Below are 144,179 nucleotides of genomic sequence, written 5' to 3' on the forward strand. Positions count from 1 at the left end.
AGAAATTTGATTTTCAGTTTGAATATAAACCAAGCATTTCTATTCTAAAAATAGTGTAGTACTATAACAAGAAATCTGATTATTTGAAATTGCTTCATCAGATAAGTGATTCTAGACAGAAAATCAAACATGCAATTTCAGAGTCTTTACAAAATACTAATTTTGTTTATTCATTTTCTTGTTCATTTTTATGCTATCCTCCTGCACTGATGATTACTAAAAATAATGTATTAGTGAATAGGAACTATCAGTTTTTTTAACCGAGCTTATTCTACCCAATTACAAGATCCAATAAATACATACTACCTCTGAATTATTTGTATTATCTTCAATAATTTGGCATTGCCTGCAAAATTAGAATCTCTTGAGGCAACACTCTACTGCTCCATATCCTTAGCTATGAAGCAAGCCATAACCAAGATCAAACTGTATGGGAAATCAACTTGGTTGAAGACTGCAGGGAATACTGAATAGATGTCAAGTTGGTTTAAGAGAAAAGTACATATAAATGTTAGAATAAATAGAATAAAGTTATTAGAGCTACTTTAAAACTGGAAGGTGAATTTTTTATAAATTGCTAGCTATTCTGAAAATTTTAACTACTACCTACAGATACGTAAGTAACAGAGCAGTTTAAAGAAAACAGAGTCTGTTGAGTCCTCAAGCATGAGTTAAAAATTGGATTCTGACTTCAGTGTTGTGGTGAAATTTAATCCAGAGTCACAAGAGGGAGGAGCTTTTTCCCAGAGGCCAAAGAAACAGCAGATCTGGCAGGAAGGAAGGAAGGTTTAACTTTCCCTAACAATTCACAGAATATATCTCTAATTATTGCAGATAACTTCTTTAGTGTTGCAAGATTTCTGTCTGTAGAAGAACAACAATAAAGGAAATACTCAGAAGAAACTCCACATATTGTTCTTGGTTTTTTGGCCTGACAGCATCAAGACATAAAACATCAGCATTTTTTTCTTGGTTCCCCATTTAAAAAAAAAAAATAGACCCCAAGGAAGAATTGATACTGTTTCTACTGAGTTGTCATTTTCTAGCAATTTTCAGTCTGTACCAAACAACATAACCACAGAAGATATAAACATGGGTTCTGTTTCCCATAGGAACAGCTTTTAGATGGTCTTACCCTGCTGCCTCAGGTGGTAGATGCTGAACAGAAAGGGATATACATTATTAGCTAGATGATGGACACCTTTCCCGTACTGCAGCTTCAAGCTATTTATTTATTGTACCTAAACCAGTTTTCTATTTCTAGATTTCACTTCCTTCCTCCACTTTGGCAATAGATGGATTGAAGTATGCCCAAACCATGTTTATCACACACACTCATTAGTGGATTTCCTGCATCGCCTAGTTTGAAGAAAAGAAAGAAATATTAATTTTACTACTTTATTTCTGTCATTCAGTTAAAAGTCCTGTCAATTTCACCCAGTTAAAAAAGGCAAGTCTATCTTCTACTGTTCCATCAATCGGCTTGTAAAAAAAAAAAAAGTTTTCACTGTTCCACTGGTGAATTTGTTTTTGAGTTGGTTAACTTTTTAATGGCTGTGGAAGGTAATAATCTGTGACTGGAGGGAAGTGGTAGTCCTACCACAGTATGCCAATTGGACTGGGAGTCTTGGCCTCTAATGAAAATAAAGCAGCAGGTGAATTGGATAGCTCCAATGGTGTTGGCAGATAATAGAATACACTATTTGTGATATGTGGAAGAAAAAGAAGTTGCCTTCCTAATGGGCTAAATGCACTAGAGCATCTTCCCTTAGGAAATGGTCAGTGGTCTATTCTTGCATTGGGGGATCTAGTCATGTAATGTGGCCATCCACAATTCCTGCTGTCTTCTGCTACAGAATGTTGTCCTATCATACAAACAAGATTTACATTCCTGCCCAATTGGTCAAGTATTTATAGAATAGGAAGTGTGTTGTCCCAACAGTATATAGCTAATGTAGGAATCAAGAATTGTCTCTTTTAAGAAACTACCTCATGAGAAATGTAGGCAAAACTGCCTTGTGGGAAATGTAGTTCCATAACATGTGACCACATCTGTGTTCCCTGATTGGGCAGCGGGATATTCTGCCCGGGAAAAGTTACAGCCATCCAGTTTGGAATCCCTTTGTCTACCAGAAAACAGCCTTGCATCGCAGCATGGTTTAGAGAAAATTAATGTCTTTTTACACCACGTAATGGAATCAGATTAAAGAAGTCAGAAGTATATTAACACTGAACTGTAAGTTTTGCTATTAAGAATGCCTTATAATAACCTTGATCTAAAGAGATTCCTACACTTGGAGTTAATTGGCTGCCCAAGCAAGACCTCATTGCCCGGGACAGAACAGGAAGAGAAATCATTTCATGTCCCTAGCCAGCTATCTCTATTTATCTTTATCCTAGCTGGCCAACCTTCTATTCTTCTCTATGTTTGGAACTTTGCAGTGTGAGCCTATGCACTTTTCTTTGAATGTAAGCACCAGTATATGCAGTGGAGCCTATCCCAAACAACACATACTACACCTAAAGTTCGTTCTGTAGAATGCTTTGGGGTTCTCTCTCCACACTTTATTTTACACATATAGTTCATGAAACCTTAGAACTTCTCTGAAGGGCAGCCAGCTTGGAGACATCCATTGATTTTTTTTTATAGAGGAAGCAGAGAGATGATTTATTTGAATTGTTTTCATAAACATATTGGTTTTGAGATTAGAATTCTACCCTTCTTTACCCTCAATTAATTAGCCAATAATCACACTCAATTATTTCCAGCACAGAACTAACTTATGAGAAGTAGTTTGATAAAGATGCAATTTGAGTGCAGGATCATAAAAGAGGCTAGGGCAAGTTGAGACATTTCCCATGTCTGCAAAACTTGAGAGCGGGGGAGGGGAGGGAACAGAAAATATACACAATAGTAAAGATAAATGTGACAATTTCACTTTCTCCAACATTTAGTTAGATGAGTGATATGCAAGAAACAGAGACATGCAGATAATTCATGACTTTTCACCACAATTGACCCTGTAATTTTAGCCTTAAGTCAGTGGTTCCCAAACTTGGCAACTTGGCAGAGCTGGCTGGAGAATTCTGGGCGTTGAAGTCCACAAGTCTTAAAGTTGCCAAGTTTGGAAACCACTGCCGTAAGTCATTGCAGTCATAAGTAAAGTCACCACATGACTGGACTCAATTTTATGATCATTTTTATGATGCTCATCAGGTAGTCACTGAAGTCATTAAGTGAATCACATGGTCACTGCAGTCATTAAGTCTGAATCCAGCTTAAGCAATGAAAAACAGCAAAAAAGTCACAAACGTCAACCATGTGACTACAGGATGCTGCAACCAATGGTAAATGCAAGCTGTTTGCAAAATGCCCAAATGAGATCATATCCCCATAGGGGTGGCATGATAGTCATGACTTTGGGGATGGGTCATAAGTAATACATTTGAGTTTGTTAAACTTAAAATGGTCATTAAACAACTGTCAAGGACTAGCTAATATTCAATATATTAGTTCTTTCTAGCCTGTGCATAAAAGAAATTTGTCAGTTTTAGTTAACACCTTTTTTAAATGCACAGCTCATTTCTGCCTGCCATGTATCAAAAACAAGGAGCCAGTCAGGGAAAAAAAGTGAAAGCAACTCTTTCTTAGCATAATTAACATGGTTGAAAGTGCAAGTATTCAGATCCTGTGTTTTAAGAGATAAGGACTCAAAGCACTTTGCCTGGAGGGATAAATCCATGAGTTTGGTTTCTTTTTTTCCCCTGTCTCAAGCTGTTTACATCCTAGGAAGAAATTTGCATGAACAGGATAGAAATAACTTGAGATTTGCAAAAGAGAAGGGTGCAAACACAAAATGCTCCCTCATTTCTAGGACATACATAGATAAATACCTCTATATAAGGTTCATCAAAGTAAAAACAGACTAGTTTTTTTTCTGAGTAATTTCCCAAGAGCCCTTGTTAAATTCTTAAGATTTTCCTCATCTCTTTTCAAAGTCTAATGTTCAAAGACATGGAATGGAGCTGTCTCAGCAGTTCTGTCTCTTTTTCAGGGTCATTCAATCAAGTCCATTAACTCTGCTGTTACTTTATCCATATTTTCTTTAATGTAAAAGTAGCCTGTATTCAGACAAGGCTGCTGGGCTTTGCTGTCTAGAGCAGTTTTTCAAATTGTGTTCTGTAGAACCCTAGAGTTTTATGATATCATGGTGGAATTCCATGAAAGATTAAGATCTTTGCTTTTTTGACTCCAGAATTATTAATTTATTTGGAAGGTTCTCTGGCCAGATAAAGTTAACACTCTCTCATCTAAAGAATTAGCTTCTATATGCTCTTGTATTTTTACTAGGAAATTAAAAAGGATAACTTGGACAGCAATTGTACCTCTTTTCCTTAGGTGCATGGTCCCTAGAAACTATATCAATAATGGCGAACCTTTTAGACACCGAGTGCCCAAACTGCATGTGTGCATGCCCGAACTGAAAGGTGTGTGCATGTGAATGTGTGATTGTGCAGATCTGTGCGTGCATGGACATATGCTAACATGCACAGGCACGAACATACACATGCACAGACATGCACACATGCGCGGCAGAGACCCTGGCCAGAATGAAGGCTAGGCATCCCAACACTAGGAGTGCAGCAAGTGGTAAAATCTTTTTCTATAGTGTGCTTCTGATTTGTCGTTTGCAGGGAAACAGAAACTCACACAAGAAGCACCACGGAAATCTGACCTGGGGCGATGGTGTGCATGCCAGCAGAGAGGGCTGTGCATGCCACCTCTGGCACCCATGCCATAGGTTCATCATTACGAAACTATATTCTCATTTAATAGTGGAATATATAGTTTAGAACCACGATGGTGAAGCTATGGCACGCGTGCCAGAGGTGACACACGCTCCCTCTCTGATGGAACGCGAGCCGTCATCCCCGTTCAGGTCCGTCGTGCATGTGCATGCACTTCCCACTGGCCAGCTGGTCTTCAGGTCTCTGCCACGTGCACCTTGGGAACTTGGACCGGAAATGGTTAGCCATCACTGGTTTAGAACATATACATTTAGTTTAGAGTTAAAGTTGGGTCACTCTTTGTTTTGTCCTGCCCTTGGATAGAATAGAAAATGTTATTACAAAAACATGAGAAACAGATATTCCTTAACTTTGAAATGCCACCTGATGGTATAAACAAATGCACCTTAGCTTTAGCAGGAATAGTCAATACATTCTCCCAGGTGAAATAAACTCATTCTTCCTTGTCCTTGATTAAAATCCAACGAAATGAGTGTGAGTAATGATGTTCAGAGCTGATATAGTGTATAATGTTCAGAAAAACTCTGTTCATGAGATAAAACTTTGTTGCAGACGTAACCAGAAAGTTGCTGCATATTTGCCAACTGTGATAGGGAATACACATTATAAACTTTTGGGGGTTTCCTGATTGCCAGAAGAGGTAAACAGAGATGGACATTTAAGAAATTTGATAAACAAATGAATAAATTAAAGTGTTTGCCATCTTATTATATTTTTGAATATTATTTGATTGTTGCACATGTTACCTTGTTTTCTTATACTGCCTTGGAATAAATATATGGTCATTCAGATCAAAAAGAATCTGTGCTCTATCACTGCTAGGCTGGGAATGGAGCAATACCATCAGCTCAGCAGCTACTCCATCACATTTCTTCACAGATGATGAGTCCATCTGCTTCATTGTTTTGAAATCCATATCCTCAGCCCTCTGCTTCTTATCATTTCAATTGCCATGTTAACTGGTGAATTTCAGCTTTTTAAGTAAAATGTTATGAGTTAAACGTCAAAGGGGTGCTATTTTCCACACTGGATCAAGCATTTGGAAACTTGATAAGCGAAATGGCATTCCTTTTAAAGCTAATGTCTGTTTTTGACTTTTCCATGCCAGGTTGTTATAGTTTTTGAAATATGGTTTTGAAGTTTAGTTCAAATTACAAAAGATGTAACAAGTAGCATACAATTACAATCATTAGTTCATAGCAGTGTTATCCATTGTATTAACAATTGCTGGCATGATGAGTATGATTTGTACTTTATTCTACAATATCAGATACTTTTGGTAGATACACCTAACTTGTTAGATAGATTGCTGTATCAGAGGCATACATCTGAGAATAGATATATGCAATCTGGAGTTCTGGGCCACACAAGGCCTTCCAAAGAGTTGAAGGCAATTTTCAAAGCCCTACAAAAAGTTGTCAAAATCATTATATTTAATGTGACAGAAGAAAGAAAGTAATAAACACCCAAAGAGAAATCTTATTTTTAAAAAATGTATTCAATTTAATTTTTGTCCTGGTTTCATTTATTGTTTGGAATATAGCCCCAAGCAACAATTCAGAGTGTAGCAAAAGGTGCATATCTCACAGCAGAAGGGTGTTAATTGATGGAATAGTATCAATTCTTTTATAGAGTCAACTTGAAATTAACTCATCTAACTCTTACAAGTCTCTGTCCTGGTGTACATGTAAAATATTCTTGAACAATCACTTCAACAAACCAACTTCTTTTTGTGTGGAACATAGAGGATCCATCACGCCTTTCAAAGTTCTGGATTTGCTAACAGTTGCAAAATTTACAATAGCTCACGCACTCAGATCAGATCAGCCCAGCATCTAAGGAACAGAGAGCTAACAGTCATTCTGGCTCCCTCTTATGGCCGATTGAGGAAAACAGCAGCCAATCACATTTTACAGTATGATTTAAAGAAACAGGTACAACATTGTTACATGATTTATATATTACCAGCCCAACCATTAGATTATATTCCTAACAGTATATAATCATGAAAGTAATCTATGCTTCACACTTTGATCCATACAACTAGAGGTGGGTTTCTGCCAGTTCACCCTGGATTGGGCGAACCAGTAGTGGCGGTGGTGGGAGGCTCTGCCCACCCACTCAGACACTTCTGCACACGCGCAGAAGCTTCTGTGCATGTGCAGAAGTGTCACACCAGTGTGCAAGCAAACACACATGCATAAGCGAACTGGTAGTAAAATAAATTGAAACCCACCATTGCATACAACCCTATATTTAAGAAACACTAGACAACCTGTGCCACATTGGGTCCAACATATTTTCTTAAACAGAGAAACAGAATGTCCCAAGACAGACATAAAAATCAGTAGGAACAGTGCAACTTTCAACTTTCTGCCAGTTCTCCATTGAGTTTTCATGTGGGAAGCTAGCAGGAAGCATCAAAAATCTCCCTTCCGTTTCCCTTTCCCTCCCCTTTCCTGTGTCATGCCCCATGTGAAATTAAGATACGTATTTCCTAAAATATTCCTTTAAAAAACCATAATTAGGTAGACATTTTTATAGTTGGTTCTGATTATTGATCCATTCTCTGAGGAATATCTGATTAAATTGATTAATCTGAGAAAATATAATTGTTTAATCTATTAAAAGGAATCTTAATTTAACACAATTAAATTGAATTAGGCATACATGGTAGCTAGCATTGTATGTAGTGAAACTGGGGATATAAAACCCCATCTCCATTCTAAACATAATCCAGAAACAGGCAAACTTTGAATGATAACCCACTGTGATTTTGGGGATCACAGTGGGTGACAGTGATATGGCTTGAAGATTTTTAGTTGTTTTTCATTTAGTTTGAGATTGATTGATTAATTTATATTTCACATTTCTAAACTGCTCATCACCCTCAAAGAGAAAGATTTTTTATAGATAGTCCTCAATTTATGACTGGTCATTTAGTAATCATTCCAGGTTATGATGGACAGCTCAAAAAGTACTTACAACCCACATTTCAAGTTCTGACAGCCGTACCTTATGGTCATATGATCAAATTTTGGATGCTCAGCCACCAGTCCATATTTATGAATATTTGCAGCATGTTTTTTGCCAGAAAATTGCCAGAAACTGGCAATGATTTCCAGTTTCCAGAAAAGAAATTCCCATAGAAAACAATGGGTTCACTTAATGATTGTGGTGCTCACTTAATGACTGCCACAGGAAAAGTTGTAAAATCAGTGCAGTCATGTGATGATCACCTGCTTAAGAACTACCATGACTTAAAGCAGTAATTGTGGTCTTCATTACATTTTCAACTTGAGGACTACTTATATTGTTTATTTTAAAGCTGACATTAGTTTTGGAATTCTTTCTGCCTCAAACTGGCACAGATAACATTACCCATTTTAGCAATTGTAGTCAGATGTCATTCTTAAAAGTGCAAGAAACAAACAAACCACCCAATCCAAAAAAACTCTCCATAGTTCTTGGGCAAAAACCTGTCAGGAGGGAGACATATCATCATGTCAAATATGAGTCTGGCATAGAAATAAACAGAAAACATGGAGTAAGGTTGTTATCTTCTGATCCATTGATGTCCAACATCCTGAATATGGACCAATCTAAAAAAATATGGAGAGAGGAATATGTTACTGTTATTATTCATCAAACTCATAAGTCAAAGTTCCATGATCATATCCTACTACAGAGAATTCTGTAAAATAATCTTGGGAGTATGAATATTTAAACTCATGGTACTTCAAAATTAAAGTGCACATTTAATTTCAAAATTGAGGTTACTGATTTGTAAGAAATTTTAATGCAATGCAATATACAAATATTAAAAGAAATAATAAAATGCATATCTAAGAAGACATTTAAATACTTTGAACATTTTAACTTTGTGTGTTTGTGTCAAATTAATGCAGACAATGAATGAAATGCACTTAAGGACAGCTTTGTCTAACTGTGAATATGTTTGTGATGTACAATATCTGTATATATAAGGCAGGAATGAATAGTAGTTTTACAAGCCCATTTAATTTTTGCCTAATAGCTAACACTGCATTTGCTGTGACTCAAACCCTGATTTTTTACAAGCTTATATCAAGACTAAAAGACCAGGAAAGCATAGTTGCAAGACTCTAGTGCCAATTATCTCTAAGAGAAGATAAAATAATTGTGGTCTCTTATATGATTGTTATTTTCTTGTCTCTAGCTAATATATATCTCTGCTTGTCAATGGCATAAAACATTTGGTCCTATTATGACAGAATCTGCCCTCTAAACTTGCTTCTTCACTGTCACAGTTAATGGAAATAAAGGGTTTAGTTCAAGGCAACATCAGACTGAAACAGTCTATATAACACTGTGTGAAATTTCCCCAGAGAGAACCTCTCCATTGAAGAGGGGTCTTCAATATTGCGGAAGTAATTGTTCAGAAAAAGGAATTTGGAATCTCATAGTCAAAGGCTCAGTCTGGATGTGCTTATTATGGGGGGAAATCTTCAGTCCAGCACACGGGATTCTGGTTTTTTTTTTTTTTTTACAATCTCTCTTCTTAAGCTTCGAATGGATTATTTTTTTGAACATTTTTTACTACCAGATCAGTTTATCACTTTGTCTGATTTCCAAAAGTTAATGTAGTGGCAAGCCTCATGTCTGTATGTGAATGTAATTAATCTATGAAGCTATTTTTTTAAAAAATATTCTTTTTCTCCTGTGATTTGTACTACTTGAATAGTAACAATAGTCTAAACATGTTTGCACCACCTAGAGCAGGGCTGTCAAACTCTTGGGTCACGGAAGGATGCATCACACACTGGCCACGCCCATTCCCAGTTTAGTGAAGGGGGGGAAGTCCTGATACATCACATGATGCTGCCGTGATGCTGAGAATTTGACACACCTGATTTAGATGATAGAAGGCAGTATATCTTAAAGCATGAATCAAATGCTATTCATTCCATCTAGCTACGCCTATAAATATGCAGGAAGTCCAAAATAGTAAAGATATTCATAATCCCATTATGCAATCTATTTGAAATATCTTTTTGCCATGATGCAAAGAATTGCATTCATGTATTCCACGACCTTAAATGTTCCAGCTATATTGGTCAGTAACAAGGGACCCATATTACAGTCATTAGCAGTTTTAGCGTGTTCTCCCATCTAGATTCTAAATTAGAGTTTTTACCATGACCTGCAGATGTAGCTACATGTGTACATCTGTATGTTAGTTCACCCAATCCAAGCCGAACCGGGAACATCCCACCTTTGCTTCACTCCCTCTTCTTTGTGGCAACCCCTGAGATATCGGAACATTGCTAAAATTCAGATTCACTTAATGACCACATTGCTGAGCAATGGCAATGTTGGTTCAATTGATGGTCTACCTGTATGCATTGTAAAAGTGTCATAGGTAAGCTTTACTATAGTTGTCATTATCATTTTTAATAATAATTCCTTTATTAAGGGAAGTGGAAAAACAATGCACTCAAGAGAAAAAAAGAAGAGCAAAAAGAGAAAAAAGAAAGGCCAAAAATGAAGAATAAAACACCAAGTATATAAATGTTATTTACAAGTCTCATACTTACATTATTTTTTTAAGTAATTCATTCAAGTAATTGAATGTTCTTTGTTGTTCTAAATACTATTGTTAAAATTCAAGTAATAGATGAATTACAACATAAATAATCAACATAGTATAAATTAACAGTTGCAATAATTTCTGTATGAGCAATTGAAGATTTTGTACTAATAGAAACCCAAACTTATGTATGGTGTATACCAATATACCAGCAAATGTGAAAGCATGCAAATGTGAGTAGATAAATAGGTACCACTTTAGTGAAAACAATGCTCTGTGACATCATGCTAACCACATGATTGTGGAAATGTCTTCAGACAGTGCTGGCTCAATGGCCTTGAATCAAATATGAGCACCACCCCCTCTAGTTGGCAACAACTAGCAGAGTATATAGGCAGGACTCCTTTATCCTTGTTTTTAAATGTCTTTCTGCAGATTCACATTTACCTATCTGCAGGCTTGATATATGATTGTCAATGTCCAGCTACCAGTGTATGGAAAACAAAATGGCAACAATTCTGTAGCTGAAATGAGATTTTGAATAGTTTTTTTCCCTATTTGACTCTTCTCAGCTAAACTAACAGGTGCCTATCTTACTCACTTTCATATAATAGCAATCCCTGAAAAATAGTGAACACTGAGATCTCCTTTGGCAACAGTGAATAAGGATTAGGACTTGTTTGCTTGCTTCTTTTCCCAAATCCAAGCCATAGCAAATGGTGGCTATTGTTATTCTTCACTGTTCTGAATGCAGGAAAATTACTCCTGAAGTCAGAGCTCAAATAACATTTCACTCATATTTATTGCTGTCATAGGTTTAGCTGGAGGCCTTGTGCACACAAGAAACTCAGCGTGACAAATTCTTACAAAGCTACTATTTGTACATTTGCAAGGCTGGGACTGTATCCTTGCAATGTAAGGAAAATTAGCTTCTTTTCTTCATTCTGAACTGAACTAGTAATATAATGTAGACAAGCTGAATAACCAATTTGCACAATTTGTACTATTCCTTTCCATAAAACATATGCAAAATCGAATTCTGTACAATTATGACTTTAAGTGATGGTTCTGGTGCCTTTTGTGTAGGAGAAGCAGTAAATTCAATTTGGAATAAAAGTAACTGGGGATTTGACTGTCAGAGAAACAGAGACTTGGATCTGTCTTTCTTGATGCAAAGGTTCCAATTAAATCTCTATAATATTGTTTCTGAACTTTGGCTGTGGTTCAAATGTGTAGATTTCAATTTCCTGAATTTCCCAGCCAGCATGCTGGGAATTGAAATCCATACATTTTAAACTTGCCAAGGTTCCGAAACACTGCTCTAAAGCAGGGCTGTGAAACTCCCAGCCCATGGGCTGGATGTGTCACGTATTGGCCATACCCATGCCCAGTTTAGCGAAGGGGAGAAAAGTCCTGATATGTCACGTGACACTGCTGTGACAACACGAGTTTGACACCCTGATCTAAAGGGTCACCATTTGAAGATATTCTTAGTTAAGGCAAAATATTAGTGACCAAAACTTACAATCTTAGGTCTCCCTATGTTAATTACACGGTTGTTTGAAAGATAATGGTGTAGTCAATAAAGCCAAATTAATGAGATCAAATAGTCACTGCACCACATTCTGCAATTGATTTCTAGATTATTCTGGTAATCCTACTGTCACTGTTTTATAATGATGCTCATTTTAAGAAGGAAAATAGAAAACAGAACAAACCTGGAGCTTCTCCATACTCTGTTCATGTCATTTCTTTCTCCTTTTATATCCCAAATCTTTGTTCATCTATTACTCTTGTGCCTGACAAATCTTCCATTTGATGATGGCCTGGTAATTGGATACAAGGATCTAATCTAGAACTAAGGCTAGACTACTTCCGATCCACTGCAGTTACAGATACTATGCTTCAGTCTGCGGGGTCACATTTTGATAGATTTAGATTTAATTAGCCAAAGCCCTCAATATATAAATAAGAAACAATGAACAAATCCTTCTGCAAGAAGCTATCCGAATGATATGTTTAGCCTACTTTCCCTTAAGACATGAGTGTCAAATTTGATTGCATCACATGACATATTGTGATGTAGTGTGATTTTTATGTTTGCAGAGCTGGGATGGGCATGGCCTGAACGTGACGCATCAAGCCGACGGGCTGTGAGTTTGAGAAGCCTGTGGCTGAAGCTATCAGATCAGAGGTTACGTCATGTCATGACCTTGACCTCATGTTCAGAGTGTATACTTGACGTTCACACTCTGACATATTGATACCATGTGTGGTAAATAAGGATGAATTGGTAATGTGATTGATGCCTCCTAGTGGTCAATATATCTTCAAGAATTGCATCCGAATAATGTTGTCCAAAGATATAATTCATTTATATCGATTTCTGAAAAGGAATACTGTGCTACGGAATTTGGGATTTTTTTTAAAAAAAAAGCAATCAAAGTAATTAAGGAGCCACAGCACCTTCGTTATGATGAATGACTACACCATCTGAGGCTTTTCAGTATGGGAGGGTTTCCCCCCACTTCTTCTTGAATACCACACATCAGTGTTTCTCAACCTTGGCCACTTGAAGATGTCTGGACTTCAACTCCCAGAATTCTGGGAGTTGAAGTCCAGACATCTTCAAGTGACCAAGGTTGAGAAACACTGCCACACATACTTAAATTTTGGAATTTGCTCCTATCAGATGTTATCAATTTCTGTGCCTTTAAAAGCAAATGTAAAAATTCATGAAGGACTACACTATCAACAGCTACTTTTTCCAGAATCACACGTGTGAAAGCTGATTTTAAATTTGATAATAAATCTACAAACCATTTTCCAAACAATCAACAGGTGCAGATTGCTCTTTTTTTCTAGAAGGGATCAAGCTTATTTCCTTTACACTGAAAGAGCAAGAGAAAAATATCCTGAAACTTTCTGTGCTAATTTGCCTATGTACAGGATTTTCAGTTGAAAATCAAGTAGTTACTGGAATGCTATAGTGTTATTAGTTTTATTTCCTTCTTAATAAAGCAGTCTCTTCTCGATACCTCAAATTATAATCAGACCTCCGAGAGATACGTTGTAGAATTAATTATATTCACTTTAAGCTGCCGACAGAGAAGCCTGACAATTCTCCTTAAAACACCTTAAATATGAATTGATGGGAGGCCTCGTTCCCTGCTGTTCATATTGTGATACTGAAAACATCTGTGTGGCCACTGCATGACATTGAGTGCATGGAGTAGATGGGAAGTTATTTTGATTTAGGAACATTTTTCTTATGTTCTTATATATTTCTGAAAGCTGTATTTATATCTTATTATACAATCAGAGTTATAAAGATTCTGAGAGAAGCGATAAGCATTATTTATTTGCCCTTCAAACTTTATGGCTGTTCTTTTCCATTTTTTGTAAAGTATGTGCTGTATGTGTAATTTGCTATCAGCACAGATTCTCTGTATGTACCAATAGCTCTATGCCACACATTCTGGCTTATCCTTATTTGTTGCTGCTGATCAAATAGGGTATTACTGGGGTTGACCTATTAGCAAATTCTTGATCCAAGGGCTTAATTAGGACATTTTGATCTTCCCTTTCTAAACCTACTATTGGGTCCAGATTTGTTCATAAAATGTTCTACTACTATTGTTAGATATTAGCAACTGTTATAGTGGTTTCCACCAAGGTCCTCTGTTCCGGCGGAAACAGAGATTCAATCTCATTGGCCGAAGGGCCAGACAGTTCCCTATCAAAGGGCTGCTGTCAGACTGAACCTTCACTGGATTGTACATAGTTGTTCTGTTACAATAAAGAGCTGTTGTTACCTAAGCCTGAGTGTGCCTTTCCATTACCCAATCTAACAGCTATTGCGTATCAACAGATCAATGGCAATATCATTGAAGAATCAATGCCTAAACATTTAAGAATAACAAATGGAATAAAAATTCTAATTCTACTTATTATAAACTCGGTGTATGGAGTATCTAGCTCAAGGTCAAGCTTAAGCATAAGATTAAAAAAAATGGGTATTCCTTCGGACAAAGGTGTTACATTCCAAAGGAATGTACATGCCAGCCATGGGGTTCTTTTTATAGCATGAGAAAAAATATTGGCAATTGATTAGCTTGCAAAAGAAAAAATAACAACCAATAGGTTCTTACTGATATGTAATTTTTTACAGATATAGCTTCCTAAGTACCAATGAATGCTTTGAATACCATGCTGTCCACAGTTAAAGCCATCGAGCCATAATTAATAGTAGTATCATATAAGCTTTGCTTCTTTCAGCACTGCAGGAATTAAGATCTCTTAGTGCCTGAATAGATCACTTCAGTGTTTCTGCCAGAGAATTAATGCTAAGCAATTATACAAAGCATTAAAGGATTCTGACAGAGTCTGCTTACTTAGAAAGCAGTTATAACCTTACCTTATTGTAGTTACTTTTTTCTTTTCCATGTTGCACTGCAACAAAGAGAAAGAAAGAGACCACATAAAGCTATGAAGGTCAAGATTATAAAAACAATTTGTGAATTAAATATTTTTCTGGAGTTTTTCCAGTGAGTGACTCTTAGTCATAATCTGGAGTGCAAAGAGTAGATGAAAATGAATACACTTAAAAACCATTGTTGAATGACCATGATAACCAATTAGCCTGAAGTTCATGGAGCATTTTGAATGTTATGCAGAGTTTTAAAAGAAAATTTGAGTACTGCTCCCCAACCAGTAGAAGCCATGCACCCCTGTGTTCTTCCAATAAAGCAAATAGTTTTAGGATTGTGGCCTAAGCATCATAAACATCATCTGACAACATGGGTGTGTGTGTGTGTGTGAATGCAGCTATTTAAATTTGTTTGACCAGTGTCTAAGATTTTTATTCTTTATTATTCCTGTTAAGAAAATCTTCATCTGAACTTAACAGTCTTGAACAGGCTCCCCACAGAGTTAGCTGTGGACTAACTACCATATCACATTAATTCATTGCCTATCATTAGCTTCAATTCTGACCAACATTAATACAGAAGTAAACCAAACCCAAATTATTATCCCATTAAGAGTAAGAAATATCTGTTGGGAAATAATTTGAAAGACTGCTACTGTAGTCTACTACCCTGAATGGACCTATAAAAACTGGAAAGGAGGAGAGAGAAAAATTACTCTCCTTCTCCTTTTAAAGAATGAAGAATTGAATAGCTAGTCTTCCTTCCTTCCCATGACAATCATGTGCATCTCTATATCATAAAGAACAGTTAGCATCATTAGTATTTCACTGCCCATGCTAAAAATTTCAAAGGAGAAAATCAATCAACAGTGAGAACTCTACTTGAAACAAAGATTATAAGTCTATATAGCAAATACATGAGATTATGCTGCATGTCCATTCCTCTTCACTTTTTTCTGATATGTAGAAAAGAATTGTTGCGTTCACTGAAAACTGGGGAAGGTTGTGAGTGTATGAGACAGAAAGATGGTCAAATTCAAAGGTAGCCCATATATATATGGGGCTACCTTTGAAATTTGGTCATCTTTCTGTCTCACCCACCTATATATATTATTCACCCTCCCACTGACCAGCAATTATTGACTTGATTGGGGAATCATTACTCTTATTTAATTAGGGGCTTAAAAATTGGAAGAGCACAATCTTTCTGGATCCTTGAAAGGGCCAGCTGTCTTTAGAAGTAAAAGTTGTTTGGATTTAAGCATCTTATTCCCAAATAAACACCCTGGTCTAATTGAATCTTTGATGCTAATAAGTGAGTCCATCAATATTCATAAGGCAGGAATATCTGGAAAGATCTAGCGATGTTAAGAAACCACAGTTAATGTGGCAGGAAGTAAGGGAAACGGTTAAAAAAAATCCCATGAAGGTTGTTTTAGAACGAATATACAGCAAAATACGCCGTTTGCTGATTTGTATGTGAAGGGTTCTAATTTTGCCGAGAGATAATAATTTTGAACTCTCTATTTTATTTATAATTTTCATTTGGAAAAAAAGGCCTTTCATTAATTTTTTTAAAAGGATCTCTTTGACTAAGTGCCAATTCATCAATGCATTAGAAACAGAACATTAATCTGTTCTTCCCGTCTCTGCCATAATTGTAACATTTTTCTTTTAATGAGGTAGAGTAGGCGAATGGGAAGGTAATTGTGCCGATAGTGATGGAAGGTTTCTCTTATAATTTCCAGACTAATGATGACATGCAACTGGTATTGTTTCCTTGAAGCAAAGGGTCTTTCTTCACAAAGAGATAGATTAACAGTAGAACAGAAGAGCCCAAACCCTCCAGCAACTGGCACTCCCCCAACCCACAGTATGCACACACATCCATCTTGCACTTCTTGCCAGATAATGAGTGCAGAGTGCTCGTTTATTGGCAATATGAATAACTGGGTTTGGCAGGTTAGTCTAATGAAAATGGCAAGGTTAGAAGGGATGCAGAGTGGAAAAATGAGATCGATGCAAGGTGACTGCAGAAAACTATCCTCCATATGCCATTCAATGGAATGGTACTGAAGCTAATAGATAAAATTTGATATAATCCTTCCTTGAAGAGAAAGCCCTGGAGCTGATAAAGAAGGATTGCCATGCAGCTTAAAGAGGATAACCTGTTTTCCACTATACAGGGCATTTCAGAAAGTTGTAAAGCTACAATCCATTCCATTATGTATAAAACTGCTGCAGTTTCTTTCTTAAGAATAGATTTGTCCAGTTTCATGAATGGGGTAGCAGTTCGGAGCTGCATCTGTTCAATATATCTTGCTTCTGAATTTCAAAAGTTGCACAAATCACATAAGTGATGATGAAGTAAAGTTACATGCCATGATTTTCCATGTCTAACCACAGGCACACAAAAATGCTGGTTCTTTCCTGTTTTTAAAGGGAAAAGTTATGCATTATATGTATATTATAAATAATGGGCCCTAATTTTGCAAGACTTTATTGACATTACATACACACAGACAAATACAAATTAGAGGAGACTGGAATGCTAACATTAAAATAAATATTTGGAGTCATGGGAAATAATGGGAATACCAATATTTATAGCAAAAAAATAGCTTTCCAAGAACCTCCATGTGGATAACTCTTCACATGGATATAATCAAGTGTCTGAGAAAGTGTAAACAGGAGTGCAGCAATATTTTGTCCTTTTACAGTAGAGCATTGCTCAGTTGTGTAGTTTTACTTTTGCTCATAGATCCTTTCCCTTTATTTGCTTGTCTGTTGACTGATAAAGGACTGCTGGTTCTTTTACGTATATCTAACTACCTATAACTTGATTCAGATTTTTTTCCCAAGTAAGTATTTGTTTCATTTCTTAAATCAACAACTCTTCTAGGTGACTCAGTGGCTAAGACACTGAAGTTGTTGATCATAAAGAGAGTTCGTCGATTCAAATCCAGTCCCTAGTACAGGTCTCCTGCGTGAGCAGGGAGTTGGACTAGATGACCTCCAAGGTTCCTTCCAACTCTGTTACTGTTTACTGTTCAATCCTTCTTACTCCTAGGTTGTGTTTGTACCAGCAATAAAGATTTCAATACCAACTGTAAAGGTTTAGGTTTATTTGATTTATATGCCGTCCTTCTCCCAAGGACTCAGGGCAGCGTACAACAATAAAAGAAACACATAATACAAAAGTTAAAAATAAATTAAATAGGATATCCCAAACCCAATTAAAATTGACAATGACACATTTTTTAAAAATAATTAAGATTAAAATTAACAGTAATCAATAATTTGATTTGTTTTGTTCAGGCCAGGCTGGCTTGCTGGAAAAGCCAACTTTTTAGGGCGCGTCGGAAGGACTGGAGGTCGGGGATTATACGAAGCTCTGGGGGCAGCTCATTCCAGAGGGAATGCACTCCCACAGAGAAGGCTCTCCCCCTGGGGGTCACTAGCCGACACTGTCTGGCCGACGGCACCCTGAGGAGGCCAACTCTATGGGATCGCACTGGACGATGGGAGGCTACCGTGGCAGTAGTTGGTCTCGCAGGTACCCTGGGCCTAAGCCATTAAGCGCTTTAAAGGTCATAATTAGTACCTTGAATCACACCCGGAAGACAACTGGCAACCAGTGCAGGCTGCCTAAAAGAGGTGTAACATGGGAGTATCTGGGTGCCACCATGACAATCCGCGCAGCCGCATTCTGGACCAATTGAAGCTTCCAGGTGCTCTTCAAGGGCAGCCCCATGTAGAGAGTGTTAGAGTAGTCCAGGCGAGAAAGGACGAGGGCATGAGTGACTGTGCACAGAGTATCCCAATCCAGAAAGGGGCACAACTGACATACCAGGCAAACCTGGTAAAAGGACCCCCTGGTCATGGCTGTCAGGTGTTCTTCTAAACTAAGCCGTGTATCCAGGAGGACACCCAGATTGCAGGCCCTCTCTGAGGGGGCTAAAATTTCTCCCCCTATCATCAAAGATGGAACAAGATGCACAAATCGGGATGACGGAAACCACAGCCACTCTGTCTTGGAGGGAATGAGCTTGAGCCTGTTCCTCCCCATCCAGATCCGCACAGCCTCCAGGCATCAGGACATCATGTTGAGGGCATCATTTGGGTGGTTTGGGGTAGAGATGAAAAGTTGGGTATCATCAGCATATTGATGATACCATACCCCCAAACCATGGATGATCTCACCCAGTGGTTTCATATATATCTTGAAAAGGAGGGGTGAGAGAACCGACCCCTGGGGCACCCCACAAGTGATGCGCTTTGGGGTCGATCCCTGACCTCCAGTCAATACAAACTGCAACCGATCCAACAGGTAGGAGGAGAACCACCGTAAAACGGTGCCCCCCACTCTCAACCCCTTGAGTCGTCGCAGTAGGATACCATGGTCGATGGTATCGAAAGCTGCTGAGAAGTCTAATGGGACCAGGACAGAGGAACAGCCCCTATCCCGGGCCCGCCAGAGATCATCGACCAATGTGACCAATGCCGTCTCCGTGCTGTATCCGGGCCTGAAACCCGACTGAAATGGATCCAGGTAGACAGCTTCATCCAGGGACTGGGGAAGCTGACGTGCTACTGCATTCTCAACAACCTTCGCTATAAAGCGAAGGTTGGAGACCAGACGATAGTTGGCTAAAGAAGCTGGGTCCAGGGAAGGCTTCTTAAGGAGGGGCCTCACCACCGCCTCCTTCAAGGTGGTGGGAAAGAACCCGTCTCTCAACGAAGCGTTGGTAATTTCCTGGAGCCAGCCTTGAGTCACCTCCCAGGAAGCCAAGATTAACCAAGAAGGACACAAGTCCAGCACACAAGTGGCAGCACTGAGTCTCCCCATAATTCTGTCCATGCCCTCGCGGGTCACAGGATCAAACTCATCCCAGATGGTCTCCACAAGATTCATCCCTGTTGACTCACCTGAATCTACCCAGTCAGAGTCCAAGCCTGTCTGGATCTGAGCGATTTTATCCTGCAGATACTGAACAAATTCTTCAGCCCTACCCTGCAAGGGGTCTTTCCCAGCTCCTTGGTTAAGTAAGGAGCGGGTCACCCAAAACAGGGCGGCTGGACAGTTATCTGCGGACGTGATAAGACCGGAAAAATATTGCTGTTTTGCTGCTTTTATCACCACTAAGTAGGATTTAATATGAATCCTTACTAGTATTCGATCACGCTGGCCCTCCATCCACTCTCTAGGTGTCTTTTCTGGCGTTTCATCTCCCGGAGCTCCTCGGTAAGCCAGGGAGGTACCCTGGATCGACACCGGGTCAGAGGCCGCAAAGGCACAACACGATCCAAAGCCCCAGTGGCCGCCCTATCCCAGGCTTCCACTAGGGCTTCGGTCGAGTTGTGAGCAACGGATTCAGGAAAAGTCCCAAGCTCCATCAGGAACCTTTCAGGGTCCATCAGGCGCCTGGGGCGGAACCATCTAGTTGGTTCCGCCTCCCTGTGGTGAGGGGTAGCAGTATGGAAGTCAAGCCTGATGAGGAAATGATCCGACCATGACAAGTGGTTGGATAGAAATATCCCCTAAATATAGCTCATTCATCCACTGCCCAGAGACAAAAATCACATCGAGCGTGTGTCCCCCATTATGAGTGGGGTCTTGAATTAACTGAGTTAGGTCCATAGCCATCATGGAAGCCATGAACTCCCAAGCTGACTCAGATGTCTTGCCAATGGAAGGCAGATTGAAATCTCCCAGTATCATAAGCCTGGGGAAATCAATCACCAATCCAGCTAACACATCCAGCAGCTCCAGCAGGGCCAATGAAACATAGCAGGGAGACAGGTATGTAACAAAAAGGCCCACCTGAACTCCAAGGCCCCATTTCACAAAAAGGGACTCACACCTGCCTATCTGAGGCACAGTGACCTCCTGAGGTCTGAGACTTTCCCTAATAACCACCGCCACCCCCACCCCTTCCCTGGCTGGTGAAATGCCCGGAAGCCTGGTGGGCATAATTCACTAAGGGGAACACCCCCCTCTTGGCCCAAGCAGGTCTCCATAATGCACGCCAGGTCCGCTCTACCATCTTGTATGAGGTCGTAAATGAGGGGAGCCTTATGTACCACGGACCTGGCGTTAAGTGACACCAGCCAGAGACCAGGGTCCTGTAATCCTGAGCACCCAGGGGTGTGAGAAGAGTGATGAGGGTCGGAATGCGCAATCGTTCTTAAACAGTGGACCTGCATCCCCCAAACATAATTTGGCCCTCAGCCCACACCATATCTGCCTCTCCCACAAACAGTAGAGATGGTAGACCCCCCAATGGAATGGCTTAATGACTCTCCCGGAATCCCAACCCTCCCTAGCACTCCCAACCCACACCCATTAGTTAGCTCTGGCCTGTGCCCTGGCGGACTCCCCCCCAAGCCTGTCTGAGCATTCCGTATCAACCTCCCCGCCCTCTCCTTAAAATTTGATTGAAAAACCCCTGTAAAAAACCCCTAAGTAGTCTCTTCTTGGCATGCCACCTCTCGGGATCCCAAAATCCATCATTAAGGAAGCGTCTTGATAGTTAGAAGGCCATCCTCGGAAAAGGGGGAGTTCCCAAAGGGAATAAAGTTCTGTCGCAGTATAGCATAGAGGAGAATGTGGCATCAACCAAATGGGATGACATCACAGGGAGATGGAACAAGGAGATGACATGTCCACGGGGGGGGGAGCCAACAGTGTTCAGGGGGGTAGCGGGAAGCTGCTGCTGGGCACACCCATGCCGGCTGCAGAGATCCCAAGCCGGATGACCCACCACTGCTGCCGCTGGGCACACCCATGCCTGCTTCAGAGTCCCCAGGCTGGGCGTTCTGATGACCACACCCACACCAGCTGTGTTCAAGTGGGGGTAGCAGGAATCTGGCACTGAGCCCATCCATGCCGGCTGCAGAGATCCCAAGCCGGGCAACCCGCCGCCACTGTCGCTCAGCACACCCACGCTGGCTTCAGAGATCCCAGGCTGGGCGTTCCCATCCATGCCAGCTACAGAGATCCCAAGCCAGGTGCCCCACGGCCGCCGCTGACTGCACCCACATTGGCAGCCGCTGACGATCTTCATTCTCTCACCGCCAGCCGCCCCCTTTCACTCACAACGTTCTGGCTACGAAGCAGTAAATCGCAGCTCAAGGGTATCCCCGAGGTCCCAGGAAGTTCTCATAGCTAGACCTGGAACCAACAATGGAATAGGGTACCCCTGCAAGCCCCCGAGAAGGACAATCATCTCCCCGAAGCTCTGCTCAAACACAACAGGACACCATCTTGGGGATGCGCAGTAAGAAGCAGTCACTGCATAAGGAAGAAAGTGGGCATGCTTATTTAAAAGATGAGTCTGGAGAAGTTCCCACCAAGTTTCAGTATTTGCAAAAATGTCGTATGTGCCTTCATGTACTAGAAAGACAAATTTAGCCACACAATTTTGTTTGATTTTGTATTATGAATTTTCCTTACTTGGAAGAAACCCTTCTCATAGCCATTTAATGAACTCATCATTCTGATATGGGACATTCCACATTAGCAGTACCAGTGACATGCAGTGAGGTTTACGGTTGGTGAGGCAAGAGCGTGGCGGTGGCAAGAAGCAGCGTCCCCGCTGCTGTCCCCGACAGGCGTCTCGCGTTTATGTCCGGCATAGATGTGAGATGCCTCTGTTGCACACAGCAGCGGGGAATGGAGGAGGCGGGGTGCAAGGCAGCAGAGCGCGACAGTGGGAGAAGCAGCATCCCCACCACTGTCCACGACAGAGGCGTCTCGCATCTATGTCCTGCCCCTTTCTTCTCAAACAAGGCTGCCCTCCCTGCCTCTCTCCCTTCCCTCTCTTCTCAAACAAACTCTATCTCAAATTGAGAGAGAGTTTGTTTGAGTGAAGTGAAGAAACAAATACATGAGCGCACACACACACAAATTACTCACAATAAAAAATTACTTACAAATTACAATAATTTTGAATCCCTCCCCCCTCCCTCCGACCCAGGACCCACATACATTTTCCAGGTGTGTCACAGAGGATTTCAACTCTCCTCTTGTCTGCCATGATGAAAATGTAAAAAAATGTAAAAAGAAAAAGGCAAAAGCTGCTGCTGCCAGGACAGGAGGAGGCAAGAGAACCACGTGCCTCCTTTGCATAAGGAATTTTTGCCTTTTAAGCCTTGCTTAACTCTGCTCAAGTGATCATAAAGATAGAGTAAAGTAGGCACGTGGTTCTCTCGCCTCATCCTGCAGTTAAGCACTAAGCAGAATCATCCACTGTGACTCTGACAGCAACTACCTCAGCCTTTTTCCTTTTACATTTGTTTTTCTTTTTCATGGTGACAGTGGTGAGGCCCTGCCTCCCCTCCCTCCCCTGACTGCACATCCCTGAGCAGTACAAATGTTATTAATATTTTGAGACACAGCACTAGTTTATTAAAATGTACTTGAGAGGTTCACAGTCAACAAAACCACATTTGGTATTTAGTACATTAGGCATATCTTTGATTTCTGATGACATTAGTGTAGAAAAGGAAATAGGAGAATACTCAGGATTCAGTGGCTTAAGGTATAATTGTTTTAGACAGCAAAATATTTGGATATGGTGATTTAAGAAAAATCATATAACCAAAAGAAAAAAAATTGTATTGAGCAGGAATAAGAAAATATTGACTAAGGGTGAAACAATGATATTGTCATTAAATATGATTCTAAAATGATTCTGACAGAGCAGGCAAATTAAAACTGTGTTATGACCCTGGAGAGAAAAGTGACAAATGACAAACATTTTTTTTTGTGGAGTAAATATATACAATATGAACAACAAAGCATATTGTTAGAAGATGCTAGTAGCAGTAGAAACGGCAGCCTTAGAGCAAAATAAAGAGGTACTAAATCAGACCATAGTAAGCTGACTCCATGTTGTTATCAGATTTTACATGCCTGCTGTAATGGTCATGTACACAAATGTATACTGCTTTTGTAAGTCCTATGCATTATTTCCCAAGCATATATACCAATAGCAATAGCACTTAGACTTATGTACTGCTCCATAATGCTTTAATCAGTGGAACAGCTTGCCACCAGAAGTTGTGAATGCCCCAACACTGGAAGTCTTTAAGAAGATGTTGGATATTCATTTGTCTGAAATGGTATAGGGTTTCCTGCCTAGGCAGGGGGTTTGACTAGAAGACCTCCAAGACTCTTCCAACTCTGCTATTGTAAATAGCTTTACAGCACTCTCTTGGCAGTTTACAATATCAGCATATTGCCCCCAATATTCTGATCATCATTTTACTAACCTTCAGAAAGATGGAAGGCTGAGACAACCCTGAGCTTGTTAGAATAAAACTCCTGGCTATGGGCAGAGTTAGCTTTCAATATTGAATTCTAAACACTGTGCCACAATGGCTCCTGTGCACTACCATGGCTCCTGTATCTTTATGGACTTTGGAGTTCTTCTGGATTCCTTTGATCCCAATGATCAGCATAGATATGCATGCCAGTAGAGACTTCTGGGTAGAAACATAGCAGACTAACATGTCTCAGCAAAAGAATGGGGAGGATGCAAAGGTAAGGATCAACAGGCAATTAATAGGCCCAAGGTAATGATCTTCTCCAAACAAGGAGAAACCATGAGGTGGCCACATGAACTTTGTGGGATTTTGCAGGTTCCTGCAAGTACAGCATCAGCAGCCCTGGTAGAAGACATCACACTCACAGTCTCACACAAAGCCTGGGTGAAGGACATTGGATCTGCCTGATCCATTTTTTAATGCAAATGGAGGAAATTAAAAGTGTGAAGAGATCTTCAAGCTAGGAGAGCACCTAGAGTCATCTGGGTGAGTGTACCTTCAAATTGGGAAACATTAAAGTAAAAAGGAAGGAACCAGTTACAAAGTTTTTAAAAGAATTAAATGCAAAAAGCATAGGAGCCAGGATTTTTGAACTAAGAAAGTTAAAGAATGACCTAAGGGAACAGATACATTTGGAATATTCTGTGAAGTTCCCAAGAACTGGCCTAATTAATTTACGAGCCTCGAGACAACTGCCTGAATACTGCTAGGGGCCCCTGCAGTCTGAAAGGCATCACTTTGAATTGAAAGCTCCCTAGGGGCAGTTGAACGCTGTTTTCCACTCATCTCCCCCTCTGATACATACTCAATTGTATGCTTCTCCACGGTCTAGTTTGGTGAAGACTTTTCCCTTGGCCAGATAAAATAGCATGTCCTTCATGAGGGGGATTAGGTATAGGTTGTGTATGCACACATCATTTATAACTCGAAAGTCCGCACACAACCTCATAGTTCCGTCTTTTTTCTTTGAAGAGGATTGGTGACGCAACCCTTGGCTTAGCTGGCTCAATGAACCCCCTTGCTAGGTTTGTCTATGTATTTGCACATCTTTTGCCCGGGAATGATTTTGATGGCACAGTCTCTTGCATTTCCTGGGGTGTCATGGCATACAGTTTGGGCTTGGGTAATTTTGCCCAGGAATGATTTTGATGGCACAGTCTGTTTCCAGGTGGAGAGGCAAAATATCACACTCGGCTTCACTGAATACTTCTGCGAGGGCCTGCTATTCCATCGGAATCAGTTTGGCCTCTGGGGTTTTGTCGGATATGGTTGTCAGTTGTTCTTGTGGGCTCTTTTGGGGTTTTTTCAGCATGGGTGGTGTTTCTGCTTCTGGTATGGGAGTGATTGGGGGTCCCTTGATATCCTAAGTCTGCGAGTACCAGATGTCTAGCCAGGAAAGTCCCAGTATGACTGTGTCTGTCATTTTGGGGGCTATTATGAATCAAATTACTTCCCAGTGATCCACTAGTTCTAACCTCACTGGTTCAGTTAGGTGGGCGGCATAGGCTCCTCCCATTAGGGACCCATCAACCTGCTCGAATTGGATTGGGTGGGCAAGTCTTTTTGCTCTGATCCTCAGTTTCAGGACTGTGGTTAGATTGATTAAGTACCTTGTGCAGCCCAAGTCTATTAGGGCTTGAAAATCCCTCTGGTTTCCTGTTTTTGGGGCTGTGAGGAGTATTGCAAAAAGGAAAGGGTGAATTGATTCACTCACCATTGGGTCATTTTCTCCCTCGTCCTTGCTCTCATATGATTCAGACGACTGGTTGTCATTGTCTGGGGTTCCACCATTTTTGCCTGAGGGGCAAGGGGCCTCTGCAGCCTGGAGGGCTTTCCCGGACATGTTGGTGGTCCGTTTGGGCCCTTGTTCTGGTCGTACCCTGGGCAGTGTGTCTGAGCTTGGTTTTGGGGCTAGGATTGGGCATGCATCTGCCATGTGGCCCATCCCCCACATCTGTAGCATTTCAGCGGACTTGGATGGAGGCCTTGTCTCACGGCCTGCTCTGGTGCTGTGGTTCCCCAACAGCTGGGTGGTTTCAGGTCAGGTTGACCTCTCTCTTGTGTGTCCAGTTGCTTTGTCATGTTGTTGGTGCGCAGCCCACTGTCGACCTTTGTTGCTACTCGGAACCACTCAGAGAGTTGATTTGGGATGTCGCAGTATGCAATTACCTGGGCAATTTGCTTGTCCAGGCTTGTTCTGAAAAAATGCACCAGCTGCCACTCTGATAAAGGGGGTAGCCTTCCTATGATCCTCCGAAATTCACGGATGTGTTCTTTGATGGGGCAGTCCCTCTGTTTTAGGTTGCTGAGTTCCTCTTCCGCATATGGGTCCTCCTCCACCTCCTCAAATCTGGCCTCTAGCAGTTGCAAAAAGTCATCTATGTCTTGCAGTTGGGAGGCTCTCCTCTTGTGGAGGGCTGCTAGCCATTCTCTTGTTTTTCCCTCTAGACCCTGTGTGATGGTATTCACCATGGCTTTGGGGGATGGGTAGAAATGTCTATAGCGTTCTAGGTGGATATCAGCTGAATCAAAAAATAGGGCTAGCTGGTCTTAGTCTCCTTCAAAGGTTCCCCTGAATTGAGGTGGGTCATTCAGCCCTACCCCTCCAACCTCCTGTCTGCCTCTGTATGCTTGCACCTGATATGGCTGGTCATCTTCTTTACCCCTAGTTCAGAGAGAGGGAGGGGTTTGCCTGCTCTTGGCAGCCTGCCTGCTGCATGGGAGAGGCACTGGTTGTTGTTTTGGGCTCCTTCTCCTTCTATCGGGAGGGAGAGGGGCTGCACTCCAGTCTGATCTCCTCCCTTCAACAGGATCAGGTGCCCTTTCCCTCTTTTTTGGGCGGCATGATAGCCCCTCAACATGAAGGGTGGCTCAGTCAAAATCCTCCCTCAGTTGCTCTTTTGCACTCTTTCTATCTGGGGCTTTTGGAGACTGGCTTGTTTCCAGTCCCACCTCCAGTCCACCCTTACCAGCTTGCTTGAGACCATTCCCTATATCTGGGAATTGGAATAAGGGAACTCTCCCTCAGCTGCCTTAGAGGTTAATTTCCAAAAGTACTCATCTTTTCTTGCTTCTGCTGCTGGGGAAGACATCACAGCATGGAAGCATGGAGCTCTGATGGGAGGGGGCTGGCCGACTTCCTCCAGTCCTTGGGAGAAGGGCGGCATATAAATCTAATAAACCTAACCTAACCTCCAGTTGAAATCAGGCTTTCTCTGATAATCCACCTTCTGCCATGGTTTCCTGATTTTCCCTTCAAGCATTGCAAATATTGGAGGAGGGCTCGGAAAGCCCGGGATTCAGGAAACCCGGAAATCTTGATAGATTTTTTAAAGTTCAGTTTAGGCTCTCTGTGAAGTTCCTAAGAGCTGACCTAATTAATTTACGAGCCTCGAGACAAAGTTAAAAAAAAAACCATTCATTTATTAGGACTAACATCTTGGCATGGACTTCTGTGGAGCCTAAACTGGCTTTTGCTTAATTGCGTTTGAACTGTACCCCTCAATTTACCCCTCCTTTCTGTCATGTGTCATAGATCATATTCACGAACTAGGTTGTAGAAATATGAGATCCAACTCTGGCCGAAGGTATGCATGGAATCCTCCCTCGAATGCCAACCTGCTAATAGTCATGGCAACGCTTTAGAAGTTGACATATTGCTTTCTTGGCAATATTTTTAATTAAATAAATAGATAATATACTGTATACCTTCATGGGAAAGAAGAACTTAAATTTAAGGGAGCTGATTGGCTGACTATGTTAAACAAAGAGGTAAATAGAAAAAGAAGGGAAACATAAAGAAGATAATGTTTGCGTGAAATACAGAGTGATGTTATGGACACAGAAAAAAGCCTCTTATTTTACTCCTCATTTATATGTGAAATTAAGAAAAAAATGATTATTACTAAAGGGAGTGAAAAATATAAACCATGATATAGAGAGAAAAGGATTATTGTACCACTACAAACTAATATATTTCCTTATGGTCAGGGCTGTCAAAATGGCGGCCCATAGGCTGGATGCATCACACACAGGCTACACCCATCCCAGTTCTGCAAAGGCAAAAAATTTCATGATATGTCACGATACTTCATGTGACACAATTGAGTTTGACACCCATGTTTATACATTAACAAAAGAAGAAATTATTTCATTGGCCAGAAAAATTGTTATACATATTAAATGGAGATATATTGAAATATCCACAAGATAAAATTACAAATACCTTTAATGAACTTTTTGCTGAAAATGAAAGACATAAAATGATAGTTTTTAGACCAGACAATTGAAAAAGTCTTGAATAAAGAGACAACAGGATTATTGTCCCTTTATAATGAAGGTTCTGTAAGTATTTTTTTTCTTTTAGCTGTGTTGATTTGTGCAGTTTCTCTTTTTCTTTTCTTATTTTCTTTTCTATATTCCTTATTTTTCTTATTATTCAAGTAAAATTATTAATAAAATTATTTAAAAAATATAAATGTAAAAGATAATTTCTTGCATTGATACTTTTGGTTGTTTAATTAAGTGGACATTTTCCCCACCATATAAGCCATATAAATATTATGATCGCTTGCAGAGTAGCATGACAGTTCTATAAAAATACAATTTTCGTATGCAATGCAGAAACAAATTATTTTTTCTTTGTAAAAACTTATTACTATCAAAGTTGCCAACATTTAGCACTGAAATATCCTCAGCTATAATTTCATCAACAGTATTATGTGATAAAGGTTGGTTTATATAAAAAAAACTAAATATAAACTCCTTAGGCTTTTTAATATTTGTTATCTAAGCAATTGAGAAGACAGTACAAGAGAGTTAAGCACAGAGGGTTCTTATTAATATGTAAATATATACTGTAGGCACATCAGGGGCAACAAAATACACATCCCAATATTTCAAAGTAAAGAAGCTACAAAACAAATTGCAAGTAGCAATAGTAATGCACTGGGAGTAAGAACAAAGATCATCTTAAAATTGGGTGATAAAATATGTGATCATTTGTGCATATATGTCTACAGTATATATGTGTTGGTGCATATAGGCAAATAGTGGTTGAAAATAGTGATCAGAAATTCAGAAGATGAAAACAAGAGCTGAACTGATTCATATCAAACCAGATTTTTTGCCTTTTCTCCTATGCAATATTCTTCCAATATGCATGTAGCAAAGTAAACATTCAATGTAAGGTAAAAGGTAAAGGTTCCCCTTGCACATATGTGCTAGTCATTCCTGGCTCTGGGGGGCAGTGCTCATCTCCGCTTCAAAGCCAAAGAGCCAGCGCTGTCCGAAGATATCTCCGTGGTCATGTGGCTGGCATGACTAAATGTCAAAGGTGCACGGAACACTGTTAACTTCCCACCAAAAGTGGTTCCTAATTTTTCTACTTGCATTTTTTACATACTTTTGAACTCCATCATGCAGCGCTAGGGATTCAACCCATCAAAGTGCTGACCTTTCTGATTCATAAGTTTAACATCTTAGCCACTGCACCCCCTAAGCAATATTCAATATAGCAATCACTTATTCACAAAATCACTGCTGAAATATCATATTTTGCTTTCATGGGATACTTAGAAATAATCAATTAATTTCTGAGATTAATAGTTTGCTCTATATAGAATCAACAGGATTCTGCCCTGTACTGTACGAATAGAAATGAAATGTCATTTATCATCTTCCTGACAACTATATAGCCCACTACACAGCCTTTCAAGGAGCAGTAACCAGTTTCTGTTTCCTCTGTGGGCAGTTTCGGTTGGATTCCTGGTATGGCAATTGGCATTCTTTTTTACCACAGAATTTGATGTTTCTACTCTCAATCCCAAGGTATTAACCTGAAAAAAGGACTTTTGAGTATAAAATTTTTATGATATTTTAAGATAACATAAAAATATGTCACTGCATTTTACACTATCATTAGAGGCTAAGAATTTTGCTCTAGCATTGTGTATTGTGAGAGAAATGTTCCCATCTCTCCAATCACTAATCACTGTTCACTACAGCCATTCTGCAAAATTACTAATAAAACAGCGAGTGCATGGTGGCCAAGAGTTGAAGACGCTTGTCTCCCATTCCAAAGGTTGAGAGTTCAATCCTAGGCAATGACAGATGTTTCTCTACCAGAGTGCAGAGAAAATATCTGCTGTGAACTCCATATAGGGATCAGAACAGCATCCAGCCAATAAACACTCAGCTCCATTCAGTCAACCAGATAAAAAAGGGATTACAAGATCATAAAAAGAAAACAAATTGCTAAAGGAACAACAAAACTCTGGAAGGTTTTTATTATTGTTGTTTTTAACAAGTTCATTGATAGAACAATGAAAGATATGCCTGTCTCCTCCTCCTCCTCCTCCATCATGTTATAATACTTTTTTTTTTCTTTCTCTCTGGTTAGGGAAGGTTGAATAAACATGGAAATCCATCGATGAGAATCCATGGCAATCGTGGTCTGCACATAAAATCCAGAGGAAATTCAGGAAGGCATTTCTTAAGATTTATTTCCAGTTGAATTACACACAAGAGATGACATAACTGAAGGCTACATTTCAGAAAAACCCACAACCTCCATGAAATCAACAGAATGCTTTGGTTTTGTTATTTTTATTTCTGTGGGTCTTTAAGAATTATTTGTAAATGATGATTTGTATATTCAATTTTTAAAAGCAATGTTTATAACAAAGAAGCGTCTCCTTGTTATTTGTGGTGAGTTTATTCTTCCATCGAAAGGATTGTAATCACAGAATACCATTAAAAAACTGCTTCCCAAGGTCTATTTGTACTGTTCCTCATACATCTCCTTCAATGTCCTTGAAGTTTCTGCTGGGCAAAATGGATTATAAACTTTGTGAATCTTGGCTAAGTTTATATTTGCATGGGAGACAGACAAAATCTCAGGGTTGTGGACTAATTTGAGATGTTTGGAAGAAAGCAATGACAGATTACTTTTGTTTTCACTCATGAGAACCATGTAGATGAGTTCTTGTAATCAGGAACTAAGCTTGACTTAAGGAACTATTTGTCTTTACACATGCAAAACTGAGAATTGTGAGACTATTTGATAATCCTCACTTGCCACAATCTTCTTCATTGTTTCATAGCAAGTTTGCTTAACTAGCATAAGAAAATGTTCATGATTACATTTCTATGTACAGAGAAGAAATCAAGGTCTTGTCCAAGGTGAACAACACATTGTGTACAGTCCCATTTCAGCTAATAAAATGCATGGTCATCTGTTAATTTAGGAGCCTTTGTTGCACAAAGGGTATAATGCAGTACTGCAGGGTAACTCTGCTCACAGCCAGGAATTTGATCCTGAGAGAATTTGAGGCAGACTCAGCCTTCCATTCTTCCAAGATTGGTAAACTGAAGACCCAGATTATTGGAGGCAATATGCTGACATTGTAAACTGCTCTGAGAGTGGTGTAAAGCACTCTGGGGTGGCATATAAATCTAAATGCTATCACTATTGTTATTGCCCTTATTAGTATTGAATTTAGAAATCAACCATTAGTCTAAAAACAAAGAATACATGAAACATTTAAAACATCAACATTGCACCAATTTATATGATTTCAAAGTCTGTTTTTATAAGCGGTTTAAGACTCAAATGGTAACATATTGATTATACTTCAGGAGCAATTAAATGCTCCTTCTGCATGGCTAATTAATACACTGATGCCCTGATGCCCCTGCTTGCTCTTTTACTGAAGTTTATTCTGTCAAATCAATTAATATTCATAGCCTTAAAGAAAGCAACCATTGTTTATCATCTGATAAATTGGACAGTATATTGATCAATTTGGAATAATTAATAGCTTTGTCCTATGGGACTGACTTGCATGTTACAAAATGTCTAAAGGGGCTGTATGTTAAAAAGGGAAATGCTAATGCAATAAAATTAAAATCATCCATAACACTTGTTGAGTTAAGAGGCTTTCAACCCCCATCCTTTTAAATTATGTTCAAGGGATTATCAAAATAAGTCTTTGTAATATTTCTGTCTGACACACACACACACACACACACACACACACAATGCCTATCATAAAACCTCTTTGTGTTTGTGGTTCTTTTGACAGTCCATTTTATCCTTTCCTAGTTCAGTGATGCAGAAAAAGGTCTGTATACCATAGCTAATGAAAATGAATTAAATGGCACAGGACTAAGGTCTGTTACCCAGCCTGTGAAGTTAAAACTCTGGATTCGTGCTGAGCAGATGCTGCTACTTTCATTATCTCAGCTGACTGGCAAGGAGATTTTAGATACAGAGAAAGCAGATGGAAAAAGAAGATGAAGCTGCCAGCAATATGGGATGATTTAATCAAGGTCATTTCTGCTATGAGCAGTCCACCATTCTATGAGTAAGAGGAGGATCTCTGTGTTTAGCAACACCGCTCTGTATTATTGCTACAAGCTGGGAGAAGAAGTGACTTAAAACCTCATTGGCACACTCTTTTCCAGTACAATATAATTACAATAAAATAGCATCAGTCAGACTGAATCTTCTGACTTATCTTAGACTTTCTAGAGTAAGAAAAGTGTTAATGGCCAAGGCCCAGAAATACAACTGTTAACAAAGCTTATGCCAATTTGAAAACACAAGGTGTATCCAGCTGTGCAGTCTTTCACATGGCAAAGGTTTAATGAGAATTTCATTGTTAGTTCTAAAGCTTGTGGCTGTACTTTTTGTCGCTAGCTTGATTTTTTTTATATTTAATCATAGCTCCATTTTCCCCCCAGTAGCCTTGACTTTCATTGTTAAAACATGCAGAGCTTTTCTTATTTCCAGCTATCAGAGGCATCATCTGCCTCTGGTGCAAATTATTGATGTTTCTTCCTTCCATTTAAAAGCTATACTCCTCTCCAATTTTTTGATTTGCAAATCAAAAATGGCACACCTCATCAATTTATAAAACATTAACTGCCAGGATTGCAACTAGCACCATAGATATGACAAACAGGGACCCAGAGGTATCAAAGAATTAAAGAATGCATAACTGCAATAAAAATCAGGATCACAAATACTTAACAACCAACCATAGTCTTAATGCAGGTCACGTTACTGAGATAATGTAAATTAATATATCATCAAAAAGTAAATATGAATGTGAAACAATAGATCATAGCAATAGCAATAGCACTTAGACTTATGTACCACTTCATAGTGCTTTACAGCCCTCTCTAAGTGGGTTATAGAGTCAGCCTATTGCCCCCAACAATTTGGGTCTTAATTTTACTCACCTCAGAAGGATGGAAGGATGAGTCAACCTTGAGCCTGGTGAGCTTTGAACTGACAAATTGCAGGCAGCCAGCAGTCCACAGAAGTAGCCTGCCATACTGCACTCTAACCACTGTGCCACCATGGATCATCAAAAAATAGGAGAACCAGAAAATTCATAGAAGCCCAGCACTCAGTTAAATGGACTATAGCAGATCAATGAAGCTAGATATAATCTACCAGTTTGTCAGGCTAAAGAGAAAGAAGATGAGATAGACCAATCAAAACAGAGAGAACAATCAAAACAGAGAGAACCTGGAGAGGGAAAATCAAGGGTAACATTTTTTTCCATGTGTTTGAGAAACACATGAAGTGTTTTGGAATAGGGGACAAGAATTGCAAAGGTCATATAATATAATATAAATTGTAATATAAATTGTGCAAGAAGGTAAGGTGAAATTAATGGAGCTAAAGTGTCATTTGGGAAGGACTTGGGTGTTTTTTCTCTTTGGTTTGGGTTGTTCCTTCTTTTAAATAGGTTAAGATCCCTGGGTAAATCACCAGTTTTTAGGTTTGTCTGGAATACTTCACCAAGAAAAGCTGAACCAAGATAAAATCTATTTCCCCAGTACTTTCATTTATACCAGAGTTAGAAAGGATTTTGGAGGTCTTCTAGTCCTACCTTGCTCAGGCAGGAAATTCTATACCATTTCAGACAAAGGGTTGTCCAATCTGTTCTTTAATCCTTTAATAGTTAAAAAAAGTAAAGAAAAATATCATCTGCTCTCTAAGTATTGGTTCAATGTTTACTTGAGCAGCCTGCTCAAAGAGATGGGATCATCCTAACATAAAAGAGAAGCTTTTTCAAGAATAACCATCAAGAAAATGATGAAACAAAGTGGCCATACACCACAATCCTTTTTAAACAACCAAAAAATGAATCAAGTGCTGAAATTCTTTCCAGCTAAGCTGCAGTTTTTATAAACATCATGCCATCTTATATACATTATGCATAACACACACTGAGAACTATAGCAGTTAATGGCTTTCCATTATCTTTTTAAACGATAAAAACAAACCTTGCCAGGGAAATTCAGATTGGAGGCTGCTAAATTAATTCAGCCAAATATCCAAAAAGAACCTACCCTTATCTTTGTGGTTTGCCACCACCTCATCTTGATGCACATGGCCTGTTACAAGCAGCTCTCATTATCTACTCAATCGAAAGAAAGCCTACACATTGCTGAAGATGGAGAGTTTCATTCAATTATTAAAATAAAAATAATTGGGCAGAATAAAAGGAACAATATATCCTTTGCTTGATAAAGAGATGCATAACTTAGTTGGAGAACTTTAAAGATTTTAAATGCACTATAATGATGTAGAATTATTTATTGCAGCCTAGTAAAATAAAACTAACTGGAATGTTTTCAATTAAGAACACAAGAAAAACCATGGGGAATGTTTCCTAACAGCATTATTTTGAAATATCATGGTGAGTTTTACCCTGGCAGCATAGCGAAGCACTCATACAATTTCTATGTGGTGTATCACCTAGGTAAAATAATACATAATTTAAATATAGCAATTACAGTACTTACTACATTGTACTACAATCCTTATTTACAAGAGCAGCTACAATCAAGCTGTTTGGTATTATTTATTACATTTCTCTGTCTTTCCCCAAGCAGCTCAGAAGATGAACAGCATATCAAGAACTTTCTCACTTATGTTCACAACATCCTTGACAGTAAACTAAGTTGAGAGACTTGTTTGCAACAAATTTTACATTTCACTGGGGATTGTAATCCAGTTCACTCAATGCTTTAAACGTTTTTACCAGAATGGGCAGCCTACAGCAGACAAATTATAAGGGTCATAGTTGCATTTTTGCAATCTTCAGAATCCTCTTTCTTTATTTTTTAAAAAAAACTTAAAATAGAAGTGTTTTAATGAATATTTCGTATGAACATGCATTAAGTATCAATATGCAAAAAACAAAACCAAGTCAATATTGAATATTCTCTAACAAGGCTCACTACATCAGAGCACTGGACAAACATAAAGCTCTTCTGTTAGCAAATAACTAAGCTAGTAATTAGAGAAGAGTAATTTTATTTTTCTATCAGTCTTTTTAAAAAACCAGTTCTCAACACAATTTCTTTATATAATAATAAGAATGTAGTTGAGAATTAGAGACCTTTTGAATTTTTGTATTCTTCAGATACATAATTTATCATTCCATTCATTTCCTGAACTTTCCACAGGGCAATAAGGGAGAATATGAGAGTCAATTAATTTATCCAACTTCATAGCTCTCCCATTCACAAACTTTGAGAATTTATGTTTTCTCCTAAATTCATCTCAATCTCCTTTTGTTTCTCATATTCCAGGAAAGTGTAATTTTCCATCTATTAAATGCCCACAAGAGTTAATGTAGAGCTATACCTATAGAACGTTACTCTGCCACTATAATGGGCTGTGAGGCTAACCTTGAAAGACAGGAGAAAGAAGCACAGCCTAGACAATGGTCTGATAAATGAAATCTGAATCCAAAGCAGGGATGTAATTTAAGTAAGTGTCTCAAACTTGACCTTCTCTAGTTCTCTTGCAGAGAAAGGCAGGGAGTGGAGAAGTGCTTTCAGACTTTGCAAGATTCTGTAACTGTAATATTATAATAAAAGGAGTATTAGTATTCATGTTTTGGTTTCCTGATCTGGACTGCCTTGAAGGGCTGACATCAATCTTTATCACAGCAAATATATGAAATAAATCAGTTCCACATTCTCTCTACCGTACTGATCCTGAAATAGAAGTTTGAGATGTAATACCACAGTTTTATTATGGCTAATTTTCATAGTTGGAGGGAGAGGTTCACTTCCACATATTCATAAAGGACAGTTTTTACACTGAAGTAGCAAAGAATAGGAGAAAAGTTGCATCTATTGATAATTTTGAGAAAATCAGTAGCATGTTTGTTTTCTCAATATTGTAAGTAGATGCTCTTAGGTATTTGAATAACCACCAACCTTTGAACCACCAATCCCTACGATTACTTATATTCCTTTCTTCTAGCTCTCACTTGCAATACTTGCACTTGTCTTTGGTACAGCTATTTGCTTGTTTACATGAACCCAAGGCAACCTGGAAGCTTCTTTCCAGAAAGTGGAGTCTTAAAATTTCATCACTTAAGAAAATAAATAAATTGATGATAAATGTAAAGGGTAGTCAGGCACAAGGAACCACATTAAATTATCTTAGTGGCAATTCTGGGGTGGCCTAATTGTCTGAATATATTAGCCTTCTGCTCAAACTTGTGATCTGGCTAAACTTAGCCACATATTTGTTACAGTCTTGGCAACCCTCATCTTATTTTGTCATCTAATCTTTAATCATAGTGGCTGCAAAGGTTTACCACATATTCTTCATTAATTTCCAACCTGCTCAAACATTTTTCTGATATATTAGATATGTGGAGGGTGGGGAAAGAAAGATAAACTGATGGGAAGACTGAATAAACTGATAAACTGAAGAGTCAGGAAGTATCTTACAACCACCAGCAGACAATATATGGTATCTTATTTGCATGATCAACCAAGGACATATTCTTGGTGTTGAACCAAGGACATATTCCTGTTCTTGGATAGTGCCTTAAGGATGAGCTGGATTACAATTATCACTTTTTAATTGTAATGTATTTATCTAGCCATTTATCTGGATACAAGACCATTGAATATGAGCAGAAATTGAGTGATTTTTATACTTGCTACATTAGGTCAATAAACATTGGTACCATTGGCAATTTTATTGTGTATTCCTTTAATCATTGAGAAATTCAGTCTAAATCAGGCCTGATGCTGTGAATAAGTATTATATGACTCAAAGGAAGGTGTTCACCAGTCCTATCCTCAATGTGAAGTTCATTGTGGTGTTTATCCTCCCCTGACAATGATCAACAATTGTTTTTGTCTTTACTCAAAGAGTGAAACTATTTTAAATAATCAGTGTACCAGATCAAAAGTAGCTATTTCATTTCTTAAATTGATATCTCTTAGATCAACTTCAAGTTATATAAATCTACAACAGTTTGTTTTAAAATTTCATGCTTCTCAGCATTCCTTGCCATATTTTTGAAACCAACTTTACTCTAAGCTTCCCAAAAGTCAGAGACTAGATCTCAGCTATTTTATTTAGCAACTATGGCCTCTAAGAATAAAAATGAATTAATATCATTTGAATTAATGTCAACTTGAATTCATTCTTCCCCAGTCTGTATCCAAAGTATTGCATGTTTAATAGTTTCAAGCGCAGGTAAGGGCTAGTGATCATCATAGACTGCAAGAGAATATACAAGTTAAGTTTGGAGATATAAAGAAAGAAAAAACCAAAAAATACACAGGATACTAAATATTAGGGAAAGAATAATTATGTATGGGTGGAATAGTTTGCTTGCTTTCCTGTCTGCCTTGATTTATTGATTTAAAAGTGAATAGGTCTTCTAAAAACAATGCTTACCTTTTGCTTGCCTTTTTATATTTGTGTACATAGAAGTATATATGGCAGTTCCTTTATTTAATCCATATTCCTTGGTTAACATAGGAGGAAAATATTAAGAAAATCTCAGAGTTCTCATAAAACCAGGAGCACCAGTCATCTTTTGAACAAATAATGTCAATACCCCAATACGTCAATAGATGCAGGCACATCTAAAAGGCAACATTACCTATTAAAACAACCAAGATAATTTGCCGTCACTGTGAAAATTCTCCTGATTCATTCTTATCAGGTTATCGATCCATCAGTCTAATACTGTCAACACTTACTAGATGAATATCTCTGGGTAGAAATTTTGCCTATTGTATCTAGAGATGACAGGAATCAAATACGGACTCTCTTTATGTGCTCTTTCATACCAGTTTACTGTCTGATTTGCAGGTTTTTTTTATAATTCCAGAGTAATAAACTACAACTGTTTAAGCCACCACCTTTTATTGAAAATTCACCCCACAATGACATTTTTACAACTCAAATGACTGCTTTGTAGCTATGCCCATCTCCTCACAATAAAATGTACGTCTACTGTCTATCATTCCAGGTGGGTGAGTTGCAAAGTGACAGAATACTACTGAATACAGTATTCAGAATACTATAAAGAATACAGATAAAACTTCAACCAATGATACCACAACCTGTGAAATAAATAGAAAGAAGATAATCTTTTTTTAATAATATATTCACAATTGCTAAAGGTGTCATAGCTGAAAACTGGAAAAGAAAAGATGAATTGCCTGAACTAACCTCAGAAATATGAGATATGATCTTTATTTGAAAAATTACTTTCAGATATATTTGGCAAAGCAGAGAGCAGAGAATACTTGACATTTATGGACTTTGGGACTAGAAAATTAGAATAAAATAGCATCCATTTTCAGATTTTATGACAAATGTTTACATTTTTACTCTGCTCTTTTTTCTCTACTAGGCACAACTTTAGGCAAGAATGAGGAAAGCTGATTTTTCCTTATACATTTTCTTAATATATTTTCCTTTTTATGTTTTATAATAGAACATTGCTGTGCAATAGTGATAGTTGTTTATGAATAAAAAGGCAATAATTTACCCCACTGGCTAGAAACTGTGTGTTCTGATCCCACTTTGGGCACAAAGCCAGCTGAGTGACCTTGGCCATTCATTCTCTGTCAGTGCTAGAAAGCTGTAACTGGCAAACCACTACCAAAAATATCTTGCTAAGAAAACTGCCAGGATTTGTCCAGGCAGCTATCAGGAGTCAACAATGACTCAAAAGAATTAAGGGAAAAAATCATTGGAAATTAAATATTTATTAATAATTCCATAATTTTTGTTTTTCCAAAATAAAGTTTTACGAAACCAAAATGAATAATATTGTCATTCCATATCCCAAAAAATATAACTTTTTCTTCATGTATTATGTTAAGATGAATCCTGGTCACATTCACATTGGGTATTTTATTGGGACAATATTTCATCACCCTTTACCTTCTACTTCTGTCAAATGAATTGTTACCAACAGAGTACTGCAACATAGTCCAAATATAAAGTGATGCATTTTCCACTCCTCAGTGGTATTTATGACCAAATGAAAGTGGAAATAAGCTTTCTTAAACCATAGCACAACTGGCAGTAGTGATGAAATCTGCTCAGTGCTATTGTAATGGAGTAATGGAACAAAGGGCATTGGTTATGTGTTCTATATAAACTGGATTTTCAAACACGGTGCTCAGAAGAACTATGTGCCTATAGGCTTTTTTATTTCATTCATTTTTATTGTTGTCTGTCCATCCATCCAGCTGTAAATACATACATACATACATACTCACTCCATCATCCATTATAATTGGCAAAGCACTAGTTTCTACTGCCCTTACTTCTAAGTATGCTTGTGAGATTGCAAGCTTATAGTTGCAAGCTAAACAAGATCTTGGCAACCTACACCCCCCCTCCAACTCACAGAAGAAGGCTGACTTCATATGGCCAATTCAAGAGAATCAGGAAATGATAGGTGGCAACATCAGTGGAAGCTAATATTTTCTAAGTGACCTTAATCACTTTGCAACCATTTTGAGAATGCTCCTAGATTGTACTCTTGGAATTCTAAATATACTTCTTGGATAAAAATATTAGAAAACTATTATGGATTTGGTTTAGCAGTGAGGCTGCCCAGAGCAGGAAGAAAGTATTGCAGAACTTAACAAGGCAAGGTATATAATTTCTATAAAGCAGTTAATTTCTCCAAAGGAGGAATTCCTAATATATTCACCTTCAGGTTCTGGTTTTATCAGAATTGTAATGGGTAACATTCATATTCAGTATATTTACAATATTCAACCCAAAGCCATTGTAATCATATTTTGGAAACAATGTTAACCTACCTGCAAGCATAAAATATTTTCATTACACTATTACAGCTGTGGAATCTTTGACCAATCAATAAATAATTTTATTTGGAATGAACCTTCAAAAATTGGCTAATTTTTTTCAATTATTAATTCTTATGTGAATAGTCCAATATCTATTTCAGTATTTAATTACACTGGATCCATGATGAAATACTATTTAGATTTAGGTTTTAATAGCTACTCAGATGCAACAGAACCCAATCACCGCCTCCCTTCTGGTAGATTCTGATGCTCATAAGCAGGAAGGAAAATCTGTCCATTATGTAAGTCAAATCTTCAAATACAGGTCAATGTTATTTATGAGATGTTCTAGCTATGCAAATGTTTTTGAAGTATATTATGAGTAATCAAATACTACTACATGATTATGTGATGTCAGAAGATATTGTAGACTGCAGCATTTATGTGCAAAAACAAGGATTGGTTGATTTCCCTTTTTTTCACCTGTACTTTCAGTAGACTTTTCAGTGCAAATTACGGAACTAATTATAATGTCCCACAAGACACAAGCTGTGTCAGGTTGTTTTCTGACTGTCCCATGAGATCAGACAGAATCAGCACGTTCTAGGTTCTTTCTATAAAATGGCAACATCTGGCAAGACCCAGATGTTGTCTGTCATGATACCAACCCTTTGGGATAGCATATATTTCAAGATTCAGAAGGCCCCAAATCTTTCATAAGACATGGAAAACTTGGCACCTCTAAGCTCATAGGGCTATGTGCTGGATGAATAATCTGTATCAGGTAGAATGCTGAAAGATAGTGTGTTAGCTTCAGTTTATGGTTTTTTCCTATATTTTTCTGTATATTTTCTTCAAGTGTGTTATTATTGTTAAGTTGAATGTAGTTCTTCTTAATTTTGATCAAATGTTAGCTGTCCAAAGTTGCAATCCATGAGTTGAAAAAAGAAAGATGACCTTGACAGATGAGATCCATTATCAAAGTGAATTAAGTGAAGACATGGCTTAAACCCAAGTAATACAGAAAGTATATAAAAGGTCTTAGCCAGATATGCTTCTAATACACAGGGATATAGCAGGTAAAGCATAGGCAAACTTGCAAGTTTCTTTTACTATAGTATAACCATTCTCATAAAGATAGCTTAGTCTTCTGGTGGACTTGTTTTCTTGGGTTAATGTATGTTGTAGGGCTGACATTTGGATAGGCATGTACTTTAAATTGACTAAATACATTGTAGTCTTCTTTTCATTACTGATACTAATGCCATGACAATGATCATGCCCTAATATTAAATAGTATTTGCAACTATCAAATACTGCAAAGTCAAATATCAGAAATATATTCAAACTGTATTAAATATTTTGAAAAAGTATTTAAAAATTATATTAAATCGGTGTTTGAATGAGAATTGGGAGATTATGCAGGTTTCAGTTTTAGTTCTGCATCAAGAACAAATCTGTGATCTGCTGTTATCAGGTATCTCATAAGATACAAGATATAGACATTGACCTGTTCTAAAGTGTGATCTGACTGCTTAACTGAGCATAACAGAATAACGGAGTGGGAAGGAACCTAATATCATTATACCTTATATGCCATTTCAGACAAATTATATACCATTTCAGATCAATCTCTTCTTAAAAATCTTTCTTAGAGCACCCACAACGTCTGGAGGCAAGTCATTCCACTGATTAATTGTTCTAACTGTCAGGAAATAATATAGAACAATTGAAAAGAACTAGGAGATGATCACAACAAACCACACTCAACACACTGTCCCTGAAGATTAGCCCAAACAATTTACCATATACCTTATTCAGAAACTGATTGTATGCAGGGGATAGGACTGCTGAGTTTGCTATGTTCTTTTTCTATAATTTGTAAATATATAATTTCAGCAGCCATAATGCTCCAGTGATCTCATTTCCAAAATAATAATTACTTCTAAAATAATCCTACCTCTAGAAGTTATCACATTCCTGCTATTAGACAGGCTTCATGTACCTTTAAACTTCTGCATCAGAAATGAATCACTTTCCTGCACGAATAAAACAAACAAGGTCATCAAAAAAAGAAGAAGGCGGTTCATTGCTAGTGATCCTTGTACTTCAGTTTGATTTATGTAACCCCCTGCATCTCTTTCATCTCACTCTGAAAAAGAAAAAGAAATCTTTCCTAATCTCTTTGAAGCCCTGGCTTTTTTTCTGTCTATGATATGAGAGGATGCCAAATGCAAAAGAACTTCCTAAAATGGGGAATAAAGGAGGAACCACTTCCCCATCCTATTTCAGGCCTCCTTCTGTTGGCTGAGTTTTGGACATGGGAGCATCATAACCCTTGCTGATCAGAGTGGGACTCCAGCTTTGAAACTAGGTCATATTCACATAGCTTTGATTCTACAGAGATTTCTTTTTCTGCTTTAATTTATTTTCCTTTCGGTCTCAGGGATTTGGGAATTGATGAAAGTCTCAGAGCAGGATTTTAAATAGTTGATTAAACAGCAATCAGCAGAGGACTAGCTATGAAGCAACCCTCAGAGAATAGGCCTGGGTTCTCTGTATCTATACGATATTTCTGTTTTTTTTCCCTACAACTTCTTTAAGGTCAAGGGACTTTGGGGAGGTGGGGGAAGTGAAGACAATAGAAGCCGTTTCCATCGGCCCCATTGATGGGAGGGAAGATTTTCAAAGTATAGTTGAAAGATGTGAAATAATTAGAATAAATGGAATAATCACAGGAATCAATGCTTTTCATTCAATGCACTCAAATTTCTCTCTCTCTCTCTCTCTCTCTCTCTCTCTCTCTATATATATATATATATATATATATATATATATAATATATATATATATATATATTGTGTGTGTGTGTGTGTGTGTGTGTGTGTGTGTGTGTTGTGTGTGTGTGTGTTGTGTGACAACCCTGGTATGCCCAAATATGGGAGGAAGCATACTGCTTCCTTTCTCTGTCTATCGGCTCATTACAAGAGACCAGACAGACAGAAAGCCATTATTTTTACTGTTACCTTTGTTACTGTTGCCTTTGTTGTGCTTTCTGTCTGAATGGTCTCTTGTGATGAGCCAATAGACAGAGAAGAAAGCAATATACTTCCTCCCATATTTGGGCATACCAGGGGTTGTGACACAATACATACCTATTTCCTGGCTTAGCTGATAAGAAGGAGAGCCTGTGGCCTAGTGGCTAATACAACTGCCTAATATGTAATACAGCCCAGGTTCGAATCCCAGTAAGGGTATGGCTAGCTGATGAGAATTAAATAGCTTGAAATAGATCTATACTAGTCTCCCTTTATTTACAGCACAAATGCAACATATATAGTTATTTCTTGGATTTCTCATTATAGTGGCCCAGAAATGAAGTAAAATATCCCCAGTATATGGAGGCAGAAATTTCTGCTTGGGTGGCCATCAAACAATTTAAGTGTTCCTGAAGTGTGGGGCTTTCAGTTACCAGTCAGTGAAATGCCAAAGATTGCTGTGGATCTAAGCTGTATAGTTACTATTAGATCTTTCTTTAGTATAACAAAATACAAAATGTGTGAAATGAGGTACTAAAATTTGCTTAACCTCTCCTTTCCATTCAATTACCCACTTAGCCATGGTCCAACAGATTCAATAGCTGTTGATTCTATTTCAAAAGCCATAGTAACTGGGAATGGCATCTACTCAGAAAAATTCTTTCCTAAATATTTGGCTTTCATTTCAGTAGAGTCCAGACTACCTTTTTCTGCTATAAAGCTACTCAAATGGGCTTTTAATATGTTCCGATATATTAGGATAGTAAGTAGTTTGTTGAGGAAAACTGCTTTATTCCCTTTACCTTGGGAGCTATAAAGAATTATGATATAGATAATATTGTTCTCAGCTGCTTCTGGTTAGTAAAGTTAAACCAAGCTTTAGTAAATATAACTATTAGTTTTTGATAATCACATTTAGGAGTGAAAGGGGGGGAGGGAAACGGGGGATGCCTTACAGGGACGAGCTGAGGAGTTTGCTCAGTTTCTGTCGGACAAAATCGCTCAGATTCGGACAAACCTGGACTCATTTGGACAGAACCAGCGGAGATGCCGAGGGAGGGTCTTGTACAGACTTTTTGGAATGAGTTCCAGCTTGTCACTCCTGATGAAGTGGACAAGGCCATGGGAGCGATGAGTGCCTCCACCTGTTTACTGGATCTGTGCCCCTCCTGGCTGGTTTCGACCATCAGGGAGGTAACACGAGGCTGGCTCCAGAGAATTACAAATGCCTCCTTGCGGGAGGGATCTTTTCCACAACCTCTGAAGGAGGTGGTGGTGAGACCCCTCCTCAAGAAGCCTTCTCTGGATCCAGCTATTCTTAAAAACTATTGTCCAGTCTCCAACCTCCCTTTTTTAGGGAAGGTTGTTGAGAAGGTGGTGGCCCTCCAACTCCGACGGACCTTGGATGAAGCAGATTATCTAGACCCTTTTCAGTCTGGTTTCAGGCCTGGTTACTGCACCAAAACCGCTTTGGTCGCACTGACTAATGATCTCTGGTGGGCCAGGGATAGAGGGCATTTCTCTATCCTTGTGCTCCTTGACCTCTCAGCGGCCTTTGATACCATCGACCATGGTATCCTTCTGCGATGGCTGGAAGAGGTGGAAGTGGGAGGCACCGTTCTACAGTGGTTCTCCTCTTACCTCTCCAACAGGTTGCAGTCAGTGTTGGTTGGAGGGCAGAGGTCAACTCCTAGGCCCCTCAATTATGGGGTTCTGCAGGGGTCGGTCTTGTCCACCCTCCTATTTAATATGTACATGAAGCCACTGGGTGAGATCATTCGCCAGCACGGGATTAAATACCACTAGTACGCGGAAAACACACAGTTGTATCTGTCTTCCCCATGCCAACTCAGTGTAGCGGTGGAAGTGATGTGCAGTGCCTGGAAGCTGTTAGGGTCTGGATGAGAATGAACAAACTCACACTCAATCCTGACAAGACCGAATGGCTGTGGATGTTGCCCCTTAAGGACAGCTAGCTAGTCCGTCCTCAAACCTGGGAGGAGAAAATTTGCTCCCTTCAGAGAGGGTCTGCAACTTGGGGGTCCTCCTGGATCCGTAGCTGACTTTGGAACATCACCTGTCGGCTGTGGCCAAGGGGGCCTTTGCCCAGGTTCGCCCTGGTGCACCAGTTGCGGCCCTATTTGGACCGGGGGGGCACTTCAAACAGTCACTCACGCCCTCGTCACCTCAAGATTGGATTACTGTAATGCGCTCTACTTGGGGCTGCCCCTGAAAAGTGTTCGGAGACTACAATGCAGCCGCGCGAGCGATACTGGGTGTATCAAGGTACACCCACACTAACCTATCCTCCGCGAGCTGCACTGGCTTCCCATTAGTCTCCGAGCATGATTCAAGGTGCTGGTTATCACTTTTAAAGCCCTACATGGCCTAGGACCCGAATATCTACGAGACCGTCTTCTGCCGCATATCTCCCCTAAGACCGATAAGATCGCACAGGATGGGCCTTCTCCAGGTGCCATCAGCTGGACAATGCTGGCTGGTGATGCCTTGGAGTAGGGCCTTCTCTGTTGCCACTCCGGCCCTATGAAATGAGCTACCCCCAGAGATCCGGACCCTATCCACTCTCATGGCCTTCCGTAAAGCTATCAAAACCTGACTTTTCTGGCAGGCCTGGGGCTGTTGACCTCTTGATTGAGGTCCAGCCCCACTTAGACTGGGTGCATGTTGTGTTTCTTTTAATTTGTTGTGTCTTATTTGTTTAATCCTTTTAATATTTCTATTTCTGTAAGCCGCCCGGAGTCCTCTGGGATTGGGTGGCCTATAAATTCAATAAATGGAAATGGAAATGTGCTGGGCAGGAGTGACAAATATACAACTGCCATTTTAAAATTACAACTTATTAAATGTTGATTTGCTTGTGTGAAACACAATTAAAAACTCCTCCATTTCTCCTTGAGAGTGGAAAATAAATGTGTATTTGTATGTAGTATTATTTTGTGTATGACAGCAATTTGCATTTCTGAGACAGAATGGTTGCTACAGGCATATGGGAGAGCAATTAATTTTGTAAATGGGGTACCTTATTTTACAGGCAATTAATTTTAATTAGTAGTTAATAATTCATCTAATAGATTTTTTTTACCTGGCCCTTCCCCATCCTTTCCTCTCCTCCTTCCCACTCTTTGAAGTGTGGCTTCTGGCAGGCATAGATGTACATATAGATACACATAGATATACACACACATATTCAAACTTGTCGCCTGCACACATGAGTGGAATCACTGGGATTATTATTTTTTTGCTGCAGTTGACAATCCTAAATTGAAAAGTGATGAAGTTGGGCATAGCACAAGACTTTTGTCTATCTTTTTCTATCTTTTTCTTGTCTTATTTTTTATGGATTTATTTTAAATCCAGTATTCTTCCTTTCTGGTAAAGCACATATAAAAATGCAGTTAAGAGAAATGTGCAAATGGATTTGGACTGGCAATGGAATAAATATATGCTGGGTAAAAAAAAGGCTGAGCAAGATTAATTTTGTTCCTTGGCTATTTTCAAAGAGACATGTGATTTTCCACATTAATTCTGATAATGCAGAAGACAAACCTATGTACACAGGCTATGGTGGCTTGCATCCTGTACATTCTCATCAGGTATCTTCCAGTGCTTTTCCTGCAACTATAATGCCTGCACAGAAATGCTGACACAAGTTTTAGCTCCATCTTCTTGTCTCCTGATTTGGAGACAATTCTGTCCTTTCTTAAAAACCTGGGAAGGGAATGAATAAATGACTCAGCATTTGATTCTCTTGATTTTCTACCTATTAATAGTTCTACAGATGTTTTTGTGCTTAATATCTCTAAATCTCTGAAATAGAATTCCCTACATTTTTCTAGCCAGGAAATGTTCTTATTCTAGAGCAAGCATTTTGAAAGAACCAGACAAATACCTAGACTCCCTGGAAAGTGCCTTCAGGAACCAATGTAAATCTAAGGAAAGCAAAGAATATTTTATCTCCAGTTTGTCACCTGACTTCTCTTTGTAGCCATTCTCAATTTATCAAAGTCCGAAGAAACTATTCACTCTCATAAGCCGCTTGAAATAGAAACAATGCCCATGGCACTGCAGCATTTTGTTGCTGCTACCACAATGCTCTTTAAAGTTGGTCCTTAAGACAAGCAAGTGTGTCTGAACAATGTCTGTGAACTTCCATTGGGAGTTGACTATTCTGATCAGATACATCTAGTTGCATCTTACATTTAACACTCTGATTTGAAATAGCCAACTGTTTTTGGCAGCTTCTAGCCTTCGGCTATTGTGATTTAATCTGGGATATGTCAAACAGCATGCCTTTGGGCCTTGGCATGTTCTTAACTCTGTTGTTTATTGCCCCAGAATGGTAGAGAGTATTGAAACATTACTATCTCTAAAGGCTTCTTAATGAAATGTCTGGGCTTTTTCTAAAATTATTTTTGACTAATTCCTTGAATAGTTATGTAATTTTAGCATGTGCAACAAATCAATGCACTGAAGTTATTTGCACGTCAGAGGCAACAAGCATTCTTTAATTAAGTTCAGTTTTGAACCTTGGAGGCAATATAAGAGAGAAACATATTTCCTCAGTCTCGGTGGATTCCATTTTGAGCATTCATTGAAGTATTCATACAGTATACTAATAACTACAGTATATAGGATGGGCTAACTTTACGCAGGAAGGAGTGATTTTCATCAGACCCTGGCAATTGCTGAATATATTATGTTCTTATTTAAGCTCATATTCTGTTATTGTGTTCTTGAACTCCAATGAAAAGTACACTGAACTGTTTTGAATTTCATCAACTTTCGTGATACAGTTCTGTTCGTTTCATTCTATATACTTCGAAAAAGTAGGTCACCTTGAAGAAGGACAAGCTCTGACACATGTGAGAAGTTGATACCGTATTTATCGGCGTATAACACGCAGTTTTAAAACTAAAATGCAAGCTTAAACCCTGCCTGCGTGTTATACGCCGATACTGCGTGTATACGCCGGGTCCCAAACTGCCTGCTCCAGCCGTTTCACCTTGCGCAGCGAATTTGACTGGGTCCGGGGCTTCTGCCGGGCGGCAGAAGCCCGGGAAGGCGAAAGGAAGTTTTCTTCCCTACTGAAACGGACGCTCGGCCGCAGGAGAGCGAGGCTGCTGCCAGCCATTTCACTTTGAAGGTGAAACGGCCAGCAGCAGCCTCGCTCTCCATGGATTACTTTTGACCTTCCCACAGTTGCTTTTCTGAGCAACTGGGAGACAGAAGGGACGCAATCTCCTTTCATTCTCCCTCTGCCTTATTCACTCGTTCGGACAGCAGAGAACGAAAGAAATTGCATAGCCAAGGACAAAGGAGCCTGCAGCCTCCTCATTCAAATGTTCAGGCAGCGGGGATGTGGGGGGGGCTTTCTCGCATGCCTTCTTTCTCTGAAGCGCTGCAAACCTTGGGATTGTGTAGCAGCCAAAGATAGCCTGGTTAAAAAGGAGGAAGAGGAGGCTCCACTAGTCGGAGCCCATCCGCCGGTGGCAGGGATCCCCCACACACATACACACACACAAGGAGGGAGGAGAGACAGAGAGAGAGACAGACACACACAGAGGAATGACAAGAGAGACAGAGAGAGGGGAGGGGGGGAGATAGAGGTAAGAGCACACAGAGAGTGAGAGACAAACAGCTACAGGGAGAGGGAGGGGGAGGGGAGGCGTAGGTTATGCACAGAAGGAAGATTTAAAACTTCGGAGTGAATCCGGGAAGAGGGAAGAGATGGAGGACTGACTTTTCACTCCGATTTCTGAGCCCCCAGCTGTTAGTGACGGAGAAGGACGAAGGAAGAGATTGCATTTTGTTAGGCTGAAAGAGCTGTGGCGTTTTTAAAGTAAGTCCCGTTCTTTTATTTAAGCACGAAAGGAAAAATCTCCAAAAGCCCGGGGAATGTTCCTTGCAAAGCATCACGGTCTCAGAGAATGCAATGAAGGTGCTTATCTCCCTGCCCGGCTCGGAGTCATGCTGAGTCCTATTCAGAGGGCGGCAGGGACGCTGTGCTTTTTTTTTTGTTTGTTTATGTTCTCAAACCATGCAAAGGTGGGTTTTTGTGCTACAAGGATCTTTCTTTCTTTCTTTCCTGTCTGCGGTTCCTTGCAGTTGCTCGGTTTTTAAGCACCGTTTCTCATTCCTTGGCAAAAACTGGGGCAGGACTGCCTCTCCTTGCAGCAGGCTCGGTTGCAAAATGTTTCCCTGATTTGGTTTATAAGTTCGCAGCAAGGCAATCCAACAAATAGGAAAGTTTTAATAAGATTTTCTGACTTTATTTGGTCTCTGCTGCCACCCCCAACCCCAACCCCTCCCAAGGAGAGAGTGGGAAGGAGAGGAAGGAAGGAGGGAGGGGGAAGGAAAAGAAGGGAGGGGGGAGAAGATGGAAGGAAAAGATGGAAAGAAGGAGGAAGATGGAAGAAGAAAGGAAGAAAGAAGAAGGGAGGGAGAAAAGAGGGAAGGAAGTGGGAAGAAAAGGGGAAGAGAGGGAAAGAGCAGAAAGACGAGGAGGATGAAGTTGATAGGCAAGAGGAAGGAAGGAAGAAGAAAAAGGGAGGGAGAGAGGAAAGAAGAAAAGATGGAACTAGAAAGGAAAGAAGGGAGGGAGGAAAGAGGAAGACAGGGAAAGAGCAGAAAGACAAAGGTGAAGGTAGATAGGCAGAAGGAAGGAAGAAATAGGAAGGAGGGAAGGTGAAAGGATGGAAGGAGGAAGGAACAGAAGCGAAGAGGAAGAGAGAAATGGAAAGAGCGGAAAGACAGAAAAGATAGATAGGTAAAAGAAAGGAAGTGAAAGAATGGAAGGAGGAAGGAAGAGAAAAGGAGGAAGGGAGTGAGTGAGGAAAGAAGAGAGGATGGAAGGAGAAAGGAAGGAAGAGAAGAAAAGAGCAGAAGATGGATAAGGTGAAGATAGATAAGCAAGAGGAATGAAGGAAGAAGTGAGGTGTCTCGAGGAGGGGGAAAACATTTAGTGACCAACGTTACAATGGCATTGAAAAAAGTGACTGATTACCATTTTTTACACTTAACAACCATTTTCACACTTAGCGACACTTCACACTATTCTAGAGTGGAATAAATACATGTGTGATGAAACTCAACATGAAGTTACAAATTCTGGGCGAATGAAAAGACCTAGCATTTCAAAAGTGTGTCAGTGGGTGAAAACATCATGGGACGCAGTCAAGAAGATATTGTTATCAACTTTTAAGAAATGTGGCATAAGCAATGCTTTGGATGGGGAAGAAGACGAACTGATCTATGAAGACAGTGAAAGCAGTGAAAGCAGTGCTCAGTTTGATTTTGAGGATACAAGTGAAGATGAGGAAGAGGTTTTTGGTTTTCCAAAAAGCAGTGATTCTGATTAAGTTTTTTTGCTCAGAGGTGTTTTTCATTTCATATTTGCCTTTTAAGAGGAGTTAATGTTATTTCATGTTCTAATGTTATAAATTTTAATCCAACATTAAGTTCCGAGCTTCCAAGTCATTTATTTTAATGAAAAAAATTTTACTCACATTTTTGTGTTAAAATGGGGGGTGCGTGTTATCGCCGGTGCGTGTTATACGCCGATAAATACGGTACTTAACATGTTTAATTGTGTATGTGTGAGAGACATAGAAAGTGTCTAGAAAGATGTAGATCTTTTTCTTGCAGTGTAATTAGTTATCATTCAAACAGTACAAACTCAGCTCAGTTTAGGATAAATGTTGTTTTACTGTATTAAAAATGGCCAATATACCTTTACTCATTAAACTGCCATCATTTGCCATGAATAATTCATGCTTTATCGTGAAATCATCCAAGGATCTGGAAATTATAGAAAAGGCTAGAGAATTTAGATTAACCCGACACATGATAAATTTCCATTGCGGATAAAATTAGAGTTCACAGGACTCAAGCTTGGTCCAAAATAAGTGTAATGTGATAATCATTTGTGTTTTGGTTCTTTAAACAATCAGTAAAAATGTGAATTTGCAAATATATAGCATGGTGATGTTGAAGCAAAGTGGATGCCTCATTTTGTTTTGAGATGTGTATGTATGTATGTATGTATGTGTGTGTGGTGTATGTATATATATATACACCACACACACACATATACACAAACACACACATACATACATACAGTGTGTATGTGTGTATGTGGTGTATATGTATGTGTGTATGTGTATATGTATGTATGTATGTGTATGTATGTATGATGTATGTATGTATGTAGTAGTATGTATAGGCATAATCTTCATATATGTAATATCATTTAGGATTTTTCTATTCAAATCCCGGAATCAGTCAGATTACTGCAATGAACTCACTGAATAAACATGTTTCGAGTTTGAGTTTCAAATTTCGAGTTTAATAAAATTTGTATGCCCCCCACTCCCATTGGGACTCTGGGCGGCTCACATCAAGACTAAAGAAACATTTAAAATTTGAGAATAAAAAAATACAATTAAAAGTTCACATCATCCATTCCATCTAAGTGGGGCTGGATTAATCAACAGCCCCAGGCCTGCCGGAACAGCCAGGTCTGACGGCTTTACAGAAGGCTGGGAGAGTGGTAAGGGTCCGGATCTCTACAGGTAGATCGTTCCACAGGGCCAGTGCAGCAACAGAGAAGGCCCTTCCCCAGGGGGCCCGCCAGCCAGCATTGTCCAGTTGACGGCACCCGGAGGAGGCCCAACCTGTGGATGTATTCATGAACATGTATTCATCTTTATTTGTCTGACAGCATGAACTCATAAAATCAGATACAGGTTGATATCACATAGTTCCACACATCCTGTTTGCTCAATCACTTGTATGCTATGTGGGAGATTTGTGGGAAATGACTACACATGTCCACTTGAATGTCAACTCTCTCTATAGCAGTGGTTCTCAACCTGTGGGTTGGGAATCCTTTGGGGGTCGAATGACCCTTTTACAGATGTCGCCTAAGACCATAGGAAAGCACATATTTCGATGGTCTTAGGAACAGAGATACCAATTTTATGGTTGGGGGTCACCACAATATGAGGAACTGTATTAAAGGGTCGTGGGATTGGGAAGGTTGAGAACAACTGCTCTATAGAATTGAATCACATATAATTAGGGCTCTGAAACACATAGAATTGTCCTTAATTTCAAATATAGTTTGTTAATAATTAGTGTTCTAACAGCCAAAGAGTAGAGAGATAGAATCCATGGACAAAGGAAGCACCAGGGCTCCATCCTATATAAGCCTGGATTTTTTTTTAAAAAAAAGTAACTGTATCCATGTATGCATCTCCTCCACCCCAGTTTCTCAAGGTCAGGGAATACAAATGGAGGAAACTGTGTGGACCTTCATAAATTCCATGAAAGGTAATACTTAAGTTTGATTTTATTTCATCAAAACCTATACCTATATACATACCGGTACTTATTTAACGATCTCAGCTAACATACTCAGCTAACGAACCCAGTTTCTGTAATCTTTATTTCACTGAAAAATTTTATTTTACTTCACAATTTAAAAAGGTTCTTAAAGCTTACTTTCTAGGAAATGTGCATGCAATTGTTGTGGATGTAGTCATGCTTATATATTGAAGTTTGAATTTATGATTATTACTTTAATTCTCACTTATTGTATCACTTAAATGATTGTGGAAACCCTGATCCTCTCCACACAGAAATAGTAGTAGTAGTAGTAGTTGCAGTAGTAGTAGTAGAAATTGAAAGTAAATGAAATATGTCTTTAGTAGAATACTGCAATGTGCTCTACATGGGGCTGCCCTTAAAGAGCATCCGGCGACTTCAGCTAGTCCAGAATGCAGCCGCGCGAGTGATTGTGGGCGCACCCCGGTTCACCACAACACCTATCCTCCGCGAGCTCTGGCTACCTGTTGATTCCGGGTGCGCTTCAAGGTGCTACTTACCACCTTTAAAGCCTCCATGGTAGTGGATCTGGGTACTTGAGAGACCCCTCCTGCCAATTACCTCCCTGCGACCTATCAGATCGCATAGATTAGGCCTCCTCCGAATTCCATCCGCCAGTCAGTGTCGACTGGCAACTACACGGAGGAGAGCCTTTTCAGTAGCAGCTCCGACCCTTTGGAACGATCTCCCCGTGGAGATTCGACCCTCACCACCGTCCAGACCTTCCGCACAGCCCTTAAGACCTGGCTATCCCGTCAGGCCTGGGGATGAAGATCGTAATCTGTCCCCACCCGAATGATGAATGAATGGTGTGTACTATTTTATACTCATGTAATGTTTATGTTCATCGTTTTTGTGTCCCCCCCCCTATACTTTGGAAGCCGCCCTGAGTCCCCTCAGGGAAAAGGGCGGCCTATAATATTAATAAAATTCTAAATTCTAAATTCTAGTAATAATCAAAAACCCTCCACCTTTTTCTGTACCTGCTATATATTTTTGCCCAACACATACACACACGCACACACACGCACACACACATGCAAGGAAGAGAGGAAAACATCTACTAAAGATGTTATCCTTACTATAATACATTCCCATAGAAAACTGAGAAGGTGACATAGCACTATAGTGTAGCTTTCAAGTACTTTTACTACAGCCATATGCGTAAGAGGAAAGAGACAGTGATGGCTCATTTAAGCCTAAGGCGGGAAACAGGATAAGGCAATGAATGCAACTTAGACAAGCAGGAAAATAAATCACAGAGCAAAAGCAAACCAAACCAAACCAGGGACTGTACAATGATAAATGATTAAGATTGGGTTCTTTGTTAGTTACCTATGAAATCTACTACCAAGTTTCCAGTTCAGTTCCAGGTAGTAGGAGGCAAAAGAGATGAGATTCCTAGAATGGGAAACAGCCCAGCAACCAAATCTCTGGAACTTCAGCATCATAAATTGCCAAACAGGAGTATTAATATTTAAGCTGTAATATAGTAAACCGAAAGAAAATTGCCTTGACTGCTGAAGTACATTGGGAATGATTATTGGGTTGCAGGACAATGAGGGTGGGATGCAAAAGTCCAATGATGAAGAAAGGGAACTTTAAATATTTTTTTGGTTGAAAGAGACAGAATAGTTCCTTGTTAGATAATAAACTAGAAAGAAAAAGAAAGATCATGCCATTCCTCGACTACTTTAATGCTTATGTATTTTTCCCGTTAGTTATAACAAAACTCACTCCATGTTTACAGAAATCTTTATATATAATGCAATTATATTTCCAAAGATTGTAATTTGGTGGTGGCCAATGGTTAGAATGCAATACTGCAGGCTAATCATCCTCACTCCAGGAGTCCAGGCTGACTCAGCCTCCATCCAGCTGAGGTTGGTAAATGAGAACCCAGATCGTTGGGGGCAATAGGCTGATTCTGTAAACGGCTTAGAGAGGGCTGTAAAGCACTGTGAAGCAATATGTAGGTGCTGGTACTATTGCTATCATTCCTTTATTTTTGGAAAAGTAAGAAATATCTACGGACTGCTATGGGCTGCTTTTATCAAAACTGACCATCTGCTTCAGGCCAGGAGATGTTGAAGTCATATATCTCAATGTGTCAGACTCCTGTGAAGTGAGCACTCTGCATTGCCAGGAATTATGCATCCAAGGCAACAGCCTTATCATTACAATTGTAATAACACAATTGTTCACAAATGCACATACTGAGGATGAAAGCATTTTTTGCTGCCACCATGTAGTGTCAGAAATACCTTTTGGGGTGTCGGTGTTGTTTATTTCTTAAATTACACACTTTCCAAATCTGCTAGCATGGCCCAGATACACCATATCCTGACCTGTGATGAGGCAGGCTTTAGATGAACCTGCTGGAGGTGTCTGGGGACAACAGATAAAAGCTTTCAGCTGAAATGGGTTTTGAAGAAAAGATCTGAGATGGGGGAAAGGGAGAGACAGAGGGGAGAACCACAGCTGTTTCCTTTTATGTGCACTAAAGCTGCAGTTATGTATTTTTTTTAATTAAAATGTTTTCTGAGGCTGATGTGATTTATGGCTCGGTGTCCTTTATTGAGGGATGTGATCATCCAGCTTGTAGCCTGGGGCAACTAGAGCGAGGCAGAAAACTGAAGCTGCCAAGAGAGCACTGAGGCTCAGGTGTGATCTCAAGAGATTATCTGTCCTTTCATGGCCTCGCTCTTATCAAATGGGATAAAGGGGAAGGAAGCGGGAGCCACTCTTCAGTTGTCAATCACAGAGTCCAAAAGAAATTGAAAGTAAATGAAATATGTCTTTAGCTAGAAGGATCTACATTACCATTGTCTTTGGAAGACATTTGTTCCTCGTAGAACATTCAGAGGGTTGGTGCTATCATTGAAACAAAAGAAGGCAGGAGAAGAATTCTTGGTTGCTCCTAACTAATCTTTTTTCCTCTAGTAGCTCAGTGTAAAGCTCTAACAATATTCCTCAGGCTTTAGGTTTACAACAAAAGAAATTCAATCCCTGCAATCTTTTGGCATAGGCGGATGAGGGTTATACATTGAATAGAAGTGGGAGGAGGGAATAGAAAGAAAGACCTCAGTTCAGACACATAACAGCTAAAGATTAAAATTGCTTTATATTTCCAGCCAGCCCTGGTACTTTCCTGGTAGACTGAAAATAGTCTTATCATCATAGCACACCTTCCACTTCCCTGAAGCTGGAGATTTTATTTAAGAACAAAAATCTGATTCTGATAAGTGGATTAAATGATAGCAGACAGTTGGAATGAGTTTCATTGCGCACAAGACTTTTGCTGCAAGATTCCTTGTTTGTTATAAGAGAATGTAAATACGCTTGCAGAATCCAGACCTAATGAACAGCTTATTTGCCAGAGCCAAAGCTATGTCATTACTAGGCTTGCTGTGCAGATATACTTCTGAGATCCACCCAATCAATGACAGAGAAGGGCAAATAAAATTTTGCAAGAAGTAAATGGAAGATTTTTTCCAATACAGACGCCTCTTGAGATTTTTTCCCCATTTCCTTATATTGATTTCAATGTTTTTGAGTAACAAAGTAGCTTTTTGGATGTTTCCAATATTTGAGGGGCTACCACAATGAAGAGGGGTTAAACCTATGTTCCAAAGCACCAGAAGCAAGACAAGAAGCAGTGGATAGAAACTAATCAAAGAGAGAAGCAACCTAAAATGAAGGAAAGATTTCCTAACAGTGAAAACAGTTAATCAGTGGAGTGGCTTGCCTTCAGAAGCTGAAGGAGCTCTAGCACTGTAGGCTTTTAAGAAGAGATTTGACAGCCAATTTTCTGAAATGGTATAGGTTGGACTAGAACCATGATGGTCAATCTATGGCACATGAGCCACAGGTGGGACATGGAGCCTTCTCTGCAGGCATGTGAGCATCGCCCACCTCAGCCCCACTGCACATTTGTTGTGCCTCCCATTGGCCAGCTGATTTTGGGGTCTCTGCTATGCATGCAGGAGACACACGCACATGCGTGGAGGGTGGGGGTCATGCACACATGAGTGGCAGGGGTTGTTCAGGCATTTGCAGTGGATGGGGGAAGTTTGGGGAGTGAGATCCTCCCCCCGCAGCCTGTTTTTGTTTTCAGGAAGCTTCTGGGCGGCCTGCTAGGCCCAAAACAGGGCATAGGGGTGAGCCTCCCTCATGGCCCATTTTTGGTCCCAGAAGGCTTCAGGCAGGCCTGCTAGGCCCAACATGAAGTGTGGAGGGGGTCACATGCATCCATGGAAGGAGGGGAAGCACAGGGAATTCATGCATGCTTGCACAGGGGGGAAGTGCACATTGCATTGTGGGTGTGGCCATGTGAGGACCAAAAGATTATTCATCACTGGACTAGAAGATCTTCAAAGTCCATTCCAATTCTGTTAATCTATTATTCTTCTATAGAGTAGGACTCACCACCTACAGTCCCAGTGCTGCTTATGGTCCCTCAATTTCTTCTATCTCTGGTAGCACCTCTGTCCAGAATAGCCAAAACAATGCTGGCACAATTTCCCATAACTTTACAGATGAAACACATGCATGTATAGTATAAATCCTAAAATAGGTTTTACATGTGGAGGGAGGGTACTTTTTCTCAGCAGAGTAATATTAAGATTTATATCTTGTCTTGTCTTGACAATGAACATAATTCTCCTGCCTTCTCTTTTCTTTTCTCTTTTCCCCCACAACCTTGTGAGGTAGATGGGGCTGACAAAAAACGATTGGCACAAAGACAACTTTCATGTCTAAAGAAGATTAAAATCCATAATTTTCCAGTTTCTAGTCCAACACCTTAAGTGATACATCAAATTGTGTATCTTCATTGAGATATGCAGGAGACCCAACTTGCTTCATTGAAGTGTTTGACACGACCTTAGAAATTTGACATTTTCATAGAAGATGTATATATTCATGCACTCCAGAATGTGACTGCTTTTTCTAACCCTTCGACAGGTTGAGGCTCTTTCTGCTATTAGAACTGGCTGAAGGAACTTTAGAAGGGAAGTGAAAAAAGCAACACAGCCACTTCATTCTTAGAAGGAAGAGGATTCTGCTACTTTGTTCAACTTTGTGCAAGTCTAATAAAAAAAGGTAAAAAAACAAAGACCACAAAAACACAAAAAAAACCCGCATGTTTTTTTTTGAAATTTGGGGGTGAGGCACACAGAATCCCTGGCTCATTAGCATGTATGATGCAATCTCTTTATTTAAACTCTCTTTGCTGCAACTTTCAGTCTCCCAAACGTAAGTGTAGTCTGTGGGTACTTGAAGATTGTCCCTTTTATAAAACTACTGAAATATGATCTCCTTATGTTGTGCAACAAATGGTGCTGCATGAACATTTCATAATTTTATTTATTTATTTAATAACTTACAAGCTGTTTGTCTCACCTAAAGAACTATAGATGGCTTGCAATCATAATTATTAGCCTATACAGAATGGGAGATAGGTATGCTTCCAGATCCCCAGGGAGTTTTTGATCTCCTTCATCATAGACAATACTCATGTATGTTCCAGCCAACCAATACTGAATTAAGATTGCTTGGATTAAGTTCTTGAAAATTGATTTTAATTCTGTCTTGGATAAGATTTTATGTTTTCCTTTCCTTCCCCTATGATATGCATATGTGGCCCATATGCTCATATACGGACTATTTAGTCTCACTGATCTGGTTGGTTACCTATTTTTTTAATGGATATAAAGATGTGACATGTGCGTTGAGTTGTGCACTGAGAGTTGAGGGAAAGGTGCCTCAGGCTCATTTCTTAGAATTGCTTCTTCTCCTTTTCTGTTGGGTTCCACTAAAATAGCCCAGAAGCTGATTAGCAATGAACATAAAATGAGTTTAATCGATTCAGAGATTGTGAAAATTGAAATAACTGCCATGCAGGCTGCTACATTCTTGGAAGGAAAAAAAATTACTTAATACTGTAGAGGATAATGGTAAAAAAAGGGAAAACGAAATTCTAAGTAACAAAATTTGTACAGGTTACCCTGTCACTGTTATTGGATTTATGTTTCTTATGTGAAATCTAAATTCCATGGTCCTACATATGTATATAGTTCCACGATTTAATATACTTTTAAGTAACTTGTTTATATCAGAGTGAAATATAATTCAGATTACATAGAATTATTTTTCTGATTTTTATCTTCTTTGGTGTTCTGTGAACAGCCCATGGTCACTCTGAAGTCTCTCGATGCCCAATCAAATAAAACAAGGAAATAAATAATGGTCTTTGGAGCCATATAAAACAATTTCTAAGGAAGCATTATAAAATGGAAGTAGGATTGACCCCCTTGTCCCCAATAACTTGGGTAATAATAGACTGGCACTCCTGACCTATGGCATTTTGATTCCTTTCCCCCTAAGGCAGCAGGCATCCTCCTTCGATGCATCCTAATAGCCTCTTTAAAAACTTTGACCAAGCTGTAATTTTCATTAAATTGTTCTTAACATTATATGACAAATATCAACAATAATCCATGTATTCGATGAAATGCATAAAAACTGAGAGGATTTCTTATATAAAAAGCATAGAGAGAGAAAAATGGTTGCCCACACCTATCTGTTCTTTTTTTTAATTAAGATTTTTAGAAAGAAAGCCAGGAATTTGATTATGGTTTGACAAAAATGCTAGTAGAAGTGATAGGGGAGATATTGTAATGATTAGAAATCTACAATGAAGCTTCCTTTCTCCTCAATATGGCAATAAAAAAGTTGATGCAAACTATAGGTCATGCTTTAGAATATTTATGGAAATGGATTCCCATAGATTGCTCCCCATGTGGTTGAAATTTTGCATGATCAACGGCCAGTCAAAAAACAAAACAGAACGGAACAAGCAACAATCAAAACAGTATCCAGTCTCCACACCAGAAAAAATAAAATAGGTTTTGTAGCTTTCTGTACATAAAATTGACTAAAGTTTTATGTATTTCCTTAATATATGCATAGATCAAACAATTTTTTGAAACATATATCACTGTGGTCATAATTTTCCTCAGTGTCTACATTTTTGTATATCTTTCTTAATATGCATTTTGGATTTTATTTAAAAAAATAATTGCATTACAAATCCAGGAAATGGATGTGAAAACCACCCTTGTTTGTGATGGTCCTCTGGTTTACATATTAACTTTAGAAATGAAGATGTTTCTATTAAAATGAGCACCAAATGAATTTTTCCCTTATTTTTAATAGCATTTATGAACTTCTACAGTTTATAACATTATAAGCCAACTTTTTCAGCTTTCATCTACTATAGGAAATTCAACTCATGCACTGTAGAAATATTTCTATTTTCTTTCTCAAGCTTAATAAATTTAACAAATATTAGATCCACATCTGATATTCTTAAATAAGAGACTGCTAACGGAATTGATGGGCAATTGAGACACAATTTATTAGTCCCATGTCATCTCATCTACCCAGAGCTTTTTTTTTTTTCAAAATTCCTTTTTTTCATGATCTACTTTATAAAGAAAGCTTTTAAAATATGAAAAATGATTATTTTTACTCTCTTTTCTTTCATCTCCTAATTAGGTCCCAGAAGATTCCAGATAAGTTTAAAAAATAGTTTAACTTGAACTAATTTTGAAGCACAGTGAATTTTCTTCCTTGCTATTAAATGATCCATAATCAAAGGAAATGTCAGCCAGGGAATCTAGAAGTTCCTTTTCATATTCTTTTTCCTTAATTTGTGTCCTCAAATGTTCGGACTGGGATGCTAATGAAGGAATACTCAAACAGTTTTCATTTGGGCAGCCATGCTAAATCTCAGCTATTCTTCTAGAAAATCTTGGCTCCAGAGAAGTGTAATTTCCCTGAAAAATGCAGAACTTTGTCAACAGGGCTTTGTAATGTTGACCTATTTTTTGATAATATTGTCAAATAAATATAGATATAATTCCTTCTCCCTCCAATGGTTACTGCATCCCTCCCTCAATCTTGGATCCTGTATCACAGGCCTACAGATCTGAGGCTACAGCCATTTCTAGCACTGTATTATTCTGAATAGACAGTTCTGATGTTGTTCCTGTGTTCCTGGGATCTGTTAAAGTCACTCTCCCAGCTTATAGCTCCAAGTGCTGCTACTACTATTGGAACTACTTTGGCGTTTACTTTCCAGATGCCACTATGTATTGGTTTTTTTCTCTGAAGTCACTCTTGGCTTCTGTCAGGTGTGGTAGTCCCTGCTTCTATATATCTTGTGTTTAGTGTCTGTACTCTCATGGCTCTGATCATTGTGTCAGCACTGACTTTTAGTCCTGCCAGGTCCAGTCATTGGTAAAATGTTTACTATCCCAGCTAACTATTGATGGTATATCCCATGCTGGGTCCTGTCTTGCCATGTCACTTCCGCTGGTTGATCTTTCTCCCATGACTGCTGCCACCTCAGGCTTTATCTCAGCAGCTCATCTTTGGGTGCCATCTTATGATGTACTCCTGGATGCTCTTAACTATTCATCTAGGCATTTCATCTTTTAGCAAAACTGCACTGTCATTTGAAAAAAAATGTAGAAATCTGCATTGTGATTGGAATAGTCCCCTGTTAAGTATGGACTGGTAAATCACAACTGAGATTTCTCAGGGCCACTATGCCTTAATTAGTAACATCCTTTTACAGTTTCTGCTTCTTTTATGGTTTTCTATTCAGTACAGCCACAGCATAACTGATTAATAGCTGTCTAATTGCCCCTAATTAGTCAGTGTCAGTGGTGGTAAGATTATTTATCTCATTATTTTTTTCTCTTCATTTGTATTGTGAACTAAAATAGTACATAATTGGAGAAACTTGGAACCTTTGTTAATTAAAGCTTTCTTCTGATCAATGATGTAGAAGGATTTGGGCCAGAAGGGTGAGCTTTGTAGACTAATCTAGCACTACATTAAATGCCACATGGAACCACTTTTCAAATTTAGCTTCCTGAAAAAATGTTTTATGGGGGTAAAGAAGGAGAGTAATGCTGAATAAGTAATAATGAAACCTAATTTGGAGTCAGTTTACTGTCTGAATCAGTTCTTTTACATGATGATAAAATATTACATAATTTCTTAGAGGTTTAGGCTAACACATTCTATTTTGTTCCCCAAATGTACTGTTAATTGTTTCTGAAGAAAACAAAGCAATTGCCTCGTATTGAGTGATGAATCTTCATAAACTAATGAAAGGGTGATTCTATTTTACATATAATCCATTGATTACTTTCTTACTAGCCTTCTACTAGTTAGTTTATATATAAATCTGTATTATTAAAAAAAACCTTTCAGAAGAATTGATGAAGATTGTCAGTCATCGATGTAGTCTGGTAGTTGAGTCATGGCAACTGGACTTCTTTTCTGGTTGATTTGAAATGCTTTGATGCTTATCCAAGTCGCTTCTTCAGAAGAAGCTGAAGAACTGAAGAAACTACTTGGATAACTAGCAAAATGTTTTAAACCAAATAGGTTTAAAATTAAATCCTCTACTCACGATAGAATTCTCTATGCCTCCAGGCTCAAAATTTTGTGTTTAGATAATCTGGAACTGTGCCACTTGCAGTATTATCTAAGCACAGTACACAAAATTGTTTGTTACAACATCTTAGCTGTCAATGACATCTTCAGCTTCAACCTCAATAATACACAAGTAAACAATCGATATAAACTCAAAGTAAACCGTTCCAAACTCGGTTGCAGAAAATATGACATCAGCAACAGAGTGGTCAATGCCTGGAATGCTCTTCCCAACTCTGTTGTTACAGCCTCAAACCCTCAGAGATTCAACCTTCAACTGTCTACCATGGACCTCACCCTATTCCTAAGAGGTCCCTAAAGAGAGCATGCATAAACGCACCAGCATGCCTACCATCCCTGTCATACTGTCCCCATTTACTTGTATTCATGTCCATCTTTTTATTTATACCTGCTATCTTTTACATGTTGGACAAACTAATAAATACAAATAAATACAAATGCAAAAGTTAGCATGACTCAGCTTCCAGACTTTTCAGAACCTATGCACCAAATGTTTTCTTTATATATCTAATTACATGTTAATTATTGCATGAATTTAAACTTAATTACATATAACTATTTTATTCTAAAATGCACATTTTGATAATTACATGGGCCCAATTCTGAGGTCCAACATACATTTGAAAAAATGGGTGATGTGAAAAAAAGCTGCTTTATAGTAACCTGAGCATATGAAAATGGCAGATATTAAATTAGACCTCCTGGTTTGCAGAGTCTAATAGGTAAAAATGGACTTTGAGTTGTGGCTCAGTCATCAAAACATAGTGCAAATTGGTTGTTTTTTGTCCTTACTATTACAGAGAATAATTCCATGGTATATTGTAGGTTTAACCTAGATTGGAAACCTTGTTTACTCTATTCCACTAAGATTATTATATGATAACCAAAAGCATGGCAGATGACAAGAGGTTAATAAACATGAATATATTTGTTGACTTCCTAGGCTGGATAGGAGTGGTTTTCACTTGATTTGGTTTGGTTTTGAGCATTACATATAATAGCCTACTATGAAAGGAAATAGTATGAAGGGTGTCATATAATTCATTTCTAAATTACCGAACTTTTCAGAATATAAGATGAACCAAGATTTTGAAGAGGCAAATTTAAAACTTTTGCACTCTGCAGACCTCCCAAAAATGGCCCATTTTTCACGAAAACAGGCCTATTTTTTGTCAAAAAATGGCTTGCATAGCCTTATAGAGTGCTCCTGGGGGCTGGAAGGCCAGAAACAAGCAAAAAATGCCCCATTTCCACTCATTTTTCCCTTCACCAGCCCCTAGAAACACTCTGGAAGCTTCTTAAAGACTATGCACAACCATTTTTGCAAAAGGGGTGAGGTTTTGGGAGGCTAAAAATGCTGTATTCAGTGTATAAGACACACCCAGATTTTCACCCTCCTTCTTTGAGGGAAAACAGTGCGTCTTATACTCCGAAAAATATGATAATTATTTTTGGGTAGAAAAAATCAGTTTAGGGTTCAGATTGAGGATCACTTCATTAACATTCCCCGTTTATCTTGCTCTGCAAATACTTAAGATTATTTGCAACATTATAATACCAAGGATAAAGGATCTTTCTGGGTAGGGTAATGACTGAAATAAAAAGGCCCACATTTTTATCTATAGAAATACAATGTTCTTGAATAAACATCATTCAAAGAAAGAAGGATAGAGCAGAGAGAAGAAGCACCTCTCTTTTTAAAAGGACATTAGGCAAAGCTTGTCAATAGCATACAAAAATTATAGCTGCTGTGACATAAAATAAATGGAAAGGCATTCTAAAATGTGGACTTTTATTGAATTAAATATTAACATAAATAACAAAATGACTACAGAATTGGATGTGGTATTGATTTAAATATTTAATCTGGTTAAAGATAACACTGGGGGAGGATGAATGGGAAGAAGCTGCCTGTGGTTCATTTTGCTCTGTTTGATTTGCTGCATGTTTCAAAGTTTCATGGGAATTCAAGTGGAGGGTCAGAGAGTCTGATGAAGAATGACCAGGGTCCTCATTACTGGTGTGGGGTAAAGGGAGATAACTAGATTTGTGGGTTTTAAAGAATACTGACATCTGGAAAAAGGAGGCTAGTGTTTTTTCTACCTACTGGTGGGCAATCTGTCTCTTTCACTTTCTCACCCAATTATTTTAAAAAGAAAATTCTAAAGTTCACTCCATCTTCTTGTTTATGAAGAAACTTGAAAATGTTGGCAATTTCTTGTAAAATGCCACCAAGCCAAATTCGATTTAGGTCAAACTGAAGAGGGACAGATGATATCTGCTGACTATGTAGTATAATGGCTGAAATGCTGAACTAGACCAACTGTCACATGCAACAGATCAGGCGCAAAAGATCAAAACATGAAGGTCCAATTGAATTGAATTGTTGCTAATTATGCTTATACATAGGAATGAAATATTGGAGGACTGCTGTCATTCCTCTCCTGAACTTTCTGTTCATTAAGCTAAACATATTTGATTCCATTAGGCATTCATCATATGTTTTAGCCTCCAAGCCCTTAATCATCTTTGTTGGTCTTCTCTGTACTCTTTCTAGGGCCTCAGGCCACAAATTGAATTGTGGTGACCAGACAGTTGAGACAGTTACCTCCTATTTTATAGATAAAGGTTTCCCCACACACATATGTTCTAGTCATTCCTGACTCTAGGGGGCGATGCTCATCTCATTTCAAAGAGCCAGCACTGTCCAAAAATGTCTCTGTGGTCATGTGGCTAGCATGACTACATTCCAAATGTGCATGGAATGCTGTTACCTTCCTACCAAAGGTGTTTCCTATTTTTCTACTTGCATTTTTACATGCTTTCGAACTGCTAGGTTGGCAGAATCTGGCACAAGTAATGGCACACTAAGGGGTGCTAGGAATTGGAACCACCGAACTGCCGACCTTTCTGATCAACAAGCTCAGTGTCCTAGACACTGAGCCACCATGTCCCTTCCCATTCTATATCTAAACATTTAATTTTTCCTGCCTAAGTGAAGGACCTCACTTTTCTCACCAGTGAACTGCATCTCAGTGCAATGCTACTTAGTGAGATCATGAAACATCTGCAGAAAAACATCTCACAGAGCACTATGGACCCCACAGTCCACCACTTCCTTTTTATCATCCTCTTCCTCCTCTTCTTTTTCCACTCCATAAGCCCCACTCTCTTCTATAACTGATGATGTTACCTAGTTGGGGGTCATGAAACATCTACAAGAAAACAACCAACCTCAGAGAGCATCACATATCCCAGAGGCTTTATCCTTTCTTTCTCTCTCTCCATAAACCCCAGTCTCTTCTAGCACTGCTGATGTTACCTAATTGGGTCATGAAACATCTTCATGTTGGATAATGAGACATCTGCAGTCCACCACATTTAAATTGGTGGACTTTGGGTTTTATAATTATATTAGATAACTTTTTACTGGATATGTTTTGTAGTTTGATTTAACAATAATTGGGATTTATAGAAAGGAGAAAATGTAATAAATGAATAAATAGCAAAATAGTGAAAGTGCTGATTATTTGCGGTGAAATAAAATGCATGTGTATGTATATGTATATATATTTGTGGAAAATATTACTTAGAAATATTTCTTTATTTTGTCTCATAGCTATCAGTTTATAACATAGGTTATTTTTATTTCTATTATGCACTATTACAAATAAAAATCTAAGAAATTAATTTGCCCAACTTGATACTTAATCATGACTCAATAGGATCTTTGTTGCACTGAAGTTCATGTGGGTAAGTTTCTACATATCTTAGTTTTGAAATTAAGTGGTTAGATTCAGTTGATATGGAAGCACAATATCTGCTTATAAGAAATACAAAATAAACTCATTCCTATGAATTACAGCTATAGACAACAATGAAGAAATGATGGAATCATTAAACATGATTTGGGCAAAATATTTCCCATATCTGCTGGAATTTGCATACTTTTTTATCATGAACAACATCAACCTTTGCTTTTAATTCTGTAATTTACACACTGATTCTGAACATTGATGAGCTAAGAAATGCAAATAGAAATATATATGTATTTGATTACTGATTGATGTTAGCAATGTTTGAACTGTGCTGTTTTAATTTCACTGAAGCATAAAAGAGAAGTGAAATAAAAAGATAAACATATTTTAACATCAACAAGTTTGTGTGATATGGTTTTAAGGAAAAAGCTGAATGAGGCAATATACTTAGCACTGTACTTTGTGGTTACCTAATACAATTTGAATTTGAAAAGTGCTCTACAGGATAAAATATTCTAAAGCAAGTGTAAATAAATATAGATGAAGTTCAAAACAACTTGCTTTGACTGAACAAAAAAGAAGAAGAAATGGACAATCAAGGCATGGAATTGGGACATAATCTGCTTTCACAAACACAGCTAAACCAAACACATATTTTAAACAAGAGTTGACAAAGATAGCCTTGATTTTGGATTCAATGTCAATGTTAAAATCTGAATTTCTAATGCAACCAAAATGAAACATTTCAGATATAAACCACTGGGAGCCACAGTCTGAGCTTTAAAGCTGCCTGAGTAACAATCATGCTCTCTGTATTGTGAGTATATTCCCAACGGATAAAGCATGGGATTGATATTAAGATAAGACATATTTCCAGGCTTCCTTTTTGTCCACAAAATGATTTACTGGCAATTTTTATGGCAGCAAAGCCTCCTCTTTTTCAGTCCAATATCCTTTGTTTTTTGTTGGGCCTTGACATATATTACTCCACCCACAGAAACAGTATATTTCCCCATTGGAGAGAATGTTTGCCATGTTCCACAATCCATACTTACATAGCAGTTACAAACAACCTTCTCTTTCCATCTAGTCCCCATAGAGGTTTAATAGATTGTTTGTGGCACTTCCCATATTCTGGTGTTTCTACATGCATTATTTAGTCCTTTGTTCATCATTCTTCCCTCCCTACTCCTAGTTTTGTGATACAATATGTTGCCTTGGTCAGAGTCATTTGTAAATGCTCTCAAATGCTAATTTTCAGACATGCTGCTTTCAACAACTTGCACAGTTTGAGAATGCAGTAGAGGTCTGGTGTCATGGAGACCAAACATCCTTTAAGATTTTCAATGAATTTATTTGTGTGTTTGTGTACAATCATCTTTTCCTATCCCCATTATTTATTTTAATAAAAATATTTTTGAGAAACTGCAAGCAAAATTTACACAAATGCATTGAGAGAGAGAGAGGGGGGGGGGCAGGGAAAGGATGATGGGAGAGAATGTAATTTTCATTTTCATTTTAAAAGGAAAGATGGCTAGATTATTCTGAATTCACAAACTGATACATCATGGGATCATACTTGTAGACACCCTCACAGAATACTTAGCTATTAGAAAACTTGGGGAGGGGGGGAATTGGAAACACTAACCGACTGACCTTTGCAAATTCCATACTAATATGCTGACTGGACGGTGTTTAAATGAATTTGAGTAACAGCATACTTTAGATCCAAAAAAAAGTTTAAAAAAATCTATAAATATTCAGAACAGATTTAAGAATGGATCATTAATTGAATTGAATTGAATTTCCTTTATTTGTATGCAGCCCTTTTCCCTGGGGGACTCAGGGCGCTCACAATTCAAAAGGGAGCGGGGAAAAGACAAACAGTATTCCAATATGGAAACAATACAACATATTAAAAGAAAGCACAACAGTCACACAATTCGGGTGGGGTTGAAATCTTAACCCCAGGCCAGCCGGGACAGCCAGATCTTTAAAGCGGCGCGGAAGGATTGAAGGGTGGTGAGGGTCCGAATCTCCATGGGGAGGTCGTTCCAGAGGGTCGGAGCAGCCACCGAGAAGGCTCTCCTCTGGGTAGTTGCCAGTTTGCACTGGCTAGTAGATGGAATTCGGAGGAGGCCTAATCGATGCGATCGTATCGGTCTAGTGGAGGTAATTGGCAGTAGGCAGTCTCTCAAATACCCAGGCCCACTACCATGAAGGGCTTTATAGGTGATGTAGATTAAGACTCGGGAGATGTAAATCAGTGCTGGGATTCCATATCTTTTCCTATTGGTTCTATGAGAGCGTGCTTCATGCAAGCACATGCGCTTTGCGCATGTGTGCAGCACTCAAAGGCCATCCTCGTCAGCACTCATGAGCTGAGCTGTTGTTTAGCTCAGCTGAGGCACAGCAATCTGCTCTGCCACATAAATCAGTTGAGCTAAAAAACAAGGGAATATAGGACAGGGAATGGCAGAATTGGGAGTGTGGGGCCAACCAGAGGTGGTATTTGCCAGTTCTCCGAACTACTCAAAAGTTCCACTACCAGTTTTCCAGAACTGGTCTGAACCAGCTGAATATCACCTCTAATGGAAATGTTGCGATCTGGAAGTGACCAAGGAAATTACTGTCTTAGATATACGTAACTAAACAGGGAGTACTTCAGTAGTGGTAGCTGCCACAGGGCAACATTTGACTTTAAGAGCTATGTGAGTAGATATTGTGCAAAAAGCTATGTTAAATTTCTTGGAAATTTACTTCTCTGTGAAAATTGTTTGGCTTTTCTACTTCATACTTGGGAAGCCATAGAATTTATTTAGGCTTTATTGGAAGGTGAAAAGTTAAGTTTTCCTTCATTTTGGAACCTCCCCAGCTACTTAAACTTACTTAAATTTACTGATTTATCATGAGAGGAATGTCTATGTGATGTCTTCCATTTGAATTTATTTGAGAAGGCGGGGAGGCTACAGATACTATAACAGCAGAGAAGATTCAGCAATGGAAAACAGGGTACTTACACACATGCCTCAAAACTAGTGAGAAATTCACTTTTATATCCTGCTGCTTTACTGATGTGGAGGGAATGAAAGAAGTTTTACCTAATAAATTTGAGGAAAATAGTTGAAAACGAGGAAGAAATGTTTAATATAAAACAATAGTAGGAGCCATAATATTTTTCCTGAATCAGATCAGGTTTATTTATTTCAGCAGCATGTAAACTAACTGGCAGAAATGTTCCTGTTTTTCCAATATTGTTCTCTCATGCACTATCTGAAAAGAATTAGGATTGAACTTGACCCATTGCTTAAAATTCATCTATCACTCTGCTGGAAATCCTGTCCGTATGGAGATGGGTGTAATTTCTCAAGTTTGTTATTGAGATGCCGTATGAGGAAAATCAGACAGATTCCTTTCTCCTTTCGTTTAACACAGCAGACACAATGGTTGTTCGAGACAAAATTCAGTGATGCCACATGAAGGCTTTTTGGTTGGTGCCTATGTGGGGAGAGTGCCCATGGCATGGTCTCAAAACTCCAAGTGTAACCCCTCCCCCAAATGTGGGACTTCTGGGTTATAGAAGAAAAGTTATGTTTCATAAAACAATCTTCACATTTTCCATATGTATTTTACTTTTGTTTTTTTTATCATAATTGTAGAGGAGGAAATTTAAGATGACCAAGTGGCCAATTGACCAAGTATTCGAAACTAAACCCTTCTATTGATGAAACTAACATGTTTTATTGGCACCAAGCGCAGTATAGTATGTTATGTTAAGATTCCACAATGCCCATTGATCTGAGCCTGGATTCCACAACTGCTTTATGGAACCTGAGAAATGAATATTCTTCCTCAGGTTATTTTATCATTGAAATAAATTCTCTGGAGGAAAACTTTTGCCTTCCATGGAAAAAGAATTTTGGCCTTTAAAATATTCCATTGTCAACCTTCAGGTTGGCATGACCATTTTTTTTTTTGAGGAAGAGATGAAATATTAGGGGCTTATTGAGTTTGAAACTTGCTCTACATGGAATTTATTGGTGAGACAGAATACAAAGAAGGAGGGAGGCAAGAAGCATGAGCCCTGCTAAGACTGATGAAGAGAGACAAGAAGCAGTCAAGAGTAACGAAGAATGACCAAGAAAAGCCAAGGCAGTAACCAGAATTGCAAAGGATTTATTGAGATGTGGAGGTACTGAAGCAAAGCTGCAGACTGTAGCTGCTGGCAGATGCCAAGTTATAAGCAGGATTTAGAGTTCTGTCTACTTACCAAGAAGTTATTTCCAGACAGTACTTCTCAGTTGGGCTAAAATTTTCAATCTTAGTACACAACATGTGTTTAATTTTAGCAAGTCCTGACTGGTGTGGCCTTAGGACAGGAGAAAAAGAGTTCATGATCACAGCTGGATAGGTCTTGAGAATTTGGATATCTTACTTTTGCATCTCCTTCATGGCATCCAATACAAGAAAAACTGATTTACCAAAGAGCAAATTGTTACTCTTTTTCAAGATGAAAACATATGCAGTATGTTGATCATGGAATGGATTGATATAAAAATTGAACTTTTTAACAGAATAAACATGCAGATAATATATTTTTAATTTGTATTTTTTTCTGTAACATAATTTAGTACAATACATTTTAAAAACTTGCAGAGATTGAAACTATCAAACATGTTATTCTGTATTTATACAGAATATTGCTTTATACAAAATATTGAAACGCTATAATTAAACCATTCCTGAGCAGCAAAACAGGATTAATCAAAACAATATAATTTTAGTTTATGGCATTAACCCCTGAAATACACAAAAGGTTGAAAGCTTTTGCGTGTGAGAAAAATCAAGCAAGGACTGAAGAGCTGAATCTGTCAGCTAGAATGGATGGCCATCAATGGCTTGGCTCAGCATTAACCACTAGTTATTTTTCAACTTCTTGTTTATGGTTTGGTGTGAACTTGCCAGATCAAAGTTTATACTATCTCGATTTCTAATTGTAATCTTTTTCCCTTTTGTTTCCACATGTGTAGCTTGAATAAACATCCTAGAATTTTTTGATTTGTCTTTCAGCCAAAAGTCTTGTTGCATGTACCTTTCCTAATTCGTCATATTGTTAATTTAATTTGGGACATTTGAAAACACCAAGTCCCTTGTGCTGGTTAATGATGCAATAAAATCATTTCTTACATTGAAAAGGGATGCATTGCAACACTTTGTACCATCTTAATGATTTGACATTGTCACCACCGCAGACTCTCTCTGCTGTTAGGGAATACTAGGATTGTAAAGCTAACTGAGAAGTGGACAAATGCTGGTAAAAGGAAGGTCCTTCTATGCTGCTTCAAGGGATTTGTGTGGAGATATGTTATGTGTTAAGACAATAGGAGTTGATAGCAATAGCAGTAGCACTTAGACTTATATACAGCTTCACAGTGCTTTACAGTTCTCTCTAAGTGGTTTACAGACTCAGCATATTGACCTGAATAATCTGGGTCCTCATTTTACTGACCACAGAAGGATGCAAGGCTGATTCAACCTTGAGCGGCTCAGAATTGAACTCCTGGAGTGAGCAGTGAGTTAGTACTGCAGTCTAACCACTGCACCATTGTGGCTCATTAAGCATCAGGTAAGCATCACTCAAGAGGGAAAAATAATTTTTGATATTTCAGAAAATAAGTGCCCTGCATCAAATTAATAAATGCCTGCTAGCTATTGCTTCAGCCTACTTGACTTTATTCATTTATGGCAATGAAGATCAAGTTACTTCCAGGAACTCCACAAATGGTGAGTTCTGTCCTACCTGGGATGAATCTGGCTCTGCCTAAGGAAACAGTTTTGTGCCAGCACATCTATTAAAACTGTTACATTTCTGTTGAATTATTGTTGTAAAGCATTGAACTGATTAAAATAAAATACAAATCTCTTTAATCCTGACCATAGAGCATGATAAATATTTCAGCTGCTGGCTCTTATTACATGTTCTATAAATCAGAAAACCAACAAAAACAATGTTTCTTATAGCAAAGTCTGCACATTTATAGTTGAAGGTAACCTGAGGCACTCATTCGTACTTCAGTTAGATCAAGATAAGGAATGTAAAGTAACTCTATCATTATAATAGTTTCTCTTTGAAACGGAAACAAAACAGAGTCTTGCCCCTTGTGCTAGGAAGATTCCAAGGCAAATAAAAATATTCTGTTCTTCCACATGGAGAAATTGTGAATTGGTTAGAAAACATTCCAGATGTATCTAATCTCATAACATCATCTATGCTCATCAACTGTGCTGAGCTGATGTTATTTATTGTTTGGCTGTGGTGACATCGAAACTGCAGCACAGTTTGCTTATTCTTTTGCAATGCTTCAACATTCAACAACTTTGCAAAATTTGTGGGAGATTTTTTTTTCACATTAGAGGTAACTCCTAACTCTAAATTCCTAGCCTTCATTGACTTCAGGATGCTGTCTGGAAAAAGTTGAAGTCTGCAACTCATGAAGTTGCCAAGCTTGAGAAAGACTAATACTAAATATGGGAAATGAAGTCTTGATGGCTGCAAAATTCAACTTTCCCCCCCTAAACTCAGAAAGACAAATTATGCAATATGAATTAGTTTGCAGGTAGACTGCTAGCAATTCTTTCATTCTTTTGTGAATTGAGAATGACAGGTTATTTAACCTTAGGACTTATGACTGATGGAGGTAAAGCAATGATTGACATCCTTTGTTCCTTAGTCCAGTGTTTCATAGTTGGTGCTAAGGATAATGACCATAGGTTGGACTGAATTTTTTATTGAGACTCTATAGAATGAAATATTGGTAGTATGGAAAGCCTTTGGACTTTGACAGGATTCATTGTATACATTTCTGAAAACTGAGAACAAGAACTGAATAAATCAATGAACTTGAACGCTTTTCTCTCAGCACTCTGGTTGTCTTCCAATGTTTCTTATTCTATTCAATTTTTTCTAGTTTACAGAGATTCACCATACTTCTTTTAAGTAACTTTTAAGAAGTGAAATTATGCCATGTTCTCATAGCCATGTTTGTAAAGCATTGTATTTTGTTGTCATACAATTTGTATGATAATAAGCATTTGCGTACATTATAATTGTAGTACATCATACCTGGAAGACATTTGATTGGGAAAGAGTATTCCAAGTATATGCAAAATCTCCTACAGACTATTGAAAGAATACTATAAATGCTGTTTGGTCAAAGACTATTTACAGTATCTACACATAATGCCTCCCACGAAGCTGGATTTTCATAACAAAATTACAATTTAGATATTTGATTGCGAAAGATGGAGTAGTGCTTTTGTTTTCTATCTTCTGGACAGTTTAATCATGCAGATTTTCCTTTCCAAATATTCCAATAGCCACTAGAGGACACCATACTACTTTAAATTTCCTATACATATATATATAGACAAAATCTATAAAATATGTCTAATATTATAAATGTTGAATACAGCATACAAACTACAGGGGGGAAATGCCAGGATGCCTCCTTTCAACACCCTCACCACCTACCTTCCTACACCCAGAGAGAGAAAGACACACATACCTCCAGAAAGAATCACGTTCCCCAATTATTTATGCAGCATACATACACGTTGCATACAAATGAGGCAGTAATAGGCAAGTCCAGAGATTAGCTTGAAAGTATTTCATTTGTTGATGGATCCGCATGTATGTGATGCTAGTTTACTTTAAAATGGAGCAAACCACATTTACAAGGTAGCTATGGAAACATAACTAAAATCATGCTGAGCCAGTTCTTGCAGCCAGAGAACACTGTTGAGGGAGGAAAGTATTTTTTTTCTCTCTCTCTTATAAATAATACAATGTGAGGTGTGCTGCCAACATAATCAATACATTAGCAACTAGAAGAAGGGAGGCTTTGAGCAAACAGCTCTGGCAGAGAGAATGGCAGTTTCTGAAAAGAGACCAATGGGACCAAGTCTGTATTTCCTGATTCTGTGGTGAGAAAAAGGCAAAGTCCTTTCTGGCATTCCTACACCTTTCTGTGATTCAAACAGTTGTAAGCAGGGTTGAATGTGTTTGGACAGATGGACAGACAGATAGATGAATTTTATATTCTTCTAGGACAGGGGTCCCCAAACTTGGAAACTTTGAGACTTGTGGACTTCAACTCCCAAAATTCTGCTGGCTGGAGAAGTCCACAAATCTTAAAATTGCCAAGTTTGAAGACCCCTGTTCTAGGGGAACAAACTGCAAAAAAAAGGAGTGTATGTGTAAACCATCCTTACATGTTGACGGTGAGTGTGAAGAAAGATTATAGTGACTGGAGCCCTTAAGAACAGAATTGCTGATTTGATTAGACTTGCTGATTTAATCCAATTTAACAATTTGAATCAATCTGACACATAGATTCAAAGTATGTCTGGATACAAAGTACATAATTTGGTATAATTTTTCAAAATGATAGTCTTTTTAAGGACATCCATTTCAATTCATTTATTCAGTCCAAATTGTCAATCCAATTCAGAAAATCATTTTGATTTACAGATTTGATCAAGTGGTCCTTGACTTACTGTATATACTCGAGTATAAGCCTAGTTTTCAGCCCACTTTTTGGGCTGAAAAAAGCCGCCTCGGCTTATACTCGAGTCAGTGAAAAATTTGCCCGAAATGGAGGAGAAAAAGGGGCGGGGCCATGGGTGACACTCGTGAATGGCCCAGTGCCCCTGTGAGTTTCCCCTCCCTCTGTGTCAGTTTGCCGCGCAGCGCGCACCGCACCATCCCCCCTCCTCATGTTCTAATGTAATGCAGGGCTGTCTTACGATTCCCCTTCCTCCCCCTCCTGCCGCTCTGCAACGATGTCCCACCTCCTCCTTGTTATGGCAAGCAGCCACATAGCGATGTCCCACCTCCTCTGGTACAGTGATCCAATGATAGGAATCACTGTGCCGTGTGTCATAGGAGGCGGGACATCGCTCCCGCGGCTGCATGGGACATCATCATCATAGCGGGACATCAGCATCATGAGGTGAGTGAAGTATTTCATTGAATACACCGCTCGTTTATCTGTTTTTCTTTGAAATAAATATTCAAAAACATTATTGGTATCTATTTTTATTTTTGAAATTTACCGGTAGCTGCTGCATTTCCCACCCTAGGCTTATACTCGAGTCAATAACTTTTCCAGTTTTTTGTGGTAAAATTAGGTGCCTCGGCTTATATTCGGGTCAGCCTATACTCGAGTATATACGGTAAACATCCAAATCAGAATTTTGACCAATCCTATTGTTTCCCTTGGAGCTAAGGTTGACAAGAAGTGATGCAACAGAGTTATAGAAAATCATGCATGGACTCGAAAATATAGATAGGAATGATATTTTCCCCTCCCTCCATGAAATTAAATTCAGATTATCTACTGAAACTAAATGGAAAGAAATTTTGCACACATGCATACCACAATACTATTAAATCTTCAAAATTCCAGTTATCCAACATTATGATGGTCACCAATTTAGGCACTATTTATAAGAGTCTGGGAGAAAGCCATACAATATTCTATTAATGGTTATGAGGCTTAATGGCTGTCACTCTGTTTCTGTAATCAATGGGTAACATGCCCTAAATGTGAAATGGTAGGGAACAACAGTGAAAAAGAGTTATTCCCCTTCTGTTATTTTTCTGGATTTATCTGGCTACCACAGGATACAGAATGCTAGACTAGTTCAGCTCTTGGCTGATCCAATAGGTCCTATTTCTGCTAGAAAATCTTCCTTATCAAATATGCAATGTCCTGAAGCTGCCAAAACAGCCAATGCAATGTTGGACTGCCTCAACAGAGCTATAGTTCTGTATATAATATGCTGCACCTGAAGTTCCATCTCTACTTTGATTTTCCATAATGTAAAAAGAATGCTGAGGAAGTGGCACAAAGAGGCTGAGCGTTTTTAAGGCTAAATCCTATGGTGAGTGATTAAAACCTTTGTATGTTCTAAGGCAGGGGTGTCAAACTCGTAGTGTCACGTTGTCATCACGTGACATATTATGACTTTCCTCCCCCCCTTCTCTAAACCGGGGGCGGGCGTGGTCAGCACGTGATGCATTTGGCTCACAGTCCACATGTTTGATACCTCTGTTCTAAGGTGAAGTATCATAGCTGTCTTCAATATTATCAGAGAAAATAGGATATATGGATGTATTTTCCATAGTCCCAAGGTTAGGACAATTGCCAAGTGAGTAGAAACTTCACAGAGAAAGATCCAATCTTGAAATAAGGAGGAAGTTCACGATCATGGGAGTTATTAAACAGTGGAATAGTCTGCCTTCTTGAGGCATGTGTGTTTTAGCTCTGGAAACTTTCCAAGAAAGATTAGGCAGCCATTTGTCTGTGATGGTCTGATGATTCCTGCCTTGGACTGAGAATTAGACCAGAAGGCACCCCAGTCTCTTCCAATCATATGATTCTCATATAAAAAAATTATAAAAGTTAGTGGATCCATCTCTATGTAGCTTTTACTAGCATTATGATCCAGGTACAAACTGGTTTATTATATGAGGAATGATTAGTCAATTGCTATTCAGATATAAGGCACTGGGAAAATTCAGAAACAAGAATGCAATTGCCATTTAACCTGTGCTGCGTAGCTAGACTAAATAAATATCAATTATATTTATAAGCCTTAGATCCCTACCTAGCTGCTCACAAGTAAATTATACATAAAATATAATAGCTTTCATTCTGTAATTAGGATGTATATACTTTTTCTATCTTCTACTGGAGAAGTAGGCAACTTGCTATTCCTCTGACATTTTGTTTGGCTACTATCATATTCCCTGATCACCAGCCAGGAAATTTGGGAGTTGGAGTATAAAATCTAGAAGGAGCCAAGTTGTCTACTCTTATCCTGTGGTTATATTTTATCTTGTGTTCTGTTGATTCAATTTAGTCACTAAAGGGTCTCCATAGCAAAATATTATTTCTGACAATAAGGATTTAAGCAAATCCTTAGAAACCAGCATTGCAAAACACGCCTTTTGAAGGATTTGTACAATTCTATCTGGAAATCACTTTTGGAAGCATTCTTGCTTTCCCTGAAAAAGAAAGGCAGCTGGTTCACATATTATCTAAAGTTGTAAACAGAAAAAAAAATCTTGATACTCAAAATCTTGAAAGTTTGTCAGTATGAAAATGCCTTTGGGAGGCCAGTGTGGTGTACTAGCAAAATGAAGTACATGAGATCTGCCCAAATTCCAGTCCCAATAAGGTGCACATTCTTATTCATCAAAGCAACTGCACTGAGGAAAATATAGTTATTGATGCTTGTGGCTATAGACATGCATTTATTTGCAGTTTACCTTGGATTTGAGAGAAGGGAACACACATCCAGGTGATTTTCTAACAAGATATGTTTATTTACTCACCATTTTCAGGTTCGGCAACAGCTACTGATTCAATCCTAGAGTGGATTTTGATAAATTGACATGGAATTATTTCAGATAGAGTTGGACTATTATCCCAGTTTGTTCAGTCCATAAAATACTTGGGAGTTGAGAAGAAAGAAGAAAAAAACCTCATGTCTAGAAACCTCGATAAAAAGGGCATTACAGATGGCCTTCACTTAAGTATTGTTCAGTAACCATTTAAGTTTAAGTTGCAACAGAGCTGTCCCTCAGTCATATGATTACCATTACAGTCAGTACATGTTGTCCTGTTGTTGTTTTTTTCATTTTTCCTCCTTGCAAAACAGACAGAATAAGGAGAAGGAATTGAAAAAGAGTAAAAATACACATAACGGGAAATATATACCAAAAGAATACACTGGCACCAACAGCCACAAGCACGCTACAAAAAGGAGCTTGATGTGTTCACAGGAGAAATTGCCCATAGAAATTGCTTGGTTCGTTTTCCCTCCCCCTTCTTTGTTTCGCCACTATTGCAAACATTGTATAAACAGCAACACTGAAGTTCTGTTTACTAAATCACAATCATTTTCATAGCTCCTCATGATGGCTGTTGTGAAATATAAGCTGAGACATGTTTACATCATGTCACCCTCATACAGAATGGGACACAAATTGCCTTTTGAAAATGTTTGGCCATTGTATAGGTTAAGATGGATGTTTTGTTCAAAAATTTACTAGGTTAAGGAGAAATTCTGCAACAATTTCTCAAGGTACAAAATACCCCAAAAAGGAAAAAAATATATGAGAAAATTATGGGGAGTAGCGATTCCTTGGGATTTGAGATGCCTACAATGTCAGAGAGACAGGACTGTCACATACTAACCTTCATCATTTATTTTAATGAAATAAATGCAAGAACAGTCCATCTGTGAAAGAATTAATTTTTTGTTAACTTGAGTGACTGCTTGTAGAAAATTACAGGAGAATTCATGTATCAGCACTAACAGAAACTTGAGCCTTCGTTTAAAACAGATGTAAACATTTTATATACCAAGCCTATACATAATCTGTAAATGCCATGGCAAAGCCATTCTCTGAAACACAGGTAGGGATAGAAGAAAACTTTAGATTAATATAGCATTAAACAAATTAAAGACTACAGATGATATTATTTTTCCCTATTTATTATTCTTCCATTACATTAAATATTGATATCCCCCAGAATTATTCATGATTGGAGGCATCTATCAGCTCAGCAAAACAAACAAAACTTGGTAGGATAAGCTCTGGATACCATAAGAAATATCTGCATATTGAGATCTATATTGTAGATTTTAAAGCATGGGTCTTGTTTGGATCATAACACCCAGGTAGGTAAATTTATTTAGGTTTGCCACGTTATTGAATACCTTGTTTCCCTGAAAATGAGACCTATCCCAAAAATAAAATAGAATAGAATATATCTTTATTACCATCACGGACCTGCAATAGACATCACTTTTTACAATATATTGAAAAAATAGTACTGACCTTAATAGTGGATAATAACATCTCTGTTAAGAAAATACATGTTCTCAAAATGTTAGGGTCATTCCCTAGTTTACGTGGGTTTAAAGCTGATAAGTATGTGAGTAAATATAATGTTCCCATAAATAGTTAGAGATATCTCCAAAAAATTGGTACAAGTTGACAGCTATAATTCTATAACAATTTTTGTTGTTGTGGACATTGCAGCGAGACAGAATATTGTCACTGCATGTGTGGTAGACGAGTTTGAGTCCTGGAGGAGAAAGCCTACTGCCTCACCTCCCTTGACCTACTCCATTGTGGCTATGAAAAGTAGAAAAAGTGGGGTGGTAGCCATGCAGGGTCCTGGTTGATGGGGCTGCTGGAGCCGCTGCTGTGAGGTGAGGCAAATATCAAAGCATGTGTCAGCTGCAACTTCCTTTAATAATCAGGAAAGAAACCACTCAACTCCATTTGTTTGAAATCAAGTGTACTTTTACTAATTATAAACGAACAGTAGCAAAGCTAAGCTGAGTCTGGTTAATTAGGCGCGAAAGCGAATAATATCATGTATAATTCAATCCCCTCCCCTTAGCACCCCAGTCCATAGTCCAATTATAATGCGCCCAAATGACAGGTGGAAGATAACTTCAAAAGTCATCACCAGGATGGAATGCTGGACAGTTAACCTTGGCGGGAAACTCCCTTCCTCTACATGCACAGTAAGATGGTCAGATCAGCGTCTAGAATCTTTCTCCAGCAGATCATGATTCCCCTCCCAAATACCATGTCCCACCCCTCTCCGTTTCAATGGCAGCCGAAGCAGCAGCAAAGCAGAGGCTGACAGCACAAGTGGTCATGAGATAAGATGGTGCAGGATGCATGGGACAGCTCCAGCCCCCCCTGCCACCTCATGGAAGTGATACTGTCATGCCCCACTGTTTCCTGGCCCACTGCAAGCAAGCAGAAGAAGTGGGCCTCCCTTATATGGGAAAAAATTAAGACACCTTCCAAAAATAAGCCCTGGTGCTTATTTTGGGACCCAAAAGAAAATATGACATGGTCTTATTTTTGGTGAAACAACGGCATATATTATGAAAGGAGAAGAAAGAGAGATGGAAATAAAACATTAGAATGGATGAGACAAAAAGGAGTAATGGAGAAAAAGAAAAGGACAAATGGAGACAATGAAAGAAAACTAAATTAAGCAAACAGAAATTGGACCTTGGATAGGCTGATAGATAGATAGATAGATAGATAGATAGATAGATAGATAGATAGATAGATAGATAGATAGATAATTGAAAGAAAGAAAGAGAGAGGGGGGAGAGAAAGAAAGAGAAAGAGAGAGAGAGAAGAAAGAAAGAAAGAAAGAAAGAAAGAAAGAAAGAAAGAAAGAAAGAAAGAAAGAAAGAAAGAAAGAAAGAAAGAAAGAAAGAAAGAAAGATCATATTATGGCTACAGTATTGTCACCCACTTTTTATCCAGTTCACAAAAAATGAATATTTGGTTAAACTAACCATTTAAAAAAAAATAAATGCTAGGACTCAGTTGCTTAAATCAAAGTATTTAGACTAATCTGATTTATGGATCACAATTTAAGTCCTCTTGTGCTTCTCTATATATAGTAAAATTATTTTACTTCCTTATTCAATGTTAGACTGTATTTCTATTTTTAATGGGGTTTTTTTTAACATGCCAACTAACACAAGATTTTCATTGATCTTGCTCAGAGACAGCATTATAACCATATTTGTTACCTCTGAATCTTCCTCCTTTTCCTTCTGTCTGGATAAGGGACCATTTCTTTTATTTTGCCAGAGTCTACAAGTATTAATGTGTTTATTCTTGTTCAATAGGTTCAAAAAGTTATAAAGGTGAAGTGATACATAAAGATGATTATATATAACACTGTAGTAATTTATAATAAATTACATCAGCACCTCAGAGATACTAACCCATATATCCTTAACATTATTATCATTTTATCCTAGTTTATTATTTTCTTCTTTCATAGCTCAATAGCTATTTGGAGATTAGCTTCTCCACTGAATATAGGGATGAGTTTAGAGATGGCAGATCAGAGATGCTGTCAGTGTCTTATGTTGTGATATTTTATTCCATTCTATCTACTTTACTAATATATTTTTTTTAAAAAATACTCATAAAAATGGAAACTGTGATCTTGGAATGTTGCTTGTCTACAGCCTTGTGTTTGTATGCAATCATAGTTTATGTGAATAATCCCAATAAATATGCTTCCTAAATATGCATGTACCCTACTACATGCCTTTTGTTTCTTATGCAACTTTCTCTAGTTTACACTTTTTTCATAAAACTTATTTTTACAAACTTTTAAAATGTATGTAAATGTATCTCCTTCTAAAAAGATAGATAGATAGATAGATAGATAGATAGATAGATAGATAGATAGATAGATAGATAGATAGATAGAGTCACATGTTTCAGCCTAATTTCAAAAGTATTTTGCAATTCTTACATTATATCTTTTGCAAGAGAAGGACGCAATAGCTCAGTGGCTAAGACCCTAAGTTTGTTGATCAGAAAGGTCAGCAGTTCAGCGGTTCGAATCACTTAACCGCATAATGGGGTGAGCTCACGTTACTTGGTCCCAGCTTCTGCTAACCTAGCAAGTAGAAAAATATGAGCCACCTTTGGTGGGAAGGTAACAGCATTCCATGTGTCTTCAGTGTTTAGTCATGCCAGCCACATGACCACGAAGATAAATCCTTTAAAAGGTTATCTTATGTATATAACCATACAAATGCTTCCAAGTTCCTTTTGGTTCTTTTACTATTTTAGTGAGACCCTAGTTCTCTCTATCAGCAGCAGCTAGCCAAATAATCAGGTGGTATCTGTTAAGTAAGCTCTCTGTTGGGAGAGCGAGTGCGTTCAGAGAAGCGTTGGGAGAGTTGTGTTGGAGAACACACAAACCAGCATTCAGAGACACTGCAGTTTAAATAGGCTTTTACTTTCATGGAAAATAGAGGTATCAGAGTCCATCAAACAGTCCAAGTCATACACAGATAAGACAGTCAGTCATCAATGTCTTTCAGTTAAGGGATAATCCAAATAACATAGTCCAGTATCATATAATCAGTTCAGTACTCAAAGTTTGCTAGCAGTTGCAAAACTTACAATAGCTCACGGCACTTTCTACCAGCCAGCTTCCAAAACACTCAGATCAGATCAGCCCAGCATCTAACAAACAGAGAGCTAACAGTCATTCTGGCTCCCTCTTATGACCGATTGAGGAAAATAGCAGCCAATCGCATTTTACAATATGATTTAAAGAAACAGGTATAGCATTGTTACATTATTTATATATTGCCAACCCAACCACTAGATTATATTACTAACAGTATCTAAAAGATAAGATGTAAGACACATAGGAGGTTTATGTTATAATAACTATGTCAATCTTTAAGACCATAAAATCTCTATTGCTTTACATTCTCACAGCCCTCAATATCTTGTCAGCATCCTCACTTCAGCATCTTCACTTGATCTAATTGTAGGATAAGCTTCTCCTAATGAATTTCTGTTGTCACTCAGAATGATCAATGTATTAGCATTTTAAAATGAAGAAAAAAAGTATTTAAATTGTCTGTATAGGATGCTATAGGAAAGGGACACTGCTGAAATATTATAGACAAGAGATGTATTTTTCCGTCATGTAAAGGAGATCCATGATTGCACATGGATTAGAAAACGGAGGCCATGATGTACTCATACTGTTGAACTAATCCCTGCTAGGGCAGTTTTGAGTTTCAGATTGCCAGAAGAAATTAGAATGATTTGGCAAACTCAAATAGATCAGGTTATTCTGGAGCAAAACAAAGACGAACTGAAATGAAAACAGTGCAATGGAATAAATAATTAACAGAATTGGGGTGGCAAAATAAAAATTGAGTTAAAATTCCTCTGATTGTTTGAATATTTGCATCATTTCCCATTTGATTTATGCATTTGATTGCTTCTATTTTTCATTTTTTAAATTTATTTTGGAGATAATTGGATTTTGAAGGTTTGCAGCCAGACACTGTAATTGATCTCTAAAAGATGGATTTGTCACTTAGCTAGGCACAAGTCTAGCTATTGGAAAGGAGAGGAAAATGCACAGTCAAATGAACAATGACATCCCACATATATACATATGCACACACACATGCTTGGGACACAATAAGTACATCAATGAGAGATATAAAATTTCATATCGACAGCTAAAATCATGGAAGGACATTTCTCATTAATATTGTCTACAAAAGAGGAGAGGAGAGAAGGAAAAGACATCTGAAGGGATCAAGGTAAAACAGCCAATGATAAGCAATGTGGGCACTAGCATTCCCACAAACTCTCAGTACATTCAATTTTATTTTTTTAGAACCTTTTAATTAAAAATAATGGGTGAAGCAGTTATTATACTGCATAACAAAGCACAATCCTTTGATGTAATATTTATTTGCTCTGCGGCATAGTGGTTGCACAGAATAAAAAAAAATAGTACACTTTGATTATAAGTGCATCTTTATGAGAAGAGAAATCCTGGAGAAGGGGGAAGGCATATGAGAAATAAAGGAGCCGGGGAATTCTAGGTCAGTTGAAATTATGTAATGACACAGCTTCAAAGCCACCTTGCAGAGAATCCATTAATTGATGGGTAGGAAATAAATAAAAAGATACAGGATTGAAGCAGAGCTGAAATTAAAAAAATACTACTGATTCTGTGGGTGTAGCTTGGTGGACATGGCAGGGGAAGGATACTGCAAAATATCCATTCTCAGCCCACACTGGGGCCAGCCAAGGGTGGTATTTGCCAGTTCTCCAAACTACTCAAAATTTTCACTACCGGTTCTCCAGAACCTGTTGAATTTTACCCCTGGATTGAACCACTCTAGTTGTAAGAGGCATCTGAATATTGGAAGTAGCAATCAGTTTGGCTGGTTTTCAATGAGGATAGTTATCAATGATTGGGAGACCTCTGCTGAACTGAGTTTTGCCTTGTAATGTCTGGAAAATAACTGACATGTTCTTTTCTTTTTTCCTGCAATGCATAGGGCCACTTTAGAAGAGCATTGTTTTCATTATAAAGCCATTTCCCTGATTCTATTCTCTATTCAATTTTTCAAGTGGAGTGAGACATGTTTCCCTCTGTTTCTGACACACACACACACACACACACACACACACATGCATGCACGCACACAGAGAGACATATACACCAGTAGAATTTTGCCACTTCCTTCCAATCTTTCTACTTCCACTGTTTCTATCTTATTCAGAAACAGGCATGTCTCTCCAAAGGATAAAAGTCCTTTCCACATTAGAGATAACCACTGTACAAAAAACAAATTGGTTAATTTTTTTTGCCATTGACCCCCATCACATGATTGCAATAGACTGAAAATTGGCTTTAGAGACCCCAGTGTTAAAATTATATTTTCCTCTTAAGGTGATAACTTTAATAGCAATTGCAAAGTGTGAAAAATCTGTTAGGCTTTGCTACTCTGAAATGAGCCTGTTTTGAGTGGTTGTTTCTTGTTGGCTCCTCTAGTACAAGGATTTATGAGGGTACTCAAACAACTTTCTGTCCTAAATCTCTCTTATCCTTAGTTAAAATACAGCAGGAAATAAAAGACTAGAAATACTAGGGCATATGATAGTATTACAGAAAATGAAGGCAAGACGGTTATGGAACAAAGGAGAAAATCTTAAAAGATCCAGGAAATTGTTGAAGAAAAGAGTAGAAATGGAGGTAATGGCTGTTAGCTCAAAAGAAGTAACATAGGTTTAGATAGCTCAGATGGACTGTGAACTTTAATCTAGGATAAGTTAACACACACAGGGTAGCATTTGTACTGTACTCAACTGTACTCTACTGTACACTATTGTACTCTACTGTACTCTACTACACTACACTACTATTTTTTATGAATGATCCAAAATTCTGGAAGTGTCTGGAGATCTCAGGGAACACTCATCCGAGAGATAAAACACAATGGGATAAATTGCTAATCTATTCATGCACATAGTGAGCATAAGTCAGAAGATAGACTGAAAAAAGACAGTCAAAGGTTTACTTGTTAGAGGTCAACAACTGGAACGTAAGCCAATTCTCTGATTATTTGTTTGAGAGAGATAGAAAAATGTCAAGTTAGTCAATAAGCACTTTGACTCTAAGGATGACTTGTATTTAGCAACATAGAGGACAGAGGTGGGTTCCAGCTTCTTCTCCTGCTGGTTCATTCAGGAATGCACTTTGGGCATGCACGCACATGCGCAGGTGGTAAAACAATGCTTCTACACATGCACAGAAGCAAAAAACAAGATGGCGGTGCCGCCAATAGAACCCATTCGGAGACGTGGCCAGCCAACATACTATCTACTTGCCCAAACTGGTATGAACCCACCCAGTCTGAACCCACCTCTGATAGAGTAGTAATGTATGCCAGGTATACACACATGTTAAGTTAATATAATAATTTGCTAAGGTGTCCATGTTTAGAAAGACTTTCAGCTAAAAATCAAAATGCAGAAGAAATTAAAAAAAACTGGTCTCCTGTACAATAGGTTGCTGTGCTTAGATGGAGAGGGAAGTGTTCACTGTGAAATACAAAGCAATTAATGAGTTGTAAATCACTTGCATAGCTGGAAGCTGGGAAACTGAAACTACTTTTCACTGTCTTTTAAGTTAAATAAAATAAGAAAACTAGAATATAGAATCATACTGATTCTTTCAGTCAAATCCATCTGAAACTCATGTATGCTCCTCATGACACACCTATCCCACCTGGTGGTGGACCAGGGATCTCTAGGTTTGAGAACAGCTGGGCATTTATCAGTTGGTTTAGACTGAAGAAGCACACCTCTATCCACTGTTTCCCAAGTTTCTACCTTTACCATTCAGTTTTCCTTTCAAAACCATTAAGCATAACTTGGTGTGTAAAATAATTCTGGCAAGTTCTTTTTTTGGGGTGGTGTTCTAAAGGGACAGAGGCATCCTAGTATATATCCTCTTGTTTTGTATTTTTGTTCTCTGGGGAGAAAGCAGTGGAAGGGAGGTTTTGTGCTTTCATAGAAATATTGGTGTTGGGTTACTGCTGTGTAAAGTGGAACTGCACAGTTACAGAGTTATGCATGAATACATGAGTAATGCTTTAATGTGTTCTCTGTACATTAGTGCAAGATGTGTGTATGAGAAAGAGGAAGCTTTCTTTGTAATGCTATTCACTTCCCAGTGCTTAAACTATATTTATCAAGAGAAAGGACGCAGAACCTCACAGTCATTAAATCCTATCCCTTTCCTCCATCACTGTCATGATTGGCGAATGTTTTCCTGTTAACTGGAGATGCTCAGTGAGGAGAAGAGAAGCAGAGTTGAAAGAATTAATCAGTTTCTTTACCATGCATATGAATAATTGGGATAATATCATTCATCAGTAAGGGAGAACAGATGCAACAGAACAACAGAAAGGCAGGACAGGGATCAGAAATGAAGCGCAACACATTCATATTATTTTTTATCAACTTAATGATGGGCGAATGGCACTTAAAGTTAACAGTGGAGAAATGTCCAGTGAAGAAGGGAAACGCATACCGTAAGATCTGCCTACCCAATAAAGTACAATGGCTAGGCTTGCTCTGGGTCTATTCTCCAGGATTGCCACCTGCAGAGACCATGGAAGCGTGTCTTTTCAGTTGCAGCTGCCTGTGCAATAGATTGACCTTGAACATCTGAATTGTCCCTTCCCTCTTAATTGGTGGAAAGTCCATTAAACTACAGCTGTGACTGTGGTGTTATTTTTAATATTTGTATTTTGAAACTCTCTTCTTTTTTAACTATGGATTTTCTGAATTTCTATTGATTATACTGTGCTCATAAACCTTGTATAATAAATAAGCAAACTAATGGGAGAATTCCTGCAGCTACTGCTGGACAGGATACAGAAATGCCATAGTTCCAAGAGAGGGCTAGCCGAGAGTCATCAGAAGTACTAAACAAACAAAGAAAAATCATCTTCAGAGAAAGATTTTTTTCCCTGCATCTTCCACTTCAAACCTGAATTCAATTATTATACATTCCTCCAGTTCTTTGTTTTCCCACTGGTGTAACTGGCTTTCAACATACCTTTCAGCTGTCATTTCCTGGGAGTAGCAATGTCCTGAAATGCATATTTAAAGAGAACAAAATGGTGAAAAACAGGGTTTGGGAGTTAGAATACTAACAATGGCTTCCAAACCATGACTGAACATAAAAAAGCAGCCTGGCTTACTCAAATAATCAGGATGACAGTCAGTCAGTTTATGTTCTATGGTGCAAGGAGGAATCTAATAGATGTACGAGGTCAGTGATGGCGACCTAGTATATCTAGGTTCTAGAGGTACTAGGTCCTGTGCGGTTGCCTGGGCCAAGAATAGAAGCTGCCCAGGGGATATGCACTGGAAAATGTACTTCCAGTTTCCAGCAAGTCTTCCAGTTACTGCCACACATGCGCAAATCAGCTGGCCGGCATGCATGCTCACGCCGGAAAAGGGAAGACCAGGTATTCTGGTTTCTGGCACTGCCACATGCACAAAGGCCAGCTGATCATCACATGTGCACCAGAAACCCAGAAGAGGAATGCTGCGTGTGCCAGGCAACATGGCTCCACATGCCACTTCGTGCCATAGGTTCACCATCATGGTACTAGATCAATCTGCATTTCCTGCTTAACCACAGTCTAGATATCTAATGTGGAGGAGTTGAACACCAAAACAAAATATGTTTACTGGCAACTTGCAAAGCATCCCTGGTCTGTTCTCAAGTTGCCATAGAAAACATTAGCACAACATTCTCCAGATGCACACTGTCTAGAAATTCTCAATGTACGTAAAGGAAGGTTAATCTTGTGAAACCACTGTAATCCTTAAGAGTCTCTTTATTGGCTTTGATATTCCCAAATACGTCAGAAAAACTAAATAGTTTTTCATTAAATGTCTAATCTGTTCTTTATTATTCAAAGTCCATACCACTAGAAGATGCTATATAAATTCCTAACTTAATCTAACTTTTATATGCTGCTGCACAATCAGAGCTCCAGATTTGGCCTGAAAACATGTACGTGACAGTAGACAACAGGTTTCTAGTTCCTCTTTGCTGCCCCACATATCTGTGAGTATTTGGAACTATGAGAAGTATGACTTGGATATTCACATGCAGAGTAGCTGCCATTGAGGGGAGAAGTAGAAAGTTCACTAAATTGCTACTATGGTGGCTGTGACCAATCATTAGGCACTCATTTACTATTAAAATAACTGGACATATTTCCACCTAACAATCCGTAACAACCATTTAGAAATATTACATAGCAACTGTTCTTAGTTTTGAATGTTTTCTTAAGGAATAGGGGGAACTTTCAAACAAAGCATTGAATTGTTGTTACTTCCCTTTCTGAAGATGTCTATGAGATCTATGCAGCATTCAGAGGGACTGAAAATCACGAAAGCTTTCCTTTGCTATATGTTGTTTTCATAAGCATAGCTGGTCACATAAGGTTCTTTTTCTGGTTTGTATTGCTTCTAAATTAAGAAAGAATTGGTGTCAGAAGCTAGGCAATCAGTGGAATAGCCCCTTGAATTTTATTACACTATTACCACATATTTTTCTGGCTTGCGGGGTGTACTTGGATATTTACAGCTTTTACAAAAATGGCCATTGAGAGGGAACACTCTGACTAGTGCTTTAAGTGACTGACAAGTTTTTTTTTCTGTTTTGAGCTCTCGTGTCATCATTTTGTTTTTAAAACACAACAACTACACAGGAAAAATCATACCTGACAAATTCAGTACAGGAATCTGATGGCTATTTTAAGCTGTGACCAGCAGAATGCAGATACAATTGCTTATCATGTTGCAACTATTTTTCCCTTCATGTTTATTTCCTCAGTATTAACAGAGTCTTCAGGGATACAATATCCACCACAACTTGTTAACAATTTATAACTATTGGCTTGATCATGGAGGGGAAAACTACTTCATTAAATTAGCCCCTGATCCAACTTCCCCAAAGGAAAATGTAGTCTTTAAAAAAATGGATTATAAGTAATAAAAATAGAAGCAGAGGGTGGACTCTCTGTAAGGATTTAGAAAGAGATCTTTGGTATTGTTTTTAAGATCAGTTAAAGGGTTTTGTTGCAAGCCTAGCTGAAGAAATGTTTGTCATGATTTCAACTAAGCAAAGAAATAGCTAAAGCTTGGGAAATTGTGAATAGAAAATGTGTTTTTTCTTAAATTTGGAACCAAACAGCCTTCTCACTTCCATCAGAGCTTTTGAGTTGAATGTGGTTTATGGCATGTCTTTTAAAGTCAAACCAGTGGTGGGTTTCAAATTTTTTTCGAACCTACTCTGTGGGTGTGGCCTCCTTTGGGGGAGTGGCTTGCAGGCCATGTGACCTGGTGGGAGTGGCTTGCCGACGATGTGTTTTCTCTCTCTCTCTCTCTCTCTCTCTTTCCTTCCTTTTGTCTCTCTGTCCCTTTTTCCTTTTTTTCTTTCATCTCTCTCTCACTTTTTCTTTCTTTCTTTCTTTCTTTCTTTCTTTCTTTCTTTCTTTCTCCTTCTCCTTCTCTTTCTCTTTCCCCCTAGGGAGTGGGCAGCATACAAATGTCAATAAAACTCTTTCTCTCTAAGAAGTGGCAGAGGGGGGGGGGAAGTAGGGTAGAGGGGAATGATGGAGGGAAGATGGAAAGTTGGAGGGGGGGGCGAAAGAAAGGGTGTATGGAGGGTCGAAGAGGTACATTGGGTTTCTATTTTGGGGGGTATTGTTGACAAGAGAATGTTCATTGTTTAATGTTATATGGCCCTGGTTATGCACAGTATATATGTGACTGTACGAAAATGAAAATGGAAAATAAAAACACATTTACACACACACACAAAAAAACCTCTCTCTCTCTCTCTCTCTCTCTCTCTCTCTCTCTCTCTCTCTCTCCCTCCCTCCCTCCCTCACTCGCTACCCATCTCCCTCTCCCTCTCACTCTCCCTCTCTCTCTCTCTCTCTCTCTCTCTCTCTGTGTGTGTGTCAATGATGGGTTTCAAAAATCTTTGGAACCTCTTCTGTAGGTGTGGCCTGCTTTCTGGTGGAACATCTTCTAACCGGTTCGGAAGATTTGACGAACCGGTTCTACCGAACTGGTGCGAACTGGTAGCAACCCACCTGTGAGTCAAACCAAAATTCTCTGGTTTTATTTTGAGTTTGGTACACTTTGAATGGCCCATTTTGAAGTCAAAATATTCTATTTTATATATATTTTATGTATGATCAGAATTATCAATATGCTGCTGCTCAGGACAGTCAAATTTTGTACTGAAGGACTATATGAATCAATATTAGCTTCTGCTTATATTATTGTATACTGTCAGAAATTAGTTGTTTTCTAGCATAGCAAATTGTAACCTTAATACTGGACTGGCAAATTTTATCTCACTGCTGTGTCTCACTTCTATTCTTGACTTCAAATCTAGAGACATTCTTGAAAGCTAGTAGAAGAATTTGTTACACGGGAATATCAAGCTGCATAGATAAATGAATCAAACTGTGGAGTATTCCTGGTTCATAAATCCTTAAAACATTCTGCCGAAAAACAACTTGGCAAAGGGGGGCTGCAACCCCCTATACAAGGCTTTATCAGAGCTGAGGTGGAGCAGTGGTTAGGGTGCAGTACTGCAGGCCACTTCAGCTGACTGTTATCTGCAGTTCAGCGGTTCAAATCTCACCGGCTCAAGGTTAACTCAGTCTTCCATCCTTCCAAGGTGGGTGAAATGAGGACCCAGACTGTGGGGGCAATAATGCTGACTCTGTAAATCGCTTAGAGAGGGCTGAAAGCCCTATGAAGTGGTATATAAGTCTAACTGCTATTGCTATTGCTATAAGGCTATAGGAATACTCCAGAGATAAGGTAGACAGAGACAGGAGCTTAAACAAAAGAACACTTTAAAGATCATGTGGGTAACAAATCTTTCTTTCTGATTGGATAAAATTTGTTTCTATCTGTGTAAAATGTATATAATACTCTGAGCCACTCTTCCAGGGTGTGGCTATTCCTTACATGCATTTGTTTGTATGTTTTGGATGTAGGTTTGTCACCCAGCTTTTGCTATGGCAATAAATAAGAGCTGATACTTTTTGTAAGCCTCGTCTGAAGTGTCACTCTCTTTGGTATCTCACTGGCTCAGGGTAACTGCTGGAACCTTACAGTATCAAAGTGTTTTGAGAAGGGGCAACAGGGGTCATGGCAGGGGTGAAATTCAGCAGGTTCTGACAGGTTCTGGAGAACTGGTAGCGGATATTTTGAGTACTTCAGAGAACTGGCAAATACCACCTCTGGCTGGCCCCAGAGTAGGGTGGGAATTTTGCAGTATCCTTCCCTGCCACGCCCACCAAGCCACACCCACAGAACCAGTAGTAAAAAAAATGAATTTTACCACTGAGTCATGGGTACATCTAATAAAATAAATAAACCAAGGGAAAAATAAAATGAAAATTGCAAGTAGTATAGTAGAAAATAAGTTTGGTGAGGTCTTAAGGTACTAGGCTAGAAACCAGGACACTATGAGTTCTAGACCTGCCTTAGGCCAGTCACTCTTAGTCCTAGGAAGGAGGCAATGGCAAATCACCTTTGAAACCTTGCAAAGAAAACTGCAGGAAATCAGTCTAGCCAGATGCCAGGAGTCAACATTGACTTCAAGGCATTAAAAAAGAGAGGATATATTCCACCCACCATGATCTACAATGAATAAAACATCAAATCTACAGTTTGTGGACCTTTTGCAAAGTAAAAGCTTTGAAGCATCACTTCTGACTTTTTAGCTATTTCCTAAGCCATGCTCTCTCTGCTGTTTGCTTCTGTATTTAAGCCCCAAATAGGAGGTTGAATGTCTCCACCCAGTGCCCATCAGTATGTGAAATGAAGAGGAAAGACTGTACCTCATCACTTCTGCCAAATTGGTTTCCTAATTGATGCTGCACATTTTAACAAGCAATCATGAAGAATTCTGGTGGAAAAAATTTGGTGGGAGGGCTAAATGGGCACCTTCAGTTTTCAGGCTGTTAACTGTAATTAGCCTGGTTTCTGGGATGTAATTATCTTGCAATCTCAAATCAAACACCCTGGAGGGAGCTGCACAGTTAAAGACAATGCAGCATTAAAAATAAATTATTAGAATGAGGCCCACTCATGGCTGTGGCTACTTTAAGATCTGCCATATTTCCCTTTCTTATTTAGGTAGCATTGCTCAGCTATCCATGACTTGCTTTGCCTGCCTGGGGAGGGACATTTTTTTTAAATTCTTAGTTGTAAGAAGAAGTGAAAAAAATAATGAGAATATAATTTAACTAAACCAGAAGCTGTTATTTTGCTTTGTCACAATGCAATTAGAAGACACTGCATTTGTGAAGGAATTTAATTCTTACAGGCTACTTCACAACTGACTAAGTGTTTTAGATGTTTGGAAACAATTGAGCTGCAAGAAGAATATGATGCAAGCAGAGAAAATAAATCTCCCAAATGATCCTACTGTTACGGCATAACAGCTTCTTGCTGTTTTTGTGCTGCTTATTGTTTTAAGGAAAATGTGACAAGCAGTGAACCTTTTTCTTAATCTCTGCTGTTGGGTGATGAGGGAAAGGACATCAAACACCTCCTTGTCAATCCATTACTTTATACATCATTGAAGAGAAGTGTTGAAGCTGATAGAAATTAGGCTTTACATCACATACCAGTGATGCAGAGGGCTCTCTCTTCCACTAAACTCAACAGTCATATTTCAATTGCTATTGTTAAGCATTCTTTTTTAATAACTATTTGTTCTGCCAGAAACATTTGGTAACTGCATCGCTGTTCCATTGCTTTATCCATTTCAGTATGAAGTCTTTCACTAATTGAATATTTCTGCATAGACAATCTCTCCTTTTGGCAATTCCTATGCCTTTCCTTTCCTATGCCCAGTAATCTCTTTTTTGCACCAATATCAAAAGAAAAAGATATGAACTGTCAGATCCATATCCTAGGATTTTTGCTTTAAAAGCAACAAAGGCAGTCAGAGATAGATAATGGAATGGGGCAATACTAAATGGCAGCTGAAGGATTTAAAGCTGGGGGGGGAGATTTAATTCTTGATGAAATTTGTGGGATGAGAATGTATGCGAATAATCCTCTGAATGTTTCCAGGAGAAGAAAGATGTTTTCCTTAATAGTGACAATAACACTGCGACTGCAAAAACCTAAAGGGTGGTACCATTTTTATTTTCTTGGGAATAAAATGAAACAAGAGAAGCAGAGAGGCAACAACTGCTTGGGTGATGATTGTGCAATGGAAGAAACTTTCAGTATTGTTGAGCTAAATTGCTATCCACTGTTGTTCACCCTTGTTAGGATGAATAGGGAGATATAATTTTAACACCAGTACTTCTTGTATGTCTTATATGGCCTCCTATCTCACAACAGTGAGTCTGGATGGTGTACAACAACTTCTACTACAACTAAAGCAACGGGTAGTCTAAGAGTGTCTTGGTCATTGGCACAAAGAAGTTGAAGGCAGTGCTACAAAATCGCAGCAGAAAAAATTGTTGCTAGGATATATCTTTGTCCTGCTTAGGTGCAAATACAGGAAGCCCAGAAACAGGATGTTAACACATATCCCATAGTCACCTCTCAATTAAAGAAAGTAAGAACCAGTAAGTCACAAAAACATCCTTTTCATTAGCAGTTGAGACTATCTGGAAAATGCAGACATTATATAGTACTTTTTTTAGACTAGATATTCAGTAATAATATTTGTAAGCACAAGATACAAGGTTTTATGATATTAGTTGCCACAATGGAGGTGTACAGAACAATATAGGGACCAGTGTCCTATATAACTTTAGTTGGTCTATAAAATATTTACTTTGAAGTGTTGTACATTTTATAAAATCCTTTTCAATAGATGCATACTATCTTTCTTTGCCACTTGTGCCAATTTTATCCCTGCCATTATGGAGACCTCTCTCTACTACAAATTAGCCAAATATCTATGGCTGTCTATGGAGATTCTTAGTCATCCAAGTAATGGTTGTCCCAAAGATGCTTTTTCAGGAGGCAAATGGAACTTTTCATCCAAGAAGTTTCTTCTGCTCTAAGGGGATGGTGGAGAATAGAAGGATTTATATTCCTTGCAGACAGCTGGTCGTTTGCATTATTTTAGAAAGTCACATTGAGGCCACTTAGAAGTTTATCTGTGTCCTCAGGGTCACCTGAGCAGTACAAATGTGTGTGGAGCCTTCTTGGCTGCAGGATGTTTTCTGCCCTATGTCCCTTCACTGTTGAACAGATTTTCAGAAAAATTGCAGACTACCGGAACCATTTGTACTTCAATTTGAGATGCAGACAACACAGACTCATCTCTAAGAGTCTGCAACAGTAAAAAGGCACAGGGCAGAAAACACCCTGCAGAAAAGGAGGTCAGGTGACCCTGAGGACACAGATAAATGCCAACGACTTTCTTCTGGTCCATGATTCACCAACAGAATTCGTAGCTTTGTAGGTTTTCCCACCTGTGGGATAATTGCAAATCACATGCTAGGCACAAGAAAAAGCCCCAAGCTGTTCATCTTTCACTGGCATACAATTAATATTAAGTCAATGTTGGATAGGAAACTAAACTAATCATGCAGCAGACTTTATCACCACTTTAACTGCAGAAGCACTTCTTGGGTCAACCTCATAATTCTTCATACAGCAAGAAACAACTGCATCATCTTCCGTTCTTCCTCACCTCCTCCTATCTAGTCAGTCACAGGATGCAGAGAGCAAATCTGGAGAGGCCATTAAAAGCCATTCATCTGGAAAATCATCTCTGGACCTCCAGCTCAGGCCAGGGTCTTTGCTGCTGAGAGAAATCTAAACAGTGGCAGCAAGCCTGGGGGAAGAGAAGTGGGTGTTAATGGCATCTTGGAGAGAACGCTGAACTGTTTTCATCCAGGGATTAATAATTAAAATGCTGGACCTATTCAGGCCTGTCAAGGCTACAGGCCAGAATCTCTTTTGCAAAGAAATCTTACAAAAAGGGGAGAAAAATCTGACATATTGTTCCACTGGGAAAAACAAAATAAACCCAACAGCTATAATACCTACTTATAATGAATGAAAAATCTCAGAAAACAACAAGCATATTTAAGATGGCTAAAATTTGAATGACAGAAAAAAAAGATGCTAGAACAAAGTGCTATATTTTCAGAGAACAAAACAATTAGCTAGACAATGATAAATATATTTAATTTTCTGTTTATAATACAAATGCTTATTGTTTGCACCATCATTTGCACCATCATATAGGCCACTATGTTGGACCAACCTTAATTTGATTTGTCGGTGCTTTAATGGGCAGCCACTGGGATTTTCAAAAAGGCTAGACTAGAAAATTGAAAAACTTTCCAGAAGAAATCATCGGCAAGAAATACTACTGCCACAAAACCTATACAAAAATGTTTTTGTAAGAGAAGTCACACTTATTTTGAATAAATGTGGACTAATTTTGATTGTTTGTAAAAATAAAGAAGTCATGTGCATATTTTTAAACAAAATTAAATATGTGTGGATACTTCAAAGAGAGTGTATCAGGTACAGTACCACTCAAAGCCAAATTCAAAATAATTGCTTATATCTATTTTATCCCCATTAAGCCAAGTTTGGACATTAGTTAGAATAAGCCTTTTTTGTCAAGTTTCAGTGTTCATCTCCTGAGGAGCTGAAATTGGTTTAATAATAAATGCAAGTCGTGTTACTCAATTAGAATAGCTATAATAGAATAGTATCTTGATCAGGGTCAACTAAAATGTTAGAATAATAAGCAAGTTTAGAGTTCACCTGAACTTTTCTTCAGGCTGAATATTAAATAAAGATAGGTAGAAGAGACGAGATGAATTTATTTGATAAAATGTCTCTCAAAATTCATGTGGTACTAGATGAAAGTCAGCTGAAGAGCAAACTTTTATCTGGGCCATAGAAGCAAAGTGGCTCACAATATACAATCAGATGAGGTAAAAATAACCTAGCGGATAGATTTGCACAGCATATGTAGCTTAATTTGTATTGATTTTGACAGAGTTTGTTATGAGTTAGCATGTTGTTAAGCACTATTTGGTAAGTTGATAATGTATTGTGTGAACCCAGAAAACAAATTTAATTTTAAGAATATTGTATGTATTCATCCATTTTTGTTAGAACCACAACTGCAGGTTAGGAGGCTTTTGCTGTGATGTAGAAAGAACAAAATCTGCCAGTGTGGTTGTAGGCCTTCCACTTCATTTTTACATATACTATTTTGTACATAATTAGTTCAAACACATTATTCTAAAGTAGGGATTAACAGCAACAAATACAGCAATAACAAAAGGATGATATGTGCATATTGATATATCATGCATATTCCACAATTACATGCCTACAACCTAATACACTTTCAATGTAATGACAGAGAGTCTTTGACAACTGGGATTGGAATTTTGGTCACTAAGTGAGGCAGTACTTAAGCAAGTAATCGTGTGACTGGACCAAATTTTATGACCATTTTGCCATGGCCGTGAAGCAAATTCAGCTTTCCCAGTTGACTTTGCTTGTTAAAAGCCATCTTGGAAGGTCACAAATTGTTATGATATGGCATCAAGATGCTGAAATTTTTGCAAATGCAAACAGACTTCCAAACATCCAAATTACAAACCCACGACTGCAAGGGTGATGCAATGGTAATACTTTTAAATCACCTTTTCAAGGCCATCATAATGTCAAACTGCCATTAAACAAATGGTCATATGTCTCACATCTATGTCATCATTCCCATCACTCACCTGTGCCTTCTATTAATTTTTTGCAAGGGGAGAAGATAAGGACTACAGGAAATGAGATTGTGATAAAATTGAACTGGGTTACTTTATACATATGGGCAGGATTGGGATATTTTAGGGTTTTCCCCCTTCTCCTTTTTTGGATGAAAGAGGGTTTTAGGTTTACATAATGTCAGTAAGTATTGTGAGACTATATGCAATAATGGCTTTTTTCATAGTATTAATATATGCTCATAATAAGAGAAGACTTTCATTATTCTCCCTTCCATCTTCACTTTAAAAGAATTCAGTGTAAGAGACCACTTCAAAAAACAATTAATCAGACCAAGGTCAAATCTAAATGATTTAATTTTACCTGCACATATGTTTAATTAAAATTAAATGTAGTAATATGATCATTCTTCAATCATGTGTGTAATGATTCCCCCATCTTGTTTTAAAACATCACAAATTAATAAAAACAAATTGAAGATCCCTAGGGTGTTACGCCCACAGTTTACACAAACTGCATAAGGGCCTGAAGTGTCAGGTTGTAGATCACTACGAGAGACCATAATTTAAAGAAGGAAAGAAATTATCAGCAGACACACAGAATGCTATTGCCCTTCAACTTTCCCCCCTCTGGATTTCCAAATATCTACTTTGTTAACACCAATTGTTTCTCCTGTCCCTTTACCTCAACAGTTCCTTTCTTGCATAACTTTCCCCACTGGTTCTTGAGAACATGGAATAGAACAATATATCTTTGAGGAGAGCAAAGAGAATCAGCATTAATTTACACATAAACCCTATCACTAGCATGCCTGCAGCCGGCAACTCCGGACAACCCCATCAATTTTGCTAATGACCAGGATAATGATGGCATTCATGTTAGTAGCTGTGGAGATAACAAGCCAAACACTAGTCTCAATTATTGTAAAATGTGCAGAAGGCAATTTAGAATAATAAATGTTTCAAATGTTGGGATTAAAAGGGGGAAAAGGCACCTATCATTAGCTGGCTTTCTGTCTTGAGTATAAAAGGGTTGGTTAAATCTATATAGTACAGCATTAGAACACATCATTTCCTAATTTTAAAAAAGCTATTTCTTTATGTTGAGCAGGATTAATAAAGAGCTTCCATCTCTTTGGGATACTGAGCATCAGTAACCAGGGAATCCATTTTAACATAGCTTTAGCTTCTCCTCCAGTGAACTTTCCATAATCTCTTCACTGTGCTTGAATTTTAAACAGTATTATGGTAGAACATCTACAAGTATTAACTGACTACCTCCAGTTTTTTTCCATAATGGTGCATTTTATCTGTTACACATTTCTTTCAAAAAGCTTTTTCAAAACTGTTCACTGTTGGAAGTAAACTGATAAGGATTTTGAGACTTGTAGCCTGAATATATCTGGATAATATCAGTTTAGATAAACATCATTTAAAATATTGATTGTTTTGCTTTAAGGATACAGCCTACTAAGTCAATACATAACATTCAATAACTGTAACTTTTATTTGATAACTACAATATTGATCTATTACTAGTGTAGAGATGTATGCTAATCCCAATTTTGCAAATAACAGAAGTTTATTCAGTCCCTAGATTGAATATAGTGTAGTATATATGGGGATGACAAACATCAAGTGATCCATATGTCAGGAGTAATATTTTCTAATTGGAATAAACAAATAAATCCATGCTTTTTTAACTGTTCACAGTTATATTTGTAAGTCAACAAATTAACCAGAAAATGATTCTAGATGTTGGAAAAATTAGGGTGAACTGCATTGTAATCTCCTTGCAATTAGAGAATTACTATGATAAAAAGCTGAAGTAAAATTTATCATCTAATCCTGATAATTTGTATTTTAAATAAGTGGTGGTGGAGGAGAAGTTCAATTCTGATTATTGCAGTTTGAAATGGCCTGTTCTGAATTAGAATTTTGGTAGTGTATACTCCCCATGTATACTCCCTATGTATACCCAAGGTCCACAAGAGACAAAGAAGTTATATATATGATAAAGGAGGAGAGCCTGTGGCCTAGTGCTAATGCAACTGCCTAATATATAATACAGCCGAGGTTCGAATCCCAGTAAGGGTATGGCTAGCTGATGAGAGCTAAATAGCTTGAAATAGATCTATACTACTCTCCCTTTATTTATTTATCAGCACAAATGCAACACACATACAAACACACACACACACACACACACGTATGTAAATAGCATTCTATTTAGCCTAATAATGTAGAAACTCTAAAATGATCCTCTATGTAAGTTTTAATTTCTGGAGCCCTTTTTCTGCATTCATTTGTATAGAAAGATCCATTGTTTTTATTGAATGAAATCTTAATGAACATCTTATTCCAATAAGGAGTAATTGAGACTATTTGATCTACCTGCCATTTTATATCAATAATATTATTCTTTGTGGCTTGCCCCAGAAAATATATTGTTTTGTAATCTGTTATTAGCTGCTATTTTGTTTTCTTCTGTCTCTAAGAAGGTTGCCCACATTACATGCTTGCTGAACTCTTCTAATCTATCTACCTACCTAGTTAACAGAATTTCAGAGGAAATTAGGTATGAATCTATTCTTCTTTCTAAAAGAAGGTCAACTGATGATGTATCCTGAATGTAAAAGAGAAATGTAGTATTGTTGTTATGGACTTCAGATAAATGTGTTGCTTTTTTGCCCAATTATTGACTTCCTTAATGGCTATTTATTTTTCCAGACTTCACTTCTTCATTTGGGAATTGAATTACAATTGCAAAGGAAAGAAACAATCTTTGTAAAATTTTCCCCAGAAGCAATTTCTGTCATGATGATGATATTTACAAGTCAAAAAGAAGGGAAATGAGTGCAGCACTTTATTTTATAAAGTACCTCAAACTCTGAACACCATTTAAAAATCATAATGGGCCTTCTTTCAAAATCAGACTTCTGTGGAAGCAATGGTACTGTACTGTGTTGAAAGTAAAGGAATATAAAGTTACATTAAAGTTAAAATACATGTTATTACTTATCACTTAAAGGTAATTATTTTTATTGTATAGGGTTGAATGATGAGGCATTAAAATTTTATTGATAAAAATTGAGATATGGAAAGAAAAGATATTTTGTTGTAGTATCAGAGAAGGTGATATGTTACTTAAATTGTTTGTTCTTGTGATGAAGGAGGAAGCAATTATGAATGAAGGCAAATATATGAGTCCCAGGATAATGTTGCAGGAACCAATCTGGAACAGTCATCAGGACCAGAGGTTTAATCTTCCAAGCTTTCAGACTCATGGTGGAGCCTTACCAGAATGTGTGCTTTGGCCTCTTCTATGCATAATATTTATGTGGTGCCTGGTTGAGTGTGGCTTTTTATTGGTTGATTGGAGCATCAATGGATGGCTATTAAGTTGTTGGCTATTGTTTCCTTATGTTGCCAAATCATCAGCTCCTAAGTATCTGATAAGCTAGTGGTAAATCAGCAGTCCTGTTGACATTGTCTTTTTTTTTCCTTAATTTTTTTTTTTGCACTTTTTTCTTTTTTTACTCTTTTATATTTTTCTTGGTATTATTTTATCTTTGTATCTCCAAACTTTAGTAAAAATATTATTGTAAGCATGGTAAAGTCTACAAACCAAAGAAAAGCAAAATAAAACCAAGGAGAATACTTAAAAGTATTGTAGAAAATATGACGTAAAGCTGGGAAAATGGAAATATTTGCAATTATGTAACCTCACTGGTTTAGCCGATATTATGCAGAATATTTAAAAAAACAGAATTTGAATAAGCCATGTCATTGGGCCACAACTTTGATCTATATAATATGATTGATGATCCTTATTTTAGTCTAGCACTTTGGGGAGATCTATAAATAGTATCCATCACATTGACACTTAAGATGGTCTAGCAGACATTGTTGTAATATTGGCAAAGATGCTTAATGCTATGAAATTCTTAATCTTTCCCAAGAGAATTCCAGCAAGGGTAACCAACTGTGAATCAATAGCTCTAGTCCATTAGATCAATGACAACCAGAGTCTGTCCTGCAGAAGTCTTAACAGTTTTTCTGATCCCTAAAGACTCTCCTTGCCATTAACTGATTAATGAATTCATTAACTTCTTTTAGATCAAGAAAGGGTTGGCACTCAGCAGGCAACCCTATATCTTTGTTGGGTTTCTCCCCTTTCCTCCATGGACTGGTGAGCCATTAAGAGCTTCAGATTTATCTGTTGAGCACAAAGATTGGCAGTTGGAGTTGATGGGTTATATAATTGCTTGCTATGATGTAGAGTAAGTCCACATTAACTGCTTCATTTTAAATAAGCAAGCGCATTTAGTGGGATAGGTTTCAATGTCTAGTGATACCCCTAACTCAGTTATGTATTAAAATGTGGGAATCACACAGAGGTCTACAACAACATGAAATATATTATGTTGTAGAGCAGGGCTGTCAAACTTGCAGGCTGGATGCGTCACGCACTGGCCACACCCAGTTTAGCGAAGCGGGAAAGTCCTGATACATCATGTGATGCTGCCATAACAATGTGAGTTTGATGCCTCTGTTGTAGAGTGTTTAGTTAACCTTCACACAACAACAATCAGGTAAAATTGTGATGAAGACAAATATTTTACATAGAAAATACATTTGGTCCCAGCCCTTTATTCCATGGAATTTTTGAGAAGCCCAGGTGATTACATGCAGCTGTTATTGCCTTCACCATGTTTTGTTCTCAAGTAATATTCTCATATTATTTTATGCCAAAATCACTTATTCTATGAAGTAGGTTGGACTGAAAGAGACTGTTTGGCCAATAGCCATTAAGATTCGAGAACTAAGACTTGAATCTTCCCAAGTCTAGCATCTTTATTATACCACACCAAATTTCATTAAGAATCTATAGGTGAAACAACTGACATGTTGACATCTACCAATCTGGCAGTAAAAACAGGCTGCCTTTCTTATCTCTACTCTTGCCTTCTTTGCTGAGAGCTATTTCATAGGCATGATTTAAAATATTGCTCTGCTTCTGCTCTTTATTTAAGTCTGCTGCCACTGAACCGCCATTATACAGACAGCAGGGGGAAAAATGAGGTCTTTGAAAGGTCTAGTTCACCATTATCAAGTCAACACCAGGGACATATATTTGTGTTGGTCTGAATGCTATTCCCCCACCCTTAGATATTTTCTTGTTTCGCCGTCATTTATTTCTTCTCTGCACATTGTGGGAGAATAATTACCTAAGGCAGCAGATTCAAGGCAGGGCAGGAGGCAAAGAGGAAGTGAATTGTTAGTGACAGAGTATATGTCCTAAGGCTTCCCTGCACTCTTTAAGAAGCAACAAGAGAGAATGTTGTCCTATTGCAGTTTCTGAAGCAGGACTCAGTTTCCACCTTAGTTGGCTTGTCTACATGGAATGGGCTAAAATGCTCTGTTATACTTTGCCCTGTCTTATTCCTTCATCTGAAGCATAAAGGTAAAGGTAAAGATGCCCCCACACATGCATGCTAGTTGTTTCTGGCTCTAGGGGGTGGTGCTCATCTTTGTTTCTAAGCCAAGGAGCCAGCGCTGCCTGAAGATGTCTCCGTGGCTGCCAGGACTAAACACCAAAGGTCCACAGAGTGGTGTTACCTTCCCACTAAAGATGGTTCCTATTTTTCTACTTGCATTTTTTATATGCTTTCAAACTGCTAGGTTGGCAGAAGCTGGGCCAAGTAATGAGAGCTCACTCTGTTGTACGGTGCTAGGGATTTGAACTGCTGAACTGCTGACCTTCTGATTGACAAACTCAGTGTCTTAGCCACTGAGCCACCTGAAGCATAGTTCTCCCTAAATGCAGAAGATGATATGGGTTGAAAGAAATAAATCACCCCAGAGGAAGTGGACAAGGCCATGGGAGCGATGAGTGCCTCCACCTGTTTATTAGACCCATGCCCCTCCTGGCTGGTTTCAACCAGGAGAGAGGTGACACGAGGCTGGCTCCAGATGATTATCAACACATCTTTGCAGGAGGGTTTTTCCCCGCAACCATTAAAGGAAGCTATGGTGAGACCCCTTCTCAAGAAGCCTTCCCGTCTCCAACCTTCCTTTTTTAGGGAAGGTTGTTGAGAAGGAGTGGCGCTTCAACTCCGATGGACCTTGAAAGAAATGGATTATCTAGACTCCTGTCAGTCTGGTTTCAGGCCCCGATACAGCATGGAAACTGCTTTGGTCGCCCTGACCGATGATCTCTGGCGGGCTAGGAATAGAGGACATTCCTCTATCCTGGTGCTCCTTGACCTCTCAGTGGCATTCAATACCATCGACCATGGTATCCTTCTGTGATGCCTGGGGGGGTGGTAGTGAGAGGCACCCTATTATGGTGGTTCTCCTCTTACCTCTCTGACAGGTTGCAGTCGGTGTTGGTCAAGGAGCAGAGGTTGACCCCTAGGCCCCTCAAGTGTGGTGTGCCACAGGGTTCGGTCCTGTTCCCCTCCTATTCAACATCTACATGAAGCCACTGGGTGAAATCATGCGTCAGCACAGGGTAAAGTATCATCAATATGCTGATGATACTCAATTATATCTTTCTGCCCCTTGCCAGCTCAGTGAAGCAGTGGACATGATGTGCCGATGTCTGGAAGCTGTTAGGGTCTGGATGGGGGTGAACAAACTTGTGCTCAACCCCGATAAGACTGAGTGTCTTTGGATGTTGCCCCCGAAGGACTGTCTAGACAGTCCATCCTTAACCCTGGGGGGGGGGAGGAAATTCACGCCCCTCAGAGACAGCTCGCAATTTGGGAGTCCTCCTGGATTCGCAGCTGAAATTGGAACATCATCTGTCGGCTGTGACCAGGGGGGCTTTTGCCCAAGTTCGCCTGATGCACCAATTGCGGCCCTATTTGGATCGGGATGCACTTCTAACGGTCACTCATACCCTTGTCACCTCGAGGCTGGATTATTGTAACACACTCTACATGGGGCTACCCTTGAAAAGCATTCAGAGACTGCAGTTAGTTCAGAATGCGGCCGCGCGGGTGATAGTGAGTTTGCAGAGGTACACCCACATTATACCTATCCTCCGTGAGCTGCACTGGCTGCCTATTGCTCTCCGGACTCAATTCAAGGTGTTGGTTATCACCTTTAAAGCCCTACATGGCTTAGGGCCAGGATACCTTCGAGACCACCTGCTGACACATACCTCCCAGCAACCAGTAAGATCCCATAGATTGGGCCTCCTTTGGGTGCAGTTGGCCATACAATGTCAGCTGATGGGCCCTCAGAGGAGAACCTTCTCGGTGGCTGCTCCGACTCTTTGGAACCAGCTTCCCCCGGAAATCCGGACCATACCCACTCTGATGGCCTTCAGGAAAGCCGTAAAAACTTAGCTGTTCCGGCAGGCCTGGGGCTGTTGACTTTACTATTGAGGTCTGGCCCTGACTAGAATTGAATTTATGATGGATGGTTGTTGTTTTAAATTGTATTGCTTTTATGTTTTTTATATTCTGTTTGTAAGCCGCCCGGAGTCCTTTGGGATTGGACGGCATATAAAAGTTTTAAATAAAATAAATAAATAAATTTTAAATAATAAACAAATTTAATGAATAAACAAATAAAAGGCACAACAGCTATCATAAAGGGGAAATTAGAAAGGCCGTAACTAGAAAAAACATCTTTTAAATAGACCAGGAGTTTGGTACATCAGCAAAAATATTCCTTAATCCTCTTTACCCCTTTGTCTTTCTTGCTCAGTCTCTTTCCTCAACCATTTTTTTTTCAGACTGCAAGAAATGGTATCACAGTGCTTTGAACGAACTAAATGTCCTAGAATGCACGATGCAAATATTGCTAGTCTAATTAGGAAAAAAATAATGAAAGAGATTTATCAATCCAGGTGCAACTTCACCAAAAGTAATAATATTAAAAATGGATGATGATTGAAAATAAACCACCAAACCAAAAATCAGATACCAAGTAGGAAAATTAGACTAGAAAATGAATCAACTTCAAAAGAATAGTAACACCTTACTAAAGTTAAACAAAAAACAAAAAAAACAGAATAGAAAATCGAAACAAGTTGAAAAATTATAGAAGAATTATAAAATTATAAAAGAACAACTATAAGGTAAAGAAATTGAATATACCAGGAAAAGACAAACTTTGTGAATTTTGACTCGAACGTCTCTCCATTTTATATTTTTATCTAGCAAATAATTTCAATTAAATATTGCAGCAAGAATCAATAGATGATTGGGTTGTTACAAACTGAATTTTCAAATGATGAAAGAAAAAACAAAACAAAACACCCATTTTCTCCCCAATAATCTGTCTGAATATATTATTCAAGTTATTAGCATGAAACATTGGCAGTAAAATGCCTGATTTTAAATTATTAAGTATTAAGTATTCTTTAAAGCAAAAATAAAATTTCAAAAATTAAAATGATAGATTTTATTTTAAATAATACAATGGAAAAATTGAAAACAATAGTGTGCCAAACTTAGAGAAATGAGAATCAGATACATTTTTTAAAGAAGAGTCTTCCCATAATTTGTAATATACTCTGATTCAATTATTTCTATTGATTTTGAATGAAATGTAATTAGACAGAAATTATCCAAGCAAGGAATAAAAGGCTAATATTTGCTCTGTATGGATTTATGTAACTGATTTTGCATATAATTTCAAAAAAATATTTGTAAATACAATTACTTTTACTAAAAGTTTAAATCTTTAGCGATGGCACCAAAATGAAATTTGAATGGGATGCATTTGCAATTAGGGCAATTTTAAAAAATGAGTTTTTTGATGGACTTGAATAATGGAATTGTAATAATATCAAAGAACTATTTATAAGTATTTAGTTGTTTAAGGAATGTACTGTAATAAATAAAAATAAATAATTTTTACATACCCAGGTGAAAAAGAAAGCCAGCAATGGATATTTAAAGCAAGTTAGGAAAGTTTTAAAATCAAAGCTGAATGGCAGCAATAGAATCAAAAATATTAATACTTGGCTTATTCTATAATACACTGTACTGGCAGTGATTGTTGATCAGGCATCAGCTGAACTACCATATTGTTTGGAGTATAAGATGAACTGGAGTATAAGATACACCAAGGTTTTGAAGAGGCAAATTTAAAAAGAAAGTAGATAGATAGATGGAGGGAGAGGGAGGGAGGGAAGGAGGGAGGGAGAGAGAAAGAGAGAGAAATACAGTAGGTAGGAAGGGAGGGAGTAGGTAGGGAGAGAGAGAGAGAGAGAGAGAGAGAGAGAGAAATACAGTAGGTAGGGATGGAGAGAGAGAGAGTAGGTAGGTAGATAGAGGGATAGAGAAAAAGAAAGAAAGAAAGAAAGAAAGAAAGAAAGAAAGAAAGAAAGAAAGAAAGAAAGAAAGAAAGAAAGAAAGAAAGAAAGAAAGAAAGAGAAAAATACAGTAGGGAGGGGGAGAGAGAGAGAGAGAGTAGGTAGGTAGATAGAAGGATAGAGATAGAGAGAAAGAGAGAGAGAAATACAGAAGATAAGTAGGGAGAGAGAGTAGGTAGGTAGGTAGATGTTTCCAAGTGTATTTATCCGTGTGCTGGAGAAGGAAATTGCTGACAATCTGCAGCATCTAAGACTTTGTTTTTGCTAGCACAGCACTTGATCAATCTAATTCTCATCAATCACTTTAACTAAAGAGCTTTCTAAAAGGAAAAAAAGTTTTTGCACTCTGCAAACCTCCCAAAAATGGCCCATTTTTTTGTGAAAACAGGCCCATTTTTTTAAAAAAGGCATGAATAGCCTTGGAGGGGGGGTTCAGAGTGCTCCTGGGGGGCAAAAAATGGGCCATTTTTTTGCAAAAACAAGCCTGTTTTTTGTCAAAAAAAATTCCATGCATAGCCTTATGGAGACTTATAGAGTGCTGCTGGGGATGGGGGGGGGCAAAAAACGGCCCATTTTTTGCTCATTTATGCCTCCCCAGCCTCCAGAAACTCTCTGAAAGCCTCCATAAGGCTCTGCACGGCCATTTTGGTGAAGGGGTGGGGCTTCAGGAGGCAAAAAAATGCTGTATTCGATGTATAAGACACACCCAGATTTTCAGCCTCTTTTTTGTCTTATACTCCGAAAAATACGGTAGTTGCTTAGGTTAAAGATTTGAAGCCTTATGTTAATGCATCATGCACTGCATCCATGAATCAATATAGATTCTTTGTATTTAGCAAGAAAAATGGATAGTCATGGTTTGCTGCAAGCAATCAAGGCAGAAAGATTACATGCAAGCAAAGAAAGCAATCTTAGGAAATGTGCACAAGACTTTTTAAATGTGGTAGAATCAAAGGTAGTGCAGAAAAACTGAACATTAGAAAGATCAGCTTTTGCATGGTAAATACACAATACTCTCATTTTAAGTGTACAATTCACTGATTAATACAATCAGGGAACCAAATGAAACATTTGGTAGAGGCCAAAGACAATGGCCAAGGAACAGTATATAGCATCACATGTATAAAGCTGTATTATTCATATTAAAAGGACTTTTCATTTTCATACTTTTCCTATTCCGAAGATTTCCTTAGGCTTATTTTTTGAAGAACATTGACCTCTTTTTCAGGTTTATGGCCCTATTTTAATGTTTGCTGTTTAATAATGTTTGGAACTGGTGCTACCAGTTCCAGCAATTGTACAACAAAATTCAGTAACATGACCAGAAGGGCTTCCGGGGGCAAAAACAAGGGAAATCCCATATCTGTATTTGATTCTTGGATTGCAATTTGCAGTTCCAGCTTTGAGGAAGGCAACTTGCTTCTTTCATTGCCAGCTATGTATCTGAGCATAATGCAGAAAGAAAAAGGATGCTGCTGTCAGTGGAAATAAAGCAATGCTTATAAAGAAACTTAAGAGTGTATTCCTCTGACTCGAGAGCAATGGGATATGCCACACTTGATCTTACCACATCCAAATTGCTGGCCTTGTGATCAAGAATATGTACAGCCAAAGCAATTTTTATTTCTGGCCATCCTATCAGATGAGGAAATATCTAGAGCTAAAGCCTTGAGAATAATCCCTAGAACTAGAGTAATGCATGATGAATAAACATAGCTAGCAGACTGCAGATCCCCCAATTCCACTCTGTTCCTTTTCCCTTTTCCCATTCCCCACAGCCACAACTTAAATGCATATTCTTGTCCAGAGAGGAGAAATAATTTCTAAATGTCATTCTCCCATTGCCCCCACTCCTCTGCTGACCTTATCAAGCATAGGATCGATAGACTGAGTGCAGAGCTGCATCTCAATGCAGAAGAGAAGCAATTAAAATGGAATTTCAAGGATTGGCAATGTGCGGGGCATGGACATTTCCTCATTGTGTCCCTTGGGGAAGAAAATGAATGATCCAGAAGCAACAGCAACTCTCAAAATTATCATAAACATAATTGGTATTTGATAAAGCAGGAAATGAAACATAATGTCCATTAATCATGGTGACAACTACAGAGTACCACATGTGCCACAGTACAGATGTGCTTGAAGCAGACTACATGCTAATTTACTTCCTGGGCCTCCAGGGAGTTTCCTATCAGCATGAGAAAAGTCCCACTTGGAGTTGTGCCCTGCAAGCCCATGATTTGCCAAGGGCAAGACTTGTGATATCACATTTCAAGACAAATGTGCCCAATGCTTTCTAATCCTAACGAGTCTCACTGTGGTGTAAAAGATGTATAAAACATTTAAAACTCCAAAGAAAAAGATTGCTCACATGATTGGAATTCCCTGTGCTCCTCTTGCCATTCCTACAGAAGTATTGCATCAACCAAAGCTTCCAATGCTGCTTCCAATGTTGGAAGAATAAACATTCTTTCTGAAGCATTTACGGAACAAAACCTCTGTTTTTATAAACATTTGTCTTAGAATTTTCATAGGCATTTCTCATGAAATAAGCTCAATGCCAATTCTGTGTGACATCATAATTGCTTGGCCTGTAGCTAGTATTACAGAAATGCACTCTTGTGCTTGAAACTGCCTGCCAAAGAACCTTGATCAGATGCTTCTCTCACATTTACAAAGCTCTTTTCTATTCCCTTGAAGCTTCTGAAACATTTTAGGGCCATGTGCTTAGTTTTCTACTTTAAGTACAGTATATTATCTTCATCATTGTGGAGTCTTCCCCCATTTTTGTACTTCCTTTTTCCTTTGCTTTCTCTGCTGTGTTCCCAAAACCAACTTTCTTACAAGACAAAGAACCTAAAGAAAAAGAGAATATCATTACCCTAGACAATTTATTACCACTTTTATCAAAAAGCTTCAGCTCCACTTTTTAAAACAGAAAAGGGAAACATGTTAAAATGTAGGTAAAGCAGACCAAAGCATTATGAGCTGTGCAATTATTCTACGAAGCTGTGCTGTTTCTAAACTTTCATCTGTAGCTACACATTTGCAGACTTAAAGATACCTAAATAAACCCTACTTGTGTTCTTCATGATGCATTTCTTACATATTAGATTATGTGCAAGAGGCTATTATGCATGTAGATACTTGGGATAGATAGATAGATAGATAGATAGATAGATAGATAGATAGATAGATAGATAGATAGATAGATAGATAGATAGATAGGCAGGCAGGCAGGCAGGCAGGCAGGCAGGCAGGCAGGCAGGCAGGCAGGCAGGCAGGCAGGCAGGCAAAGTGACACTGAGACTCATCCAGGTGAAAAGAATTAGTCAATGACATTCCATTGCCTAGGGAATGCCTTTCATGTCCCTAGCAGAAGCCAGAGAAAAGGATAGTAGATCACTCCACCCAATGGCAGAACTCAAACATTAGCTTGATGCCTGTCAAACCAGAACCCTACACACATGAGCTTCTAGATGATAGATAGATAGATGGATGGATGGATGGATGGATGGATGGATGGATGGATGGATGATAGAAAGAAAGAAAGAAAGAAAGAAAGAAAGAAAGATAGATAGATAGATAGATAGATAGACAGACAGACAGACAGACAGACAGACAGACAGACATAATTATGGCTCAATTTAAGCAGATATTTTGTTTCATGGAAATCTATGCTCAGTTCCTTGCGGATATAGCATTTTCCTAAGGTCAGACTCATGATCCAAACTCATACCTGGGCCCCTGAAAATGCAGACACCATTATACAATGTTAAATGTTGTGATGGTTTGCCCCCCGTTTTTTGTAATTTAAAATTTTCATATTTATTAACTTTTTCCTGCTTTAAGTATTGTTAGGCACCTAAAGTCGCATATAGTGATATGGGAAGCTGTATAAACTATGGGGGAAAACCATGCATACACTATTAAAGCAGTCAGGCTACCAGATCTGAGCAGTAAAAGTCCAGTTGACTTTTGGATGGCAGCAAAGTATCCGAGTTGTCTGCATCTCTTTCCCGAAATTTATTTGCCACCATCTAATGATTGATTGGATTATTCCAACCCAGATATGGAAGTCCTAATGGTGATACATTCTTTCATAGACTGACACTCTCTTACATTATTAAATTCAGAAACAAATAGATAAGTAAATCCAAGGAGTGATGATAGGAGATGATGTTGGATAAATGTGCTCCTTTAGGCTCCAAGGGAATGTCAAGAGAATAACATTATTGTAATAGGCTAATATGAGCATGGTTTTAGCCTCTCTAGCTGCATGATTTCATTACTGACCCGACATAGTTTGCTAGTTTGACTTTTTAACCCTGTTTTCTTCACATAGCATGTGTTTATGAATGCATTTATCTACATGAAGGCAAACATAATTGCAAATATTAGTTTGGGGGTTTTACTCATTAAAAGAGGAGCACCCTTTCAAAATGAATAAAAATATTTTGCAGACAGCAGGGAACATATAAAGAAAAATTAGGATATTTGCTAAGTTAATTATGCTTTCTACACTCCTAACCTTCAAGTAATTTCAGCTTTTTCTTGTGAATAATTGGCTGACACTGGCACAAAAAGAAAAAAAACTGGATTGCAATAAGGATTTGAAGGTCAATATGAGTAAAGAATATAAGTCAGGGTAATCACCAGAGAGTGGGGAAAAGATCTAGAAAAAAAGCACAAAAATGCAAATATAAATCTTAAAGCTGCGGGGCACTGTGCACTAGAATTTATGAAGTTATGGCAATATTCTTGATTTTTTTTTGTTACAAAGATAAATAATGGTTCTGAGCTTATGTGGCAGCAAGGACAGAACAGTACCATGGATTTTGAATTCTGTTTTTCCTCATTTATTGCGTCCCTTTGATCAACTGTAGACTCATGTTAAATTATCCTCATGTTCTAGAATCCATACAAAGCTTTAACTACGTGAAGATTCCTTGGCTAGCAGAGGAGAAACAAGAAAAGACTAAAACTTGGAACAGATGATAGCAACCAGTTTGCCACAGAAAACTGGTCTATTTAATGACTTTTTAACAAGTGCAAGCAAGAGGCTGAGCTCAAAACAACCTACAAATAGAAATTCTATAACAAAGGCACATAGGGAAATGATAATTATGTTGCTTCTTCCAATAGTCCTGCAAAGGCTTTAGGGCGAAAATAATGAAATATGCTTTCTAATTAAAAGATAGGAGCAACTTAGTGGCATTTTTGTATAAGATTACAATATCCTGGCTCTGCTTTTGAAGGAGAAGTAGGTTAATCATTATGCAGGTGCCTCTCACCAATCCATGGATACGATTATTGGCATGCTCTGATGATCTGCCTCAATTTGTATTATGCTTCAATTTCATTTCATTTCCCTACCACAAAATTGTCCCAAAATCCATCTTTCCATGTCCACAGCATTTCCTTGCTTTTGACATTTAGCAATCACTTTTGTCCTTCGTCTCCATTGTTTTCTGCATCTCATAAGATTATTATAACTCTAATAAGCAGGACATGGCTGATACATTGCCTTTTTTTTTTGCTTTAAAGAGAACATGTGTTAAAAAGAAAGCCTTAAACTTCAGCCTGAATAATTGCATGAGCTGTTTCCACTGAAATTATAAGACCAGCTACTAGAATGAATTGAGCAGTCTGAGTCTGCTTTTCTATGCCTCCTTTTATAACTATTTTACAATGAAAGCTGGTCACTGCAAGCAATCTTACAAGACTAAAGAATCTGCATTCTGTCTTTTCTAAAAAAAAAATCCTCTCTCTACTGGTCTGAGACCAGACAATCCTCCACATTATTGAAATAAGGTAGAAATCTGGTAGAAGGCCCTTTTATCACTCTCTTCATTTTGTCTTGTGACTCATTTCAACAAAGGACATGCTTTTGTTTATTTATTTATTCTTAGTTTTATATATTTATATCTTACAAATTGTATGCTGACTTGAAGGTTTATTTCAACAGAAAGAAAGAAATCAAGGCAATAAAGACCTAATAATAATGGCAACAAAAGATCACTGAACATTTTACATAAGTGGGGAGGGCTTTTGTCTCTTTTTACAATTTCAAACATACTGATATAAATATGTGTGTGTGTGTATAGGTAAAGGTATAGGTATATAGGTATATATGTACACACACACACACACACACACACACACAACTATAGAATCAGCCAACAGTGAAAACAACATTTTCTTATTTTTGTGTGGTCAAACATGTCCCTGAGTTTGCTATTAGAGAGAAACAAGGTGTTTGTGTGTTTGGGTTTGTGTTTGTGTGTGTTTGTGTGTGTGTGTGTGTGTGTGTGTGTGTGTGTGTGTGAATAGAACTTTTAGGAAATTGACAATAAAAGACTAACTGGATAAAGCCAGTAAGCCATCTCTACTATACCTGGGTGCAAAACACATCAAAGTTGGCAGATTTTGGCTTTGCTCAAGAAGGAGGTGGTGCCTAACTGTCAGGAAAAGCATTTTATTTCATGAAAATAGCAGAATACTCTGTAATGAGCCTTCAAAGTCTGTTAAACTGAGTGGTCTTTTGGATGAGCAAAAAAAATGTGTGTGAAAAATCTTTTTCTGGAGGAATCAAAAAGATAATCAAAGAGAGCTTTAGCTGTCCTGGGAAATTCTCCATGCACTATGAGTTTCATCTAACCATGGGAAAAAAGCAATAGAAAACTTTAGTGATGCCAGCCACAATATTCACAGATGACTGCTGCTCTAAATAAGCATTACGCTATTATAAAGCATGGGAGTAAGGAAATTAAAGGGAGAAGAAATCGCTACATTTAAATTTCAAGGCGTGTTAAAATTCAGGCGATACTCTGGGTGCTGGCTCTACAAAAACGACACAATGCTAAAAAGCGCTATGCCTTATTTTAAACATCCTATTCAAATAATTTTGCTAGCATTCAGAACTTGTCTCCTATACACTGTGAATGACTAGTCTTAGGGAGCATCATCATTAAAATAGCATCCTTGTTCAAGGTGGGCAGTACCTTCCCTTCTCGCAAAGGTATTACTCACTTATCAAACCCAACCACATGTCTTAACCAGGAAAGTAATGGATCCGGAACACCGGTGGCCAAGCTCACAGGCACAAGAATCTTGTCCATATCTGCAGAATCAATTGGCTCAGAATTCTATCAGATAACAGGACTCAGATACTCAATTACTGCCAAAGGAATTGTACAACCATACTCCAATTCAGAGTGAAACCACAGGGCTTTGTCTGAGGTATGCTGAGAATATTAATCACAGTGACCTGTAAGAAATTTTCCAGCTCCTCTTTACCCAGCATACCAAAAAAAAAAAAAAAAACCCCAACAACACAGGTGTTCTGGATGGCTATCTGGAGACATAAACAAGGCAGAGAAGGAAATATGTTTTGCTTTTCTTATTGTCACAGGATAAGTCCTAATAAAGGCTCCTACCTGTTCTCAGTAGACTTCCCTTTTTGTCTTCTTCAGGTGGCACTCTAGACATCTCTTCTGTCAGTTCATCTCTTGGAACTACTTGGTAAACCATAGTGGTCTTTGAGGTCTGCATTCACAGATAGCTCACACAGGGACAATTTTATGTAGAGTTCCATCACATGTTTATTCCATGCTGTGATGATTATGTTTGCCGAACTGAACTGTATGTCAGAGCTTTGGAGAAAACCCAACCTCACTCTAAAACAAGTGGGTTCATCAAGCACTTGGGACAGGCCAATCAGATAAATCCTGTCTCTTTACAATGAAGGGCAGTTGTGGAGAACTCTGGTGCCAAAAGAGAGGATTCTGCTCATGACAAGGAACTGATGTAGATATTCACCAAATTCAGTACCTGACACAACTACTCTAATGCAAATACCAGATCAAATGTCTGTGTCCTCCCGCCCCTTAGTACAACCAAGAGTGCTAAGCCATGAATAACTTGGACCAGTCCATGGCTGCCATGGTTGCCATGAAACTCATCCTGGACCAAGAAAAGGCAGGTTGAAGACCTCCACAAGGGAACTTGACCACCACATAGGCAAACATATTGCTTCAGTTTGGGAAAAGAGAAAGTAAGCAGCAATCCCATTGATTTCTATGATCAAGTTTCACAAATAAGATCTCACATCTGGTAATTTATAGAACTGGGCCCCTAGAGACCCCCAGAGATGTAAATTACAACATCCTACAGGATTACATCTCTCCTCTTGGATTGACCCAGCCACTGTGTGAGGAGAAGCAATTGTTTGTTTCTGATTTTAGGGGAGGTCAAGGCAGCCGAAGCTTAGAAGTGTTTTGCAATATTGATCTTTTGGAGTGGCCTTTGGTTGAGGTTAGATTATTCTCAACACTACATAGCTCTTCCTGAAGGGCGCTTGAGCCACGAAGACAGACAGATGAGAAATAGAAGTTGTCTTTACTTTACATTACTTTTGTTATTTTGTCATTATATCCATTTGATTTGTAAGCAGCCAAGAGTTCGATTAGTTTGCAGAATAAACTAGCAGAAAAATCAAAATCAAATAAGTATCACTGTATTTATTGTTATCTTCCCCAGAGGGCAACTTCCACTTCTATGCCCAACAATCAGGGCTTCCCTTATCACAGAAAAAAGCATGCTGAGGAAAGGATGAGAATGGTGGAGCGTGGTCTAGAGTGCCATTTTGTTAGCTTCCTCATGGACCAACTGGATAGAAGTACTCATGGAATTTATTCAGCAGAAAGTTGACAACACTTGCTAGTGTACCTCAAAGAGTTTAAGTTGTAAAATGGCAACAGTGTGGAAATAGAGAAAGAGGAAATGTAGAATCTTATTTGGCATATCAGTCCATCTCACTTTGGTGATATAACCCTGATTCAAGAAATAGTTAGAAAATATCTTCTTGTGAACAAACATGAGTACTTTTAGCATCACATCTGAATTTACCTGTGATAAAGAATTATTATTATTTAAATGATAAACATTCTTAACTTCTTAATCAACAAGTTCAGATTAAGATGCATTTTATTCAAGTCTTTGTTGTTGATTATTTTAGTTTAATTATAACTAATGTTATAGGTGCTATTCCTTTTATTTCTAATGTGTTCCAACTTAATTAATTATAGAATTATAGAGAGTAGATTGGTAATGTAAATGCCCATTTTATTAGTTGAACACCACCATGGGCCTGTCTTTATCCTAGAGAAATAAGACAGCTCAGTGGACTACTTTGAGAGCAATCAGAAAGTTTATTAAACTATTATTATCATATTTGCTATAATTCAGATTCTGCTCTATCATTGTTTTATACCCCCTTTGCTCCTCAAAGTTACTATTCAGTGGTTTTTCATAAGTGACCCATAATGCAATTGAATTCCCAAGGAGCCACTGTTCTAATTTACATTTAATTATTGGGATAAAGAATGAGAACTCATATTATCCAAGATAGCTTAGGGTTAGGGTTAGCTTTCCATGAATTCGCAGAGCAAAACATAAAATCACCATTCAATTTGGAGCCTATTGGTAGGGTTAGGAGGGAGTACGCCTTTTGAGCCAGCCTCATGTTCATTTCCTGGCCAAATTTTCCATTCAGGAAAATTCTTAGGGTTAGCTCTCCATGAATTCGCAGAGAAAAATGGACATCGCCATTGGATTTGGAGCCCATAATTATGGTTAGGAGGGGGCACGCCTTTTGAGCTGGCCTTATGTACATTTCCTGGGAAAATACATGGGAAAATCCCATTGGGGAAAATTCAAATTAGTATTAGGGTTAGCTCTCCATGAATTTGCAGAGCAAAATGAACATGGACATTGGATTCGGAGCCCATCGGTATGGTCAGGAGGAGGCACGCCTTTTTAGCTGGCCTTATATACCTTTCATGGCAAAATACATGGGAAAATCCCTTTGGGGTAAATTTCACTTAGTGTTAGGGTTAGCTCTCCATGAATTCGCAGAGAAAAATGGACATCACCATTGGTTTCGGAGCCCATCAGTATGGTTAGGAGAGGGCACATTGGGGAAATCCCATTGGGGAATATTTCACTTAGGGTTGGAAAATTCCAAATGGGAAAATCCTATCCATACCAACGGGCTCCGAATCCAATGGTGATGTCTGTTTTGCTCTGCAAATTCATGGAGAGCTAACCCTACCCCTAAGTGGAATTTTCCCCAATTGGATTTTCCCATGTATTTTGCCTGGAAATGTACATTAAGCCGGCACAAAAAGCGTGCCCCCTCCTAACCATAACAACGGGCTCTGAATCCAATGGCAATGTCTGTTTTCATCTGCAAATTCATGGAGAGCTAACCCTAACCCAAGTGTAATTTTCACAAATGGGATTTTCCCATGCATTTTGTCAGGAAATGTACATAAGGCCAGCTCAAAATGCATGCTCCCTCCTAACCATACTACTCAGACTTAGGGGGAATATATCTGATGTCATTCTAAATTTCAAAGACCCACAACATTTCCCCACCACCACCCTCTCTTATTTTTACTCTCAAAACTTTCAATCTTCCAGAAAAACTGCTTAAATGGATAATTCAGTGGAAAATTCCTCTACAGATGACATGAGTCCCATCAATAGACAGTATTTCCAGTACAATAGCCAATGTGTTGTGATTAATAAATGCAACTTGGTAAAAGCAAGTGAGGATAAAAGAGTTGCATTTCAATTCAAGAATTGCAGCATCTCCAAAGTCAACATTATGCAGATGCTTTTCTTTTTCTCACGGATGGCTGGAAGAGTCTATAAATTACCAATGTGGAAAGACTTGAATGAGAAGGTTGGTTCTCATGTCATGCTAAAACAATGTTACGTTATATAATTTATTGTTATAGTATAGTGAATAAACCACAGTAGAGTATCTCATAATATACTAAACTAACCACAATCAAACCTGATTATGGTTTAGCATAATCTAAGAACTAATCATCCCAGAATTGAAATTTTATAATTACTTATTTCCAGTTAAAATTTTAGTTGTTGCAAATTTAAATCTATGGTAAAAAAATATTGCTCTTAAGATATCGTGATGGATTCTTAATTACCATATGAATGACAATGACATGTACATGGATAGTTTATTTACACTGGATTTTATAGGATTACATATTCTGCTGCAAATTTTTCCTAATCTGAAACAGAAAAGAATATTCATATAGCAACTGATGAACTTTCAGATGGAAATATGATGAAACCTAAAAATTATTCAAAGTATTCTACAACAGAGTTTTCATTTCACATATAGATTAAGTGTTAATAGATTTTGTTTTTGCTAATATCATTACAGAAAAGCAACAGCATTTAGGCTTATTATAATGCTTTATATTGCTTTATAGCACTCTAGAAGTGGTTCACAGAATGTGCATATTGGCCCCAACTATTTGAATCTTCATTTTACTGACCTCAGAAAGATAAAAATCTGAGTCAACCTTGAGCCCGTCAGAACTGAACCCCTGGCAGTGGGCAGAGTCAGCCTGCAATACTACATTCTAACCACTGCACCATCATGGCTCATACCTTGCCATCATGGATCGTGATGTACAGGTATTACATGTGAGTAGATTTCTATAAAAAGTGAATTAATTAAATAATCTAATAATTATTAAAATGATTTAATTAAATAATTTAGAGAAGTCTGTATAAAATTTGAGAAGGTTTAGAAAAACCAGGGTGAGGCATTACATTGGTGCCTACCTCTGTGGAAGTCCAGTGTCCTCTCTTCTGCAGTTCTTATCAAAATGGCATAGAAGGAGTGAATGGTGATTGGGGAGAGGATTCTAGTAAAAGTTGGATAGATTTCAACAGCCATCATCAAGATGGGTTAATGTATTGGAAAAGAGAGAAGCTGCTGTTTTAAAACTGTAACAGCCAGATACTTTCACCAGGATGGGCTGGACTGGATATGAGACAAAGGCAAGGCATGTCCTTTAAAAAGTGACCCATAGGACTTCTCTGTGCTACAGTTATAAGGACACAAGGAAAAGCTCCAAGTATCCATGCTACTTGGCTGCATTTTCAGGTAGAGTATTATCCAACTTACAATTTATTTGGATCCTTTCATTTGAAGACAGGCATTCAGCGTACAGGACCACATTCAACCCTGCTGCTAGCCTTTTAGATTCAACTGTATAATAACAGAGAAGACTGGTATTCTTTGTTTGCCCTAACTATAGTAAGAAGAACAGGGACAACATGACAGATCACACTAGAGTTCATATTTTGTATCTTACAAGACAGCAGATCCATCTGTGGTAACTGAGCTACATTAGGACTGTACTGAGAACTGAAAAATAGTTACAGCCATCAGAACAATAGTGCTGTCACTCTGTTGCAGAATAAGGACAAAAATAAAGAAAGCAAAATGTATATTATGGACAACAGGCAAAAATAACATCTGCTAAAAGCCAACAGCATATAATCTTAGGTGAGACTGGTTCACATAATCATATAAATGTACAGCTTCCTTTCTGCTTGCTTTACCATCTTTGTTCCAGGAAATAATCTTGCATTGACATTCAACCACTGCAGGCATTAAAGCAATCAATAGTGAATGTATCTTCACCATCCTGGTGTGATGTATTATATCTCTGATTTCCCATTTCTTTCTTCCTTTATCTGTTTTCATTTTCTTTTCCCAAAAGAATATTGTCTTTGCTTGGAAATGGATTCTTTAATTAACAAAATCCTTCCCATTGCCATCATTTTTCATAATAATGTTTATGTTAGGAAATAGAGGGGGGGGGGTCACTTTTATCAACAAAATATATTACCCAGTGACCAAGACATAATTCTGTTTTTATGGTTAGCTTCTAGAGCAATATGATATAGCATGTCGGCTTGCTCTATTAAGGGAAATTTAACTTCTGAATACTAGAAATATTACTCACACACTGATTTGTGCATAGAATTATCTGATGCCAGATACACTTCAACATTCAGAAAAATATAAAAATCCAATTTTTCATCCGCTACCAGTCTGAGTTATCAAATGAAAAAAAGCAAATAGAGGAAGTTGAGTTGCATCAACACTCAAACATACTCAGACTTAACATAGTTCAATCCATTTCTCAATTTTGAGTACATTATATTCTATTTTTGTATATATTTGAGTATTTTCATGCACATTTATCTCAATGTAATATTTTTGTGTGTGCAGTATTTCTATTTTTGTAATCTTTTTTAATTGGAAAACTTTGAATACAATAAAGTGGGAATTTCAAAAGATAACTAGTTTTTAGATTGCTTCAGAAAATGCAAAGAAAGCAAATTTCTATCTTTGCTAATTATACCTTCCTTTTTCAGTTTCTGGTAACATACAACCTGATTTACGAAATTAACCTCTTTGAGAAATTGATGAGTCTCTAACAGAGATGACTGGAGGAAGTGAGTGACAAAGTCAAGCTGCCATTTTTTTTAATGTTTGTCACTATTCATGGAAAAAAGGAGTGAGATTTTTATAACCTGATTGTGCCACCAGACTGACCCTTTTCACACAGGGAGCAAACATTCCTGGGTTCCAAAGATCATCAGTCTTCCGATATGCAGTAACAAAAAAATAATCACAACTTCCTTCCCCTATTTCCTCTTCAGGACAGTCTTTTTGGGAAGAAGCTCTGTTTCCTTCTGCTGATCATTTGTCTGCCCACCTGCACAGAAAATGAACAAAAGCCTCTAACACTCCTGTCACAACTTTGCCAACTGCTGCTCCTACCATTTACCTCCATTCATTCATTAATCAATTTGCAACTGTCGTAGTCTGCACTTAAAATTGCCACCTGCTGCCCGTTCTGTTCAAACTAAAAGAGAACAGAAAAAGAGCTTCTGTCTCTGTTGGTCTATAGGAAGTTCCTTCTTTTTGTTTTCTTTTTTAGCCTGGATGTCTCCTGTGCAGAATCTAACCATTGAATCAATTCCATAGGGGCTCTGGTTGTTTTCCCCATTTTTCATTCAGTAAGATGACATTTTTGTCCATGACATTGCACACGGAACTTTCATTTGAATATTACTACTCCCTTTTGGCTTTTGTATATAAACCAGGATGTATAAATGGTGTCGTTTGTATGAAATGTATTGTCTGAACATATGTAGGTCCTATCGGTGGGCCTCTTACTGACAGATGGGTTCAGCTTTATTATGGAGCCCAGCCACTAACAAACATAAAGCAAACTACTGGCCCGCTAATTACTATCTGGAGAACAGTTCTTCAACTGTTCCTTTTCCTTTTCTCAGTTTGTGGGTGCCCTTTCCTATTATACTTTATATATTCCAAGGAAAGTTACTTTCTCATTCCTTTCACCTTTACTTTTTAAAAAAGAACAAGTACCAATGCATTCTCATTCTTTTTTCCTCATGTACCTAAAAGACCAAGTGGATAATGTTTACCAGCAGAGCATTTCTGCTAGTTAAAGAAAGTGCAAAGTGATTTCACAGAGGAAAATGCCACTTTTGTGCTACATATTGGAAAGAACAAGAAGAAAAGTTTTTCCTTGCTTCTACATAGTCAGCAGTCCCGGAAAAAAAAGACTAACATTCACATAGTAACAGTAACATTCCTACTGAGAAAGGCACAAAAGATCCTAAAAAATAATAATAAAAGAAAAATGACTCAGTACTGCCACACCAAGATTGATTTACTTGAGAAGCTGGCAAAAAGAACACATGGGATGGCAGTGCTACAAATACCAGATTTTTGAAACAGTTGCTCAAATTGCCATTGGCAAGTGGTTAAGAGATTGTATTTGGATTATTGAATAACTCACAAGCTCTAGGTTAAAAAAATACCCGAGTTTAAATTTTTTTCTACTATAATAATACTTAGACAACCTCCTCTCTGATCTGCCCCTTTATCATTACTCCACTATAATAATATTTAGACAACCTTGTCTCTGATCTACCCCTTTATCATTACTCTACTATAATAATACTTAGACAACTTCCTATCTGATCTGCCCCTTTATCATTACTCTACTATAGTAATACTTAGACAACCTCGTCTCTTATCTGCCCCTTTATCATTACTCTACTATAGTAATACTTAGACAACCTCATCTCTGATCTACCCCTTTATCATTACTCTACTATAATAATACTTAGACAACCTCCTCTCTGATCTGCCCCTTTATCATTACTCTACTATAATAATATTTAGACAACCTCATCTCTGATCTATCCCTTTATCATTACTCTACTATAGTAATACTTAGACAACCTCATCTCTGATCTGTCCCTTTATCATTACTCTACTATAATAATATTTAGACAACCTTGTCTCTGATCTGCCCCTTTATCATTACTCTACTATAGTAATACTTAGACAACCTCGTCTCTGATCTGCCCCTTTATCATTACTCTACTATAATAATACTTAGCCAACCTCCTCTCTGATCTATCCCTTTATCATTAATATGGAAATCATAACACATGATTCCTATGAGGATAGAAATGTATTGCACAATCTGCCACCCAAGAATGCATGTGTTCATATTGGTGGGTCAAGGGTACATTGCTCCCCTAGGCCATGTTGTCTGCAGGGCCAGGTCCCACTAATGTGACAATTTGTATTTTTAGGATAATTTAAAGATAAGGGCAGTATTGGTATCCCTTATATTTTGATGCCCTAGACCAGTATTTATTGAAACTTAGCATAACACTGTTCCTGTGTGCACCTACAAATCTCTTTTAAAGTTGCAGATGAAGTATAATGTTTAATGTCCTAGAAGAGGGAAATATCTTTCTAGTGTGCAAAGTCAAAAACAGCATAGCAGAAAGATGGAAAAGACTCTTTGCTATTTTAGATAATTTTAAACGGTCCTATTTCAGATTTATTCTGTGGCAAAACTAAGTACCTATTAATTGACCAGCCCCATGAATCTATTGATACCTACCAGATGTAACTTACCATAGCAAATTCCTATCTGTTTCATAGGTTTTACAAAATTAGAGTGAAAATCAAAACATATAGATAAATTCTCTACTCTGATGAATTGTCATAATTTGAATGATAACAAATAACATTGCTTTCTTTTATATACTGTAAAGCTGAAAATTTTGGAAATAGATGAAGTTAATTGTTCTTCTATTGCTTATGTAGGGCCATAATCCATTAGTGGAAATAAAAACTGGTTTTCCAAAAGGAGCAACAATATCAGAGCTTTACTCTATTGCTTCCTTCTTCTCTTAACAAGATTAATGCTGTTATCAAACTCATTCTAAGGATTCTACTTCTTCTACTTATATTCAAATCCATGTGTCTATCAGATAAAGGCATTAACGTGCTACCCAAAATTGGAGAGCAGGCAATTTACTATAAGCCTCAAATTAAGATGCCATGACAGACATAAAATTTTGACATAGAGATAAGCAAATATTGTTTGTGGACAAGGCTAGTTCCATGAGTGTGGATGGTAGTAACAGCTGTGTGTCAATTTTCTCAGATGAAAACTGATCTTGACCATATGCTCAGTTATTAATTTTAGCAGATGGTTTTAGCCATGTTATAATGCTCTCCAATATATTTTCTTCTTTCTTATATGGGATAACTATAATGTCTTCCCTTATTAATATTGTAAACATCTTACTCACATGGAATCCAAGTGTCCCAGCAACTGTATGAAATTTATAAAAACACGTTTCTCATAATAATGAAAGGAAAATTGTTGAGTTCTTTTCAAACAGACCTACTTGGCATGGCCTGTTAATGTTTTTATTGCCAGATGAAATCATATTATTTTCTAAGAGATTTTGGTTCTTAATACAATTGTACTGCTTTAATACCACTTTTATCTAATTGATTATGTATTAAGCTATTTCAGATCTTCCAACAGTACATCCACTGCCACTATAATCAAGTATGTACATCTTGCTGCTAACTATCTACTTAATCTCTTTCCTCACAGCATCTGAATATCTTTTTGAAGATCTTCATTGCCAGCCTAGTCCTTTTTCCATGAGAAGGTACAACATATCTACCAGACCTGTCCAATATCTTAATTGTCAGTTCTCAAGTTTTTGTTTTTGGTTTACACTCTTTATATTTAATCTTAATTCCATTTTTCACTGTGCTGCTTTACTTTCATTATTAGGGTTTGCAGATTATTTGCATTTTTAAGTTTTCAGAATTTTGTCATGAGCATGATACAAGTGACTTTTAAATTTTAAAACCACACTCAACTTCTATACATTTCATATTAATATGCAGTATATTTTATCCCATACATGTGTTGATCTTTCCATCTCTATTGGAACAGCTATGCTGACTTTCAGCTCTTCTTACTTTAAAGCCAGTAATGTTAATAACAACTTTTCTCACCAAAGTTATTAAGAGATCATCTACTTCAAGCTCCATGTTCTACCTGAACTAAAATCTAGCAATAGTTGTTTTAGCAAAAATTTTACTAATCGTTTCCAGCACAGACATATTAAAAAACACCAAAATCCAAGGTACTCTTGGACATCAAATACCTACAGGCCAGCTTTAGACTTAGATTATCCTTAATGTTTATTCTGATAGAAAGATTTCTACACAGTCATTAGAAATCACTCAGTGATTGATTGCACCTTCAGGTCTTTCTCCATGCTTAATAAGGCACATAACTTGCTAAATCAAACAGGAGATGTGCACATGCGGTATTATTAAAGACTCCCCAATGCTAGCAGTAAATGATTCACCAAAGGGTCTCTAAGAGATTTTTCCAGATGGGGGCACAATTATAATTCTCAGCTCTTGATTGCCCTGCCAAAAATATATTCTGACCCTACTGGCTGTATGTTGGACAAATCATAAGGAGAAGTGTTATATATACTGAAATGTTATTCTTTATGAGTAATGTTAGAGAGTTATTACTATTTCCCTTATAATAATGGCAAGTTCTTGGAAAAACTATATAGTAGAAAAGGTATTTTATTTCCAGGAATGCATGGAATAAAAAATATACATTGACGCAAAAACACTAATATATATTGGTTCTTGAATTATTATTCAGGTATCTGTTATATTGGCCTGATTTATCAAAGGGATAAGATCTTCTGATTTAACTTCTTCCTCAGGTTATTGTAGCCTACAATTTAGACATTATTGTAGAATACAGTTAACAATAATCAAGACAATATTTGGTTAGATTAATGGTTAGGATAGCTTCTTTGACACTGAAACTAACATTTAATTGTTGAAGATGTCCCCACTCAAGAAGTGTTCTAAATCTATCCAGATAATATTTGTACCTTTTTAGAAGAATTCTGTTCATTAGTCTCTGGAGAGTTAGGGGTGACAAACATAACTTTGTAAAATGGAAGCATTAAAAAATATCTTTTTATAATTCAACTTCAGGATAATTTACCAGTAGCTCTTGGGTAAGAGTAACACATATATTATTATTATTTTTCCATGAAGTTTGGATACTAAAAATATTGTTAAAATGCCCTCACTATGTGAAGGATAACTAATTATAGCATGATTTGTACATTTTTTCAGTGTATTACTAAAATATACTAAAGTTTCTGCTTTATTGGTTTCATATGTGCAGTATCTACTCTGTTTTAAAAATGTTGTAATGTCTGAATTACTTTGAAAACCTCCTCTGAATTTCACTAAGTGTGTTTAGATCACTTGTCTGTTCTGAGTCAAATTTGGATCTATTCGCATTTTAGCATGCTCTGTGCTGATGGTTTATAGACATTAACATTAACTTTCTGCAAATTTTACTTCTCTGTGTGGCTTCAACACTTATGTCAACTTTCTTTACAATAATTTTATCAGTAAAGTTACATGATGAACTTTGATTTTCCCATGGGCCAGGTTTATTTTGGAATTGACAGTCCCAATTATTTTTTACCAGAATAAATAAATAACCTTTCTTTATACTTATTTGGACAGCAGTAACAAATTTTGCTTCCTTATTTAAATATACTGTTTTATTTTGTTTTAATTGTCTCTTGTAATCTTCAGTTTTTGTTGTACCACATGACACAGCTTATACAAGGAAATATATTCAGTGAAGTTTCAGAATATGCAAATTCATTTGTTCGTTCATCTTTTATCACATCTCATACCTGACTTTCTTTCATATAATAAAAAGGACTGAACGTTACAGAAACTTGGATTATTCCATATATTCAGAAAAGTAATCATTTGCATACTTTTAGAATATGTTTTTCAGAGTCTGGTTAATATTCTCTGACTGATAATTTATTTTTAAATACAGGAACTTTTTCTTATTCACAAGCCTTTGACTGATAATACGATCATTTTTAATTCTTTTCCAAACCTGTACTTTTTCCCTTAAAAAGTATTGACCAACATGTATTGACAACAATTTCAATGGGTGGCTGTAAGGACATTGGTAGAGGGAAATATTGTCTACTGCTGTCCAGTATCTTGATAGTACTTCAAAGAAATCATATATTTTAATCTGTGTCCACTATAAAGAAAGTCCACTGTACATTCTATCTCACATCTCTCTATGCCCTTTCTACCAAGACCAGAGAGTGATAGGCTAAAATTGATAGACTGGATATGTTTTCAGTGTAGCTGGAAACCACAGAGCATCAGGATTTATCTGTGTAAGTACTGGAAATGTTCCAGTAAACTTGACATCCAGCTTTTTAGATGTCATGTCAGGGTGGGGGGGATCTTGCAGAGTGCCCGATATGAAATCAAACAGAAATTAAGGGGTCAGGCCACACCTGTCATCAATGGTCACTTTGATGGTCACTTGTTTGAAAAGATTGATGACAGGAATATCATGAAGTTGACATAATTATCTAAGCCTGGGCTGTTTTTGCAGCAGATGGGGAATTGTGCATTTGTAACTTCCCTTTCCTAATTGTTCAATTATAAATCTTACAGGGAGACCTGGGGGAAATCCTTAGGTCTTAGAGACATATAGAAGTTATTTTGGTTAGAGAAAGTAGTACATGTGTCATGTCACCCAACATATTTGTCAAACAGGAAGAAATATGTTTAGTATCAGAGAACTGCTATCGCTACAGCTGTTGTCTGTGCTCTCAACAGCAGTTTAGGCAGACTTTATCCAACTTTCTGAACAAGTTGATTCCTCATATAGATCAGGTGATCTATCTGAACAACTATATATGGTAATTCTGGTACCAGACTAGTTATTGTCAACGTTTTGCAAGAGTGTTTGTAGCCATAGTGTCAGCTTTTTTTAATGGTTTTGGGAGTTCTTAACACCATGTTTTTCCCAATTTCTAAGCCTTAATATAAATTGGAAAAAATGTTATTTTTCGATTGCAATTTAGAATTATCTGAGAGCAATGAAAAGTTACTGTCACACAGTAAAGTGGTAGTTAAGATATCTCAAACATGATATGCTTTTCTGCTATGCTGCAGTCAATCTGCAGAAGTAATTCCAACAATATAGGGAGGTTTGCTAGCATTTGTACCAGGATTTTTAAAACTATCCAGTCTAGACTAAAGTCCTGGTATCCCATGGGAATTTCCATTAAAATACTAACCAAATCTGACTCTGTTTAGATACTATGTCAGACAAGCGTGGCCAACCACTACTGTCTATTTAGAATCCTCATGACTGATTTTATATTCTAAGACTATCTTTCAGAATCGAATTATGAGTTGAGCTAGTCAACTAGAACTTTCCTAAGTCTGCGTTTTTTAATTATTTCTTTTCTGTGAAAAAGAATTATGATTATGTAGCAGGAATATGTTGTATATTCATATACTAATTCTGCAGCTAGTAAAATATTACACTGAAACTTTTAAATACGACTGCTAGCTCTTGGTACTTAACTAACAGTAACAAGTAAAGACTTATGCCAAAGTAGCAATTTATCTAAATCTTTCTCCCACTTCTTCCTGGAAGTCATGGGAGAGAAAATTTTGAACATTTAAGCATTCATTTTCTTTTATAATTTTCTTTTTTTAAATTTTCCATAACTTGTATTTAAAAGATTGTGGGGTAATCTTTGTTCAATAATCGGGATAATAATTTCTTGAAGGAAAATACATAAAGCCAATGAATCTGTAGTGTAGCATATTTTATAAATCATTGCTATTGTCTGCATTTGTTTAATTGGTTGTGACAAATTGGTAGTTCCAGATGTGAAAAGAAGAGTGTGTTACTTTTGCAAAGAATCTTAGCAGTAATTCCCATTCTATGCTTTCTTTCTATTTGGATGGGCAAAAAATGAATACACATAACAGTTATTTTTTTATTCATTTTTTGATAATAGCCTTTTCTTAATCATGATCTTAAAAGCACAATTCACTTAGCACTGCTGTCTGTCATTCCCCAAAATTTAAATAAGACTGAAGTTTCATTCACTACATTACATTGAAGCCACCAATTAATTTCATGCATCCTACAAAATTCTAAATATGTTGCTTAAAAATAAACATGAAGATACAGTATATGTAAGAAGACATATATTTTGTCCATGCAAGGACAAAATGCGATATCTCTAGTTTAAAGACTTATCCCTATCTAATAAGCTAGAAATTGGTGTTATTAATCAGCATGCCTACAGGCTGAAGAATGATCTGTCATGCCATTAGAGCATTTACTGAGACTTTTTCAGCAATGTAGGTCCCACCCATCATCCAAGTGTTAGTATCTTAATGAGCAATTCAGATCCTGTTTCTCTTTATTCATGGAGGTAATTGAAATGAAAGACATGATTTGTTGTTACAAACAGACACAAATTAAACACCCTCTCTGAGACTACCACATCTTTATCTTCAAAGCAATTATTACTCCATTTGTTCCACCATCTAAATTGTAACTTCAATTTGGGTCAAAGGATGGACAGCCATAACACTGTAGTCAAGCTAACATGCCAGACCTCTGGTGTCAAAGAGAATTTCCTTTCTACGATAAACCATTATACATTAGAAAGAGTTAAATTAAATTGGGAAAAGGAATCCAATTTGGAGGGGGAAAAAAGTGGAGCCTATGCTTCATTTGGTAGAGCAATCTAGTAGCCCATGCTTCATTTGATAGAGCAATTCTTGTAGCAACAGGGAATAAAAATGATATTAAAAGGACCTAAAGATGACCTTTGCAAATTAAGATTGGACAAGCATTTCCCTCAACTCTTCACTTTTTGTTTCACTGATTTCTGGGTTTTGACCCCAAAATGGGAGGTGGTATAGGAACAGGAAATCTGCATAAAATAATCTTACCAACCTGTGAAATCTTCTAAACTATCACTTTTGCTAATCAGAACAATAGGGGTATGCTTTTCAAGTACTTGGGCTGCTTCTAAGAAACTGTCTTGCCCAGTACTAAGTGTTGGTGCTGGCTAATTAAGTCCAATTAGTGAGAAAGTACTGGATGCTTCTAGAGCTGCCATGACTCACTAGGTCTTTTGCACTGTACTTCTCCTTAGGCTACATATCTCTCAGTTCTCTTACCTTTGAACTATTGGAAACTTTTGGTTTCCCAATTCTGCTTGTCAACTGTGCTACTTAGGTTCTCCTCCTTTGCTCCTCTTATCTCAAACTTTCAGTTCTTCTCTATAACTAACTTGATTCTCCAGTTGTCTTTCCTATTTTTTATTTCTATTTTTGGCATTCCTCTCTTCCTCTCTTCTATCAACCCACTTCTTTTCTTGAGCCCTATCAAATAAGGAAACTTATCAAAATAAAATGGAAACAAAGGGGTTCTCTTTGTCATCTATCCTTTCTTTCTTTCACACCCTATCAAATTAGTCTTACTGGAATCTGTCATTGTGTATATTCAATGCCCCGAAGAAAAGTTCACCTTATTTTATCAATAGTCTTTCAAATACTTGAAGAATACTTACATGCTCTAAGTTGAGTTGCAAATTAATTAAGGCAAGATATAGATCAAATCAAATGATATTAATTAACAATTATCCAGTAAAACAATTTGCCTCCAGAAGTTGTGAATTCTCCAGCACTGGAAGTTTATTAATAAGAGATTGGAAAACCATTTGTCTGAAATGGTATAGTGTTTCCTGCCTAAGCAGGAGGTTGGACTGGAAGACCACCAAAGTCCCTTTCAACTTTGTTATTCCATTCTATTCTATATAAGATATAAATGAAATCAAATAAATACTTATCTCTTATCTCCCACAATCCCTTGTATGGTCTTTTCAAGTTTAAACATTTGCAACTCTAGCTAGTCTCCTTATCATTCATATTGTCATTCTACTTTCTACAAATTCATCATAAATATAGAGCTCTGTAGATCAGGGGTGTCAAACTCAATACCGGAGACTGGATCTGGCCCATTGAGTGCTTGGATCTGGCCTGCAGGCCACCTGTAATTAGCAAAGGACTCCAATGCCTCAGCCAGTGAAAATGCAGCTCTATTTTCGCTGGCAGAGGTTGCAGGAAGCTGTAGCAGCTAAAATGGAGCTCGAGAGGGCTGCACATGGCTTGCTCAAGCTCCATTTTCACTTGCCCATTGCAGCCAGAAATGGACCTTGAGAATCTGTTTTTGCTGACAGAGTGCTCAAGCCACCACAGGCACCCCCAACATGAATGATGTTGAGCTGGCCATACCCACCCTGGCCCTCCAAGGTCAAACACAACCCTGATGCATCCCTCAATGAAATCAAGTTTGACACATCTGACCTAGATAGTACTATCTAGCACATTTTTAAATATCATCACAAAACTGACTGACCAGAAGTTCTCTGATTCCACTTTTCCCTCTTTCTAATGACAGGGATAACATTTATTCTCTTCCAGTTGCTTTATCTGTTTTCCAAGATTACTTAAAGATAAGGTATTAACTAGTTCTCCTACTGTGTATCCTAGGGTAAACCTCATTTGAAGAAGAATTTTTATTCCAAGAATTTTCAACTCATTCAAACTAAATAGATATTCCTTAACCTTGTTTCTACCTGTCTCAAGATTCATCCTTGTCTCTTCCCAATTGCTTGATGAGACATAACATTTTCTTGGTTACTTGTGACTATTTGGCTTTTATAATAGGTTCTTTTAAAAAAAAATCATTTTGTATATACTAAATAAGCCTTTTGGTTCTCATAGTTATAATCAAACTGTTTAAGTTATTCTCTATTCTGTGTCTTTCTTAAATTCTACATATCTCTCCATAATCTCCAAAATTTCAGAGTTTTGAAAAACTGTGTTTATACTGGTCCTATATTTAACAGTTTTCCCAACTACATCATTTTATTGTTTCCTGCTTGTCACTTGTTTTCTCATATTTTATTTATTTCTCCCAACTCTGGAATAGCAAAAGCCATAAGGGATCAATTTGCCTGAAGTGGGATTGGGATATTTGCTCCATTTAATTCCTCCAACATTTCTCATCAAAATGCCTGCACACATGGATTGGCTTAACACAAGTGAATGATGATATGCTATACCTCTTGTGCCTAAGAATTCAGAGCCCAGGAGACAAAGAGATTGTTGAAAGGGGAATAGAAGGCTATGTAATTAGGATTAATGGGATGACATTAGGCAAAGGAAAATTTACACTGGATATCAGGAAGGGAGAAAAACGACCTGACAGTGATATTTATGAGTCTGAGAACTGATGCCCCAAGGGAAATAGCTTGAATTGCTTAATTTATTTAATCTCTTCTATCAGGCTGTCCTGGATGAACATTCAGAACTCATTAAAAAAAACCCAATTTCACAAATGCATGTTATAATCAAACAGTAGCCTTATCTTGTCCAGATGAGAAAAAGAACCTATGACATACATGGCTAATCAAAATAGAATTTCAGTGTTGCAATGCATTCCATAGTTGTGTGAATGGAAACAGTTTAAGCCTGTGATTACTTATCAGCCAAATTCACTTCTGCATTTTGAACTGAATTATGAAACACAAAGCATTAGAGAGGGTTTTGGATATAAAATCACGAGTTGTTAAATTCATTGACTCATTTCATTATTGTCATGGATCACTTGCTGCAATTCTCTACCATCTTCCCTTGGCCTTATGCAACTTACTTTCATGTAGGGATGTATAGTATTATGATTTTAGATATTATCAGTAAGCAGAATACACTCATATGCAGAATAAATGCATAGAAGAGTTCAGATCTAATCTTTGGTTTTGCCTGATCCAATTTAAACATTGCTTTCACAATTAATATTTTAATCTTAAAATATACAAGGAATTCTGGCTTATAATTAATATGTTTTAGACCTTTTATAGAACTTCATTTAAAGAGTCTCTTATTGTACTAAATAGAATTTGTAAGAATATTTTAGCACTTTAATGGGGGAAAAGTGTTTTAGTGTTTTAAAGCTGGACTCCCACAGCATGTTTCGTGTGTGTGTGTGTGTGTGTGTGTGTGTGTGTGTGTGTGTGTGTGTGTGTATGTATGTATGTATGTATGTATGTATGTATGTATGTATGTATGTATGTCTTGGCAATGTTTCAGTGAGGTCACACTTTAAGCCCAAAACCCAGCCTGAAGATGGCAAGTGAAACCTCGCTGAAACGTTGCCAAGGCAATCTCAATCTTACATGGGAAAAGTGCAAGCGCGCGCACACACACACACACAAACACACACACACACACATATATGTTGCAGATAGGTATTAAGTTTGCATTTTTGAAGACTCCAAAATACCTTTTTGGAATTAAATCAGAGTGCTGTCCTGATTTAATCTGCATCAAGGCCAAACTGTAACTATAACAGCAGCCTGAAGTATTTAAAATTGGTTAATAATCTCCATAGTTAGAGAATTTAAGTGATTTTTTAAAATACCTAAGCAAATTCCTGGTTACATACTGCGTTAATATACTTTGCTGGCTTTGGTTCATTGCACTGTAGTTTGTAAGTCATGGTTATGACCTAGACTGAAATGTGAATTCAGCCAGAAAGAGAATCAGAAATCAAAGAATTATGTTCTAGTTAATTAAGCTGGCAAAAGTGACAAGATGATATTTTCAAAGCATAATAGTTATGGATCAGAAGAGAGAAACTCTCAGGAAGAAAGATATCTAACTGAATATCAGTGTTATGGTGACTGATATTCTTTCTGAAGATTTCTAGTGTGTATTGTAGTCAATATACTTTTTAGTCATGGAAGTATTTAGTGATGTACATTTGATTGTCTGTTTTCCTTTGAAACTTTTAGCACCAACCTAAAGAACAGAACTGAACAGAATAGAATCTTTATTGTTACTTTAAATGTACACTAATCAGCCTACATTAAAAAGAAATCTCATTGCATTCAACTCTCAAAAGATAAACATTATATATGACACAGAGAAACATCACAATATGGTTCAAATGTGCGTGGTGGCAACAAAAACAAGAATCCTGTGAGTTTACAAGATTGATGGCATAAGGAACAAAGCTGTTACAAAATCTAGTAGTCCTACTATAAATACTTCGAAACCTATTCCCAAAGGGGAGCAATAGAAACAGACCATGAAGTGGGTGTGTAGGTTGTCTAACAATGCTTCTAGCTCTAAGCACATAGCACTTATAAACAGGATCCTTGAATAATGGAAAGCGAGCTTCCTATAATTTTCTCAGCTCTCCTTACCACTCTCTGTATGGATCTTCTATCTGAGGCACTGCTGCCAGTAAACCAAACAGTGAGGCAGTTTGTTAATAGGCTCTCAATTGTGCCTGTGTAAAAAGTGGCCAGGACAGAAGGAGAAAAATGTGTTCTCTTCATTCAACATAGGAAATGCAAATGCAGGTTTGCACACTTCATTAAAGATAACATATGAATTGACAAAGTCAGATTGTTTGTTATCTGCATTCACAAATACTTAATACCATTGACCACCTCCACAGCTGCAGCTTTGATACAAAGTGGAGTATGACTATGCTGGCTCTTTCCAAAATCAGCAATGACCCCTTTGTTTTGTTAATATTCAAAACCAAGTTATTTTTTATTGCACCAGTCCCTCAGAGTAACACTACAGGGTAAGTTCATCTGGCTTTTACTAAGATGAGGTGAAGAGATCATCCTGAATTCTAGTATTCAAACATTAATTAGAGCAAAATAGAATCCAATTGGTGGTACCATGCTGAATTGGTATCAAATGAAACTCTTGTGACAAATGTATGCCTTAATTGTGCTCTGATAGAATCTGCTCTACAATACTATATACACAGTCACAAGCTGGGAGTTAAACCACTTGGCACTGCAGAGTGGGGTTTTTTTTTTGGCTTGGGGCACATATTTTTTTGTGGAGAGGGGCACATAAAGTATAAAAATCATATTGTAAGAAGCAGTCATCAGCTGATAATTATGCAAAGCAATTAATTAAATGTTTTTTAAAAAACAATATAATGAGAGTTCTGACTGGAATAGAATTTTGCTTCTTAGCAGATCTAACATTTTAGAACTGGTATGTCACTTAACATCAATCTGTTGAATCTGTGTGACTCACTTCTAGTTAAGCAATATCAGACATATGAGCCAACTTCGAATGCTATTCTGGATATTGCATCATGTATTAGCTATATACCTACTTCTGCAAAACCCTCAGCTGGTGTTGTCTCAGACGGTATGTTAACTGCTCCTCCCACAACTGGCCAAATCAGCCCCTCGCAGCATGTATCAACTTACTAGGAAGGTTCTCTTGAATTGATCAGCTGGAAAGAGGTAGTCCCAAAAGAAGCAACATCAGTTCAGGACACCCAAGGTCTCTTGGTAGATGGGTCCCAGGTCAAAGTCTCTGGGATTCCACCTATCTATGAGACTGATTTGTGTCAAGACGGCTTTTGGAACCAGGAGGAGACATGGCTCTTTGTCTCCTTTAGTCCACTTTGTCAATCAGAAAGAGTCCAAATCATAAAGCATCTGGATGCAGTTAAGTTCAAGCTTTGGAGTTTATCACTCTCTGACAAGGATTCCTTTGGACCTCAGGGAGTTTATACTGATTTACCAGCAGACGCTCCATTGGCGTTTTCTCCAAAATATTTAATTCATAAATCTGGAGACGCAGGGCTAACTCAAACTCCGCTTGATGATACTGCCAAATACCTTCCAGCAAAGTAACCAGTCAATGCCACAAGTACGAACTGGAGTGCGTTTAGAGTCTTACAGCCCCATGGGCAAGGCTCGCCTCCCTTCCCTTTTCCCCTGCTTTTGCCTCCCAAGAGGATGACCCTGCTATCTAATAATGGATGTATTTTTTTGGATCCAAAGGGTGCTCTGGAAAAAATTAACCACACAGAATGACTAGTAAACTCGGTTACCCCCTCCCCCTTGCATATTCAAATGCCTTTCATGGAACATTGCAGGCTGGGAGCGAAGGTGTGGTACTACAGAATTTGCTAACTATAGCCATTCATGCAATGTGATCATGATCCAGGAGACCTGGGCTTGTGATAAGATATCCTTTTCAGGGTTTACCGCCATTTCGTTGGCTGCTGTTAGACAATCTACTGCCTAAGGGTGGTCTAGATTGTTTGGTCTCTACTTCTTTGAAAGTGGAGACAGTGGAACTACCCCCCTGTGGCTAGGTAAATAAACAAAACAAGTTAAAACAACTAATGGAGAGTGACAGCAATCTTCCCTGTACCATTCTAATCATTTCAGATATTATAAAGTTATATCAAAGTTTTTAAACACTTGTTTTTAAAAAGTCTTTAACTTCTAAAAGACTGGATTCTTTACAGTCCTATAATATGAAATATGATACGTTGTGTAGAAAAAAATATTATGTATCATTTGTGTACTGCCCAAATGTTTTGTTGTTGTTGAGAAAGGAAATTTTGCAAAAAAAAATCAATATAATGACAGGATATGACATGAATCATACATTAATCTTTCTGGATACATGAAGAATGAGGTACCTCAAGAAAATTGGTAGCAATCATTGAATTGCTAACGGCTGGTAGAATTGTAGTCAGCTGTAAATGAAAGAAAAAGATGTGCTATCATTAAGTGAATGGATTATAAGGGTCTGTGAACTGGGCTTCATGCTGAAAAAGTCAATTATTATTAAAACTGGAAAACAGAGTTAGGGAAACGACAATTTTATTGAAAAATAGTCTATTCTTTTTATGTTTGGGAAATAATAAAGTGCTTGACAAGATGCAACCGTATGATTTATTGGAAATGTTACACAGAAGAAAGGTTATGTAACATTATAGGGCTGTACTAAAATCATCAGTTAAGTGGAATAATCATAAGAACAACTGGGCAATGAAAGTAAGCATAAAATCTGTCCTTAGACTGAATTATTTGGTATTTAATAATATTACTTTCCAATTTAGCAACAGCCAGTGTTGTAGACTGTGCCTATTCATTACTTATGGAAAGAAGTAATAATTAATTTAAAGGTGGAACCTCTTGACCCCAAAGAATTATTATGCAATATTGCACTCTGGTGCGCTGCTTGCTCTTTCAATCAATCTGCAATGACCTTCTGTACAATATTCTCATCCCTCCACCCCCCAACAGCTGATGAGCCTGCTGTAGCCATTGAGTAAACTGAGTCTTCACTGAGATGTTTTGGGACTATCACAAGGATTTTGTTTTCTTTACAAAAATAGTACTTCAGGAAAGTACAAGTCAAGTGATCTCTTGTAACCCTACTAAAAAGAAGAAGTGTATCCTATCAACTTTCTAAAGCAAGTAACCTGCCTAGACTCTTCTTTAGTTTCCCTTCTTTACAAACATTATTTTAACTTTTTTTTAATTTCATTTTCATAACATATAATCACATGTATACTATTACATAGCCAACATCATATTGTATTGTTAAATGTTTACATCAATTCATCTTACCAGAACAAAAAAGTATACATATATAGTCATTGTGCTTTTAACCCACCCATCCCCCTGCCTAATGTTGGTCAAGATGTAGACCTGGTTACAATTACCAGCTATTCTCATCATTATCTCTATAATTATACATCTTTACATGCCACCAATTTGTGATTCTATTTTTGAATCTCAATAGTTTCCCATTGTAAGTATATTTCATGTTCCATCTCCATTTCTCCATATCTTGGATTAGATTACCCTTAATTGTCTATAAATGGCAATCTTTACTGTTCAATGTTCATTACAATTCCCTTAATCTATTATATAGAATAACAAGCAGTAAACATCTCACTTTCTTCATCAGCTTAAAAGTTCTATATATGTCCATGTTTCATATATTTTAACCCATGCTTAATTGTCCTTCTATTGTCATATTCAATCAATTAGCAACCATTATTTTTATGCCTTGTTGATAAATCAGGGTGAAAAAAATATGAAAATTCATTTAAGAGAAAGCCTGGCAGTGACTGTAAATCTGCCCTTTGAAAGAGCTGTGAAACCTGACTTAGAAATGAGTGATGGCACATAATTCAGAGAATACTAAAAGAAGAACTCTTAATGCTTCTGACCAATTAAAGAATTCCATAAATGGAAGAAAGGAATTGCTTCCTGACCTCACTACCAATCAGACCATGACCTGAAACATGAGAATTGGTTACTTTCATCTCACAGTAGCATGTATAATTACAAATGTTAGTATTGCTCATAAAAATATCTAGTCCTTTCTGAAGACTTTCCATGAGTATTTGACTTTTTGCCCTTTAGGACTGAATTGTATAGAACGAAGAAAGAAGAACCATGGTAGAAAATGGTATTATACTGGTATTTCTGCATCACCACTAATTTCTTTCCCTTAATGCAGAGCAATTAACAGCATTTTGCAATTTCCTTAACTATCTTCATTAATAGGTTGAGCCCTGCTCTCATCAGCTGACTAATAGGAAAATATTCCTTCCCTTCTTCATCCTCACATCTTCCTAGGTTTACTCATTGCCAATTAAAAAGGAAATGAACAGTAGGAGGACTGAAAGGCTGCTTGCTTACTTAAAAAAAAACAGTGAGAGGCATCTGTACTTGAACTAGTAGGAAATAGGAAAGGCTGAATTGATATATGAGATAATCAAAAAGATCCTTCACAAGAATCATGGCCCAAGTTCTAATGCTTTAGTGATTCTTCCAACTATTCTTTCTGTGCTCATGCTTAGCCAGAAATTAATTTATGCTGCTGCCCAACATTAATGACAATCTGGGATCAAACCAGTCTAGTATCTGGAGGCACTTAATTTATTTCAAACAGCCCAGAATATTTTTTTAAAGCAAAAAAGCAAAGAGAAGCAAAATTTGAACAGCAAATAAATTCTTCCTTGCTTGCCATACTGTATTCGTATTCCAGACACAAAGTACAATGTAAACATAAAAGGAAATATCAAAATGCTTATTTTTTTTTAAAAAAAGTGAAATCCTTCTAAGTATCCCTGACAATTTTTATTTCAAATAACTTGGCTCCTGCTTCTTCTTTCATTGTTTAAATATGGAAAAGACTTACCAGCTTTTTCTTAAAGTTCCTGATGGTCACAAATGAACATAGACATGATAGTTTCACTTTGCTAACTTAAAAGGTTATTTCAAGTTAGAAAAAGAAATCCTATGGAAACTAGATATTTCACAGTGAATGTGTGTGTGTGTGTGTGTGTGTGTATGTGTGTGTCTGTCTGTCTGTCTGTCTATCTGTCTATCCATCATCTATATATCTATATCATCTCTCTCTCTCTATCTATCTATCTATCTATCTATCTATCTATCTATCTATCTCTATTTCTATCTATCTCTATTTCTATCTCTATTTCTATCTCTGTCTCTAGCTATCATCTATCTAGTCAGTGGTGGGATTAAAAAAAATTTGCTACCAGTTTTGTGGGTATGGCTTAGTGGGCGTAGATTTGTGGGTGTGGCAGGGAAAGGATACTGCAAAATTCCATTTACTCCCCACTCCTGGGGAAAGATTACTGCAAAATCTCCATTTCCTCCCCAGCCCACTAACCTGCTTTCCAGTTCTCCTGTTCAGGGCAACAAAAGATCAGTTTGGAGAAAGCGGGGATGGGGCCAGCCTATTTGCCAGTTCTGTGAACTACTCAAAATTTCTGCTATCGGTTCTTCAAAACTGGGTGAATACCACCTCCTTCCCTCACTCCCCCCTATCTCTATCTATTCCATTCACCCAAAGGGCTCAGCACTGTGAATCAGAAATTAAGAATTCTAGAAAAGGTTTAAAGGGTAAGGAAGGCAATGGATAGTCAAGAAACACATAATTGGTATATACGTAGTAGAGAGAAAGAAATAACATAAACTACAGTATATCATTAGGTAAAAATTCAGTATCTACACTTGTCAGCTATGTACAAGTAGTCATTGACGTATGATCTTGCTTAAAGTTACACAGCTCAGAAAGCATGCTTTACCATCCATAAAGCACATTCAGCATTGTAAAATGTACCACCCCTTTCCCACAATCTCATGTCTACATTTCAGACACTTAGTAACTGGCTCACATTTATAACTGTTAGCATTCTACTGTTACATCACTATGATTTATGATATTTTTTGCCATTTTCTGGGCAAATACAAATGTGAGAGAATGGACGCACTTAATGACCAGATAATTCAGATTACAACCCAAACAGGTAGTCCTCGACTTATGACAGTTCATTTAGTGATTGTTCAAAGTTACTTCATTGAAAAAAAAATGACGTATGACCATTTTTCACACTTACCACCATTACAACATCCCCATGGTCATGTGATCAAAATTCTGATGCACGGCAACTGACTCATATTTATGATGGTTGCAGTGTCCCTCAGTCCTTTTGCAATCTTCTGACAAGCAAAGTCAATGGGGAATCCAGATTCAGTTAACAGCCATGTTACTAATTTAACAAGTGCAGTGATTCACTTAAAAACTGTGGCAAGAAAGATTGTAAAATGGGGCAAAATTCACTTAACAAATGTTAAGCAACAGAAATTTTGGACTCAATAAATCAAGAAGCACCTGTAATTCATTTGATGAATTTGATCATAACAATGGTCAAAAAATTAGATGTAGCCACGTGAGTGCCTCAACCTATGACTGTAATGACTTACAACTGAAATTTTACTCCCAATTGTGGTCATGGGTCAAAGTCTGCTTGTAATTTTTTAAAAGTTATATTATTCATTAATTATGATGCAAAGAGTCAGATATGACATTGCCTCAAGAAAGCATTTTTGCAAACTTTTTCTCACAACAATTGCATGCTGATTAGTAAATACAATACAATACAATAGCAGAGTTGGAAGGGACCTTGGAGGTCTTCTAGTCCAATCCCCTGTAGACAAATGGCTATCCAGCATCTTCTTAAAGACTTCCAGTGTTTGGACATTCACAACTTCTAGAAGCAAGCTGTCCCACTAATTAATTGTTCTAACTGTCAGGAAATTTCTCTTCAGTTCTAAGTTGCTTCTTTCCTTAATTAGTTTCCACCCATTGCTTCTTGTTCTACCCTCAGGTGCCTTGGAGAATAGTTTGACTCCTTCTTCTTTGTAGCAACCCTTGAAATATTGGAACACTGCTATCATCCCCTAGTCCTTCTTTCTATTAAACTAGACATACCCATTTCCTGCAACCATTCTTCATATGTTTTAGTCTCCAGTCCCCTAATCATCTTTGTTGCTCTTCTTTGCACTCTTTCCAGAGTCTCCACATCTTTTCTACATCATGGCAACCAAAATTGAATGCAGTATTCCAAGTGTGGCCTTACCAAGGCATTGTAAAGTGGTATTAACACATTTTTCTTGCCTACATGTAGAACCTTACTCTTTTCACCATTGAATTTCATTTTATTAGATAGTGCCCAATGTTCAAGTTTGTCAAGATCCTTCTGTATATTAAGCCTATCTTCTGGAGTGTTGGCTATTCCTACCAGCTTGGTATCATCTGCAAACTTGATGAATTCTCAATTTATTCCCTCATCCAAATCATTGATGAAGACGTTGAAGAGTACTGGGCCTAAAACAGAGCCTTGGGGTACTCCACTGCATACTTCCCTCCATGTAGATGCAGTTCCATTGAGGATACACATTGAGTGCGGTTGGTCAGCCAGTTACAAATCCATCTGGTGGTGATGCTGTCTAACCCACATTCTCCTACTTTATCTAGTAGTAGGTTATGGTCTATCTTATCAAATGTCTTACTGAAATCCAAGTAAACTATATCGACGGCATTCCTCTGGTCCATTAATTTTGTTATTTTGTCAAAGAATGCAATAAGATTAGTCTGGCATGATCTGTTTTTGACAAACCCATGTTGGCTTTTGGCTATTACTTTGTTTACTTCTAGGTGTTCACTAATTTATTGCTTGATTATCTTTTCCAGAATTATGTTTTCCAGCACTTTACCTTACAATAACTTTCCTCTAAATCTGCATGTGGTAAATATGAAGTTATCTTATGTTGTCTGAAAATTTTGAAAGTTACAGTGCAAAGATTATTAGGTGATACCAGGTTGCAAAAAGTGGTTTAAATTACTTATAGATTGCACTACTGTATCCAATTCATTTTCTTTCTTCTTCACTGTCTCATTTTCCTCCTCCTTTCCAAAATTCATTTTCTTCTTTTGTATGATTATTATTAATGAACATAGTTTAGGAGCCATAATTGTTTTTTGGTAGAAGAATGAAGACATTTAACAGAAATAACTAGAGCAAAACTCCTTGGAAGAGTCCTTACATAGGATAAAGAACTCTATAGTCCACATTTTAGAACTTAGAAACATATTGTCAGCCTAGTCCTCAAGACAGTCTGCTGCTGTAGCATTTCACTTCGTTATTGTTTCTTATCTCAAACAAAGCAACTGTAAATACATTTTGGTGCAGCTGAAGTAGTCGCTGTAATCCAGTAAAGCTTATGCCATAATAAATGGTCTAAGCCTTTAAACTGACACTAGATTCTTTGCTAACTATTAAAAGTTACTCTGCTGATGTACCTTCCTCTTTTAAAAAAAAGTTGTACAGTAGCTCAGTTAAAGTACTCCCTATATCTCTGACATATTTTACTGAAATATGGATATTTTTATCTTTAGGTTCAACAATTTCTAGATTCCGTAAATGTGTTTTTATTTTTCCATTTTCATTTCGTACAGTCACATATATACTGTGCATAACCGGGGCCATATAACATTAAACAATAAACACAGCCATTCCTCTTGTCAACAATACCCCCCAAAATACAAACCCAATGTGCCACTTTGACCCTCCATACACCCTTTCTTTCGCCCCCCTCCAATTTTCCTTCTTCCCTCCAACATTCCCCTCTACCCTACTTCCCCTCCCCCTCTATCACTCTTCTCTCCCAGTACACTCCCTCCTTTCCTTCTCACCCTCCCTCCCGTCCTCTCTCCCACCCTCTCTACCCCTCTTTCTTCTAACCCTCTACTCCTCCCTTCGGTGTATTTCTACTATCTATTAATATATTCAGCTTGTCCTATTTTTACAGTGAAATTAAAGAGCAACAGTATACAAGTGCAATCGCGTTACTATAAAATCTAACACATACTATATATCCCCCCTCCCCCCTAACACCCCACCTCCCTTCCCCCCCCCAACTTCCCAGAGCCCGTACACCGTATAGGTTTTTAACTAATACAGTCTAAAATATATTAAGACAAAGGAAATAAAAAAAAGAAGTTAATAACATCCCTGCATTGAACTCAGCTTCTTCCTGTTGCACTAACTTTAAGCAGTTTAGATTATTCCTAATCTTAAGCATAGGCTATCTGTAATTTCTTAGTCCCGTATTTGTTTTGTATATAGTCAATCCATTTTTTCCAGTCTCGTTTGTATCTCTCATTTGAATGGTCTTTAAGATATGCCGATATTTTAGCCATCTCGGCTAGGTTTGTGACTTTCAATGTCCACTCTTGAGTTGTAGGCAAGTCTTCCTTCTTCTAGTATTGCACCACCAACAGTCTTGCTGCCATTATTAAGTGCAGAACCAAATTAACAATTTCTATATTATATACGGTATGTTCCATGCCAAAGACATAATCCTACAAGGCTTTCCATAAAAACAAAGGCAGCATGTCTGACAACCACATCCTATTTCCTGCACTAAGACTAGTGCCTCCGTGAACATGCAAAATGTGTAGACTAGATATAAATCATATGACAAAATTTATTAAATCAAATGAAGTTGAAGCAGAAACTACATGTTGTATTTTGTATTTGTATATGTTGTATTTCATTACATCTTCCCCAGCAAACATGGATTGTCTACAAATAATAGTTGCTGCAGCAGCATTACCTCTATAGTATTACAGACTCTATATTTCAGTATTACAGTAATGGACAAACCTCAAGGGTTAGTGATACTCTCTCCTGAGGCATCAGTCGTTACAACTGAACCTTTTCTTTAGTGCAAAGAGCAATGATAAGATAATCTGCAAAGGCAAATGATGTCTTCCCTAAAAAGAAATAAACTTTATGAATTCCATCATTCTACCCCAGAACGTTTTGGACCTGTTACAGTTATGCATGATGCACACATTCATCTTACTATTCTCTCAGCTCACTTGTTTTGCAATTTTCAAAATCTGCAGACTATTTTGATTGGACAGTTTTACAATACATTATCTTAAACATCCGTTTTGTCATATGCTGGGATAAACTTAGATCATATAAACATCCATAGAAAAGATAAAGGTTACTGATGCCTGATGGAATCGTTAGGCACATCATTGCTTTTTTTCATTATAAATGTAATTGTATTTATTATACTAGGGAGATTCTAATAAAATTAATGTTAGGTCTATCCCGAAACAGAATAAGAGAATGATTTTTTTTCCTAATATGGATATTTTTATTCTATTTTACTCTAAAGTAATCCCCACTTTAGACCATTTAAGATTTAATATTTCTGTTTAGGGACCTAAATATTGAGTATTTTATCTCATAACTCTTATTATTATTATTTTCTGCTGTTTAGTAGGAGTCTTGTCATAAGAAGTCCCTGTGAAAGGTTGGGATATTTGTATGGCTTCTTAAATAGATTATCTTCCTAAACAGTAAGTATCCTATGACATTCAAGCCAGGGATGAAATGCTCTTAAGTCTACTACTGTTTCTCTTCACTACCAGTTCGCTTCGTATGCGCATGTACGCTTCGCACGGAATCTTTTGTAAGGACTTAATATATGACAATATCTCAGCAGGGCCATCTTGTTCACTTGCCTCCAAGCATATTCAAAGCCTCTCCAATTTCCAAAATGCCATCCTTATACGAGTTAACCCAGTAAGACGTTTTTTATGGCAGTCAGATATCACGCAAAGAACAAAGGGCCTGTTATTTGACTATTGTGAGAGGATGTCAGAACAAAGCTGACATAGCTAAATTTGCTATCCAATTAAATCTTTTTAATTATCTCCACCAGCTCCAGATCATAGTGTGTACTAATAAAACAAAGATGCACCTGTGAAGCAGTTAACCACTGGTCTCCAAGATGAGCAGAAAGTATAAGGTTAGAATAAAGGGAAAGATATAAATGTAAAAAGATCTTATATTAGGAAATTTTTATTGTATTATTTTTTTATTAGCCCATGCTTTGTGTCATCAGTGAAAAAGGAGGTTTGTTAAAAGTGCCTAATACATAGAGAGACTGGAGTGGGGGGTTCTTGATCAGAAAGCATCATAGGCGTTATGAATCAATATGACAAAAAACCCTCCAAAATATACTTTTTCTGGTATAAACATGAAAGCAAATACTTTATCAAGATGCTGAAAGTATTTTCAGAATAATTTCACTGTTTATGTGAGCTTTCACTTTGAAATTAAAAATAGTTATTTTCTATTGTGGTTTTTTTTTTTCATTTCACCTATCTCTAAGCATAACATGTAGTTTGCTGAATCAATATGTGTTGATATTACAGACATGTCATAGGCTGTGATGTTGCCCTGGTACAGAACTCACAACATATCACTATTGCGTAGCATAGCAGAGTGATGAGGCCCATAATGGAGCTAATTCATCTATTGAACTCAAATATAGCAGAGGAATTAATTTGTCTAAGTAATAATAATTTCTATTATTTTTTATTAGGAATTACAAATAAGAAGCATTAAAAATAAAAAGAAAGATAATATATTATTATTAGTGGTGGATATACAGTGAGCAGTCAAAATATGCCCAAGTTTGCAGATTGTATAATAAAATTTAACTAAAGACTACAACCGACTGATCTGATAACAGCAATTGGTCATAATAAAGATTGGTATTTTCCAGGTATTTTATCCAGAGACATTTTGTGAGATGGGTCCATAAATTCTTATAGAAAGTACAATATAGTAGAATGTGAACTGTTCTTTAT

Source organism: Thamnophis elegans, chromosome 10, assembly GCF_009769535.1.
Source record: "Thamnophis elegans isolate rThaEle1 chromosome 10, rThaEle1.pri, whole genome shotgun sequence".
Classification (NCBI taxonomy): Eukaryota; Metazoa; Chordata; class Lepidosauria; order Squamata; family Colubridae; genus Thamnophis; species Thamnophis elegans.